The 144179-nt window shown below is 41.9% G+C and overlaps 1 protein-coding gene across 1 annotated transcript; it reads right to left on the reverse strand.

The window, feature by feature from the left end:
• Positions 1 to 33458: 33458 nt before the first annotated feature.
• Positions 33459 to 82720, reverse strand: LOC110893459. Its single transcript, XM_022140565.1, has 2 exons — positions 82236 to 82720; positions 33459 to 33579 (listed from the first exon to the last, which is right to left on the reverse strand). The coding sequence occupies exons 1-2, from the start codon at positions 82718 to 82720 to the stop codon at positions 33459 to 33461; spliced, it is 606 nt and encodes a 201-aa protein (XP_021996257.1).
• Between the last annotated feature and the right edge of the window lie 61459 nt (positions 82721 to 144179).

Raw genomic sequence — 144179 nt, forward strand, 5'->3', positions numbered from 1 at the left:
TGATAAAGGAGAATTTGATGTTGATAAGGCTTTCAACGGGAAAGTCAAACATATTTTTGGAAAGATGGTTGATTAGAAGGTAAAGGGTGCTAAAGAATTTTATAAATCAAAATGTTGGTGGGACAGATGTGTTCCAAAGTCACCCAAGGCTGGTGAAGCTTGGGTGGACATTATGTTTGAGTAAAATATCGGTCTTGCCGGAGATCCCAAGTTTATATCGTGGATCAGGTATCGGCATCTTTCATGTTTAATTAGGATAAAGTGTTTGAAATTGTTAAAATTTTACAGGATTGAAGGACTATGCCGGAGCTTCCAGGTTGGTAAGTGAGGAGCAGGTATCGGCATATTTCTTGAGGAATTTACTACGGTAATGTCAATCATGCAAACGGTAAAAAAGGTTTGTTTGTGTTTGTTTACAAGTGGTTAGAAAATTTGATTGTGCATAACTTGTGCATATGGTAAATCAAGGACATTAATTTGTACTTGCATTTTCCTACAAGTGATTGAGAGACAAGATGATGAACCACATCCCCGATTTTAGTATTGATATACCTACAAGTGGTAAAATCATTCAAACTTATTTTCCAGAAAAATCATTTTGATTAAAACAAACTTAAGTGTTTTGAAATCTAAATGAGAAAATAGTTTGTTGATAGGGGGAGTTCTGATTGTTTATGCCAATTGAATGGCGAATTGATGCAATTTGATATCAGTTGTCATGTTTCTGTACAGTTTGTTTTCAATTTTCGTTAATGTGTTTGCATTTTATTTCAGAAAATCCAAAAACATTAGAAAATTTGAAAAAGACAAAAACATGATAAAAACCAAAAATGAGTTTGTTGTGAAAAAGAGGAAATGATAGTACATCAGCGGACTGCCACAACATGCTAAAGAATTGAAAAGTTTAAAAGTGTTAAACAATCTTACTACGGATGTGTCAGTAGATTTTTACACATTTAATAAACTGTGACGAGATATAAACTTAAAATTCAAACTTGCTTGTTCTGTGGGTTAACACAAACTTGGATATATAGGTAACCCCTGAAATCTTGTTTGAAAGATCCCTTATTCTGAGATACTAGGTCTTTATGCTCAGTGATATCTGGGGTATTATCCCGGGACTTCTGCTGTATGGAAGTACTGACCTAGTCCCCGGATAATACTTTCTGCAAATGCTTGAAAAAGCGCGGCCCTCAGCAAATTGATGAAACAATAAAATTGATAGTCATTGCTGTTGTAAAAAAGATCCTCTAAAGGGGACCCACCAAAAGTCGAGCCGTCATCTCTCTGCTGAACGGAAGTTCTGACCTGAGCTCTCACGGTTTCGCATCTACCCCTTACAGATATCAGCTGTGGTATACTCACCTGTAAGACTGAATATTGGGATCTGGATACGGGAGTATATTCAAGTAGTGGGACACACGGATAAGTTTTAGTTTCTAAGACATTAATATCGTATCTCGGATCAGTTGAACTTTGTGTGAAAATTTCTATGGACCGATATACTGATAATCTAGGTAAATTGTTTAGAACTTAAAATGAAATCAAGCTTAACGGTGTTGGTGATTTGTCTCATTAGCTGATATGATTCTCTTACACAAACTCACAAAAATAATGTTTGTAAATATTTCTTTACTTCATTTTATTTCTCTTATGTCAAAAATCCAAAAAGATTTTCAGTGTGTTTTAGCATAAATTTGTGAAAAATACAAAAAGATTTTCGACAACTGATATTGAAAAGTTGATTTTCAAAATTCCGGGTGCTAAACATGATGAACAAATGGTTTGAGAGAATGTGTTGTTTTTGAAAATAAAAATGATATATATCTTCAAGTGGTTCATCAAAGATTAATATTGTAACATTATTCTTTTGATTGTATAATTTCTGCGAATGATTCATTAGATCTTTACATGTTATCATCAGAAAATTTATATTTGGGTAGAGGATGTGCAGGTTACGAAGTGATAGAGAACCAGGTTCCGATACCTGAAGACTTTGTGATTACAACATGTCAGACTACGATCCCAGCATATCGAAAGGGGGAGTCTGAAGACATCTGAGTAGAGATTGTGTGTGGACAGTCTGTTGGTGATGATGAAAAGAGAAGAGAAAGATTTGAGGATGCTTACAATGTGAGAAAGACTGAAGTCGTTGAAGACTCGACACTTAAGACTCGTCAACATCTGAGGGGGAGTCTGTTGGTGCAGTCATCTGTCGTCTTCGTCTAATGTCGAGTCCGGGTTTCGTTGCAGTTTTGGATCAAACATGATGTCATCATCTTTGATGATGACATCATATGATGACATCATCATTGCATAAGTCCCATATAAGACAAACCATGTTTTGGTCAAATGAGAAGGTGTCATGTGAAGGTACAATTAGATATCACCTCTTGAAGGTCCAATGAGAAAGAACCTTTTGATGGTCCAATTGTGTGAAGCCATACATTCTGAGATGTTGACTTTCATTTGATAAGGTTCAATGTCATACACTGCCGTTTGAAGAAGTTGACTAGAATTAGAGGTCCAACCGTTTGAAGGTGTGGCCGTTTGAAGATAAGGTTCTGTTTGAATATATGTAACCGCTTGAACAGTGTCCGTTTGTAATATGTTAACCGTTTGAAGGTTCCGTCGTTTGAATAGGATCCGTTTGAGTATCTTCAAACGGTTAGACTGTTAGTATAAATAGGCTTCATGTTGTTATCATTTGTAACGGTTGGTCAGATTGATACCGAAGTGCTGCCGGTATTTCCTCTCACTGTAAACGTTGTTAATTGATTATAAAAGAGGATTAAAGTGTAGTTCAGGCTGTTTTGTAGTGCGTTTCTTAGTTTCCGCCTCTGAAACGTACGAGAGCTCTTCCGAACGACTCATTCAGGTCGCTACACGATCCTACAAGGATATCCCAGTTGTACGCGATTTTCCTCAAGTGTTTCCTGAAGATCTACCTGGTCTACCGCCTCATCGCCAGGTCGAGTTTCAAGTCGAGCTAGCTCCAGGAGCAGCACCTATAGCTCGCGCACCGTATCGTTTAGCTCCAACCGAACTGGAAGAACTGTCTAAGCAACTACAAGAGCTCTTGGATAAGGGCTTTATTCGTCCAAGCTCTTCGCCTTTGGGAGCTCCAGTATTATTCGTGAAAAAGAAGGATGGCACTTTCAGGATGTGCATAGACTACCGCGAACTGAACAAGGTCACAGTGAAGAACCGCTATCCTCTTCCTCGTATAGGCGAGTTATTCGACCAGTTGCAAGGGTCGAGTTACTACTCCAAGATAGACTTGAGGTCAGGGTATCATCAGCTGAGAGTCCGCGAGGAGGACGTCTCCAAGACAGCATTCAGAACTCGCTACGGTCACTACGAGTTTCTAGACATGCCATTTGGGCTTACGAACGCGCCTGCAGTTTTCATGGATCTTATGAACAGGGTGTGTAAACCCTATCTAGATAAGTTCGTCATTGTTTTCATCGACGAAATTCTGATCTACTCCAAGAGTCAGAAGGAACACGAGCAGCACTTACGTCTTTTCTTGGAACTTCTTCGAAAGGAGCAACTGTACGCCAAGTTTTCAAAATGCGACTTCTGGCTTCGTGAAGTCCACTTCTTAGGCCATGTGGTGAACAGGGATGGGATTCATGTAGATCCATCCAAGGTAGATTCGATACGGAACTGGCCTGCACCGCGTACTCCAAGGGAAATACGCCAATTCTTGGGTTTGGCGGGGTATTACAGACGGTTCATTAAAGACTTCTCGAAGATCGCACAGCCGCTTACACTACTGACACAGAAAGGTGTCACCTACCGTTGGGGAGATCCCAAGGAAACCGCTTTTCAGTACCTAAAGGATAGGCTTTGCAGCGCACCTATTCTCTCATTGCCAGAGGGCACGGATGATTTCGTGGTCTATTGTGACGCATCGATACAGGGGCTTGGTTGTGTATTGATGCAGCGGGATAAAGTTATTGCTTATGCTTCACGCCAACTCAAGGTTCATGAACGAAACTACGCGACGCACGATCTAGAGCTGGGAGCTGTTGTTTTTGCGCTTAAGATATGGCGACACTATTTGTACAGTACCAAGTGCACTATTTACACCGATCACAGGAGTCTCGAGCATATCCTTAAGCAAAAGGATTTGAATATGCGACAACGAAGATGGGTGGAACTTTTGAACGATCACGAATGCACTATTAAGTACCATCCAGGCAAAGCCAATGTTGTTGTGACAACTCGAACTTTAGACCTATCATTGTGTAACATACGTGAACGTGTTATGATTTTACAAACTTTGATGCTATTGAATGTTATGACGTTATGTGCCTTATGTGTGTATGTATGTTGTGTACACGAACCCAAACCACACACTAAGACCCGATTGCACATTATAACCGGTCACACAAGCCCTTTGGGCCATGATGAACCGAGACCAGCCATTGCGACTCGCAACCTGCTGTTGCGACTCGTAATCTCCTGATATGACTCGTAATCCTCGGTTGCGACTCGAGATCGCCGGTTGCGACTCGAGACCACCATTTACACGCACACTGTTTGGGCCTTCACTGTCACGGGCCCAATGATTTGATTTGTGGACTGTTGCTATTGGACTATTACAGGCCCAACTGATTGGGCCGGACACTTGGCTATTTGTTTAACTGTTATGATATTGGGCTGCTTATTGTCATTGGGCCGGGTAATGATTGGACCGAACCCTTAGATTGTTTATCGGATTGATGATACATGTACGTGTTTGCCATGATTATACGTGATACAATATACGTGCTATATACGAACCTGACTTGCATAATAACCATGATAGGACGTGGTTGACCATTTACTTGCTAACTGTACTCTTTTGTGTATCTGCCGAGCAAACCAAGGTGAGTTCACACAGCCAAGGCATGGGATTCCCGGGTTGGGAATTGGGTTGGATATGTTATTGTTAAAAGAGTTACTCGTACTTACGCATTCTCTAGACTATAGACCATCGTCCTCAGGTTAGTCAGGACACGTTACGTAAAGCCTACGTGACCCAGTTTATTTGCCATTTGTCTCCCGGGTCGGGAGGACACGTTACGTAAAGCCTACGTAACCCAATACCATCTACTGGCTTCCAGGTCGGAAGGCCACGCTGCGTAAAGCCTACGTAGCCCCCACGCGTACCACTGTCCTCGGGGAAGGGCACGTCACGTAAAGCCTACGTGACCCTGTACGTTTTCCTGTTCTCGGTAAAGAAGAACACATGGTCGGAAGTTAGTCTAGTAAGTACCGTTAATGAGAAGCCCTCATTAGCCAGGATAAACATGGGAAGCCCCCACCAGTAATATGAACACAAGGTTTGGGAAGCCCCCACCTTTAGTACACACTAGTATGGGAAGCCCCCATTAGCTATACTTATGCATTATGTTATGAACTTACTTTCTGTGAACTCGCTCAACTAGTTTGTTGATTATTTGCTGCATGCCTTGCAGGACCTTAGGTACATTACGGAGCTTGCACAGGGAGGAGCAGGTCGTTGTGGGATTTGGATCATGAACGATATTTGAACTTATAACTATTTTGAGATTTCATACTATGCTTCCGCTATTTAAACGATGTTTGGTTTTGGAACATCAATCATGTCACGATGATTTACATTAATTACTTTTATTATTAAATGCTATGTTTGATATGATTGATGGCTTGATCCTGGTCATGCCACGCTCCCAAGCGGTGGTACTCTGCGTGTGGATTTTGGGGGTGTGACAGATTGGTATCAGAGCCATTGGTTATAGAGAACTTGGTTTTAATATGGGAAAACGTTTTTATTAAAACCGGACTATAACCAGAACAGTGCTCTCAACGATCCACAACGACGCTTCGCTCCACGTGCAAGACTCGACATCCTAGGTAATAAGGTTTATGATTATTGCCTGTTTGCTAGAACTGTTTAGAACTTTGCTCGCATTACGCTTAGATACACATGATATTATAGCATGAGAATCCCTACGTGCTTACACTTTTCTGTCATCGCCCTACTCGCGAACCATTCTTACGTATGCTACTTGTTACAATGAAGATCATGTCTGGACGAATCAACATGACACAAGCCCAGTTAGAGGCTCTCGTTCAAGCTCAAGTTGCTGCGGCAGTTGCAGCAGCTCAAGCAGGTCAACCAGCGCAGCAAGTTTGCACTTTTAAGAACTTCATGGACTGTCGTCCAAATTCCTTCAGCGGCACAGAGGGGGCAGTGGGACTCCTCCATTGGTTTGAAAAGCTAGAATCAGTATTCGAAATGTGCGAGTGCCCTGAGGCTCGCAAGGTCAAGTTTGCCACCGGTACTTTGGAGGGAATAGCACTGACTTGGTGGAACGCACAAGTCCAGATCTTAGGGTTGGCAGCTGCTAACGCCACCCCATGGAACGATTTCAAGGAACTCATCAAGCGTGAGTACTGTACGCGTGAAGATATTCACAAGCTGGAGGACGAGCTGTATAATCTGAAGATGGTTGGGTCAGAGATCGAAGCATATACTAAACGGTCGAACGAGCTGGCCGTTCTGTGTCCTACTATGGTGGACCCTCCATACAAGCGCATTGAGTTGTATCTCAAGGGATTGGCGCCAGAAATTCAGAGCCACGTGACGTCGGCTAACCTCGAAAACATCCAGGAAATCCAACGCCTCGCTCACCGTATCACCGATCAGGCAGTGGACCAGAATAAACTGCCCAAGCGTGTTAACGCTACTGCTAACGTCACCACCTCGGTTGCTCCTGCTACGTCTGGTGACAGTAAAAGAAAGTGGGATGGAGATTCCAGCAGAGGCTCAGCATCCGTTCAGTCTCAAGCTCAGCAACAGAAGACTGACCATTACCAGAGTCCTAGTCAGCAATCCTCTGGTAGTCACAGACAGAGGAGATATCAGGGTAGTCAACCTAGGTGCCACAACTGCAACAGGCATCACCACGGCCCATGTAACAAGGGTCGTTGTCAAAGGTTTCTTAAGATGGGGCACGAGGCCAAAGACTGTAGGAGCCCACGGCCTGCGAATCAGAATTAGCAGCCTCAGCAACCAGCTCCACAGAACCAGCAGCAGCAGCAGCCACAGCGTGGAAACCGGGGATGTTTCCAGTGTGGGGCTGAAGGTCACTTCAAACGCGATTGCCCTCAGTTGAACCAGAACCGCAACAACAACAATAACAACCAGGGCAACGGCAACAACAACGGCGGGAACAACAATACGGCAATGAAGCTCGTGGTCGTGCATTCGTACTAGGTCGAGGCGACGCAGTGAACGATCCCAATGTGGTTATGGGTAAGTTTCTCCCCGACAATATTTACGTTACTGTTTTGTTTGATTCGGGTGCGGATACAAGCTATATGTCTGTGAAAATGTGTCAACTGCTAAAACGTGCACCAACACTTTTACCCACCAAACATGTAGTAGAGTTACCTAACGGTAAAAGTCTAGAAGCCACGCACGTAGTTCAGGGTTGTAATCTTATCCTAGCTGGCCAAGCCTTCTCTATTGATCTCATTCCCATAGTTTTGGGTAGTTTCGACGTCGTGATTGGGATGGATTGGCTTTCCCAACACCAGGCAAAAATTTTATGCAGCGAGAAGATTATTCGCATTCCTCGTTCGGGTCAGGAACCTCTAGAAGTTCAAGGCGACAAGGGTGGTGCAGTGGTTGGCATCATCTCTTTCTTGAAGGCTCAGAAATGTTTACGAAAGGGGCACACTGCCATTCTGGCACTCGTTACAGACGCCTCAGCAAAGGAAAAGAAATTGGAAGATATTCCAATCGTACGTGATTTCCCTCAGGTGTTTCCTGAAGACTTACCTGGCTTACCGCCTCATCGTCAGGTCGAATTTCAGATCGAGCTCGCCCCAGGAGCAGCACCTATAGCTCGCGCACCATATCGTCTAGCTCCATCAGAATTGGAGGAACTGTCAAAGCAGCTACAAGAGCTCTTGGAAAAGGGCTTCATACGTCCAAGCTCTTCGCCTTGGGGAGCTCCAGTACTTTTCGTGAAAAAGAAGGACGGTACGTTCAGGATGTGCATCGACTACCGTGAACTCAACAAGGTAACGGTGAAGAACCGTTATCCTCTTCCACGCATCGACGACTTATTCGACCAGTTGCAAGGGTCGTGCTACTATTCGAAGATAGACTTGAGATCTGGGTATCATCAGCTGAGAGTCCGGGATGAGGACGTCTCCAAGACAGCCTTCAGAACACGTTACGGCCACTACGAGTTTCTTGTCATGCCGTTCGGGTTAACGAACGCGCCTGCTGTATTTATGGACCTTATGAACCGGGTGTGCAAACCCTATCTTGACAAGTTTGTCATAGTATTCATCGACGACATTCTGATTTACTCCAAGAGTCAGGAGGAACACGAGCAGCATCTTCGTCTTATTTTGGAACTCCTTCGGAAGGAACAGTTGTACGCCAAGCTTTCTAAATGCGACTTCTGGCTTCGTGAAGTCCACTTCTTAGGCCATGTAGTGAACAGGGATGGGATCCATGTCGATCCATCCAAGGTAGATTCGATCAGAAATTGGCCTGCACCGCGTACACCGACAGAAATACGCCAATTCTTGGGTCTGGCAGGTTACTACAGACGGTTTATTAGAGACTTTTCGAAGATTGCTCAGCCGCTTACGCTACTGACACAGAAGGGTGTTACCTATCGCTGGGGAGAGCCCCAGGAGACTGCTTTTCAGCACCTAAAGGATAGACTTTGCAGTGCACCTATCCTCTCTCTGCCAGAGGGCACAGATGACTTCGTGGTATATTGTGATGCATCCATTCGGGGACTTGGATGTGTGTTAATGCAGCGCGACAAGGTTATCGCTTACGCCTCTCGTCAACTCAAGGTTCAAGAACGGAACTACACGACGCACGATTTAGAGCTGGGAGCTGTCGTTTTCGCGCTTAAGATATGGCGACACTACCTGTACGGTACCCGGTGCACGATTTACACCGATCACAGGAGTCTCGAGCATATTCTTAAGCAGAAGGATTTGAACATGCGTCAACGAAGGTGGGTCGAATTACTTAACGATTATGAATGCGCTATCAAGTACCATCCAGGCAAAGCCAATGTTGTGGCTGATGCCCTCAGTCGGAAAGACACTCTACCACGGCGCGTGCGAGCGCTACAGCTTACGATTCAGTCTAGCCTTCCTGCACAGATACAAAATGCTCAGGTAGAAGCATTGAAGCCCGAAAACGTCAAGGCTGAAGCCTTACGCGGCTCACGACAGCAAATGGAACAGAAAGCAGACGGCGCCTACTATGTATCGGGGCGTATTTGGGTCCCACTTTATGGCGGTCTACGCGAGCTTGTAATGGACGAAGCTCACAAGTCTCGCTACTCGGTACATCCAGGGTCGGATAAAATGTACCACGATATCAGCACTACATATTGGTGGCCTAGTATGAAGGCCCACATTGCTACGTACGTTGGAAAATGCTTGACCTGTGCGAGAGTCAAGGTCGAATATCAGAAACCAGCTGGTCTACTTCAGCAGCCTAAGATACCACAGTGGAAATGGGAGGAAATTTCCATGGATTTCGTTACAGGCCTACCTAGATCCCAGCGTGGGAACGATACCATATGGGTGATCGTGGATCGACTCACCAAGTCTGCACACTTCCTACCTATAAAGGAAACGGATAAGTTCTCCACTCTTGCAGACGTATATCTTAAAGAAGTTGTCTCGAGGCACGGGGTGCCCACATCTATCATTTCGGATCGCGATGCGCGATTCACGTCAGAGCTATGGCAAGCGATGCATAAATCTTTCGGCTCACGGCTAGACATGAACACAGCATATCATCCTCAGACAGATGGGCAGTCTGAGCGTACGATTCAAACACTTGAAGACATGCTTCGGGCATGCGTTATCGATTTCGGCAACGGCTGGGAAAAGCACCTCCCTTTGGTGGAGTTTTCTTATAATAATAGTTATCACACCAGCATTCAAGCCGCTCCATTCGAGGCATTGTACGGACGTAAATGCCGGTCACCTCTCTGTTGGGCAGAGGTGGGGGATAGTCAGATCACGGGTCCAGAGATTGTAGTGGACGCCACAGAAAAGATTGCACAGATACGACAACGCATGGCGGCAGCACGCGACCGTCAGAAAGCCTACGCGGACAAGCGTAGAAAGCCATTGGAATTTGAGGTCGGGGACCGGGTTTTATTGAAAGTTTCGCCCTGGAAGGGTGTGGTTCGTTTTGGCAAACGGGGCAAACTGAATCCGCGGTACGTTGGACCGTTCAAAATCATAGAAAAGATTGGCAAGGTAGCCTACAAGTTGAATTTACCAGCTGAACTCGGGGCAGTTCACAATGTTTTTCATGTATCGAACTTAAAGAAGTGCCTATCAGATGAAAACCTCATCGTTCCTTTCAAGGAACTCACTATCGACGAGCGGTTGCAGTTCGTCGAGGAACCAGTTGAAATCACGGACCGGGATGTGAAGGTCCTCAAACACAAGAGAATCCCTCTTGTCCGAGTTCGTTGGAACTCCAAACGTGGCCCAGAGTACACCTGGGAACGCGAAGACAGGATGACAGAAAAGTACCCCCAGTTATTCGAAATCAATGCTACCACTACTGAGGCTGAAGCTACTACTTCGGAATTTCGGGACGAAATTCCAGATCAACGGGGGGAGGATGTGACACCCCAGGAAAATCAGTGAACAATACAGTTTACCTAGCTTCCTCAGTGAGTGCATACCAAATTTCGGGACGAAATTTCCAATTAGTTGGGGATAATGTGACAACTCGAACTTTAGACCTATCATTGTGTAACATACGTGAACGTGTTATGATTTTACAAACTTTGATGCTATTGAATGTTATGACGTTATGTGCCTTATGTGTGTATGTATGTTGTGTACACGAACCCAAACCACACACTAAGACCCGATTGCACATTATAACCGGTCACACAAGCCCTTTGGGCCACACTTTGAAATCGGACTCCATTAGATAACCGAATGGGCTCGGCCCACTCCCCCACTCGCAACACAAAACCGAGTTTAAGGGTTTTGTTTATTGTTTTGCAACACAAACACACACAACCCTACTTGCTCTCTATCTCCCTCTCGTTTGCTTGGAACCCGACGGCAAGAGCCTTCACAATTCGGATCACCCTCTCTTCTTCTCTAATTCGGTTAGTACTTGTCATGTTTGAAATTGTTTGTGTGTATGTTGATTGTGTTCTTATGAATCGACTACTGTAAATGGTGATCATGATTACATACGTAATAGGTTACATGAGTGATTTGTTATTCGATCCGTATTGATGTTTGTAACCGGCTGTGATGATTCTACCTGCACATGTGTTTTAAGTGGCATGTTAGTATGATGATACGGCTCATAAGTTAATGATGTTCATGGGCTGATTACTGATTGAATTGCCGAGAATATGTTGTTAATCGGCTAGGATGCATGATAGTTAAGGATTCGGTATAAGGATTGTGTGGTATTCCGATTTCATGTGGTTTGAATGGATTGTTACTGTTCTTAATAATATGAAATTGCTATGAACATGATCTATTGTTGATATGAAACTGTTGAAAAATTTCTGTGATTGATCTGATTTCAAAACTGCCTTAGATGTTTGCTAGAATCACGGATAAGTCAATGCAGGAATTATGGAAACCAGTTACACACACGGTTGCGACTCAGATTGCGACTCGAAACCTCACAGTCTCGACTCGAGACCACAACAGCACAAGCCGAGACCACGGTTGCGAGTCCCGTTGCGACTCGTAACCGGACCATGATGAACCGAGACCAGCCATTGCGACTCGCAACCTGCTGTTGCGACTCGTAATCTCCTGATATGACTCGTAATCCTCGGTTGCGACTCGAGATCGCCGGTTGCGACTCGAGACCACCATTTACACGCACACTGTTTGGGCCTTCACTGTCACGGGCCCAATGATTTGATTTGTGGACTGTTGCTATTGGACTATTACAGGCCCAACTGATTGGGCCGGACACTTGGCTATTTGTTTAACTGTTATGATATTGGGCTGCTTATTGTCATTGGGCCGGGTAATGATTGGACCGAACCCTTAGATTGTTTATCGGATTGATGATACATGTACGTGTTTGCCATGATTATACGTGATACAATATACGTGCTATATACGAACCTGACTTGCATAATAACCATGATAGGACGTGGTTGACCATTTACTTGCTACCTGTACTCTTTTGTGTATCTGCCGAGCAAACCAAGGTGAGTTCACACAGCCAAGGCATGGGATTCCCGGGTTGGGAATTGGGTTGGATATGTTATTGTTAAAAGAGTTACTCGTACTTACGCATTCTCTAGACTATAGACCATCGTCCTCAGGTTAGTCAGGACACGTTACGTAAAGCCTACGTGACCCAGTTTATTTGCCATTTGTCTCCCGGGTCGGGAGGACACGTTACGTAAAGCCTACGTAACCCAATACCATCTACTGGCTTCCAGGTCGGAAGGCCACGCTGCGTAAAGCCTACGTAGCCCCCACGCGTACCACTGTCCTCGGGGAAGGGCACGTCACGTAAAGCCTACGTGACCCTGTACGTTTTCCTGTTCTCGGTAAAGAAGAACACATGGTCGGAAGTTAGTCTAGTAAGTACCGTTAATGAGAAGCCCTCATTAGCCAGGATAAACATGGGAAGCCCCCACCAGTAATATGAACACAAGGTTTGGGAAGCCCCCACCTTTAGTACACACTAGTATGGGAAGCCCCCATTAGCTATACTTATGCATTATGTTATGAACTTACTTTCTGTGAACTCGCTCAACTAGTTTGTTGATTATTTGCTGCATGCCTTGTAGGACCTTAGGTACATTACGGAGCTTGCACAGGGAGGAGCAGGTCATTGTGGGATTTGGATCATGAACGATATTTGAACTTATAACTATTTTGAGATTTCATACTATGCTTCCGCTATTTAAACGATGTTTGGTTTTGGAACATCAATCATGCCACGATGATTTACATTAATTACTTTTATTATTAAATGCTATGTTTGATATGATTGATGGCTTGATCCTGGTCAGTCACGCTCCCAAGCGGTGGTACTCCGTGGGTGGATTTTGGGGGTGTGACAGTTGTGGCTGACGCCCTCAGTCGGAAAGACACTACACCTAAGCGCGTTTGAGCATTGCAGCTCACCATTCAGTCTAGTCTTCCAACCCAGATAAGAGATGCTCAGATAGAAGCATTGAAACCGGTAAACGTTAGGGCTGAAGCCCTACGCGGCTCAAGGCAACGATTAGAACAGAAGGAAGACGGCGCCTACTATGTAACAAGACGTATCTGGGTCCCACTTTATGGCGGTCTACGCGAACTTGTGATGGATGAAGCACATAAGTCTCGCTACTCGGTACATCCAGGTTCGGATAAAATGTACCACGATCTTAGAACTACATACTGGTGGCCTAGCATGAAGGCCCACATTGCAACTTACGTCGGCAAATGTTTGACTTGTGCGAGAGTCAAGACAGAGTACCAGAAACCCTCAGGCCTACTGCAACAACCCAAGATACCACAGTGGAAATGGGAAGAAATTTCCATGGATTTTGTTACTGGTCTGCCTAGATTCCAGCGTGGGAATGATACTATTTGGGTGATCGTAGACCGACTCACAAAGTCTGCTCATTTCTTGGCTATCAAAGAAACGGATAAGTTCTCTACGTTAGCAGACATCTACTTGAAAGAAGTTGTTTCTAGGCACGGAGTGCCAACCTCTATTATTTCAGATCGGGATGCACGATTCACTTCAGAACTATGGCAAGCAATGCACAAAGCTTTTGGCTCTCGATTAGACATGAGCACAGCCTATCACCCTATGACGGATGGGCAGTCTGAGCGCACGATCCAAACTTTAGAAGACATGCTTAGGGCATGTGTTATTGATTTCAGCAACAGCTAGGAAAAGCATCTCACGTTAGTGGAGTTTTCGTACAATAACAGTTACCACACCAGCATACAAGCCGCTCCATTCGAGGCATTATACAGATGTAAATGCCGGTCACCTCTCTGTTGGGCAGAGGTGGGGGATAGTCAGATTACAGGTCCAGAAATGGTAGTTGACGCTACTGAACGAATAGCACAGATACGACAACGCATGGCGGCAGCTCGTGATCGCCAGAAAAGCTACGCTGATAAACGCAGAAAACCGCTCGAGTTCCAAGTTGGGGATCGAGTGCTACTTAAAGTCTCACCCTGGAAGGGTGTGGTTCATTTTGGTAAACGTAAATCCACGGTACGTTGGACCGTTCGAAATCACTGAAAGAATAGGCAAGGTAGCCTACAGACTAAACCTACCAGCTGAACTCGGTGCAGTTCACAACGTACTCCACGTGTCGAATCTGAAGAAGTGCCTGTCAGATGAGACCCTTATAGTTCATTTTAAGGAACTCACTATCGACGAGCGGTTGCAGTTCGTCGAGGAACCGTTGAAATCACGGACCGGGATGTTAAGGTCCTCAAGAACACTAGAATACCTCTTGTACGAGTTCGTTGGAACTCCCATCGTGGCCCAGAGTATACCTGGGAACGAGAAGATCAAATGGAACTCAAGTATCCCCAGTTATTCGAAAACTGTGCAACCACTACTGAGGCTGAAGCTACTACTACAGAATTTCGGGACGAAATTCCAAATCAACGGGGGGATGATGTGACACCCCAGGAAAACCAGTAAACGATACAACTTACCTAGCTTCCTCAGTAACCGCATGCTAAATTTCGGGACAAAATTTCTTTCAAGTTGGGGATAATGTGATAACTCGAGTTTCCGAGATTCCACTTTCGCATTTATTGCACGTTCATTGTTTGTTTAATTATTTATTTGCACATTTAGTTTGCTATGAAACTGTATACGTTTTGATACAATAAAGTGTATTGTAATTGTGCATGGTTATGTGTTACTTGTGAAAGATTTGACAAATACTTGAATGTGGTGATGAAACTGTAATAGATAATACTTAAGGGTGTTAAGTGCTAATAGTGAAACTTTTATCATTCTTAACCCTAATCCTTTTCACTAATCACCACCAAAGAAACAAAGCACGTACTTTCATATTCTCTGATTCTCTCTGGCAATCATCATCTTCATCATTGGTACAAGCTCTTTATTACTCTCGATTTCTCTCTTTGTCTAGAATCAATCCAAGGTAATTGTTTAATCATTGCCTGTGGTTAATCGTTGATTGATTGATGCATGTTAAAACCCTAGTTCTTCGTATGATATTCTGTGTTTATTGATTCTGATTTGTTGTGAAATGGTTATGGTTGTTGTGAAATCATTTGCTTGATGATTAAGATGCAAAGTATGTTAGAATGATTGATTGATTGTTGATTTGATCAGTGCAATGCAAATGTATGAAGTTAGGGTTTCCTGATCGTATGATCGTAAGAACGTAACTGTTATATTGCTTATTCTATGTTTCTGCGCGCGACTAGGGTTTTGAGTCAGAACTTTTGAATGATAATCATAGTCAGAACTTTTAACAAGTATGCATATGATCCGAATTCTTGGAATGAAATGTATGAGAGTCCGAGTTTTGATGTTGTGGCCCTTGTCCGAATTTCTTTGCTTATGAACTCATGGTCCGACCTTTTTATTAGACAAGGGGTCCGACTTTTATGAATCACAAGGGGTCCGATCTTTACATTCTAAAGTGGGTCCGAACTTTAGAAAGAAAGGCCATGGGGTCCGAATTTCTATTTATCAAGTGTTGTCCGAACTTTGTGAGGTACACTAAGGGTGTCCGAATTTTATATAAACATCAAAGGGTCCGACTTTTGATTAGTGTGTGTGTCCGAGTTTTAAGAGTGGGACTCTTGTTCGACTTTTGTTGATTATTGTCCGAGTTTGTGCAAGGTGTTAGGGGTCCGAACTTTAGCAAGGGGAAATGGTCAGACTTTTGTGGTGATCACTTGTCCGATTTTTCTTAAGAAGTGCACCTTGTCCGAATTTTAAAGGGGGGAGCCCCCTTGTCCGACCTTTTTGAATGATACAAGGAGATGAGGTCCGAATTTATGTATATGATGCATATGGGTCCGAATTTGTTAAGTTAAGGATGTTAACTCTAATTGTGATTAACCTTGTTAACTTGTTGTTCAGTTAAATCATTTACTTTGGTTAATTCCGTTAGTCTGCTAAAACTGTTAAACATTAACTGTTAGATATCAACTCCGTTAGTTGTTAATTTAGTAAACATGTTAACTCTGTTAGACATGAAACATTGCTAGTGTGTGTGAATCCTGTTAAGTGTGTTAACTTGGTGAAATGTGTTAACTGCCTGTTAATCCTGTCAAGCATGAATTGTACGGGTTAGACTAACTGCATATATGAAATGTGATAACTGCTTAAACACACGCTTCGTGACATTAATGACATACGAACTTAAAATGATCATATACACGTGCGTACTACAGGTCGTGACTGATTAATTGTGAACGTGTAACCCTTTTAGCATACCGAGCAAACCAAGGTGAGTTCACACAGCCAAGGCATGGGGTTCCCAGGGTGGGAATGGGTATGGATCATTTACCTGTACTTACCTAGCTTATGGAACTTAGTTATATGGTCCTCGGGTGAGGAAGGGTTATTGAAAAGATACGACTAGACTAGTGATACTTATAGAACTGATCTTTGCACACACGCCAAGGTTGGCCGCGATAATATGACTAATCTTCGCACACATGCCTAGGAAGGCTGCGAACTATACACTAAACTTCGCACACATGCCGGGTGGCCGCGATACAAATATACCTAGTCTAGAATACTTGGGAATTTTCCCAAATCTTCGCATACATGCCTATAGGGCCGCGATACGAACTAATACGATACATGACTTAATGAACGAACACAAGGCTTACTATTCTATTACAATTACTAAACAATTAACTGTGAACTCGCTCAACTAGTTGTTGACTCTCTACTGCATGCCTTGCAGGACCTTAGGTACATATGGAGCTTGCACAGGGAGGAGCAGGTCGTTGTGGAGCATGGATCGAGGGTGTTATGTTACACTTTATAACACTTGAACTTATTACATACATTGGGTTTTCACATTATGCTTCCGCTACTTAACTATGTTTGGTTTGAACATCAATTGTATTGAATTGGGTTTTTACAAACTACTTTGATAATTATATACTATGTTCAATATGATTGGTGGCTTGATCCTGGTCAGTCACGCTCCCAAGCGGTGATACTCCGCAGGTGGATTTTGGGGGTGTGACATAGCAAACTTTGGCAGATTTATAATTTTAGCCCCTACAGTCCCAAAACATGGTTTTCGATGCAGTTTTGGCACGTTTAAGCCCCGTTAACCCCATTTTAAGGCTCTAAAATGAAGTTAAAGCACAGGGAATATGAAACATGCTCAAACATCTTGGATGTCGGTTCGTTTGGTCGTACGGTTGCGTTATTCTGGTATTTACGACGGAAGTCGTAACGAACGCTAAAACGATCCAAATTAAGAGACGAATGGAATTTTATCATGCCAATCACTAAAATAAAATATTTTAATGATTACATAAACTTTTGGATGTTCGGATATGTTCAGAACGTAAGATATGGGCGAAAATGCAAACTTATGCACTTTTTGATGCTTTTAGTGCCTATTGAACAAATAAGTTTATTTTTGCGCACCAAACACCTCAAAGCCTATTTCTAAGCTATGTAAAGGATATTTAGGGCATGTTTAACTTATGATCAGGTTCCAGAATGTTTGTCACAGTACGAATCAGCATACTTTCGCAGTTTGTCGAAATTAGTCCCTATGATCGAATAAACTTGATTTCGGCATACCAAACCCTCCAAAACTTATTTCTAAGTTATGTAAAGGTTACTTAAGGTATGATAAGCCTATGTCACTATTCCGGAGTGTTTGTCACATTAAACTAATTACGTTTACACATCAGTTAGCGTATAACCTTCCAGAAAGCGATTTAAAGCTCGAAATCGAACAAGAATTGATATGTGCAAATGGTACACATATTTTTACAAATCCCAAGTATGAAACACAATATTTCATTGATTTGCTATTTGTTTGATGGTCCAATAGACACAGATGTCACAGAAAAAACCCAACACAGACTTCGTATAATACTTTATGCGCATAAATTTTACCCACTTCATAAAATTGATAAACTATCAAAAGATACGAATAAAATGCAGTTGAAAAGAAGATACCCTAAAGGGAACACACCTGAAGTCGAGCCATCATCTCGCTGACTGAACGAAAGTTCTAACCTAAGCTCTCATTGTCTCGCATTAACCCAAAATACGGATATCAATATAGTATATTCACATGTAAGACTGAATCTAGGGAATCTTGATTCGGGAGTATATTCTAAGGTGGGACACGCGAATAAGTTAAGTTCCTAAAACATTAATCTCGTATCTCGAATCAGTTGAACTTTGTGTGAAAATTTAAGTGGATCAGTGTACTGACAATCTAAGTGAATCGTTTAGAACCTAAAGTGTCTATATAGCTCAACGGTGCTTGTGATTTGTCATAAACTGATATGATCCTATAATGCAAATTCAAACAAGAAATATTTTCTGTAAATATTCTTTACTGCTTTACGTTTCAGAAAAATTCAAAAAGATTTTGTATCTACTTTATTTTCGACAACCGATGTCTGAAAGCTGAGTTTCAAAATCTGAGTATGCTGAACGTGTTTCTGAAAATAAACAAGTTCATTAATTTAAAAGTTGAAGTTTTAAATCGAAAAATCAAAAACAGTTTGTGCAATCTCCAAGGTCATTAATTTGGACTTGGATGATTACTTGATAAAAGTCTTGGTTGCTTAATTTGTCAATTTTTACAAAGTAATTTGATAGGGGGAGTGGAGTCGGGCAATCTTGGATAAATTCATATTGTTACATTTGTACAATAGAGCCAGGTTCTCGATCCAAAATTATGTGGGTTAAAGAGCCAGGTAATCGTTCTGGAAAATTCTATGTCAAATCACAGATTTCTATGAACAAACGATGTCCTGTGCAGTCACTTATTTGAAATGTTCCAGCTTATTCATTGTTATATGATAAGAGTTAGGTTGGTTTTTCGTGATTTGTTATTGTTAAAATCTTATAAATGGTTGAGATTTATCAGGAGAGAGAAAGCCAGAGTACGATCGCGAGAACAGAACTTAAGGGGGAGTCTGAAGACAAGCGTGCAATCCAAGAGCCAGGTGACTATCCTGGAGGAACTTGTAGAGCTTGTAGAGCCAGGTGACAATCCTAGAAGCTAAAAGCACATAAGCATAAAGCAAGGGGGAGCCTGAAGGAGGAGTCAAACGTTAGGAAGAGTTAAGCTAAAATCGAAAACAAATCCATAGGGATTTTGCTGGAAATTGGGGAGTCTGTGTTGCTGATTATGTCAACATTTCTAAAAGACTCAAGGAGAAACAAAAGCTACGAGATTGATTGTAGCAATATCCAAGGGAGAGTCTGTGAGTGTAGTAGGAATGAATAACACAAGACTGGTGCAACATTGAGGAAATGTATTTTGGTTCGAAGGGCTCGTTCGAACGAAGCCATGGATGTTCATCTTAGTGCCTATGTACGAAGGCCTGTGGCTTCGTACGAAGCCATCACATGTTTGGTTCGAACCTGCAAGTCTATATATAGGTGTCTTGTGTTTGTTTGTTAAGAACTTTTGGACAACTTTGAGGCTAAGCTATGTCCATTTGGTTTCACAGTGTAAATGTTATCAGATCTTTATAGAAAACAGTTGTATTTACATCTCTGTGTTCATTCCACACACGTGATTGGATTTCGCACATTTCACATGTCGATACGCATTCAAGGTCAAGGAATTCATCAACATCATGAATTCACACTCAACATGTCTTCGAGGGTTTGTGTGACACCTGTGTCACCGCGACCATCAAACAAATACCAAGCCGATGAAATATTGTATAAATATGTGCATCTTTTGCACATATCAATTCTTGTTCAATTTCAAACCCTACATCGCTTTCTGGAGAATTATACGCAAACTGGTGCGTAAACGTACTCAGTTTAAAAGCGACAAATACTCTGGAACATCAACATATGCTTAACATACTTTAAATAACCTTTACATAACTTAGAAATAAGTTTTGAAGGCTTTGGTATGGCAAAAAAAACAAGTTAATTCGCTTACAGGGACGAAACATGACAAACTGCGAAAGTATGCCAATTTGAACTGTAACGAACATTCCGGAACATATCCATAAGTTAAACATACCCTAAATATCCTTTACAAAGCTTAGAAATAGGCTTTGAGGGGTTTGGTATGCTAAAATAAACTTTGGATCATTCAGGGGCTAAAAGTGTCAAAAAGTGCACAAGTTTGCACTTTCGCGCATAACTTACGTTATGAATATTTCCGGACATCCAAAAATTTATGTAAGCATCCTTATATTATGCCTTAGTGTTTGGCATGAGAAAAATCCATTCGTCGCGCAATTTGGATCGTCTTTCGCGCTTATACGCATTCCGTCGTAATTAACCGAACATCACGACCGTACGACCAAACGAACCGACATCCGAGATATTTTTGAGCACATCTTAAGTTCCCTATACTTTAACTTCATTTTAGAGCTTTGAAATGGGGTTAACGGGGCTTAAACATGTCAAAAATGCATCAAATACCAAGTTTTGGCACAACAGGGACCAAAACTGTAAATCTGCCAAACTAGGGGCTTACGGACCGTAAGCCAAAACCCATACGGTCCGTAAGGCCTCCCCAGAACAGCAGATTCACCATTTAATGTTGTTGCCTCTTCAAGTTAGTGAAAGGCCAAAACTTCCTTGTCTCTTCCAGCCAATAAGGGGCAAGATCAGAGGTACCATAACATTGTGACAAGTGTACGGGTGAGATCGTGGCACGTTATTCGAGAAATAATCCTAACGGTTATGCTTTTCCTATAAATACCCCCCCCCCATTCTTGCAAGAACCCACAAAAATCTGATCAAAATGCTCTAAGTTGATGCCATTGCTTCATACCTGAGCTCTTTGATCTAGATTAGCATTCGGGGACCCTTCGTAAGTGTTCTTTCGTTCTTTTATTCGCTTTTCGAGTCCGAAAGTCAAACATTGTTTGACTTTCCGCATTGACCAGTTTATGGTCAATGCGAAGTTCGTTGGAACTTCATAACGTGAGCGTGATCACGATGGTTATAGTCCGTAGTGACTATACCTACTGATTACCACGTTATCTAGGCTCAGTGACGAGTCGTAGTTTCGGCCAAAATGCGCATTCTTGCGTATTTTGTAACCAAACTACTCATGAGCATCAAAGCCGTTTGTTTTGATGCCAAACCTGTTTTCTAAACTTAGTTAAGCATGTTCTAACATGCTTAGCTCGTCACTTTTAAGTGTAGTGCTTATATAGGGTCGTAAGGTAAGCGATCTAAACCATCGCTTATACTTTCGAACCCGACCCATTTGGTCGATCATTAGGATCCGACCAAACACATTAGGTGACCATAGCTATAACCTTCCGAGGTTATACCTTGTGGTTACGATGTTAGGCGTTCCAAACGCGTTATACGCGAACGACGCGTTAAGGTAGCATAAGCTACCTAAACAGGTCGTAATGGGTCGCAAGCACTTAGGTTAGGTTTCATTTTAGTATGTAGGCTTTGTTAAACCATATTTCACGAGTCTCCATACTCGTTTGGTTTACGAACCCGCATACTATCCGATCCTTCCGATTTTGGTCCGGTATATTAATATAGCTACCTATTAGGTGCCGTTTGATATCCCGTGATCTCTAGCATTGTGTGATTATTACACAAGGAATTCAAAGCAATCTCAGGTGAGTACATTGAACCCCTCTTTTACTGTTTTCCAAACTGTTTTGGGGTGAAACGCATGTGCCTACTTGTTACTTTCATGCTTTCCGGTTTTCACGTCATATACTTGCTATGTTCGATAGCACATATATAGTACATGATTTCATTGTGTTTATGCTATGTATGCCCATTGTGTGCGTACTTAGTACATTGCCTTACATTACATGCTATGTATGCCCATTGTGTGCGTACTTAGTACATTGCTTTACATTACATGCTATGTATGCCCATTGTGTGCGTACTTAGTACATTGCTTTACATTACATGCTATGTATGCCCATTGTGTGCGTACTTAGTACATTGCTTTACATTACATGCTATGTATGCCAATTGTGTGCGTACTTAGTACATTGTTTTACATTGCATTTCTGTTGCATATGCTCATCCAGCATATGAACACATTATGCTACATTTTGAACCGTTGTGACCATTTGACTATGTGAACCGTCTAAACCCGTTTGATTATATGAACCGTTTGTAACCATTCAACCGTGTGAACCAGTTGTATCCGTTGACATGATTTACATTTGACAATAGACATTTGACTATACATGAACATTTCTACAATTGTTAAACACTTCAACTCGATGGTTTAGTTTGAGTAAGTGATTAAGTAACGAGGCGTGTGTAATATGATACAAGCATGGTGGATACGCCACTAGTACTTCCTATATATAAGTGTTTGTATGGTATTACATATCGCAGCGTTATTTGAATCATTTCAATTTGAGACATATGGCATTTTATACAAATAACACACTTTTCACGAGACATTATCTTACAAACAACTTATCTTATACAAACTCATTTTTACATGGTTATTCAGTTAACCATGCATTGTTCTCTTATTTATACATATCATCTGATCTTACCGTTTTTCAAATGATTTACAAGACAAAGCAAATTACAAGGTTCATGACTAAACATTTTCTCAAACATAAGTCATGAATTCCGTTTTCACAAAACCAATGTATCTCACAGGCATTTTTATGCTGACGTACCTATTTTCACATGTGTTTTCAGGAGATGATGCATAAGACTTATCAAGACATACTTAGGCGGACCTGTGCCTTAGTGACTTAAAACGAGACAAGAACTAGTTAATTTATGTTATGTATTCTTTGGTTCTTGTTTAAGACAATGTAAACTTTCATGTTTGATTAATAAAACGAAACTTCGTTTACCATGGATTTGAAACAATTGATTCTGTTACAACACTCCCCGACATTTCCGCCACGTTTTGTATGTTCTACGTGGTCGGGGTGTGACAGAAAAGATGGTATCAGAGCCAATGGTAATAGGGAATTAGGTTATTAGTAATGCTTTGACCTAGTCTATAACCTTCCTAGGACCCTAACGCGAGTTTACTTGCGTTTAGTCATAAAACAATACCGTCACCTATCCTTAGGCGACGACCACAACAAGAACATAAATTTCAAAACCGCTTGAAAACTAATCATCTGTTCCAGGATGATTGATTACTAGGTTTCGAACCCTCTATTGTAAGGTTTTGAACCCTCTGTTATAAGGTTTTGAACCCCTTTGAGTTTTCAAAACTCTCGTCAAAGTTTTTGGTCCTAAATAGTGTGAACACGTGCAAACTGGAAGAGTGAATGCCTGTACCCTGGGTTTTCTGTCTAAGGCTGGAGTGTTCGTACAAATCCACATAATCGGACCAGTCACTCTTACCTCGGAACTCTTGGGTGAGTGTTCACTTATAGGCGAGCATGTCTTCACGATACACTATGAGGATCTATTTGCTTTGATTCAGCCTTGGTGTTGTTTGTTTGCTTCGTGGATTCAAACAAATGACCATCAACCGTGATTATGGTCGGCAATTGTAACATCCTATTCTTACCCAATGCCATTTCATTTGTTTTCTTTCTTGTCTCTCATTTAGAATGCCTCCTCGACGCGAAAACCAGATAGCGACTGCAGAACTGGCAGAGATCATTGCGCAGCAAATGGCTGCTCAATTCCCAAACCTCTTTGCTCAATGGAACCAAGCCAACAACAACCATAATGCCCCCTGCAACTTCAAGACGTTCAACTCAGCTAAGCCATCAAAGTTTTCTGGGTCTCAAGGAGCGACTGCACTTCTACAATGGTTCGAGAGTTTAGAGAACACCTTCAGACATGTTCAATGTCCAAACGAGCGAAAGGTAGAATTCGCATCTAGCGTCTTTGAGAAACGAGCTTTGACATGGTGGAATGGTGTGATGAGAGATAGGGGTGCCGATGTGGCACTGGCTCAAACATGGCAAGAGCTTTGAGCTCTGATGATGAAGGAATTCTGTCCTCGTCACGAGATCAGGGCCTTGGAAACGGAGTTCGACGATCTTAAGCAAGTTAGCGGTGAGCATCGAGCCTACACGGACCATTATGAGGAGTTAAGTTTGTTATGCCCGGATATGGTTACACCTTTGGATAAAGCAATCGAAAAGTACATTAATGGCCTCCCTGACTCCATACAAGACATTGTGACTGGTAGCAACCCTACTACAGTTAGACAGGCCATTGAGCTATCTGCAACCTTGATTGAATCAAAGATCAGGAAAGGTAAACTTTTCCGGAAAGGTGACAAGAAACCGATCGGGGAATCGAACCCAATCGGGGAATCAAAGACCATGGATGAACAGACTGAATCCTCTAAGAAGTCAAAGAAGCGAAAGGCTTCTCAAAACTTCGCCGTGGTCGCTCACAATGGTCAAGCCGTCCCCAACCAACCAGCTCAACCCCCTGCTAGAAAACCATACAATGGAACTACACCCTTGTGCAACCAATGTAGCCTCCATCATCACGCTAATGTACAGTGCCGCAAATGCCAAACTTGTGGACTTATAGGCCACACAGCAAGATTCTGCCCAACTGCAGCTGCGCCAAACCAAGCTGGCAACAATCCTACTCAAGGTCGTTTTCTACCAGGCTCTTGTTTCAACTGTGGCGAGATGGGTCATTTCCAAAGAAATTGCCCAAGGCTTGCTAATGCAAATCCAGCACAGGGATGAGCATCTGACTGACTAGAAGACAACATCGTTTAGAAATAATCACGTCTTATGTATTACTTTCTTTTGTTGTCAAGGTCCAAGAAATAGTGTTATCGTTGTTTATAAATAAATCTTTTATTTACATTGCAATTTATTTATGTGGTTGCATGTATAAACGACATATCCCTTACAATACCGACAATCAAGAAACCGTATTCCTTGAAGAACAAACTACCCCCAAAATTCTCCCATTCTATGATTGCTTGTGTCTTCCACGAAATTCCTAAGTACCCGTCTATTCTAAGGAAACGAAGTATAAGGCGCAGGTTACAACACAAGACGAATACCCAAAGTACCACTATAAATCCTTAATAGGGTACCTAAGGATATCCCGTATATCCTTAATTGTTGTATACCTTAATTCGAATGTGGTAATTCCTTGAAATCAAAAATCGAATTTTGGGAGATCTTCCTATCTTCTCAGATAGATCTCAGTAGACATTGTAGCCCATCGATTGGTTTCCATATCCGTATTCAATCAATAACAAGTTAATAACAAATTATAATCAAGTTAAACAATTGTGTGACTTTGTGCTTATGTGTTCCCTTATGTGTTGTTATGTTATCCAAATCTTCGTAGAATCTTCCATATCCTTGTACAAGAGATTCATAGTAGGATACCCAAAAGTATTACTTAAAATCCTCAATGGACTTCTATGTTATAGTTAAGTCCCTCGGATTATAATGTACTACTTCATAATTAGACCCCTTGAGTGGTCTAGTTAAATAGATTGATCCAAAAATCTGGTTAGGAATATCATGTGACGATGAAGCTGAAAGGACTCCTTGGTGGCCTAACTAAGAATATCCCATGTCGATCTAATTAAAAAAGGACCCGATGGAAGTCTAGTCACCCTCATCACAAGTTTGATATCCTTCCCCCAAAACATTACAAAACAAACTGTGCGGACTGTGCAAGGGATTACGTAATTATGGATGCATACATAATTATGGAATTTAGTGCACAGAAACCACAGCAAGTTCTGTCATGTGTCTAGAGTTAACCCTATTCATTTCCAACTCTGATGAACCAACCGTTGAAAATGACTCCGTTAGTTCATTTTCGTTTCTGACGATTTATCCGTTGGGGAAATGAATATCCGTTGTGTTATCCTTCATTTCCAACTCTGATGAAGCAACCGTTGAAAATGACTCCGTTAGTTCATTTTCGTTTCTGAAGATTTATCCGTTGAGGAAATGAATATCCGTTGTGTAATCCTTCATTTCCAACTCTGATGAAGCAACCGTTGAAAATGACTCCATTAGTTCATATTCGTTTCTGACGATTTATCCGTTGGGGAAATGAATATCCGTTATGTAACCCTTCATTTCCAACTCTGATGAAGCAACCGTTGAAAATAACTCCGTTAGTTCATTTTCGTTTCTGAAGATTTATCCGTTGAGGAAATGAATACCCGTTGTGTAATCCTTCATTTCCAACTCTAATGAAGCAACCGTTGAAAATGACTCCGTTAGTTCATTTTCGTTTCTGACGATTTATCCATTGGGGAAATGAATATCCGTTGTGTAATCTTTCATTTCCATTTCTGATAAAGCAACCGTTGAAAATGACTCTGTTAGTGCATTTTCGTTTCTGAAGATTATCCGTTGGGAAAAATGAATATCCGTTGTGTAATCTTTCATTTCCAACTCCGATGAAGCAACCGTTGAAAATGACTCCGTTAGTTCATTTTCGTTTCTGAAGATTTATCTGTTGAGGAAATGAATATCCGTTGTGTAATCCCTCATTTCCAACTCTGAGGAAGCAACCATTGGAAATGACTCCATTAGTTCATTTTCGTTTCTGAAGATTTATTTGTTGAGGAAATGATTATCCGTTGTGTAATCCGTCATTTCCATTTCTGAAGAATACTCATTGAGGAAAATGACTCCGTCTGTTCATTTCGTTTCTGAAGAATGACCATTAAGGAAATGACAGCATATTGCCTTGCATATCGCTGGTGGGGATTTGGCAAAGTCACAAATAGACTCCTACGAATAAATTTCGGGACGAAATTTCCTAAAGTAGGGGAGACTGTGACACCTGTGTCACCGCGACCATCAAACAAATACCAAGCCGATGAAATATTGTATTTCGTACTTGGGATCTTGTATAAATATGTGTATCTTTTTCACATAGCAATTCATGTTCAATTTCAAACTCTACATCGCTTTCTTGAGAATTATACGCAAACTGGTGCGTAAACATACTCAGTTTAAATGCGACAAATACTCCAGAACATCAACATATGCTTAACATACCTTAAATAACCTTTACATAACTTAGAAATAAGTTTTGAAGGCTTTGGTATGGTAAAATAAACTTTGGATCAATCAGGGGCTAAAAGTGTCAAAAAGTGCACAAGTTTGCACTTTCGCGCATAACTTACGTTCTGAATACATCCGGACATCCAAAAATTTATGTAAGCATCCTTATATTATGCCTTAGTGTTTGGCATGAGAAAAATCCATTCGTCGTGCAATTTGGATCGTCTTTCGCGCTTATACGCATTCCGTCGTAATTAACCGAACATCGCGACCGTACGACCAAACGAACCGACATCCGAGATATTTTTGAGCACATTTTAAGTTCCCTATACTTTAACTTCATTTTAGAGCTTAGAAATGGGGTTAACGGGGCTTAAACATGTCAAAAATGCATCAAATACCAAGTTTTGGCACAACAGGGACCAAAACTGTAAATCTGCCAAACTAGGGGCTTACGGACCGTAAGCCAAAACCCATACGGTCCGTAAGGCCTCCCCAGAACAGCAGATTCACCATTTAATGTTGTTTCCTCTTCAAGTTAGTGAAAGGCCAAAACTTCCTTGTCTCTTCCAGCCAATAAGGGGCAAGATCAGAGGTACCATAACATTGTGACAAGTGTACGGGCGAGATCGTGACATGTTATTCGAGAAACGATCCTAACGGTTATGCTTTTCCTATAAATACCCCCCCCATTCTTGCAAGAACCCACAAAAATCTGATCAAAATGCTCTAAGTTGATGCCATTGCTTCATACCTGAGCTCTTTGATCTAGATTAGCATTCAGGGACCCTTCGTAAGTGTTCTTTCGTTCTTTTATTCGCTTTTCGAGTCCGAAAGTCAAACATTGTTTGACTTTCCGCATTGACCAGTTTATGGTCAATGCGAAGTTTGTTGGAACTTCATAACGTGAGCGTGATCACGATGGTTATAGTTCGTAGTGACTATACCTACTGATTACCACGTTATCTAGGCTCAGTGACGAGTCGTAGTTTCGGCCAAAATGCGCATTCTTGCGTATTTTGTAACCAAACTACTCATGAGCATCAAAGCCGTTTGTTTTGATGCCAAACCTATTTTCTAAACTTAGTTAAGCATGTTCTAACATGCTTAGCTCGTCGCTTTTAAGTGTAGTGCTTATATAGGGTCGTAAGGTAAGCGATCTAAACCATCGCTTATACTTTCGAACCCAACCCATTTGGTCGATCATTAGGATCCGACCAAACACATTAGGTGACCATAGCTATAACCTTCCGAGGTTATACCTTGTGGTCACGATGTTAGGCGTTCCAAACGCGTTATACGCGAACGACGCGTTAAGGTAGCATAAGCTACCTAAACGGGTCGTAATGGGTCGCAAGCACTTAGGTTAGGTTTCATTTTAGTATGTAGGCTTTGTTAAACCATATTTCAGGAGTCTCCATACTCGTTTGGTTTACGAACCCGCATACTATCCGATCCTTCCGATTTTGGTCCGGTATATTAATATAGCTACCTATTAAGTGCCGTTTGATACCCCGTGATCTCTAGCATTGTGTGATTTTTACACAAGGAATTCAAAGCAATCTCAGGTGAGTACATTGAACCCCTCTTTTACTGTTTTCCAAACTATTTTGGGGTGAAACGCATGTGCCTACTTGTTACTTTCATGCTTTCCGGTTTTCACATCATATACTTGCTATGTTCGATAGTACATATATAGTACATGATTTCATTGTGTTTATGCTATGTATGCCCATTGTGTGCGTACTTAGTACATTGCCTTACATTACATGCTATGTATGCCCATTGTGTGCGTACTTAGTATATTGCTTTACATTACATGCTATGTATGCCCATTGTGTGCGTACTTAGTACATTGCTTTACATTACATGCTATGTATGCCCATTGTGTGCGTACTTAGTACATTGCTTTACATTACATGCTATGTATGCCAATTGTGTGCGTACTTAGTACATTGCTTTACATTACATGCTATGTATGCCAATTGTGTGCGTACTTAGTACATTGTTTTACATTGCATTTCGGTTGCATATGCTCATCCAGCATATGAACACATTATGCTACATTTTGAACCGTTGTGACCATTTGACTATGTGAACCGTCTAAACCCATTTGATTATATGAACCGTTTGTAACCATTCAACCGTGTGAACCAGTTGTATCCGTTGACATGATTTACATTTGACAATGGACATTTGACTATACATGAACATTTCTACAATTGTTAAACACTTCAACTCGATGGTTTAGTTTGAGTAAGTGATTAAGTAACGAGGCGTGTGTAATATGATACAAGCATGGTGGATACGCCACTGGTACTTCCTATATATAAGTGTTTGTATGGTATTACATATCGCAGCGTTATTTGAATCATTTCAATTTGAGACATATGGCATTTTATACAAATAACACACTTTTCACGAGACATTATTTTACAAACAACTTATCTTATACAAACTCATTTTTACATGGTTATTCAGTTAACCATGCATTGTTCTCTTATTTATACATATCATCTGATCTTACCGTTTTTCAAATGATTTACAAGACAAAGCAAATTACAAGGTTCATGACTAAACATTTTCTCAAACATAAGTCATGAATTCCGTTTTCACAAAACCAATGTATCTCACAGGCATTTTTATGCTGACCTACCTATTTTCACATGTGTTTTTCAGGAGATGATGCATAGGACTTATCAAGACATACTTAGGCGGACCTGTGCCTTAGTGACTTAAAACGAGACAAGAACTAGTTAATTTATGTTATGTGTTCTTTGGTTCTTGTTTAAGACAATGTAAACTTTCAAGTTTGATTAATAAAACGAAACTTCGTTTACCATGGATTTGAAACAATTGATTCTGTTACAACACTCCCCGACATTTCCGCCACGTTTTGTATGTTCTATGTGGTCGGGGTGTGACAGTTTGGATGGTACGTTCAGTCTGACCATCCGTTTGTGGGTGATAAACAGTGCTCATGTCCAACTGTGAGCCAAAAGATTTGTGCGTAGCCTGCCACAATTCGGAGGTGAAACGAGGATGTCGATCAGAGATAATGGATGTTGGCACTCCGTGCCTGGCAACTACTTCCTTCAAGTAGATGGCTGTAAGTTTTGAAAACTTGTCAGTTTCTTTGATCGCGAGGAAGTGAGCAGACTTAGTTAAACGGTCTACAATCACCCAAATGGTATCGTTTCCGCTTTGCGAACTTGGTAAGCCAGTAACAAAGTCCATGGAAATATGTTCACATTTCCAGGTTGGCAACTCTGGTTCGGGCCCCGATGGCTTTTGATATTCGATCTTAACCCTAGCGCAGGTCAAGCATTTGCTAACGTACTTAGCAATATTGACTTTCATGTTAGGCCACCAATACAGGGTATTTAGATCATGGTACATCTTATCAGCACAAGGATGTATCGAGTAGTGAGACTTGTGTGCTTCGTCCATCACAAGATCTCAGAGATTTCCATAAAACGGAACCCTAATACGTTCCATGAAGTTGTGAAGGTCGTCGTCCTTGAGTTCGAGCTGTTTCTCCATGCCTCGCATGGCTTCAGCTAGGAGGTTCTTAGCTTTCAATGCTTCAACCTAAGCGTTTTGGATTTGCTTAGGAAGGTTCGAGTGAATATTAAGTTGTAAGGCACGAACACGCCTAGGTTTGGTTTCCTTCCTACTTAGGGCATCAGCTACAACATTAGCCCTGCCTGGATGATACTTAATCGCACACTCGTAGTCATTAAGGAGCTCGACCCATCGGCGTTGCCACATATTCAACTCCTTTTTATCCAGTATATGCTGGAGACTCTTGTGATCGGTGTAAATCATGCACTTGGTACCGTACAAGTAATGTCTCCAAATCTTGAGTTCGAAGACTACTGCTCTGAGTTCTAAATCGTGCGTCGTGTAATTCCGTTCGTGGATTTTGAGTTGTCGACAAGCGTAAGCAATAACTTCCTCGCGTTGCATCAACATGCAATCGAGCCCTTGAATAGACGTGTCGTAGGAGACAACGAAGTCGTCAGTACCTTTAGGTAATGAAATAAAATGAGCACTACAAAGTTTCTCCTTTAACTTTTGAAACGAAGACTCCTGAGCATCGTTCCAGTTGTAAGCAATACCATTCTGGGTAAGAGTCGTGAGGGGTTAAGCGATCTTCGAAAATCCCTCGATGAATCTATGATAGTATCCTGCCAATCCCAAGAATTGATGGATTTTGGTTTGAGTCTTTGGTGTAGGCCAGGTCTTGATGGAGTCAATCTTAGCTGGATCGACGTGAATCCCATCTTTATTGACTACGTGCCCAAGACAATGAACTTCTCGAAGCTAGAAGTCATATTTCGAAAATTTGGCGTAAAATTGTTCGTTGTGTAAAAGCTCTAGAATAACACGAAGATGGTGGTCATGCTTTTCACGATCCCTTGAGTAGATTAGGATGTCGTCGATGAACAAAATCACGAACTTGTCAAGATATGGTTTACACACTCGGTTCATGAGGTGCATGAAAACTACAGGGCACGTTCGTCATTTCCAAAAGGCATGACAAGAAACTCGTAGTGACCACAACGAAACCTGAATGCAGTTTTAGAGATGTCCTCGTTGCGGACTCTCAACTGATGGTAACCTGATCGTAGGTCGATCTTGGAGTAGTAACTTGACCCTTGCAACTGGTCGAACATGTCGTCAATGCGTGGGAGTGGGTAACGGTTTTTGATAGTCACTTTGTTCAGCTCACGGTAGTCAATACACATACGGAATGTGTTGTCCTTCTTCTTGACAAAGAGTACTTGTGCTCCCAAGGGTGACAAGCTAGGACGGATAAAACCATTATCCAACAGTTCCTGCAGTTGCGTAGAAAGTTCCTCCAATTCGGCTAGGGATAGTCTGTAAGGCGCACGAGCTATGGGTGCCGCTCCGGGAGTTAGCTCGATTTGGAATTCAACTTGACGATGAGGAGAGAGTCCAGGTAGTTCCTCGGGGAATACCTCAGGAAAGTCACGTACGACGAGAAAATCTTCAATCCCCTTTTCCTTCTCCTGAATGTCGGTAACGAGTGCTAGAATAGCAGTATGGCCCTTCTGCAAACACTTCTGGGCCTTTAAGAAGGAAATGATGCCTGTGACTGCACCATTCTTGTCGCCTTGAACAATAAGGGGTTCACTAAAAGGACGAGGGATACGAACGACTTTCTCTTGACAAACTATTTCAGCCCGATGCTTGGATAGCCAATCCATGCAAATAACGATGTCGAAGCTTCCAAGAATGATGGGAAAAAGATTGACGAGAAAAGTCTGACAAGGTAGTACGAGTTTGGAGTTATTGACAACGTGTGAGGCCTTGAGGTTTCTACCATTGGCTAGTTCAACGACGTGCTTAGAGTTCCACGGTGTAGGCGTAGGCTTAAGCTTCTTAATAATACATAGGGATACATAGCTAGCATCAGCTCCAGAATCAAATAGTACTAAAACATAACGATCATCAAGTAGGAACTTACCCGCTACAACGTTGGGGTCATCCCTTTTTTCACCAGCTCCAATCACAAAAATTCGGCCCCTTGCACCGTTGTCACCGTTGTTGTTGTTGTTGTTGTTATTGTTTCCAGTGCCCTGATTGTTGTTGTTACGGTTCTTGTTCAGTTAGGGGCAACCCTTCTGCATGTGTCCCATTGCTCCACAATTGTAGCAGCTGTGGTTGTTTCCCTACTGTTACTGTTGTGGTGGCTGGTTCTGTCTTGCTCGGTACGGGCTCCTGCAGTCTTTGGCATCATGCCCCACTTTGTTGCACCTTTGACAGCGATTCTTCTCACATGGGCCATTGTGATGACAATTACACTTGTTGCACTTGGGTCGGTTTCCTTGGTAACCACCCTGTTGTTGAGGGCTCTTGTTATTGTCGAACTTCCTTTGTTGAGTTGGGGCTTGAGTGGGGTTGACATCCTTGCCCGGGTTACCATCCTATTTACGCTTGTTATCACAAGAAGTTTCAGTAGTAGCACTAATCCTTTTTGGCAGCTTGCCCTGCTCCACAGCCTGATCTGTGAGACAGTGAGCTAGACGAATAACTTGCTGAATCATAGTGAGATTAGGTAAAGTCATCAAACTCTGAATTTCAAGAATTAGACCCTTGATATATAGCTCCATTCTTCGAAAAGCAGGCTGAGACATGTTGGGACAGAGGGTAACATAGTCGTTGGATCACTTGGTGTACATCTCGATCTCTGACCCAACCATCTTAAGCTCATAGGACTCGTTCTCAAGCTTGTGAATGTCATCCCTCTAACAGTACTCTTCCTTGATGCAATTCTTGAAGTCTTCCCATGCAGTAGCGTTGGCAGTCTCTAATCCAAGCATCTTAATCGATATTCCAGGAAACGCCGAGTTTGACGGAGCTTTGGTCCTGATATGATCGGTTCGGTGATAAGAAATGAGTAGAAAATAGAGAATGACCTTGAACAGTCACTTATAATCTGGTTCTATTGATAGTCAAACGTTACAGCACCATGAAACTAGTTAGACAACATTTCCCCTTAGGGACCAAACCCTTGTCCAACTCAAGACCCAAGCCCCATATATATAGGGATCAGGGCTTTGTACAAAGCTGGACCTAGTGCCTTCGTACGAAGCTGAACCTAGTGCGTTCGTACGAAGCTGCACCTGGTGCCTTCGTATGAACCCAGTTTGTTCTTAAAACATCAGTACGAATTTGCTCATATGTCCCTTCGTACGAAGGGACTCCCTTCGTACGAAGGAGCTTTACATCACAACACCTTTAGTTCGCACTGGATTTCACTCTATTCTACACAATATTCAAGACATGCTCTATCTAGCTATTCGCACAGTGGCAGACATACAAAATATGCACCAACAAATTCACCAGTGGCTGTAACTGTCGAATCGTCACGTTGAAAACCTTGAGCTGTGTTTAAATATTCTGCAATTTCTCATATTCTACAACTTCAATCAGGCATCTTTAAATCTTCAATAGATCCCCCCTTGATTGATGATCTGGGTTTGCTTTTGACAGTTGTTTGGATAAATTCCCCCTGAAATGAATCTTCAGGTCTTTGTTGCACAGTTCACGACTCTCCTCTGATTTGCTAAACTGCAATCTTCACAAACAATCACCAATTTGAAACTAATCACTGTAGCATTCTCTGTTTCAGCTTTAACCACATCCACATTCAGTTTTTAATATATCATTTCAGCACCACGATCTCGCATTCCGCTTGCTCGATCTAAGAATGTATAAAAACTCAACCGACAATTAATAAAAACTTCAAACACCCCACTGATTAACTTCAAATCAATGATTCCCCATGAAGATCTGATATCCCATTTTCTGTGATCACTTTTAAGCACCGTAAGAATGATTGATCCGTGTAAACGGTAATCTCCACAATCAGCAAATCTTCATCGAAGAACAAATCATCTGATAACGTATACTGATCTCCGAAGCATTCGTCCACAATCAGATTCACCCTCTAGGACAATCTCGATCTCGAAAGCTATCATCCACGATCAGATTCACATTCCTGGACAATTCTGAAGTGGAACGACCCGAATACTGTTGCAGTGTCACGAATTTCAAAACCGTCGGAATTTCAACATATGACATTGAAATTTTTATTCCCCATCATTTTTGCATATTCTGACTTCTTATCACTGATTTCCCCCTCAAATTGAGCAATTCAGTCTTTTGTCATCTCTGAAAAACTTCACTTTATGAAGAATATGACAATTCTACCACCAGAAGTCAGTTTTTCATCGATGCAAATTTAACAGTTTTGGCCCATAAATAGTCAGATGCTTCAGATAATAGATATGTTGCACTAGTATCAAGACTACCCTACTAATCTTCACAATCTGTGATTGCATCATCTATTTGATAAAGACCCAGATGAATTGACAATTAAATACCAAGTGTCTGTCACAACCTGGCTTTTGCGGAAGCGTGGATTTATTTGCTGAGACTTCTTAATACCATAGCATAATCACAACAATGCTATATGAAAATAAAACCATGATGTTCATCCATTCATTCAAGTTCTAAAAAGTTAACACGACAACATTGTTTTTAAAAGTCGACACATGCAACGGATTACAACATGACATAATAAAAATCTTGTTCAACAACATAATGAAAAACATGAAATAAAAACACAGTTTAAGACTTGTGACTCGTCCATGCAAAAGTCACAATCCCTAAACTCGGATGACATCATTTTCCTTACGCAGCTTGACGACAATGCATACTTTGCCAGATCCCTTAATTCCCTGAAATACATGCTGTTTGAAAAATCAACAAAAAGTTGAGCGAGTTCATGTAAAAGTGAGTATGTATAAACCTACAAAGTATGTATAAAAGTCCCTGGTATGTAGCAATAAGAAAAAAAGAGATCACCAATGGGTTGCAAATCCACTGGTATGTGTGAGAAAGTGCAGGGAAACTCAAACCTAGCAAATTTATTTCCGGGCTTCGACTGTAAGACACAGTCACCTCTATGGGCCTCCCCGGCCTCACGGGTGTGGGCTCGCTACACCCAAATAGATCTATCACTCTTGTGTCCCTCGGTCCTACAACGAGGATTAATGGCCTCGAGTGTTGTACCCACCCCTCACATGATCTAGTAGTATGAACCCTCCCTACGCTAACCATACTATGTAATAAATGTTTGTAATAATTGTCGCATGTATTTCACCCCCGAAGTATAAAAATGAAAACAGTAAAGAGAAAAGGGGGACATGAACTCACAGAAGTGTGTCTCATGAAATAGTCGATCCCAACTCAACCTGCTGTGTGACGACTACTAGCACAAGGCTAGGGGAGAAACAAGGCGTAAAAGTGGTGGATAAAAGGAAACAAGAGTGGTTTTTGAACTTCCGAGTGCACCAAGCTTGTTTGTAGGACTCCTTGCACCTTTGTGTGTATGAAAATGGCTTGAAAGGAGGTTGATGGTGGTGATATGATGGTGTGGTGGTAGTGGCCGTAAGTGATGGAGGAGGGAGGAGGAGAGCTTTGTGATGTTGGGTGTTTTTATGAAAGAGAGTGGTTACCTCTCATATATATTTATAAACCAAGTTTACTAAGATCCTCCATGTAATATGTCCCTCATTATCCAACATAACAAATATAATAATCAAGAAAATGTAAAGGTGGGTCACCCTAAGGTGACCGTCGATTGGGGGAGGGGGTATGGGGTTGGGTGGTGATGGAACTTGTTACATTTAGTTAGTATCTAATGATATTTAGTTAGGGTATTAGTGTGTTATTTAATATAAAGGGTGTTAGGGTGTTCGGGGACCCTAACTAGCTCAGAAAAGTAAAAACAGTGTATTTGGCAAAATTTTTATGTTCCGGGTAGAGTCCGGTCGTTCGGTTGGATATTGATCCGTTAAAGTGTTAAATAAAGCTTTAAAGTGTCTTTTATATTGTTTTAATGACACATTAAATTCCCAACACTTTGGAAAATATCTAGGACTATTTTACCAAGTTTTTGCACTTTACTAGCATTGTTAAATGCTGAATTTTGGGTAATTAGTGCAGAATTCTGCACTTTAAGTATGTTTTAGGCACTTCCGGTCACTATAACTATCATCTAGTGACGCAGTTTTATGATCCTCACCTCCCTACACTCCCCGTAATATTCTATTCCTGGCTCATACTGGCCTCAGAAACAATGTTTGTCTATTGCTGGCATTGTCAGCATGTTTACTGGGTTATCCGCTCACTGTGCTAACTGTGCTTTGTGCATCAAGTTTGTCACTAATGTTTATGTGTAATAAATAGAGTGACAGTATAAAATGTGATGCATGAGTATGTATGTATCAGAAAACAGAAAGCAGTTTAATCACAATTGTAATCAAGCACAGTAATTAAGCACTAATTAAATATTAATTAATTTGTACGGATACCTGGATTTGTGAGGGTTGTCACATTCTCCCCCCGTTAAGAAAATTTCATCCTGAAATTTTAGGTTCTGCTTCTAGTCGCAGGGGTCTTGGGAAATAAATGGGGGTACTTTTCTTTCACACGGTCCTCACGTTCCCATGTGAATTCTGGACCATGTTTTGCATTCCAACGAACTTTGACGAGCTTGACACTACTCCTGCGCGTTTTGTTTACCTTCCAATCTGTAACCTCAACGGGTTCTTCAACAAAGTGGAGCGTGTCGTCAATATGAATTTCGTCAGTAGGAATGACAACAGTTTCTTGTGTTGGACTCTTTTTCAGGTTTGATACATGGAATGTATCATGAACACCGTTAAGTTCGGCAGGTAAGTCCAACTTATATGCTACTAATCCAACCCTCTTCAAAATCTTGAATGGACCGATGTAGCGCGGATTCAACTTCCCACGCTTTCCAAAGCGTACCACACCCTTCCAGGGTGAAACCTTCAACAATACCATGTCTCCTACCTCAAACTCCAGAGGCTTCCTTCTTCGGTCCGCATAACACTTTTGACGATCGCGAGCCGCCTTGATGCATTCTCGGATCTGTGCAATCTTGTCTGTGGTTTCCTAGACCACTTCCGGACCAACCAACTGTCTATCACCTGCGTCAGCCCAACAGATCGGTGATCGACATTAGCGTCCTTATAGAGCTTCGAACACTGCGGCTTGATTACTTGCGTGATAACTGTTGTTGTATGAAAATTCGACCAATGGTAGGTGAGTGTCCCAACTTCCACCTAAATCTATTACGCAAGCTCTCAGCATATCTTCTAATGTCTGGATCGTTCGTTCACTCTGTCTGTCCGTTTGCGGGTGGAATGCTGTACTCAGGTTCAACTGAGATCCGAATGCTTCTTGAAAGGATTGCCAAATCCTTGACACAAACCTTCCGTCTCTATCAGATATGATTGAGAGAGGCACTCCATGACGTGCAACAATCTCCCATATGTATATCTCAGCTAGTTTACTCGTGTTATCCTTTTCCTTGATTGGCAAGAAATGCGCAGATTTCGTTAGTCGGTCTACTATTACCCAAATAGTATCGCGACCTTTGGGCGTTCTTGGCAGCTTTGTTATGAACTCCATCGAAATCTGTTCCCATTTCCATTTGGGTATCTCAGGTTGCTGCAGAAGTCCTGAAGGCTTCTGGTATTCAGCTTTCACTTTGGCGCAAGTTAAACATTTACTAACATAAACTGCAACATCGCCTTTCATCCTAGGCCACCGGTAATAATCCTTAAGATCTTGGTACATCTTATCCGCTCTTGGATGGATAGAGTACTGTGACTTGTGAGCTTCATTGAAAATAACCTTTCTCAATCCACCAAACAGAGGAACCCAAATTCGTTTCATGAAACATAACGTTCCTTCCTCGTTTGGCACTAACTGCTTCTCCATCCCACGGAGATATTCCTCCTCAATATTCCTTTTCTTGAGAGCTTCTTTCTGAGCGACACGAAGGCGCAATGAGAGATCTGTCTGGATAATCATCTATAGAGCCCTAACCCTTATGGGCTTGATCATTTCCTTTCGACTTAGGGCATCGGCGACCACATTCGCCTTCCCTGGATGATACTTAATTTCGCGGCACGAAGGCGCAACAGCTCTACCCAGCGTCTTTGTCTCATGTTTAGCTTCTTCTGGTCGAATATGTGCTGCAGACTCTTATGATCAGTGAAGATTGTACATCGCGTACCATACAAATAATGTCGCCAGATCTTCAACGCAAATACCACAGCGCCTAACTCCAAGTTGTGCGTGGTATAATTCTTCTCATGAACGTTCAACTGGCATGGCGCATATGCTATAACTTTTTGTCGCTGCATCAACACACATCCCAAACCTTGACGCGAGGCGTCACACTATACTGCGAAGTCATCAGTTCCTTCGGGTAGCGACAACAGCGGTGCATTACAAAACTTGTCCTTCAACAACTAGAACGCTTCTTCCTATTTGATTCCCCAATCAAACTTCTTATCTTTCTGCGTGAGGGAAGTGAAGGGTTGACCGACCTTTTAGAAATCCTCAATGAACCTTCGATAATAGCCAGCCAAACCTAAGAATTGTCGAATCTCGGTCGGCGTCTTTGGAGTTTCCCAATTCTTTATCGCTTCGATCTTTGTTGGATCCACATGGATTCCATTTCCATTAACCACATGTCCAAGAAATTGGACTTCGCGTAACCGGAACTCGCACTTCGAGAACTTGGCATACAACTTTTCCTTCTTAAGTAGCTCCAAAATAGCTCTTAAATGTTGTTCGTGCTCATCCTTCGTCTTCGAGTGGATCAAAATATCATCGATGAACACAATCACGAACTTTGTTAGTGCAGTGATGTCTATCGCCTGCGTCAATCAGAACTGTAGCTGAAACTGTAGTAAAATAGGCTTTATATTGTAATTATAAGAAATAGGCAAGGTGGCAAACTTGTAAATAAGGGGAATCCCTTATAACCTTGTGCCTATAAATAGGAGCCTTAGGTTTAGAATTATAGACTTTTGCCACATTAGAGCTTGGAGAAGCTAGGTGCTTAGAGAGAGAAACTAGAGAGAGAAAGTGGCAAAACGTGATTCACGGAGCTTGTAATCGTTACATCATCAATGGAATCACGACATTAGTACGATCTCGTCTGTTCGGTCACGCACGTTCACGGATTCCGCACGTCGAACGTGTCGTTACGCAATCGAATCGGAGTCAAACCGGACCTAACAAGTGGTATCAGAGCAGGTGCTCGGTTGCGAAGATCAAACGCACAGATTCGTACTGGATTTCATCAGAAACAGATTCGAATTTCATTCAGATTTGTCAATTTTCTTCATTTTTACTTGTTCTTCACGTTATTAACTGAATTTTGACGATTTGAACAGGTTTTCACGGTCGAAAATTGCTGATTTTCGGATATGTTGTGCGAAAGTGATTGATCTACAAGCCTACAAATTTTCAGATCTTAATTCGAAGCCGTTTGAGAGAAATCTTGGATTTTCTGTTCGAAAAAATTGGGATATGGTGACTGTTGCTGCATTTGTTCATGTTGAATGCCAACCGATCGGTTAGCCTAACCGATCGGCTAGGCTACTCGATCCAAAGCATAACATTCATTATAAAAAACGTTGACTGGTTGACCTAGCCGATCGGCTAGGAATCACCGCCCTTATCAACCAATCGAACAGCAGCCTCATCTGACATTCATTAAAATTGTTGACTTGTTTGACTGTTTGTCTAAGAATCACCGTCACATGCTTCCAATCGGCTAGCAACACTTAAAGTCAACATATTCAGTAAATCACGTGAAGTATCAGTCAATACAAACAGTTTGCATGAGATATTGAGTGTGTCATCACCGTTCAAAAGGGCCAATAGGATTAAATTTGTAGTGATTCATCATAGTATTCTTGTCGGCCATTAACAATAGCATTAATTCTGTGATCATGACAACTAAACTGATAAGTAACATCTAAGAAAGTGCACGTGATTGAGTGATTCATATTTGCAGGTATTTTGATTTGAAACAGGATTGTCTCTTGATCGACTGGCATAGCCGATCGAACAGAAGTCTTACGTGTCACTTGAATCGGCTGGTATAGCCGATCGAACAGCAGTTTTGGTTTTGTCTTGAAACGAATAGGAAGTATCTTTGATCGAACAGCAGCAAAATCCTGTTCGATCGAACAGAAAAGTTCTTTTGAAAGGATAGGAGCTTGGATCGAGGGAGCCACTCGATCGGCTAGGCCACTCGATCGGCTAGGCCACTCGATCGGTTAGGCTAACCGATCGGTTGGGCCACCTGATCGAACAGCTGTTCGATCGGTTAGGCTGATCGATCAGCGTGTAGTTGTTTTAATCATTCGGCTAGAAAAGTGTCTTAATCGAGTAATATAACCGAACGGTCAAACAAATCGATTCATGACACATCACATTCACCGTTCGGTTAGCAAATAGTTTTATTGCACCTCATTTTTTTTAACTCACTTTGTCAACTGTGATCTTTATTAATCAACTGAATATCAGATGATCACGTGAAACATTAAATACTTTGAATGAATATATTTGAACGGTTCAATCGAATAACAACACATCACCTTTTAGGTCACATAAGTCAACTCTAAGCATTTAGGTTTAATCATTCTACAACAAAATGCATGTGATCTGTTAAGTGTTCAGCAAAACAATAAGTGCATTAATTTTTGGTCGGCCATATACATAGAAGGTCAAATAGAAACAAAGTGCACCGCCCACCTTTTAGAAGGTCAAATAGAAACAAAGTGCACTGCATAATTGTTGACCTAGTGTGTTTGTTTGATTAGAGTCTGCTAGTGCCCAACTGATTGATCAACCAATTTAACAGTACACCGTCAGAATCAACTAGCATTCTGTTTGACCGATCGATCTCTCGTCAAATTTTAGTTGTTTGATATTTTTAAACTGATTGTTTGGTTGTTGATTTGCAGGTAACACGAGGGAATTTACAAGGTAATTCACAAATATAAGTTCATGGCGAAAAATGAACCTATTCCGTGGAAGGATAATCGTACAGAACAAAAAAAGTACGAATATCGAAAAATGGTTGCTGAAGCAAAGATCATCCGACTCTCAGGTGTCTATGAGGAAGCAAAACGTGCAAACCGATGGGATCCAGATAGAGAGTGTTATTTGGATGAATATGGTAACATTGCTGTCGACCACAAGAAGATAGACATTGAAGCCATCATCCAGGAGTACAAAGAAGAGGATGATTATTGGCAGAAGAAATGGTGGGGAGATGAAGAAGAGAAAAAGAAAAAGAAAGAGTTATTAGATGAAATAGAAAGAAACTCAGAAAAAATAAATTTGGATGAGTTTATTGAATTAATCAACAGGGTTAGAGAAGGAATAACAAAGATTGAAGAATCTAAGGAGGATGAAACTTCAAGATGTGAAGTTGTATGCTCGAAATGCGAAAAATCAGAAGCCGACAATGTGAAACTCTTGAAGGATGTGGAGAGTTTGACATTGGAAAACAATACTCTGAAAAACGAGAAGAAAGCTGATGACGAACAGATTCAGGGTTTACGTTCAAACTGTGAAAAATTGAGATCTGATAATGACAAACTCTTAAAGAGTCTTGAGAGTTTGTTATTGGAAAACAACAATTTTAAAAAATTGGAAAATGATTTCAAAAGTCAAATGAAGATTTTACAAGATGAGAGAGATATTTTTGGCAAGAATAATTTGGAAAAACAAAGCGAAATAAACTCTCATCTTGCTAAAATTATTCGACTTGAGCATGAAGCTGTAGATGCTCAAAAGAAAATTGCTGAGTTTGAAAAAGATTTTGAAAGCAAAAGCAAATCTTCAGAATCTGAAGATTTCTGGATTAAACTGGAAAACAAAAATATAAAAGAGAATGAAACAAGATTTCAAGAACAGTTAAAAGTCTTGGAAAATGAAAAATCTGTTCTTGAAAATCTTAAAATTGAAAATGAAAAATCAATCAAGTCTTATCTTGAAAGAATATCACAGCTTGAAAATGAAGCTGAGAATTCAAGGATCAAGATTGATGAACTTGAAACGAAATTGAAAGGTTTTGTGACTTCATCAGACAGGTTGAATTTTCCTTGTCCAAAACCGATCAATTCTGTTCCAATAAGTGACAATGTCACAAATTTTGACAAAGTCAAAATTGAAGATTGTGATGACAAATCTGATGATGAAAAAGAAAAGGAAGAAAAAAGAAAAACATTTTTGAAATTAAATGAAATGTTTAAAAATACTGTTTTACATTCTACTGAGAAAGGTGAATGCTCAACGCAAAAACCTGTAAAGAAGAATGTGGAACAGAAACAAAAAGATAAAAATCTGAAAAATCCTAAAAAGGAAAATAAAAGCTCATCAGATCAATCATCCAATCATTTTCAAAAATCACAAAAATATAAAAATGAAAACTCACAAAATGTTGGTAATAAGTGGTGCAGGTTTGACCACAGTGCTTCAAAGCCAAATCCAACATTGAGGAGGAGTGCAGATTTCCACAATGCCAGACAGTGTTATGATCTGAGCATTTGGAGTGAAGGTGATATATGGTATGATAACAGAGTGTGTTACTCTTGTGGAGTTAGAGGTCACATTGCTGTTAACTGCCAGAATTGGAGTTATGAAACACGAAGATGCTTTAACTGTCAAATTCGAGGACACATTGCCAGAGATTGCCCAAGGAGATCAATGGGAAGATCGAGGGCTGAATCTCAAAATAAGGCAAAGAAACCAATCAAAGTCAAGCCCAAAGGACAGAAAGTTCAAGAACCAAAAGTTCAAGAACAGAAAGTTCAGGAAACGAAAGTAAAACTTTCTCAGGGGCAAAAAGACAGACTGCGTAAGAAGAGGAAGAAGGCCAGAGAATATCTGGAAAGGATTTTGTCCTCAGGTTCTTCAGTTGGTAAGAATAAAAGTACTGATGAATCGCTTCAATCGACTGCAAAGTCAAACAAGTCGAGTTCATCAGTTACAAATTTGAGGACAACAGAGAAAAAGGAGAAAAAGAAACGTGTCGGCGATGAATCTGACAGATCAAAGTCAGACAAGCCACACTCAGGCAATGATTCTGGTTCGTCAAAACCAGAAGAGCCAAGTTTTGAGGTAAAATTGTCAAAATCACCCAAGACTGGTCAGGCTTGGGTGAATCTGTTTAAATGAAAAACCCTGACTTGCCGGAGTTCCCAGGTTGGTAAGCGTGGAACATGAATCGGCACATTTTTTTGAGAAATTTCACTATGGTGATTTTTCGTCTTTCAAAAGATAAATCAGGGACATTAAGTTGTACTTGATTCATCTTTCCTACAAGTGATAATATGAAAAACAATGTGATGAAACTCCGAGTTTATGAAATGTCACACAAAACTAATTTTCCGGAAAAACCATTTTGATTAAAACAAACTTAAGTGTTTTGAAATCACAATGGGAAAATAGTTTGTTGTGAGGGGGAGTTCTGATTGTTTATGCAAAATGAATGGCGAATTGAAGTGATTCGATATCAGTTTGTCATTTTATTTGTACAGTTTTCAAATTTTCCTTGAAAATCAAAATTGAAACATATTTTGATTTTAGGGGGAGAAAAATTTAAAAAAATTAGAAAATTTGAAAAATTCCAAAAACATTGAAAAAGCAAAAATGAGTTTTGTTGATAAAAGAGGAAATGATAGTACATCAGTGGACTATCACAGCACGCTAAAGAAATGTATTGTTAAAAGTGATAAACGGTCTCACTAATGATGTGACGATAGGTTTTCGTACATTTAGTAGATTTATTCGGGATATAAACCTAAAATTTCAAAACTTGCGAAATTTGTGGGGAACACTACTTGGATATATAGGTAACCCCTGAAATCTCGTTTGAAAGGTCTCGTATTCTGATATACTAGGTGTTAATACTCTATGATGTCTGGGGTATTATTCCGGGACTTCTGCTGAACGGTAGTTCTGACCTAGTCCCTGGATAATGCTTTGCAGTAAATGCTTGAAACATAGCATTCTAGCCCTCAGTGATTAGACAATAAAATTGATAATCATCTGTTGTAGCTAAAAAGATCCTCTAAAGGGGACACACTGCTAAGTCGAAGCTGATATCTCTCTGCTGAACGGAAGTTCTGACCTGAGATCCCTCAGTTCTCGCATTTAACCCCTAAATTATGTACAGACATCATTGTAGTATTCTTGCCTGTAAGACTGAATATTGAGATTCTGGATACGGGAGTATATTCAAGAGGTGGGACACATGAATTGAGCTAAGTTCCTAAAACATCTAAATTGTATCCTGAATAGATTGAAAATTGTGTGAAAATTTAAGAGGACAACTATATCGTCAATCGAGGTGAATCGTTTAGAACTTAAAATGATTAAAGCTTAACGGTGCTAGTGATTTGTCTCAAGAACTGATATGATCCTCTTACACAAACTCACAAAAATATTATTTGTATATATTTGTTTTCTGCATTTCATTCAAAATTAAAAACAAAAATCCAAAAATATTTTTGGAGTGTTTTAGCATAAATTTTTGAAAAGTCAAAAAGATTTTCGACAACTGATTTTGAAGAGCTGATATTCAAAATGCGAGTGCTAAACATGATGAACAGGATTGGGAGAATATGTTGAAAACTTTGAATGTCATATACAAATATTTTAAAAGATTGTGTATATTGGTTAATCAAGGTCATTTATTTGAACTTGATGTAACTAATGTGTTTGTTGTAAATGATATCTACCAGTAAGTTTACGGGAATTAATTGTTATAAATTTGTGAAACTTATATTGAGGTAGAGGATATGCAGGTTAACCAGGTTTCAAGTCCTGAGCAGATGTAGAACAAAGCCAGGAATTGATTCTGAACTTGTGAAACGTCGAAAGCCAGACTACGATCCCGACAGCTGAGTCTAAGGGGGAGTCTGAAGACGAGCTCAACGCAAACGAAAGCGTGGATTCAAAGAGCCAAGTATCGTTCTTGGAAGAGCTTGTAATCGGAAAGCAGGTGTCGATCCCAAAAGCACGGAAGCTTGACGAAAGGGGGAGCCTGAAGAAAAAGAGTCTAAGCGAGAGGGGGAGCAACGGAACCTCAAAAACAGATCCACGGGGATTTTGTTCGAGAAAGAGGAAGTCTATGGTTGCTGATACCGTCAAACCTTCAAGAAGACTCAGAGAGAGAGAGAAAGACTAGTCGCTACGAGTTTGACTACAGATTGACTGCGGCAATATCCAAGGGGGAGTCTGTTAGTGCAGTGATGTCTATCGCCTGCGTCAATCAGAACTGTAGCTGAAACTGTAGTAAAATAGGCTTTATATTGTAATTATAAGAAATAGGCAAGGTGGCAAACTTGTAAATAAGGGGAATCCCTTATAACCTTGTGCCTATAAATAGGAGCCTTAGGTTTAGAATTATAGACTTTTGCCACATTAGAGCTTGGAGAAGCTAGGTGCTTAGAGAGAGAAACTAGAGAGAGAAAGTGGCAAAACGTGATTCACGGAGCTTGTAATCGTTACATCATCAATGGAATCACGACATTAGTACGATCTCGTCTGTTCGGTCACGCACGTTCACGGATTCCGCACGTCGAACGTGTCGTTACGCAATCGAATCGGAGTCAAACCGGACCTAACAAACTTGTCGAGGTACGGCTTACAAACTCTGTTCATTAAATCCATAAAAACGGCTGGCGCGTTTGTCAACCCAAACGGCATCACCAGAAACTCGTAGTGCCCATATCGAGTTCTAAAAGCAGTTTTGGGAATACTTTCCTCTTGTATTCTCAGCTGAAGATAACCTAATCGCAAATCGATCTTCGAGTAGAAACTTGAACCTTGCTGCTGATCGAATAGGTCATCAATTCTCGGCAGAGGATATCTATTCTTGATAGTCAACTTGTTCAATTCCCGGTAGTCGATACACGTATGAAAACTACCATCCTTCTTCTTGACAAACAAAACTGGAGCTCCCCAAGGTTAGAAGATTGGTCTGATAAATCCCTAATCTAACAGCTCCTGGAGCTGCGTCGACAACTCCTGCATCTCTGAAGGCGCAAGGCGCGGCGCCTAGAACTAAGTCAATGTGGAACTTGTGACAACTCGAATTTCCAAGATTCTTATTTCGCATTTATTGCACGTTCAAGTATTGTTTAGCTGTTTAATTGCACAATTGATCACTATAGAATTGTATACGTTTTGGTATAATGAAGTGTATTGTGTGTTTGTACATGTCTATGTGTTAATTATGATAAACTTGTCAAATGTGTAATCTTGGTGGTGAAACTGTGTAATTAATTGGAATAGTGCACTATTGTAAAATATAATACTTGAGGATGTAGAGGACAATTAGTGGAATTCTAGTAATACTTAACCCTAATCTCATTTCCCTAATCACTTTCACCAAAACCAAAGCACTTGTAACTCTCTAATCCTCTAGCAAGCATCATCACCAAATCATTTGGCACAAGATAATCATCACACTTGATTCCTCTTTCTCTAGGATCATCGCAAGGACTTGATTAATTACTTGTGAGTGCATAACCTAGCATACCGAGCAAACCAAGGTGAGTTCACACTCCTACTAAGGCATGGGATTCCCGGGTCGTGGGAATGGGTTAAAGGTTTCAATTGACTTATAACGTACAAACGCTTTTCCTAGACTATCACCTATCATGGTCCTCGGATGTCAGGACGGTTCCGTAGGTTGGGATAACACCTACGTGGTTCCGTAGGTTGGGATAACACCTACGTGGTTCCGTAGGTTGGATAACACCTACGTGGTCATATGCCAATTACTATCCTCGATACAAAGGATACGCACGTAAAACCTACGTGTACGCATTACTTACTTCTTCCGTAGGTTGGGATAACACCTACGTGGTCATATGCAATTACTATCCTCGATACAAAGGATACGTACGTGAAACCCACATACACCCTATACACGCTACTGTTCTCGGACGAAGAACAGGGATGATACGAATAGTCTAGTGGTCACATAACATGGGAAGCCCCCACCTGCATAACTTACTATTGGCCCAGTAGAGCCACCCGTTACTTACTGTTACGCACTTACTTACTGTGAACTCGCTCAACTAGTTTGTTGATCATTCTGTTACATGCCTTGCAGATCGTTAGGTACTTGGAGCTTGTACTGGAGAAGCGGGTCGTTGTGGACAAGGATCGTGGTTTCTACGTTGAACTACTATGACATTTAAAACTATTAACTATTGTTGGATTATTTACTATGCTTCCGCTACATTTTGAAACTATGGTTATGTTTTGAACACCTATCGTATTGGATGAATGGTTTGCATTTATTTTACCTAATATTAATTACATGTTCAATATGATTGGTGGCTTGATCCTGGTCAGTCACGCTCCCAAGCGGTGATACTCCGCTGGTGGATTTTGGGGGTGTGACAGATTGGTATCAGAGCCATTGGTTATAGAGAACTTGGTTTTAATATGGAAAAACGTTTTTATTAAAACCAGACTATAACCAGAACAGTGCTCTCAACGATCCACAACGACGCTTCGCTCCACGTGCAAGACTCGACATCTTAGGTAATAAGGTTTATGTTTATTACCTACTTGCTAGAACTGCATAGAACTTTGCTCGTAGTATGCTTACATTACTTTGCTCACTACTTGTTATTGCTTGAGAACACTTACGTGCTTACACTCTTCTGTCATCGCACTATTCGCGAACTTTTCTCACTTATGTTGCCTTTGATGTGAAGATCAATGGCCGCACGAATTAACATGACTCAAGCCCAGCTAGAGGCTCTCGTTGCTGCGGCAGTTGCAGCCGCTCAAGCAGGTCAACCCGCTCAGCAACAACCCGTGTGTACCTTCAAGAATTTCATGGATTGTCGTCCTAACACGTTCAGTGGCACGGAGGGAGCAGTTGGACTCCTCCACTGGTTTGAAAAGCTCGAGTCAGTTTTCGAGATGTGTGAATGCCCTGAGGCTCGCAGGGTGAAGTTCGCTACTGGCACACTTGAAGGGATTGCGCTCACTTGGTGGAACGCACATGTGCAGATCTTAGGGTTGGCAGCTGCTAACGCCACACCCTGGAATGATTTCAAGGAACTGATCAAGAGGGAATACTGCACTAGAGAAGACATTCACAAGTTGGAGGACGAGTTGTATAATCTGAAAATGGTTGGATCAGAGATTGAAGCGTATACTAAACGGTCAAATGAGCTGGCCGTGCTGTGTCCAACTATGGTGGACCCTCCATACAAGCGTATTGAGTTGTATCTCAAAGGTTTGGCACCAGAAATACAGAGCCACGTTACCTCGGCTAACCTCAACAACATCCAGGAAATCCAGCGTCTCGCTCATCGCATCACCGATCAGGCAGTGGATCAGAATAAACTGCCTAAGCGCGTCAGCGCTACTGCTACAGTCACTCCTTCAGCTACTCCCGTTACCCTCAGTGACAACAAGAGGAAATGGGAGGGGGATTCCAGCAAGGGATCGGTTTCTGTTCAGTCTCAGCAGCGCAAGACAAATGACTATCAGAACTCGAGTCAGCAATCATCTGGCAGTCAGGGGCAGGGTGGATATCGGGGAATTCACCCATTGTGTAATAAGTGCAACCGACACCACAGCGGAAGATGTCGCAGGGAACAATGTCAAAGATGCCTCAAGATGGGTCATGAGGCTAAGGATTGTAGAAGCTCTCGGCCAGCAAATCAGAACCAGCAACTTCCGCCACCAGTTCCTCAAAACCCGCAGCAGCAGCAACCACAGCGTGGAAACCGGGGATGTTTCCAGTGTGGGGCAGAAGGTCATTACAAACGCGATTGTCCTCAGTTGAACCAGAACCAGAACCGCAACAATAATCAGGGCAACGGGAACAACAACAACAATGGCAACGAGGCAAGAGGTCGAGTTTTCATGTTAGGAGGAGGAGACGCAATGAACGATATTTAAACTTACAACTTATCTTGGGTTTTCATTATTATGTTTATGCTACTCAAACAAAGTTTGGTTTGAACATCAATTGTATTGGGTTTTATGAATTATTTTAACTTCTATACTTTATGTTTGATATGATGGATGGTTTGATATTATTGAGCGCACCTGCCGTGTTTATGGACCTTATGAACAGGGTGTGCAAACTCTATTTTGACAAGATTCGTCATTGTTTTCATCGACGACATTCTGATCTATTCCAAGAGTCAGGAGGAACACGAGCAGCACCTACGTCTTATCTTGGAACTTCTTCGAAAGGAGCAACTGTACGCAAAGTTTTCTAAATGCGACTTCTGGCTTCGTGAAGTCCACTTCTTAGGCCATGTGGTGAACAAGGATGGGATTCATGTCGATCCATCCAAGGTTGATTCGATCAGAAACTGGCCAGCACCGCGTACACCGACTGAAATACGCCAATTCTTGGGTTTGGCGGGTTACTACAGGCGATTTATCAAGGACTTCTCCAAGATCGCGCAGCCGCTTACTATGCTAACACAGAAAGGTGTCGTTTACAGATGGGGTAATACGCAGGAAACTGCTTTTCAGTACTTAAAGGATAGGCTTTGCAGCGCACCTATTCTCTCATTGCCAGAGGGCACAGATGACTTCGTGGTATACTGTGACGCATCAATACAGGGTCTGGGTTGTGTATTGATGCAACGTGATAAAGTTATTGCCTACGCCTCTCGGCAACTCAAGGTTCATGAACGGAACTACACGACGCACGATTTAGAGCTGGGAGCTGTTGTTTTCGCGCTTAAGATATGGCGACACTACCTGTACGGTACCAGGTGCACGATTTACACCGATCACCGGAGTCTCGAGTATATCCTTAAGCAGAAGGATTTAAACATGCGTCAACAAAAATGGGTTGAACTACTGAACGGCTACGAATGCGCCATCAATTATCAACCAAGCACGGCCAATGTTGTGGCCGACGCCCTCAGTCGAAAGGACGCCCTACCTAAGCGCGTGCGAGCGCTACAGCCTAATATTCAGTCTGATCTTCCTGCACGGATACGAAATGCTCAGGTAGAAGCATTGAAACCAGAAAACGTCAAGGCTGAAGCCTTACGCGGCTCGAGGCAACGGTTAGAACAAAAGGAAGACGACGCCTACTATGTAACAGGATGTATTGGGTCCTACCCTATGGCGATCTACGCGAACTTGTGATGGATGAAGCACACAAGTCTCGCTACTCGGTACATCCAGAGTCGGATAAAATGTACCACGACACTAGAACTACATATTGGTGGCCTAGCATGAAGGCCCACATTACAAATGTTTGGCTTGTGCGAGAGTCAAGACAGAGTACCAGAAACCCTCAGACTTACTTCAGCAACCCAGGATACCACAGTGGAAATAGGAAGAGATTTCCATGGATTTTGTTACGGGCTTACCTAGATCCCAGCGTGGGGATGATACTATATGGGTGATCGTGGATCGACTCACCAAGTCTGCACATTTCCTGGCTGTAAAGGAAACGGATAAGTTCTCCACTCCCGCAGACATCCATCTTAAAGAAGTTGTTTCTAGGCACGGGGTGCCCATCTCCATATCCTCCGATCGGGATGCACGATTCACGACAGAGCTATAACAGTTACCATACCAGCATTCAAACCGCTCCATTCGAGGCATTGTACGGACGTAAATGCCGGTCACCTCTCTGTTGGGTAGAGGTGGGGGATAGTCAGATTACGGGTCCAGAGATTGTAGTGGACGCCACAGAAAAGATTGCACAGATACGACAACGCATGGCGGCAGCACGCGACCGTCAGAAAGCCTACGCGGGCAAGCGTAGCAAGCCTTGGAATTACAGGTCGGGGACCGGGTTTTATTAAAAGTCTCACCCTGGAAGGGTGTGATTCGATTTGGTAAACAAGGCAAATTCAATCCACGGTATGTTGGACCGTTCGAAATCACTGAAAGAACAGGCCAAGTAGCCTACAGACTAAACCTAACAGCTGAACTCGGTGCAGTTCACAATGTATTTCACGTGTCAAATCTGAAGAAGTGCCTGTCAGATGAGACCCTCACAGTTCCTTTTAAGGAACTCACTATCGACGAGCGGTTGCAGTTCGTCGAGGAAATTGTTGAAATCGCGGACCGGGATGTGAAGGTCCTCAAACACAAGAGAATCCCTCTTGTTCGAGTTCGTTGGAACTCCCGACGTGGCCCAGAGTACACCTGGGAACGCGAAGACCAGATGACAGAAAAGTACCCCAGTTATTCGAAACCAATGCAACCACTACTGAGGCTGAAGCTACAACTACTGAATTTCGGGACGAAATTCCAAATCAACGGGGGGATGATGTGACACCCCAGGAAAAACCAGTGAACGATATAACTTACCTAGCTTCCTCAGTGAGTGCGTACCAAATTTCGGGACGAAATTTCTTTCAAGTTGGGGATAATGTGACAACTCGAATTTCCAAGATTCTTATTTCGCATTTATTGCACGTTCAAGTATTGTTTAGCTGTTTAATTGCACAATTGATCACTATAGAATTGTATACGTTTTGGTATAATGAAGTGTATTGTGTGTTTGTACATGTCTATGTGTTAATTATGATAAACTTGTCAAATGTGTAATCTTGGTGGTGAAACTGTGTAATTAATTGGAATAGTGCACTATTGTAAAATATAATACTTGAGGATGTAGAGGACAATTAGTGGAATTCTAGTAATACTTAACCCTAATCTCATTTCCCTAATCACTTTCACCAAAACCAAAGCACTTGTAACTCTCTAATCCTCTAGCAAGCATCATCACCAAATCATTTGGCACAAGATAATCATCACACTTGATTCCTCTTTCTCTAGGATCATCGCAAGGACTTGATTAATTACTTGTGAGTGCATAACCTAGCATACCGAGCAAACCAAGGTGAGTTCACACTCCTACTAAGGCATGGGATTCCCGGGTCGTGGGAATGGGTTAAAGGTTTCAATTGACTTATAACGTACAAACGCTTTTCCTAGACTATCACCTATCATGGTCCTCGGATGTCAGGACGGTTCCGTAGGTTGGGATAACACCTACGTGGTTCCGTAGGTTGGGATAACACCTACGTGGTTCCGTAGGTTGGATAACACCTACGTGGTCATATGCCAATTACTATCCTCGATACAAAGGATACGCACGTAAAACCTACGTGTACGCATTACTTACTTCTTCCGTAGGTTGGGATAACACCTACGTGGTCATATGCAATTACTATCCTCGATACAAAGGATACGTACGTGAAACCCACGTACACCCTATACACGCTACTGTTCTCGGACGAAGAACAGGGATGATACGAATAGTCTAGTGGTCACATAACATGGGAAGCCCCCACCTGCATAACTTACTATTGGCCCAGTAGAGCCACCCGTTACTTACTGTTACGCACTTACTTACTGTGAACTCGCTCAACTAGTTTGTTGATCATTCTGTTACATGCCTTGCAGATCGTTAGGTACTTGGAGCTTGTACTGGAGAAGCGGGTCGTTGTGGACAAGGATCGTGGTTTCTACGTTGAACTACTATGACATTTAAAACTATTAACTATTGTTGGATTATTTACTATGCTTCCGCTACATTTTGAAACTATGGTTATGTTTTGAACACCTATCGTATTGGATGAATGGTTTGCATTTATTTTACCTAATATTAATTACATGTTCAATATGATTGGTGGCTTGATCCTGGTCAGTCACGCTCCCAAGCGGTGATACTCCGCTGGTGGATTTTGGGGGTGTGACAGAACTCGACTTGTCTCTGCGGCGGTAATCCTGGCAAGTCTTCTGGAAAGACTTCAGGATATTCCTTTACCACTGGAATGTCTTCAATCCTCGGCTTAGCAACTTCTTTATCCACGATGTGTGCCAAGAAGGCAACACATCACTTCTGTAGACACTTTCTAGCTTTCAGACAGCTAATGATTCTCAGAGGCGTATCGCGCTTTTCTCCATGAACTACGATCGTCTCTCCATCCTCTGTGGGGATGCAAATGGTCTTTTCGTGACAAACAATCTCGGCTTTGTTGCTTGATAACCAATCCATCCCTACTACCACGTCGAAGCTTACCAACTCGACTGGTAGTAGATCCAAAGTGAACTCACGTTCTCCCAGCTCAATTACACATCCTCTGACAACTTCATTGGCTTCAACTAGCTTTCCATTAGCCAGTTCAATTGAGTATGGTACATCTAACTTACTAGCAGTTAACCCAAGCATACTCTTAAATTCAAACGATGCAAAGCTATAGTCGGCACCAGTATCAAACAGAACAGATGCAAAGCGTTGATTTATAGGGAACGTACCAGTGACAACGTTGGGATCCTGGCCCGCTTCCCTTGCTCCTATGTTGAACACTCTTCCACGGGCTTGATTCAGCTTTAGGAATTCCTTCTTAAAGTGCCCAACTTCTCCACAATTAAAACAGCCTGGTCCTTGACCATTACCACCTCCGTTTCCAGCTTGAGTGTTGTTTTGGTGGCGATTCCCATTCCCAGCTTGATTTGCATTATTCCCACGGTTTCCATTTCCGCTGTTTCCTCCCTGCTGGCGGTTTCCATTACCATTCCCATAACCTCGATTACCAGTACACCTAGCAACAGTTCCGGCCCAACACGTATCCTTCGTGTGGCCATTCCTTCCACATGATACACACTTCCTCAATCTGCATTGGCCAGTATGATGGCGCTGGCACGTATTACACTTGGGTAGAGTACCCATGTAACCCTTTCCTTTATTCTCAATACCGGTTGCAGCTCTTGCCGGTGTGCTTGATTCACCCTTCTTGTTCACATTGCTTGTACCTTGCTTGTAGTTTGAAAATTTCCTCTTGTTTTCACCAGACGACTCCACATGAGTCTCTTTCTTCTTCTGCTCAGGCACTGAAAACTTGTTCAATCGAATGGCTTCCTCAGTAAGAGCCACACTAAGGTCTATGGCTTCTGTGATGGTTGCGGGCTTGGAAGTAGTAACCATACTCATGATCTGAGGCACCAATCCCTAGATAAAGCGCTCAATTCGTTTGAACTCTGGTGTGACCATGTACGGCACTACATGGGACAAATCGTGAAATCTCTGAACATACTCAGCAATCTTGGAACCTTCCATTTTTAGGTGCCAGAACTCAGTCTCTAGCTTCTGAATTTCAGCACGTGAGCAGTACTTCCTTCTCATGAGCTCCTTCAGCTCATTCCATGACATCGCATAAGCAGCAGCTTCACCCAAAGTTTGCACTTACAAATTCCACCAAGATAGGGCTCCATCCAGAAATAGCCCTGAGATGTAGGTCACTTGTTGCTCGGGAGCACATTTGCTCATTCTAAGGACGGATTCAGTCTTCTCAGCCCATCTTACAAATGCAACAGCACCTCCTGTGCCATCAAAATTCACGGGCTTGCAATCGAGAAATTGCTTGTAAGTGCACCCTGCACATACGTTAGGATTTACAAATGGTATTAGTGAACGTGCTATAAATATCCAAATGTATCATAGTATATCTCAAACGACTTAACATTACCATTAGGTGGATTGTTATTGCCGTGGTTATGCGAGATATTTCCACTCGTTTCTGCATGAGAAGCAGCGTATTGCACGATAGCTGTGGCAATGATCCTTTGGAGTTCTGCCTCATTAGTGGGCATGCGTGGATCACGTCTTGGAGGCATCTTCTAAAAGATGTTTCACATTGGTCAGGTCATAGTAAATAAATAGTATGCGTATGTAATAACATTCATCTAGCACATAACATCTCATGTTATAAATTTAAAACAAGTAATCCAACAATGCATTTAATGAGAATACTGCGATTGCACTATTGAAACCAAGACCACAATGTAATGTTTACAAGTTCATAACTGTATCGTACATCAACAGTGACTAAGGGCCACATCGCCCTTGTCTGAACTATCTAGTCAACTACAACAACAACCAAAATACAAAACATCAAAAGTCATATCATCAAAATGCGGTCTTAAAAAAGCTGTATGGTTGGCACAATCGCGGTCGTCTCACCAAAAGTCTACCTGCATCGAATCAAAATGCCTATGCTGATGGCGGAGGAGGAGGAGGAAAATGAGAGTAATACAGGCGACGCATGTGTAACCAGTCCTGCTCTAAAGCACGACAGACGCGCAACAAATATGCTATCTGCTGCTCGGAAGTCCAAAAACGGGCGTCTGAGTCGGGGGAAAGTGGACGCGGAGGGTGTGGTGCCGCATATGGGGTCTGACAATGACAGGATGTGTCACACCCCCAAAATCCACACGCGGAGTACCACCGCTTGGAGGCGTGACATGACCAGGATCAAGCCACCAATCATATTGAACATGTAATTAAGTAGTAATAGTTATCCATCAATACGAAAGGTGTTTATCAAAACCAACATAGTTAAGTATAGCGGAAGCATTGTGACAACTCGAGTTTCCAAGGTTTCATCTTCGCATTAATTGCACGTAATTGTTTAAGTTGTTTGTATACACGACTTAAATCGTTTTGTAATGGATATGTTATATGGTTACTGTGCATTATATAAGTGTGTGTAATTTATATACTTTGTGTAAATAATATGATGTGTATAATTATTAAATAATATGATGTGTATAATTATTAAAGTATGAACTCTATGCCGTGCACTCGAAATCACCTTTGCTCTAACTGAAAACACCGTGCACTCGAAATCACCTTTGCTCTAACTGAAAACACTTGTGTGTTTTGTATTGGGCCGGCGAAAAACGAAAACGGGCTTCGGCCCAGTAGCGTACAACTATAAGGTTTTGTTAATAACCTCTACGTTAGAATTTTATTGGAAAACCCTAACCACTTCCCCTTATCACTGTGTGACGGCAAGACTAAGACCTCGAAGCTTAGTTAGTGTTCGTTGTTCATCCTGCTTGGTTAGTAATCTAGAGTGGTTAGTTATTTATTTGGTTTTATCGATACATGTCTGCATGTGAGTGTATGTTTGATTAGAACATTGTGATTAGTTTATTGATGATGCTTGTTAGTAAATTGATAATTCATGTGATTACATATTTGGTCCAATCACAACATGTTCATATATAACATTGTCGGCCATATTGATATTGATATTATAATGCATTCTTGTATAGTGTGATGATGATGATGAATTCAACAAATGCTCATGTGCACTTGACTACTTAGTATGATGAATTCAAGAAATCTTGGATAAGGGATTTATCCGACCTATCTCTTCGCCTTGGGGAGCTACAAGAACTATTGGATACCAATTATCGGTGAAAAAGAAGGATTGCACCTTCAGGATGTGAAATTGATTACCGTGAACTGAACAAGGTCAAAGTGAAGAACCGTTATCCTCTTCCACGCATTGACGACTTATTCGACCAGTTGCAAAGGTCGAGTTACTACTCCAAGGTTGATCTAAGGACTGGTTACCATCAGCTGAGAGTCCGGGATGAGGACGTCTCCAAAACTGCATTTAGAACTCGCTACGGCCACTACGAGTTTCTTGTCATGCCATTCGGGCTTACGAACGCGCCTGCAGTTTTCATGGATTTTATGAACAGGGTGTGCAAACCCTATCTAGACAAGTTCGTCATTGTTTTCATCGACGAAATTCTGATCTACTCCAAGAGTCAGGAGGAACACGAGCAGCACCTACGTCTGATATTGGATCTCCTTCGAAAGGAACAACTGTACGCCAAGTTTTCGAAATGTGACTTCTGGCTTCGTGAAGTCCACTTCTTAGGCCATGTAGTGAACAAGGATGGGATTCATGTCGATCCATCCAAGGTAGACTCGATCAGAAACTGGCCTGCACCGCGTACACCGATAGAAATACGCCAATTCTTGGGTTTGGCAGGTTATTACAGACGATTCATCAAAGACTTCTCCAAGATCGCGCAGCCGCTTACAATGCTGACACAGAAAGGTGTTACCTACCGTTGGGGAGAGTCCCAGGAAACCGCTTTTCAGTACTTAAAGGATAGGCTTTGCAGTGCACCTATTCTCTCATTGCCAGAGGGCACAGACGATTTTGTGGTCTATTGCGACGCATCGATACAGGGGCTTGGTTGCGTATTGATGCAACGGGATAAATTTATTGCTTACGCTTCTCGTCAACTCAAAATTCATGAACGGAACTACACGACGCACGATTTAGAGCTGGGAGCTGTTGTTTTCGCGCTTAAGATATGGCGACACTACCTGTACGGTACCAGGTGCACGATTTACACCGATCACAGGAGTCTCGAGCATATTCTTAAGCAAAAGGATTTGAACATGCGTCAACGAAGATGGGTTGAAATTCTGAACGACTACGAATGCGCCATCAAGTATCATCCAGGCAAGGCCAATGTTGTGGCTGACGCCCTCAGTCGGAAAGACACTCTACCTAAGCGCGTGCGAGCGCTACAGCTTACTATTCAGTCCAGTCTTCCTGCACAGATACGAGCTGCTCAGATAGAAGCATTGAAACCCGAAAACGTCATGACTGAAGCCTTACGCGGTTCAAGGCAACGAATGGAACAAAAGGAAGACGGCGCCTACTATGTAACGGGGCGTATTTGGGTCCCACTTTATGGCGGTTTACGAGAGCTTGTGATGGACGAAGCACACAAGTCTCGCTACTCGGTACATCCAGGGTCGGATAAAATGTACCACGACATCAGAACTACGTATTGGTGGCCTAGCATGAAGGCCCACATCGCCACCTATGTTGGCAAGTGCTTGACCTGTGCAATAGTCAAGGTTGAATACCAGAAACCTTCAGGCCTACTTCAGCAACCTAAGATACTACAATGGAAATGGGAAGAAATTTCTATGGATTTCGTTACAGGCCTACCTAGATCCCAGCGTGGGAACGATACTATTTGGGTGATCGTGGATCGACTCACCAAGTCTGCACACTTCCTGGCCATAAAGGAAACGGATAAGCTCTCCACTCTCGCAGACGTCTACCTTAAAGAAGTTGTTTCGAGGCACGGGGTGCCCACCTCCATCATTTCGGATCGGGATGCACGATTCACGTCAGAACTATGGCAAGCGATGCACAAATCTTTCGGCTCACGATTAGACATGAGCACAGCATATCATCCTCAGACGGATGGGCAGTCTGAGCGCACGATTAAAACTCTAGAAGTCATGCTTCGGGCGTGTGTTATCGATTTCGGCAACAGCTGGGAAAAGCACCTCCCTTTAGTGGAGTTTTCGTACAATAACAGTTACCACACCAGCATTCAAGCCGCTCCATTCGAGGCATTGTACGGACGTAAATGCCAGTCACCTCTCGGTTGGGCAGAGGTGGGGGATAGTTAGATTACAGGCCCAGAAATGGTAGTTGACGCTACTGAACGAATTGCACAGATACGACAACGCATGGCGGCAGCTCGCGATCGCCAGAAAAGCTACGTAGATAAGCGTAGGAAGCCATTGGAATTTCAGGTCGGGGACCGGGTTTTTACTCAAAGTTTCACCCTGGTAGGGTGTGGTTAGTTTTGGTAAAAGAGGCAAACTCAATCCACGGTATGTTGGACCGTTCGAAATCACTGAAAGAATAGGCCAAGTAGCCTACAGACTAAACCTACCAGCTGAACTCGGTGCAGTTCACAACGTATTCCACGTGTCGAATCTGAAGAAGTGCCTGTCAGATGAGACCCTCATAATTCCTTTTAAGGAACTCACTATCGACGAGCGGTTGCAGCTCATCGAGGAACCAGTTGAAATCACGGACCGGGATGTTAAGGTCATCAAGCACAAGAGAATCCCTCTTGTTCGAGTTCGTTGGAACTCCCGTCGTGGCCCAGAGTACACCTGGGAACGAGAAGACCAGATGACAGAAAAGTACCCCCAGTAATTCGGAACCAATGCAACCACTACTGAGACTGAAGCTACTACTGCGGAATTTCGGGACGAAATTCCAAATCAACGGGGGGATGATGTGACACCCCAGGAAAACCAGTGAACAATACAGCTTACCTAGCTTCCTCAGTAACCGCATGCCAAATTTCGGGACGAAATTTCTTTTAAGTTGGGGATAATGTGACAACTCGAGTTTCCAAGGTTCCATCTTCGCATTAATTGCACGTAATTGTTTAAGTTGTTTGTATACACGACTTAAATCGTTTTGTAATGGATATGTTATATGGTTACTGTGCATTATATAAGTGTGTGTAATTTATATACTTTGTGTAAATAATATGATGTGTATAATTATTAAATAATATGATGTGTATAATTATTAAAGTATGAACTCTATGCCGTGCACTCGAAATCACCTTTGCTCTAACTGAAAACACCGTGCACTCGAAATCACCTTTGCTCTTACTGAAAACACTTGTGTGTTTTGTATTGGGCCGGCGGAAAACGAAAACGGGCTTCGGCCCAGTAGCGTACAACTATAAGGTTTTGTTAATAACCTCTACGTTAGAATTTTATTGGAAAACCCTAACCACTTCCCCTTATCACTGTGTGACAGCAAGACTAAGACCTCGAAGCTTAGTTAGTGCTCGTTGTTCATCCTGCTTGGTTAGTAATCTAGAGTGGTTAGTTATTTATTTGGTTTTATCGATACATGTCTGCATGTGGGTGTATGTTTGATTAGAACATTGTGATTAGTTTATTGATGATGCTTGTTAGTAAATTGATAATTCATGTGATTACATATTTGGTCCAATCACAACATGTTCATATATAACATTGTCGGCCATATTGATATTGATATTATAATGCATTCTTGTATAGTGTGGTGATGATGATGAATTCAACAAATGGTCATGTGCACTTGACTACTTAGTATGAGTTGGTTTAGGGGTCCAATGAGAAACTTAGGTTGCAAAATATTTGGTCCAATCAAATTGATTGAGACTCAATTGAGAATTGAATGCAAAACATGTCTGACACATATACATGTGAAGGTTCATGAAATAGTGTGTTTGGTCAAAACTTTTATGGAATATATATCATCGGTCCAATAACAGTAATCCACTAACAAGTTGTAATGATTTCTTGTGCACATGTTTGTGAAAGTCAAAAATGTCAGCTCATCATTCATATTGCGGTCCACTACTTTGATTGTTGCATATGAAACCGTCTGGCCAGTAATTGCTTCTTTTGGATTAATAATAGCGAAAATATTATTATTAGAGATGATGGGTCGGTCGTTATGGGAAAGGAATAGATAATTATATGCATTCATAATGGCCATTATATGTATGTGTGAAATTATTGTGATAGCAGGTTATTGGGATCATGCATAGCAAATATATAAATGATTTAGGTTGACACCCAAGTTATTAAAAGGACAGTTAATGTGCTATGTGTGAAATGAGTGGTGTTATGAACTTGTGTATAACTAGAGAATTGTGAATCCATGTTGTTTGAAATTGATTTGGGTCGTATATGGTTAATCATTGGCATTGAAGTTCATGCGAGTAAATTATATATGTATGTAGTGTGTCTGAGCTAATACATGTTTAGCGATTATTCGATGGCATTAGGTTAATGGAATCAACCGTCATGACTGGAATTGCATGTGTGCGCTGCTTATGCATTAAATGTGCGTTATGTGATCAATGAATTTGCGAATTAATGGTACGTGAAAGATGCGATTCACGTACACGAGGAACTGACTGTTGTCGGTAACCCTTTTAGGACGTGGTTGACCACTCTTAGTCCAAGAAACCTTTTGTGTATCTGCCGAGCAAACCAAGGTGAGTTCACACAGCCAAGGCATGGGGTTCCCGGGTGGGAATGGGATTGGATGAATTATTGTGTATACTCAGATGGTAGAACCTAATGATAAGATACGACTAGACTAGTAACACTTATTGAACTGATCTTCGCACACCTGCCAAGGGTTGGCCGCGATATTATGACTGACTTCGCACACCTGCCTTAGGAAGGCCGCGAACTGAACTTACTAATCTTCGCACACCTGCCTGGTAGGCCGCGATACAAATAAACCTAGTCTAGAACGCTTGGGATAAATATCCCCTAATATCTTCGCATACCTGCCTGGGAGGCCGCGATGGAAATACGATATATGGCATAACGAACGAACATACTATTACTCACACTATACTATTACTGAACTGTTAACTGTGAACTCGCTCAACTAGTTGTTGACTCTCTGCTGCATGCCTTGCAGGACCTTAGGTACTTATGGAGCTTGCACAAGGAGGAGCAGGTCGTTGTGGGATTCGGATCGTAGACATTATGTTAAACAATTGAACTTATAACTTTACTTTGGATTTTCATCATTACGCTTCCGCTACTTAAACTATGTTTGGTTTGAACATCAATTGTATTGAATTGGGTTTTACAAACTACTTTGATTATCATATACTATGTTCAATATGATTGGTGGCTTGATCCTGGTCATGTCACGCCTCCAAGCGGTGGTACTCCGCGTGTGGATTTTGGGGGTGTGACAAGCATAACGTAAAACCCAAACATAAGTGTTAATGCATGAAAAGTAATAAGTGTTTATTCACGATCCAAATCCCACAACGACCTGCTCCTCCTTGTGCAAGCTCCAAAAGTACCTAAGGTCCTGCAAGGCATGCAGCAGAGAGTCAACAACTAGTTGAGCGAGTTCACAGAAAGTAAATGCGTAAAAGTAAGTTCATGAGTATCAGGTGGCTCTACTGGGACGATATAGGTTTCTATTGGTGGGGGCTTCCCATGTTATTAATCCACTAGACTATGCGTTACCATAAGTGTTCTACATATCCCGAGAACAATAATACGTACAAGTTTACGTAGGTTTTACGTAAGTATCCTTCACAACCGAGGATAGGGGTACGCGGGGGTTTACGTAGGTTTTACGTAAGTGCCTGACACAACCGAGGTAGTAGTGAGTATCCGTTCACGTAAGTTTTATGTGAGTGTCCTTCGCAACCTGAGGACAGTGAGTAACTTTGGTATACGTAGGTTTTACGTATGTGTCCTGCACAACCGAGGACGATGGTATGGTAGTCTAGTAATGGTATCCGTATGAATCTATTCAACCTTATCCTTTCAATCCCATTCCCAACACCCCGGGAATCCCATGCCTTGGTAAGAGTGTGAACTCACCTTGGGTTGCTCGGCAGATACACAAAAAGTACAGGTAAGCTAGTAGTGGTCAACCACGTCCTATCATGGTTATTATACAAGTCAGGTTCGTATATCGCACGTATGTTCTACACGTATTGTATCAGGTATGATCATGGCAAATCACATATTACACGTTTACACTTTAACAATAATAGTCAAGCACTCATCATGTCTAACTTGTACGATCTAGAAGATATAGCCCAATAACAGTCGGCCCAAAATAACAAGAAGCCCAAATAACATAAGTAGTTCAATAAGTAACCGGCCCAAACAATTTAAACAGACAACATCTTGTGCGATTCATTAATTCTTGTACGGTCCGGATAATTTGTGCGATGGGGATTCGGGCCTAAGGCCCAATGGCAAAACAGTTTAAGTGATCCGCGCGTGACCCAAACATCATAAGCAATCCAATTAATACATCGGCCCAAACTAAATAAATGTGCAATTTGTTTGTGCGATCCGAGCAGACTTGTACGATCTGCTCGGGTTGTGCGACTAGATGATTAGTGCTGCCCGGCCCAACAACATAAATTAACAACTTGTGCACATAGGGTCCTTGTGCGACCGGAGACTTTTGTGCGATTGAACTCCTTGTACGATCGGGTCAGATCAGATCGTGTAGGATCTGATCTTGTGTGATCCGGAGCCTTGTGCGTCTGGTTTCATACGTTCCGGGAATTAAGCAATCGGTTACACTTTTAACAATTACCAAAATTATCACCTTCATTAACAATTTCTTGTTTTATGCTTTTTCGATCAAACAAGGCAATCAAGCATCAATTTTACATGAACCCTAATCTAATCAAAACATAAACAATATATCCATCATCTTATCAAATCGTGTGATACGGTCCGATTACTAGCATGCATATTAACTCAACGATTGTGCACATCATCCGTATATAAACACACACATCAGACGATTAACAAACATCCAATCTAAAATCATCATGACAATCAATCCGAGGACCAAGCATATCAACATAATCGAATCGGCCCTAGTTTATTATCATGCAACTCTAATCGGTTTAATCTAAGCATGTAATCATAACATCATTTAACACGAAAGCATAAACAAAACACTAACCGATTAGAATCAAACAAAGAGAGAGTGATCCAAATGGAGAACAAGATCTTCGATTGCCAAGGATTGTTGCCGTCGGGTTGAGAGAGAGAGAGGATGAGAGAAAACTTAGGGTTTTTGTGTGTGAAGGTGCTTAGCAAAAACCAATGAGGAACCACCCCCCATTGTGTTGTACGCATAAGAGAAAGAGCAATGGGCCGGCCCTTACTTGGGCTGCCCTTGAAGTCCGATTGCAAGCTATACGGCCCAAAGGGCTTGTGCGTTGAGCTAGTGTTGTGCGGTTCGGGTTGTGTGTTTATCATACATACACGTAACACATATAGTGTGACAACCGGTAATTAACGACTTCTAATTACGCGATTAACCAACGTTTACGGTGATAATAAATAGCGTTTAAGGCACTAATTAACTTAATTAGGCTATTGGGTTGCCTAGGAACGTCTATCCAACATTACAGGACGTGTATTTCCTACAAAACTGAAATTTTACGATATATTTAGCTTTATAATTAAATTTTAACATCCGTACATGAAACCGGATCTGAAACCGGATTAAAGACGGCCAACGATGCAAATTACGCGATATTTACGCAAACGACGATCAAACGCGCACACAACGTCTATCGACACTATTTTACGTAATTTTTAAATCTAACATTTTATTTTATGACGTTACGAAGTGTTCGAGTTTTGAAAATGGGTTTCGTAGAAATATCGAGTTGCTCAAAACTCTAGTAACGGGCTTGTGGGCCCTGGGCCCAAGCCCATTTCCAACCTCCAATATAAATATCCCTTATAAGTTGTGAAACCCTAGACTTCATTCTTCAATTCAGCCGCTACTACTGGTTCCTTTCATTTTCTCTACTCCTTTTACTCACACAAAAGAACAACACCCAAATTCATTTCATCTTTCCAACAAACACAGACAATATACACACATACATATCTCAATCCCTCTTTCATTTCTGTAACTCAACAAAATCACACCCTCACACAACTCTCTCTCCCTGATCAATGAACACCGACAACCGGAGTCGGTTACGGCGAGCTCCGGTACCGTTCGAGCCAGCGAACACCCAACCCCCATATCATCTGACACCCTCAACCACCTTTATACGCCCCCTCTTAACTGAACTCGGACAATCGGCGGAGCTGGAGTTGTTTTTCCAGCGACGATTTACTGGAGATGGTTCGCCGGTGATAATGACGATGATGATGATGTTTCACGTTGGTGGTATGTGGGTTTCGCGTCAGAATAGAAGGGGATGTCAGTTAAGAGCACCGACAGCCGCGATTCAAACTCTCGGTCCGGTAAGCCGTTTTCTTTTTAACCCTTCTTTTTCTTCGAGACCCGTCTATCTCCGGCCACTGCTCATTCTTTCAGGTGTGAATCTGATGATTGATGATGATAAGTGATGATGATGACGGCGACATAGACGGTGGCTTTTGCGGTTCGATCGATCTCGGTACGGTTCGGGTGCGGGTAGCTTAGTTCGGGTCAAGATGCAAGTTCTGTTAACGAAAGTTAGATTTGGTTTGGTTTAACTCGGTTTGACTCGGTCAAACCGATTCAACTCAGTGTTCGGGCTAACTCAGTATGGTTCGACCCGGTTCAACTCGACTCAGTCGGTCAACACCCGAGTCAACTCGGGTCAACAGACGGTCAACTGTTAGTCAACAGGTCAACAACAGGTCAACACCAGTCAAATATCATCTCGGGTCAGTTTTGAGCATGCAGATTAGTTTTGATTAGGGTTTCGGTTCACTTCAAATTTGTTTCGGTTCCACAGGTTCGGATTTAAGTCAAACGGGTCAGAAAGTCAATAAAAGTCAACCGATCAAACCCACGGTCAACGACAGTCAACGACGGTCGAATGAGTCACACGAGACTCGGTAAAAGTTAAACATAGCGAGTTTATTTACATTATTTTTAGATTAACAGAATACGCGAACCGAGCTCCTACCATCGTTTATATAGTGAGTTATTTACGATTTTTGCATACTTGACAAAAATTATATATACTGTTTGTTGAATAATTGTTGATTTTTAACAAAATACGACAACTTGAGTCGTCGGGTTATTCCAAAAACAGAGGAAACTCTGTCCGTTTTCCGTTAAAAACCCGATACACGACACGTATTTATGGTCTAGAAATGACACTTATCGGATTTCAAATACTTCTTATAAAATAAATATAAATACATATGTATTTTGGCGCGTTTACGAATTACAAAAGAAGTTACAATATTCAGCGAATACTACTTACCTTTAATTTTTAACCACTAACACTCGAACCTTATCATAGTATCTCAAGACGCGCTTAAAACTCGATTAGCTATACAAAATAAATACAATTATTTATATTTATTTCGAACCATCGATAATTCGAATGACTTTGGATATCTTTACAAAAAGAAATATAATGGCTCATACTTATTTTGAACGTTGACGATTTCAAATACTTTTATGACGATAAATAAATAAAGAAATATAACGTTTTATATTTATTTCAGACGACGACTCAGAATTTTTATTTCAAACAAGTAGTATCCGGAAATCTTATGAACTAAATATAATTTTTATATTTCTTTCAATCATCTAGAATTCGAATTATTCTAAAATGAATATATTTGTTATATTCGTTTCAAACTTCACATTTTCGAATATATATATATATATATATGTATATGAATAGGTATCTATTTGTTTCCATCCTACGAAAACTACAACGGTATGTTACCGAATCATATACTATGCTTCGAATACGTGCAATATTTCTTCTATGCCTTCTATTCGCGACAACTAACACAACGATGTAAGTATATTTATATTGAAATATATAAATATATTTATGATCTAAACCATTCGAAAACTAAGTCGTTTTTGAGAATTAGTTTTATCCCGATTAGTTTTAAATCAAAGTATTAATACCTTTACTAGAATTGTTGGTTAACGATTCGGTAGAGCTCGGACACGTAGTTTAGCTACGTTTAAATTAGAAAACTGATAAGTTATTCTCTGTTAGGAATGCTATAGTTGCACGCTAGCTAATTCACGTTCTTGGAACGACACTATGGAATCATGCTAAGCTAGCTTTGCACAGGAATGTCAAGGTGAGTTCATAACCCCCACTTTTTACTGTTTTACATTTTTTTTTATAAATGTTTTCGGGGGTGGAAAGACATGCAAGTTTTTGCAAAAGAAAACACTATTTTGATGAACGAAAACACATATTTATAAACCATGTTGCAAATGAATTTCAACGAACTCGAAAGGTTTACGAAAGGTTTATACTAAACATACCGGTTTTACAAAACGTGCATGATTTTCATGACTAGTGACAGGAATGTCCTAGTTACTACAACGGAACTTGGTTGGCCTGCGTACGTAAAACGAGACAACTCAGTGAGATCATGTCCCCCTTTTCTTTCAGCGTTTCGGTTTACAACTTTCGGGGGGAAGTACATGTCAAACTAGGGTATGATTAAGTTATGGAATGAACTCTTAGATCATGTGAGCATAGGCTGTAACTGAGGTGCCATTAATCCTTTTGAGGACCAAGGAACAAAGGTTAGATCTAATGGGTACGGGCGAGCCCCACTCACGGTCCATGGGTGACCACTTAGAGTGCTGTTGTGTCCCAGTCGAGGTGATTCGACACTAAAAATTGCCTACGCGGGTTGAGTACCTCCTATGTCGTCGCATATATTAATGTCCTCGCGAAACATTAATGATCAACATGTTCATAGACGCTTTACATACCAACTTACAACACTATAACTTTCAAATGTTTTTAATATTCATTTGACGCAAACTCATAATACATGTATTTACAAACTTTGATAATGTTTTCAACTTATGAACAAGTAAGAGGACGTGTTGGTCCTGCTTACAAATACTCTTTTGGGCTCGGCCCATTCTCTCTGGTGCAATGCACGAAGACTCTTGTGGGCTAGACCCACAGTTTTCATATAACATGTCGAGAAACTAATTTTACTAAACTTTCTCCACAGCTTTTAAACCGGTACACAAAAAGATTTGTTAAATCTTTTTAAGACAAACTATGAACTCGCTCAACTTTGTGTTGACTTTTTCGCATGTTCTTTCTCAGGTGGCAATTTTCAAAACTATGGAACGGTTGGAATAGGAGAACCCATGGGAATTCGAGTAATTAGCAGGCGTTAAATTTCTAGAAGTCTTAGCTTATTTGCTTCCGCTGTGCAATGAAGATACCGGTCCAGTCACGCCAGCTCTGATATTTCGGGGTGTGACAGATTGGTATCAGAGCAATAGGTTTCAGCGAATTAGGTTTCTGTAGAGATACCTAGGCTCAAACCTCACTTTCTCTTGGGACATAGATTATTAAGACATGAATATATATAGAACGCCTATGACTCGAACATGGGTTCCAACCGTTGCCGAAAACAATGAGTCCACTACTTTAGTTTTAAAAATACACAAGTGTTGTGTTTGGTACACGGTACACGAAACAATTACACACAAAATCAAAACTTTGAGAGTTTTGGATAACATGCATTTAGGACCTTTGTAAAGCTTATTTCGAAACTCATTAAAGGTCCTCACTTAGAAACCGTGACTAACAACTCGGGCAAACGCCATTATATTATGTCGTCTATGCTATCTTACTTATCGAGCAGGTGATCTACGTGGAACGAAACGCTATTGCGCAACTATACATGAAACTTAAACTATACGTCAACGGACTTCGAAGTATATCACACACGACCTTCGAGGCAAGACCTTTGGAAAACATGATCGGGCACGATAACAACGATGCTAATCCCGGCAGCGGGAAAACTACCGACCGAAATGCGGCACTTTGCCACGTGATCCTGCAAACAACATTAATCTCGCTGAGGTATGTTAGAACAAGATTTCATAACAGTCGGTGTTTAGTCTAATGAGGCTCACAACTATTGGCGCTGCATAAGAAGTCACATGTCTTCACACTCCCCCTCCCTCATTAATGGCGATTGCGCTATGTTCGAAATTCCAGGTAAAGTCCTTAAATTTCTTTTGTTTAAATTTCGACTTCTTGCATATAATGAGTAGATTTTTGCATTTCTACTCCCCCCCCTAATGATCATTGCATCACAAAAATATTCTTACATAATAGTGAATGCTCATTTGCTTCATTCTTGATTAATTCATATTTATACATGCGTTGTTTGTTACGCATGTGACTCCACTTGAAATTGTTGCTTTATCAAGTTCGAATATTATTTCGCTATACTCACTCCTTGAATTGTGATCTAGATAAACTTTATTATTGAGTAATGTTGACTCTTTGATATCGAGTCAACGAAACTTGTTGAAACTCTTTTCCTTTCAAGCCACATACATGGTTTTCGTTGTAACCATGTCGAAATCTTCTGGTTGATACATGCACCCATTGTTGGATTGTGTTTAAACCTAGTTCAATTGTTTGAACTTGCTCGTAATATATTCGATTCAAGATTCCATATGATGGATTGAGGCCATCATATTCGAAATAATCCCACCAAGCACCTCATTTGCTTTGAACCATAACATGCTTGTTTGGTCTTCGACTTCATTGAATCGTTTCTTTGATCACGATCACCTTGTGGTGGCGTTTTTTTCACAAGTTTGAAGCTTGCGCTAATCTCGTTGCTCACCTCATGTATGGATTTAATTATTTATTTATTTGATTATTGATATTAAATCCGTTTTGCTGAATTATCATATTAAAGCAATCTTAATACAATCGTGCGTTAAGATAATGGTACACAAAATTCATGTTATATTTCGGTGTACCTCTTAACGATTCTTTCAACATTGATCGAACATTTTGTGATATTCATTGCTTTTCATCTTCGATCGAGAACATTATTTGGTTGTTGTTTCAATATCAATTGAAGATCCTATGAGATTTGTTTTTTTTACTTCGTTGAACCTTGCGTCTGATTTCAAAACACGGTGATGCTTGTTCGGTCACCACTATTATTGAATTATTTCATTCACTACGACACCTTGTGGCGTCGGTATAAACTTGTAGCTTGTGCTAATCACGATCAGCCGTTTCATTGGAAATTATTTATGTTTTTTTTTCGTTTGACACAACATTTAAGTAGTCCTAATGCAACTATGTATTAAGATGATGATACACCAGGTTCAATTGTGTTTCATTTCGGTGTATCCTTGCAACTCAACAACGTCAACATGTTGATTTCATCTTATTCATTAATTGTTCAATAGTTGACAAATCATTTCATGATTCTATCTATTTGAGCTTGTTGATTCAAGTTTCAATCATACAACAACCAATGCAAGTTTCCGTTGATAGTAAATTCTGTTGTTTCAAAAATTGAATTGCACTTTGTGATCGTTCATTTGGAATTCCATTGGTTGAATTTCCTCTTTTGTTGAACCCAGTAAACCTAGTCACATTGGTGATAGTATCACAACATCTCGTTCACTTGACATCGATTTCTAGAACAAAATCAGTTAAACCATTGGGTTCCTATTGATGCAAAATGTTCTTGCAATCACGTAATCTGAACAAGTTTTGGTTCGATTACACGGTCATTCACTTTGGTATTATTCGGACTTACCTAGAAACGTCATAACACCAAGGAAATAACATAGTCTAAATTTCGAGGACGAAATTTCTGTAACAGGGGGAGAATGTGACAACCGGTAATTAACGACTTCTAATTACGCGATTAACCAACGTTTACGGTGATAATAAATAGCGTTTAAGGCACTAATTAACTTAATTAGGCTATTGGGTTGCCTAGGAACGTCTATCCAACATTACAGGACGTGTATTTCCTACAAAACTGAAATTTTACGATATATTTAGCTTTATAATTAAATTTTAACATCCGTACATGAAACCGGATCTGAAACCGGATTAAAGACGGCCAACGATGCAAATTACGCGATATTTACGCAAACGACGATCAAACGCGCACACAACGTCTATCGACACTATTTTACGTAATTTTTAAATCTAACATTTTATTTTATGACGTTACGAAGTGTTCGAGTTTTGAAAATGGGTTTCGTAGAAATATCGAGTTGCTCAAAACTCTAGTAACGGGCTTGTGGGCCCTGGGCCCAAGCCCATTTCCAACCTCCAATATAAATATCCCTTATAAGTTGTGAAACCCTAGACTTCATTCTTCAATTCAGCCGCTACTACTGGTTCCTTTCATTTTCTCTACTCCTTTTACTCACACAAAAGAACAACACCCAAATTCATTTCATCTTTCCAACAAACACAGACAATATACACACATACATATCTCAATCCCTCTTTCATTTCTGTAACTCAACAAAATCACACCCTCACACAACTCTCTCTCCCTGATCAATGAACACCGACAACCGGAGTCGGTTACGGCGAGCTCCGGTACCGTTCGAGCCAGCGAACACCCAACCCCCATATCATCTGACACCCTCAACCACCTTTATACGCCCCCTCTTGACTGAACTCGGACAATCGGCGGAGCTGGAGTTGTTTTTCCAGCGACGATTTACTGGAGATGGTTCGCCGGTGATAATGACGATGATGATGATGTTTCACGTTGGTGGTATGTGGGTTTCGCGTCAGAATAGAAGGGGATGTCAGTTAAGAGCACCGACAGCCGCGATTCAAACTCTCGGTCCGGTAAGCCGTTTTCTTTTTAACCCTTCTTTTTCTTCGAGACCCGTCTATCTCCGGCCACTGCTCATTCTTTCAGGTGTGAATCTGATGATTGATGATGATAAGTGATGATGATGACGGCGACATAGACGGTGGCTTTTGCGGTTCGATCGATCTCGGTACGGTTCGGGTGCGGGTAGCTTAGTTCGGGTCAAGATGCAAGTTCTGTTAACGAAAGTTAGATTTGGTTTGGTTTAACTCGGTTTGACTCGGTCAAACCGATTCAACTCAGTGTTCGGGCTAACTCAGTATGGTTCGACCCGGTTCAACTCGACTCAGTCGGTCAACACCCGAGTCAACTCGGGTCAACAGACGGTCAACTGTTAGTCAACAGGTCAACAACAGGTCAACACCAGTCAAATATCATCTCGGGTCAGTTTTGAGCATGCAGATTAGTTTTGATTAGGGTTTCGGTTCACTTCAAATTTGTTTCGGTTCCACAGGTTCGGATTTAAGTCAAACGGGTCAGAAAGTCAATAAAAGTCAACCGATCAAACCCACGGTCAACGACAGTCAACGACGGTCGAATGAGTCACACGAGACTCGGTAAAAGTTAAACATAGCGAGTTTATTTACATTATTTTTAGATTAACAGAATACGCGAACCGAGCTCCTACCATCGTTTATATAGTGAGTTATTTACGATTTTTGCATACTTGACAAAAATTATATATACTGTTTGTTGAATAATTGTTGATTTTTAACAAAATACGACAACTTGAGTCGTCGGGTTATTCCAAAAACAGAGGAAACTCTGTCCGTTTTCCGTTAAAAACCCGATACACGACACGTATTTATGGTCTAGAAATGACACTTATCGGATTTCAAATACTTCTTATAAAATAAATATAAATACATATGTATTTTGGCGCGTTTACGAATTACAAAAGAAGTTACAATATTCAGCGAATACTACTTACCTTTAATTTTTAACCACTAACACTCGAACCTTATCATAGTATCTCAAGACGCGCTTAAAACTCGATTAGCTATACAAAATAAATACAATTATTTATATTTATTTCGAACCATCGATAATTCGAATGACTTTGGATATCTTTACAAAAAGAAATATAATGGCTCATACTTATTTTGAACGTCGACGATTTCAAATACTTTTATGACGATAAATAAATAAAGAAATATAACGTTTTATATTTATTTCAGACGACGACTCAGAATTTTTATTTCAAACAAGTAGTATCCGGAAATCTTATGAACTAAATATAATTTTTATATTTCTTTCAATCATCTAGAATTCGAATTATTCTAAAATGAATATATTTGTTATATTCGTTTCAAACTTCACATTTTCGAATATATATATATATATATATGTATATGAATAGGTATCTATTTGTTTCCATCCTACGAAAACTACAACTGTATGTTACCGAATCATATACTATGCTTCGAATACGTGCAATATTTCTTCTATGCCTTCTATTCGCGACAACTAACACAACGATGTAAGTATATTTATATTGAAATATATAAATATATTTATGATCTAAACCATTCGAAAACTAAGTCGTTTTTGAGAATTAGTTTTATCCCGATTAGTTTTAAATCAAAGTATTAATACCTTTACTAGAATTGTTGGTTAACGATTCGGTAGAGCTCGGACACGTAGTTTAGCTACGTTTAAATTAGAAAACTGATAAGTTATTCTCTGTTAGGAATGCTATAGTTGCACGCTAGCTAATTCACGTTCTTGGAACGACACTATGGAATCATGCTAAGCTAGCTTTGCACAGGAATGTCAAGGTGAGTTCATAACCCCCACTTTTTACTGTTTTACATTTTTTTTTATAAATGTTTTCGGGGGTGGAAAGACATGCAAGTTTTTGCAAAAGAAAACACTATTTTGATGAACGAAAACACATATTTATAAACCATGTTGCAAATGAATTTCAACGAACTCGAAAGGTTTACGAAAGGTTTATACTAAACATACCGGTTTTACAAAACGTGCATGATTTTCATGACTAGTGACAGGAATGTCCTAGTTACTACAACGGAACTTGGTTGGCCTGCGTACGTAAAACGAGACAACTCAGTGAGATCATGTCCCCCTTTTCTTTCAGCGTTTCGGTTTACAACTTTCGGGGGGAAGTACATGTCAAACTAGGGTATGATTAAGTTATGGAATGAACTCTTAGATCATGTGAGCATAGGCTGTAACTGAGGTGCCATTAATCCTTTTGAGGACCAAGGAACAAAGGTTAGATCTAATGGGTACGGGCGAGCCCCACTCACGGTCCATGGGTGACCACTTAGAGTGCTGTTGTGTCCCAGTCGAGGTGATTCGACACTAAAAATTGCCTACGCGGGTTGAGTACCTCCTATGTCGTCGCATATATTAATGTCCTCGCGAAACATTAATGATCAACATGTTCATAGACGCTTTACATACCAACTTACAACACTATAACTTTCAAATGTTTTTAATATTCATTTGACGCAAACTCATAATACATGTATTTACAAACTTTGATAATGTTTTCAACTTATGAACAAGTAAGAGGACGTGTTGGTCCTGCTTACAAATACTCTTTTGGGCTCGGCCCATTCTCTCTGGTGCAATGCACGAAGACTCTTGTGGGCTAGACCCACAGTTTTCATATAACATGTCGAGAAACTAATTTTACTAAACTTTCTCCACAGCTTTTAAACCGGTACACAAAAAGATTTGTTAAATCTTTTTAAGACAAACTATGAACTCGCTCAACTTTGTGTTGACTTTTTCGCATGTTCTTTCTCAGGTGGCAATTTTCAAAACTATGGAACGGTTGGAATAGGAGAACCCATGGGAATTCGAGTAATTAGCAGGCGTTAAATTTCTAGAAGTCTTAGCTTATTTGCTTCCGCTGTGCAATGAAGATACCGGTCCAGTCACGCCAGCTCTGATATTTCGGGGTGTGACATATAGCACATAACGTTCATCATTCACAAGGCTCATATAATCACATGACATAACATAAATCATTTAATCAGTCAACCAAGTTCACATACGTTACATACGATACAAAAACGGGTTCGAAATACGAGTTGTCACATTATCCCCAACTAAAAAGAAATTTCGTCCCGAAATTTGGTACGCACTCACTGAGGAAGCTAGGTAAGTTATATTGTTCACTGGTTTTCCTGGGGTGTCACATCCTCCCCCCGTTGATCTGGAATTTCGTCCTGAAATTCCGCAGTAGTAGCTTCATCCTCAGTAGTGGTTGCATTGGTTCCGAATAACTGGGGGTACTTTTCTGTCATCTGATCTTCGCGTTCCCAGGTGTACTCTGGGCCACGTCTGGAGTTCCAACGAACTCGAACAAGAAGGATTCTCTTGTTTTTTAGGACCTTCACATCCCGGTTCGTGATTTCTCCAGGTTCTTCGACGAACTGCAACCGCTCGTCAATGGTGAGCTCCTTCAAAGGAACTATGAGGGTCTCATCTGACAGGCACTTCTTCAGATTCGACACGTGGAATACATTGTGAACTGCACCGAGTTCAGCTGGTAGATTTAGCTTGTAGGCTACTTTGCCTATTTTCTCTATGATCTCGAATGGTCCGACATACCGCGGATTGAGTTTGCCCCGTTTGCCAAAACGAACCACACCCTTCCAGGGTGAGACTTTAAGTAAAACCCGGTCCCCGACCTGAAATTCCAATGGCTTTCTACGCTTGTCCGCGTAGGCTTTCTGGCGGTCGCGTGCTGCCGCCATGCGTTGTCGTATTTGTGCAATCTTTTCTGTGGCGTCCACTACAATCTCTGGACCCGTGATCTGACTATCCCCCACCTCTGCCCAACAGAGAGGTGACCGGCATTTACGTCCGTACAATGCCTCGAATGGAGCGGCTTGTATGCTGGTGTGATAACTGTTATTATATGAGAACTCCACAAAAGGGAGATGCTTTTCCCAGCCGTTGCCGAAATCAATAACGCATGCCCGAAGCATGTCTTCAAGAGTTTGGATCGTTCGCTCAGACTGCCCATCCGTCTGAGGGTGATATGCTGTGCTCATGTCTAACCGTGAGCCGAAAGATTTATGCATCGCTTGCCATAGCTCTGACGTGAATCGTGCATCCCGATCCGAAATAATGGAGGTGGGCACCCCGTGCCTCGAAACAACTTCTTTAAGGTAAATGTCTGCGAGAGTGGAGAACTTATCCGTTTCCTTTATAGCTAGGAAGTGTGCAGACTTGGTGAGTCGATCCACGATCACCAATATGGTATCATTCCCACGCTGGGATCTAGGTAGGCCTGTAACGAAATCCATGGAAATTTCTTCCTATTTCCATTGCGGTATCGTGGGTTGCTGAAGTAGACCCGCTGGTTTCTTGTATTCGACCTTGACTCTCGCACAGGTCAAGCACTTGCTGACATAGGTAGCGATGTGAGCTTTCATACTTGGCCACCAGGATGTTGTTTTGATATCGTGGTACATTTTATCCGACCCTGGATGTACCGAGTAGCGGGACTTGTGAGCTTCATCCATTACCAGCTCGCGTAGACCGCCATAAAGTGGGACCCAAATACGCCCCGTTACATAGTAGGCGCCGTCTGCCTTCTGTTCTAATCGTTATCGTGAGCCGCGTAGGGCTTCAGCCCTGACGTTTTCTGGTTTCAATGCTTCTGCCTGAGCATCTCGTATCTGTGCAGGAAGGCTAGACTGAATCGTAAGTTGTAGCGCTCGCACGCGCCGTGGTAGAGTGTCTTTTCGACTAAGGGCGTCAGCCACAACATTGGCTTTGCCTGGATGGTACTTGATGGCGCATTCGTAATCGTTCAGTAGTTCAACCCATCGTCGTTGACGCGTGTTCAAATCCTTCTGCTTAAGAATATGCTCGAGACTCCTATGATCGGTGTAAATTGTGCACTTGGTACCGTACAGGTAGTGTCGCCATATCTTGAGTGCGAAAACAACAGCTCCCAGCTCTAAATCGTGCGTCGTGTAGTTTCGTTCGTGAATCTTAAGTTGACGCGAAGCGTAAGCGATGACCTTGTCGCGCTGCATCAATACACATCCCAGACCCTGGATGGATGCATCACAGTATACTACAAAATCGTCCGTGCCTTCTGGCAATGAGAGGATAGGTGCACTGCAAAGTCTATCCTTTAAGTGCTGAAAAGCAGTTTCCTGCGTGTTGCCCCAACGGTAGGTGACACCCTTCTGTGTCAGTAGTGTAAGCGGCTGAGCAATCTTCGAGAAATCCTTGATAAACCGTTTGTAGTACCCCGCCAAACCCAAGAATTGGCGTATTTCCGTTGGTGTACGTGGCGCAGGCCAGTTTCTGATCGAGTCTACCTTGGATGGATCGACATGGATCCCATCCTTGTTCACTTCGTGGCCTAGAAAGTGGACTTCACGAAGCCAGAAGTCGCATTTCGAAAACTTAGCGTACAGCTGTTCCTTCCGTAGGAGTTCCAAAATAAGGCGTAGGTGCTGCTCGTGCTCCTCCTGACTCTTGGAGTAGATCAGGATGTCGTCGATGAAAACAATGAGGAACTTGTCAAGATAGGGTTTGCACACCCTGTTCATAAGGTCCATAAATACGGCAGGCGCGTTCGTTAACCCGAACGGCATGACAAGAAACTCGTAGTGGCCATAACGAGTTCTGAATGCGGTTTTGGAGACGTCCTCATCCCGGACTCTCAGCTGATGATACCCTGACCGTAGGTCTATCTTGGAGTAGTAACACGACCCTTGCAACTGGTCGAATAAGTCGTCTATGCGTGGAAGAGGATAACGGTTCTTCACCGTTACCTTGTTCAGTTCACGGTAGTCTATGCACATTCTGTACGTACCGTCTTTCTTTCTCACGAATAACACTGGAGCTCCCCAAGGCGAAGAGCTTGGACGAATGAAGCCCTTTTCCAAGAGCTCTTGTAGTTGCTTTGACAGTTCCTCCAATTCTGATGGAGCTAGACGATATGGTGCGCGAGCTATGGGTGCTGCTCCTGGAGCGAGCTCGATTTGAAATTCGACCTGACGGTGAGGCGGTAAGCCAGGTAAGTCTTCAGGAAACACCTGAGGGTAGTCGCGTACAACTGGAATATCCTCCAGTTTCTTTTCCTTCACTGATGCATCCGAAACGAGTGCCAAGATTGCGGTGTGACCCTTCCGCAGGCACTTCTGAGCCTTCAAGAAAGAGATGATGCCAACCACAGCACCACTCTTGTCGCCTTGGACTTCGAGAGGTTCCCGACCAGAACGTGGAATGCGAATAATCTTCTCACTGCATAAGATCTCCGCCTGATGTTGGGATAACCAATCCATCCCTATGACGATGTCGAAGCTTCCCAAGACTATGGGAATAAGGTCGATGGAGAAAACTTGACCGGCTAAGACGATACTACAACCCCTGACTATCTGCGTGGCTTCTAAACTTTTACCGTTAGCTAGTTCTACGACGTGTTTGGTGTTTAGGGGTGTTTATGTACGTTTTAACAATTTACTCATTTTCAAAGACATGTAACTTGCATCCGCACCCGAATCAAACAAAGCAGTAACATAAATGTTGTCGAGAAGAAACTTACCCATAACGACGTTGGGATCATTCCTGGCATCACCCTGCCCCAACACAAACGCACGACCCCTTGCCTCGTTGCCGTTGTTGTTTCCCCCGTTGTTGTTGTTGCCATTACCCTGATTGTTGTGATTGTTGTTCTGGTTCCTGTTTAGCTGAGGACAGTGCCTTTTGAAGTGACCTTCTGCCCCACACTGAAAACATCCTTTGTTGCCCTGCTGCTGATTCTGCTGTGCTTGTGGCTGCTGCTGGTCCTGGTTCGCAGGACGAGGGCTACTACAATCCTTGGCCTCATGACCCATCTTGAGGCATCTTTGACAGCGACCCTTGTTACACTGGCCACTGTGGTGTCTGCCGCAGTTGTTGCACTTTGGGAGGTTCCCTCGATATCCGCCCTGCCTGTGGCTACCTGAAGAGTGCTGGCTGGGACTCTGATAACTGTCAGTCTTTCGCTGCTGGGCCTGAGACTGAACTGAAGCTGATCCCTTGCTGGAATCCCCATCCCATTTTCTCTTACTGTCACTGGGAGTAGCAGGAGTAGCTGAAGTAGTAGCGGTAGCAGTAGCGCTGATCCGTTTTGGCAGTTTGTTCTGATCCACTGCCTGGTCTGTGATGCGGTGAGCGAGGCGTTGAATATCCTGAATGTTATCAAGATTAGCCGAAGTAACATGGCTCTGGATCTCTGGCGCCAACCCTTTGAGATACAACTTAATGCGCTTAATTGGAGGGTCCACCATAGTTGGACACAGCACGGCCAGTTCGTTTGACCTTTTGGTGTAAGCTTCGATTTCCGATCCAGTCATCTTCAGATGGTACAACTCATCTTCCAACTTATGAATGTCTTCCCGAGTGCAGTACTCTCTCTTGATCAGTTCCTTGAAGTCATTCCAGGGTGTGGCGTTAGCAGCTGCCAACCCTAAGATCTGAACTTGGGCGTTCCATCAAGTTAGTGCTATTCCTTCTAGCGTGCCAGTGGCGTATTTCACCCTGCGAGCCTCAGGGCATTCACACATCTCGAACACAGACTCGAGCTTTTCAAACCAGTGGAGGAGTCCAACCGCCCCTTCCTTGCCACTAAATGTACTTGGACGACAGTCCATGAAGTTCTTAAAAGTGCAGACAGGCTGCTGCGCTGGTTGACCTATTGTGTACGAATGGGACAATGTTAAATATGAGAGTTAATTGTAGGATCTAAAGATCCTAGTGTGAGTCTATACTGCAGGGTATACTACCTGCTTGAGCAGCTGCAAGTGTCGCAGCAACTTGAGCTTGAACGAGATCCTCTAGCTGGGCTTGAGTCATGTTAATTCGTCCAGACATGATCTTCATTGTAAGAAAAATAGCGTAAGTGAGAATGGTTCGCGAGTAGGGCGATGACAGAAAAGCGTAAGCACGTAGGTATTCTCAGGCAATAGTATCATGTGTATCTAAGTTTACTACGAGCAAAGTTCTATGTAATTCTAGCAAACAAGCAATAAACATAAACCTTATTACCTAGGATGTCGAGTCTTGCACGTGGAGCGTAGCGTCGTTGTGGATCGTTGAGAGCATTGTTCTAGTTATAGTTTGGTTTTAATAAAAACGTTTTCCCATATTAAAACCGAGTTCTCTATAACCAATGGCTCTGATACCAATCTGTCACACCCCCAAAATCCACACGCGGAGTACCACCGCTTGGAGGCGTGACATGACCAGGATCAAGCCACCAATCATATTGAACATGTAATTAAGTAGTAATAGTTATCCATCAATACGAAAGGTGTTTATCAAAACCAACATAGTTAAGTATAGCGGAAGCATAACGTAAAACCCAAACATAAGTGTTAATGCATGAAAAGTAATAAGTGTTTATTCACGATCCAAATCCCACAACGACCTGCTCCTCCTTGTGCAAGCTCCAAAAGTACCTAAGGTGCTGCAAGGCATGCAGCAGAGAGTCAACAACTAGTTGAGCGAGTTCACAGAAAGTAAATGCGTAAAAGTAAGTTCATGAGTATCAGGTGGCTCTACTTGGCCGATATAGGTTTCTATTGGTGGGGGCTTCCCATGTTATTAATCCACTAGACTATGCGTTACCATAAGTGTTCTACATATCCCGAGAACAATAATACGTACAAGTTTACGTAGGTTTTACGTAAGTGCCTGACACAACCGAGGCAGTAGTGAGTATCCGTTCACGTAGGTTTTACGTGAGTGTCCTTCGCAACCTGAGGACAGTGAGTAACTTAGGTATACGTAGGTTTTACGTATGTGTCCTGCACAACCGAGGACGATGGTATGGTAGTCTAGTAATGGTATCCGTATGAATCTATTCAACCTTATCCTTTCAATCCCATTCCCAACACCCCGGGAATCCCATGCCTTGGTAAGAGTGTGAACTCACCTTGGGTTGCTCGGCAGATACACAAAAAGTACTGGTAAGCTAGTAGTGGTCAACCACGTCCTATCATGGTTATTATACAAGTCAGGTTCGTATATCGCACGTATGTTCTACACGTATTGTATCAGGTATGATCATGGCAAATCACATATTACACGTTAACACTTTAACAATAATAGTCAAGCACTCATCATGTCTAACTTGTACGATCCGGAAGATATAGCCCAATAACAGTCGGCCCAACATGTTGTGCGTTCAGCACAGCCTTGTGCGATCCACAACATGTTGTGCGACTCCGTTAGACACCCGGCCCAAAATAACAAGAAGCCCAAATAACATAAGTAGTTCAATAAGTAACCGACCCAAACAATTTAAACAGACAACATCTTGTGCGATTCATTAATTCTTGTACGGTCCGGACAATTTGTGCGATGGGGATTTGGGCCTAAGGCCCAATGGCAAAACAGTTTAAGTGATCCGTGCGTGACCCAAACATCTTAAGTAATCCAATTAATACATCGGCCCAAACTAAATAAATGTGCAATTTGTTTGTGCGATCCGAGCAGACTTGTACGATCTGCTCGGGTTGTGCGACTAGATGATTAGGGCTGCCCGGCCCAACAGCATAAATTAACAACTTGTGCACATAGGGTCCTTGTGCGACCGGAGACTTTTGTGCGATTGAACTCCTTGTACGATCGGGTCAGATCAGATCGTGTAGGATCTGATCTTGTGTGATCCGGAGCCTTGTGCGTCTGGTTTCATACGTTCCGGGAATTAAGCAATCGGTTACACTTTTAACAATTACCAAAATTATCACCTTCATTAACAATTTCTTGTTTTATGCTTTTTCGATCAAACAAGGCAATCAAGCATCAATTTTACATGAACCCTAATCTAATCAAAACATAAACAATATATCCATCATCTTATCAAATCGTGTGATACGGTCCGATTACTAGCATGCATATTAACTCAACGATTGTGCACATCATCCGTATATAAACACACATATCAGACGATTAACAAACATCCAATCTAAAATCATCGTGACAATCAATCCGAGGACCAAGCATATCAACATAATCGAATCGGCCCTAGTTTATTATCATGCAACTCTAATCGGTTTAATCTAAGCATGTAATCATAACATCATTTAACACGAAAGCATAAACAAAACACTAACCGATTAGAATCAAACAAAGAGAGAGTGATCCGAATGGAGAACAAGATCTTCGATTGCCAAGGATTGTTGCCGTCGGGTTGAGAGAGAGAGGATGAGAGAAAACTTAGGGTTTTTGTGTGTGAAGGTGCTTAGCAAAAACCAATGAGGAACCACCCCCCATTGTGTTGTACGTATAAGAGAAAGAGCAATGGGCCGGCCCTTACTTGGGCTGCCCTTGAAGTCCCATTGCAAGCTATACGGCCCAAAGGGCTTGTGCGTTGAGCTAGTGTTGTGCGGTTCGGGTTGTGTGTTTATCATACATACACGTAACACATATAGCACATAACGTTCATCATTCACAAGGCTCATATAATCACATGACATAACATAAATCATTTAATCAGTCAACCAAGTTCACATACGTTACATACGATACAAAAACGGGTTCGAAATACGAGTTGTCACAGGATGGACGTGGACCTCTCTCCAAATCCTGAGTACGACGCGTCAATGCATCCTGTTGTATCATCAAGGATGTAAGGATGTCCGCCGTAGAGTACCCAACATGGTACGGGTGATACGGATCAGACAATGGCATGATAGGGGGCGTAGTCCATAAAAATGGCTCGCTCGATGGAGTGAAAGATGGTGCAGTAGGTGGTGCAACATATGGGAACTGTGATGTGAATGGAAAAGATGATGACAGCACGGGTGGAACAGGAACAGGCGGCTGCCTAGATGACCCCTCTCCAGGACGATGCGGCGGTATGTCCTGAAGGAACGTGATAGTTAGATCAATGCGGTGAACATCCGTGGTGTGTGGGGGAAACAAATGAACATCAGTGGGTGCAGACACGGGTGCTACTGGGGGTGTAACTGGGAACACAAATGGTGGGTAATCGTCATCGTCGTTGATCCACCCGTTACGGGTGTCAGCGTAACGTGGATCTATGTGAGTCGCAAAGGGTGCACGGTCAAACAATACCGGCACGGACTCGGGAAATGGTGCATCAACGACAGGATCATCTATCAAGGGTGGAACATCGGCAGGAACGTCAGCAACTGGTACATCATCGACAAAGGGTGCAATGGCTGGTGCATCATCATGAACAGGGTCATGCTCTAATGCAGGATCAGGAGCAGCTAAAGGCTTTGGGGCCACAGTAGGCTCCGGGTCAACAAGATTCATATCGAAGTTAGCATGGTCGTCAAATAAAGGATCAATAGGAGCTACGGGTGCCTCTAGGGGCTGATCCAAGTGGATAAACTCAATCTCCTGGTCAGGATCGAAATAAGGGGGAAGACTGGATCCAGATCATCATCGACCTCGTGGTCATACTCGTACTCGTGTGTGGGAGCAGGTGCAGCTGATAACGCTATGTCTGGGTCGGCGTCATGAGAGTGATGCTGCAGTCCGTGAGTGTGTAAGGACGCAGATGCCACAGACTCAAAGGAATCTGAGATAGGTGAACCGGCAGGAAGCTCCTCTGCAGGGGACTCAACAATGGGTAGAATGACATCAGCAACAATATGGGCTTGATGTATAAGAATTTATACATCTTTAAAACGTCAAATACGCCCCGTTTATGCGAAAACTCTTTGTATTTTCATTGATTTTGGTACTCATTTGAGTTGTTTGTGAAAATACAGGTCCGGGCTTCGGCCCGGTGATGAAACGGAGGCTTTTGGAGCAAAATGGAGCTAAAATGATGCATTTCAGCAAACTGCCAGATATGGCACTACCGTGCCAAACAGTGGCACGACCGTGCCAAGCCTTCCGACATCAGCACTCCCAGCCAGCACTAGCATCCAGCAGCCAAACCATCAAAATTCCGGGGAGCACGACCGTGCCAGGCCAAAATCAACTCCTGATCAGCTTGTTTCCGAGAACGATGTAGTTGTTACCGAGCACTATCGGCTCGCACGACCAGACCATGCCCGAGCACGGTCGTGCGACCTCGGGAACATTTGAGAGGGATTTTTCCCAAAATGGTAGCAAACAGGGTCAACAATCAAGAAAGTGGTTCTGACACTTGCCAAGCACGACCGTGCCAAAAGGTGGCATGGTAGTGCCAAATGCCCAGAGTTTAAATACGAGTTCCTAGCTCATTTTCAAGGGAGTTGGAGCATTTTGGTGACTTTTTCTCTCAAGAATCTGGTCTTGGAAGCTTATTGGAGCCAAGAGGAAGCCTTGAAGAGGATTAAATCACTTGAAGATCTACTCAAACACCATTTTAATCTTGTCTTTAACTTGGTTAGCTTACTATATTATGAACAATTTATGTTTCTTTGCATTTGATTTGGTAGCCATGAGCCTTATGGGCTAAACATTTAACTTGTCTAAACTTTGTTGAAGCTAATGAATATGTGATAACATGGAAGTAGATGTGATGATTGTTCTTGTTAATCTTCATGTTGACAATTAATCTTGTTCTTGGAGTTCTTGCACATGCTTAAAGTTCTTGTTCTTGAATGTTTGCTCATAAGTATTTACATGTTGTGTTGGAAACCCAATGTAGAGATTATGATCATTGAATCTTGTTAACTTGTTAGTATGATTCATAGCATGAAACTAGGAATGGTGAGTGCTAATGTGATATGAACAATGATTTGAGCTTTTGTGTGAATTCTTGCATCTAGATTTGGAAAGATCAAAAGTATGTTTATATGGATTCTATAGTTTGTGTTCATGTTAGGTTGATGATTTAGGCCAAAGTTGTTAGCTAGCATGACCATGCTTGTGGTTCATATCAAGAACATGATGATAGTGCCAACTACTTGAACCAAGTTAGGGTGATTAGTGTGTTTCTCATATTAGTTTTCCCTAATTTGTAGAGTTAGGAGTTTTGACAAACAAATAACTTATGATTAAAGATCAACATCAACTTAGCAAGTGAGCTTAAAAGAATAATTTTTAGGTGATTAGAATGTTAATTCATTTTTAGTTTTCCTAAGAATTATAGACTAGGAAGCCTTGATTGGGGACTTAGTCAAATTTAGAGCTTGCATTATCACAAAATCCTCCACCTTGTTGTCATATGTTTGTTAGTGGAAACTTAGTTTAGGCAACCCTTTCTTAGATATTGTTGTTTGTTATAATTCTTAGTAGTTTATTTATTTGCATGCTAAATTAGAAAAATCAACCCAATCATTTGAAAAGGCTTTAAAGTAGCAAAAGTTTAGTATCGAGACACCGCATCCACGGATTGACATCCGGTTCTTACCAATTAGCTATATTACCACCCGACGGGTACACTTGCCCTTTGTGTGTGTAGTTAGTTTCTAGGTGAAAAACCATTTTAAAACTAAATTTGTGTGAACGAATATCTTCATTAAAATATATATAATTCACGCACATCAGGGCCCCGCCCTCATGGTCAGCCTCAGGTGGGTCCTCCTCAAACAGATCGATGTCGTCGTCAGAAACAACATCGAGTGGCATGTCTACTACTGGGTAAGCAGCAAGCGGTATAGGAGCAGGATCACCGCAAGTGGTAAATCCCCGGCATGAAGGCCATCAGCAGGCTCAACTCCGACGTCAGGTAGCGCGAACGGCTAGAAATCGTCGTCGTCAGTGCTGGTTGTGTCTGATGTGTAGACCTCTTGCTCTGACAGAATCTCGTCATCTGATACAATCGCCATGGGATCTAAGGTGTCTGAAACTCCTGTGTCTGAGGATGATGGCATGATGTCTGTAACACAACCATACATATGCACAAATAATCAAAATAAGATCGAATAAACATGTTGGTCACCATAAAGCAAATAAATAATTCTCCTAGTCTCTCTAGACTACCCTCCCAGCTTCTCAGACTGAACCTCCTAGTCTCTCAGACTAACTCCCTGGCCTTACAGACGAAAACCTCCCCAATCTCAAAGATTGGACCCCTCAGTCTTCATGACTGAACCTCCCCAGCCTTTAGGGCTGAACTCCCTCAGTCGCCAAGACTGAACCATAAATTGTGAAAAAGTGCTCGTACTTTTTGTTCGTAAAAATGTTTTGTATCCTGGATCTGGATGTAATGTATGCAATGTAAAAATGTTTTCGTGAGAGCCATAGTGATCATAGTCTAGACTCGAGAAAGAATCCTAGTTCACTATGATCAATGCTCTGATACCAAGCTGTCACACCCTGGCTTTTGCGGAAGCATGGATTTATTTGGTGTAACTTCTTAATACCATAGCATAATCACAACAATACTATATGAAAATAAAACCATGATGTTCATCCATTCATTCAAGTTCTAAAAAGTTAACACGACATAACGAAAAACATGAAATAAAAACACAGTTTAAGACTTGCGACTCGTCCAGGCAAAAGTCACAATCCCTAAACTCGGATGACATCATTTTCCTTACGCAGCTTGACGACAAAGCATACCTTGCCAGATCCCTTAATTCCCTAAAATACATGCAGTTTGAAAAATCAACAAAAAGTTGACCGTGTTCATGTAAAAGTGAGTATGTATAAACCTTTAAAGTATGAATAAAAGTCCCTGGTATGTAGCAATAAGGAAAAAGAGATCACCAATGGGTTGCAAGTCCACTAGTATGTGTGAGAAAGTGCAGGGAAACTCAAACCTAGCAAATTTATTACCGGGCTTCGGCTGTAAGACACAGTCACCTCTATGGGCCTCCCCGGCCTCACAAGTGTGGGCTCGCTACACCCAAATAGATCTATCACTCTTGTGTCCCTCGGTCCTACAACGAGGATTAATGGCCTCGAGTGTTGTACCCACCCCTCACATGATCTAGTAGTATAAACCCTCCCTACGGTAACCATACTGTCACACCCCCAAAATCCCACCTGCGGAGTACCACCGCTTGGAGGCGTGACTGACCAGGACCCAGCCACCAATCATACTGAACAAGCATATAAGTAATTATAAAAGTTTAACCATCCCGATTGGTGTTTCAAAACATATAAGTTTAAGTTGCAAGCGGAAGCATAAGTTTAAAGTTATAACATAAGTTCCAAAAGTTTCAAGTTTATCATGGCCTTGTAGCAATCCATGTCCCACAACGATCCTCCTCCATGCAAGCTCCAGCTAAGTACCTATGGTCCTGCAAAGCATGTAGTAACGAGTCAACAACTAGTTGAGTGAGTTCACGGGTGGGCGTTCGTTTTAGTTGTTTCGAAAACAGTTTACTTTATCTGGCATCCAGCCGTGGGGGTTACCCCATAGTTTTAAAAACGTGACCAGTTCGTTCCCAGTTACTCCGGCACTCCGGCCGTGGGGGCTACCCCATATAGTTATCAGGCATTTCGGCCGTGGGGGCTACCCCATGTGTATACTAGACTCGTTACCGTATCGATTGCTGACTGTAGTCATGTTTATGTGCCCTGAAAACATCAATGTCTATCATCATTGACGTGCCCCAGATCCATTAGTTCACGCCCGTCCTCTGCGGCACGGTGTGAGGCTTGTCAGACCTAAATAGCGCTATCTAACTAATGACCCGCTCGCCATTGGCCCGGCGATTAGTCGATACAAAAAGGAGGGACTTCGTGATAGAGTTTTAGTCTAGTACGTTTATCCGTCCATCCGGACGAGGAATCACATTCCTGAACCACTGACGTCCTACCCAATGGTAGACGAGGAACCCATGTTCCTGAATCCCATTCCCAACCCAGGGAATCCCATGCTTTGTAAAGGGTGTGAACTCACCTTGGTTTGCTCGGCAGTCAAACACAGAAAGTCAATCAAGTCGCAAGTAGTCAATAACGTCCTAACACGGATATCACGTATAATCAGATTCGAACCAAGTAGTGTACAAATGTTCAACACGTTTGGCAAGCACGTTTAGCAGTAACAGTTAACAGTCAATAGAAGCACATACGGTTCACAAGTTCAGCCCAACTACTTAGGCCCAAACACGTAAAAGCAGTTAACACAGAAGCCCATCAGTCTGGCCCATTAACTAAGGCCCAAAAGTGTGGTCTCGAGTCGCAACCGGACTCGCAAGCATGGTCTCGAGTCATGCTGTGTGTTGATCATGGATGGTTGCGAGTCGCAACTGGTGTCGCAACCATGGTTTCGATTCATCATGCTGAGGTCTCGAGTCGCAACGGGACTCGTAACCTGTGGTTTCGGCTTGTCCTGTTATGGTTGCGAGTCGCAACCGCGTGGTCTCGAGTCATCACGCTGTGGTTGCGAGTCGTAACCGGGTGATTGCGAGTCGGTAACAGTCGTTTTCAAGTTCACGTGTTGATGCAGATGGTCAGATTAATGGTACAGTATAATCAGGCCCAAATCCGGAAATAACCAATAGAATCCCACTAACATATTTCCTAATCAGGCTATTAGTCAAAGATGGATCAAAATCACAAGGGTTTTCAATCTTCAACTATCATTCAAAGTGTTCTTCCTATGTTCAAACACATATTCATCAAGTATTCAACCTTTATTCAAACAAAACTATGAACAAGCATCAAAACACTAAACATAACACACAACTCGGTTTTTATATATGTCCGATTTCATGAGAAATGCAAATCCGATTTCATGTATCATCAAGATCTAGTAGTTTAACTCTATTTAACACAAGATGTCATGAGTTCTTTAGCAACACATTCCAACACTATAACTTGTTAACATACATAAAACTTCATCTCATTCATGCATCCATTTAAACACAAACATAACATAAACTAACAATAATCATCAAGAAATACTAACAATAAACATCATCTCATGCATTTTATCATTTAACATGATTAACATAAATCCATAAACATTAAAAGCACTAACCGGTTAATGAAGTGTGTGTGTGTGTCGATCCGAAGTTCCAAGCCCGAGAGTTCTTGTGCTAACCGATTAGATCCGAGAGTCTTGGAGGTGGGTTTGTGTGCTTAAGGCTTAGAGAGAAAAGTAGGAGAGTGTGTGGGTGTAATGTTCAACAAATGGTAAAAACTAACTAAGGCATGGTATATATAGTCAAGTTCCAAGAGTGTGCACCCTTAGTGGGTTTCGAGTGGGGGTTCACGGCCCAATGGCCCAACCGGCCACAAGGTTCTCGGCCCAAAGGCCTATTCGGTCACTATTCACTCGAGACCTCTTGGTCTCGAGTCGGGTCCGTTGTTTCGTGTCGGGTTCTCGGTTCACATATAACACGTACACACATATATACATACAATGCACACAAAACAAAGCACATAAAAGTTCACGTTATCATTAAGTTTAATCATTCAACTAATCACATAACGTACAAGTATATCGCATCAAGACACAACGAAGGTTCTAGGTTTCGGGTTGTCACATCATCCCCAAGTTGAAAGGAATTTCGTCCCGAAATTTGATGGCACTCACTGAGGAAGCTAGTTAAGTTGCATGGTTTTCCTGGTTTTCCTGGGGTGTCACATCCACCCCCCGTTGATCTGGAATTTCGTCCCGAAATTCCGTAGCTTCAGCCTCAGTAGCGTTTGTACTGTTCTCAAACAGTTGGGGATACTTTTGTTTCATCCGATCTTCGCGCTCCCAGGTAAACTCTGGGCCGCGACGTGAGTTCCAACGAACTCGAACAAGAGGTATTCTAGTGTTCTTGAGGACCTTAACATCCCGGTCCGTGATCTCGACAGGTTCTTCGACGAATTTCAACTGTTCGTCGATCGTAAGTTCCTTCAGAGGAACTACGTGCGTCTCATCTGACAGACACTTCTTCAGATTCGACACATGGAAAACGTTGTGAACTGCACCGAGTTCTGTTGGTAATTTCAGTCGGTAGGCCACCTTGCCTATTTTCTCAAGAATCTCAAAAGGTCCAACGTACCGTGGGTTGAGTTTCCCTCGTTTACCAAAACGAACCACACCCTTCCAGGGTGAAACTTTGAGTAATACCCGCTCCCCAACCTGGAGCTCAAGTGGTTTCCTGCCCTTATCGGCGTATGCCTTCTGACGGTCACGAGCGGCCGCCATGTGTTGTCGTATTTGAGCAATCCGCTCAGTAGTGTCTACCACATGTTCTGGACCAGTGATCTGACTATCCCCCACCTCTGCCCAACAGAGGGGTGACCGGCATTTACGTCCGTACAATGCCTCAAACGGAGCAGCTTTAATGCTGGTGTGGTAGCTGTTATTATACGAGAATTCCACGAGTGGCAGATGCCTTTCCCAGCTGTTGCCAAAGTCGATTACACATGCACGAAGCATGTCTTCTAAGGTCTGAATAGTTCGCTCGGACTGCCCGTCCGTCTGTGGGTGATACGCTGTGCTCATATCTAGACGTGAGCCAAAAGACTTGTGCATTGCCTGCCACAGTTCCGAAGTAAAACGTGCATCTCGATCAGAGATGATAGAAGTGGGCACCCCGTGCCTCGAAACAACTTCCTTGAGGTATATCTCCGCTAGAGTGGAGAACTTATCCGTTTCCTTGATTGCCAAAAAGTGTGCGGATTTCGTGAGTCGATCCACGATCACCCAGATAGTATCGTTTCCGCGCTGTGATCTAGGTAGGCCAGTAACGAAATCCATGGAAATTTGCTCCCATTTCCATTGTGGTATCTCTGGTTGCTGAAGTAGGCCTGAGGGTTTCTGATATTCCGTCTTGACTCGCGCACAAGTCAAACACTTGCTGACATACGTTGCTATGTGGGCCTTCATGCTAGGCCACCAATACGTGGTTTTAATATCGTGGTACATCTTGTCCGAACCAGGGTGTACCGAGTAGCGAGATTTGTGCGCTTCATCCATCACAAGTTCTCGTAAATCGCCATAGAGTGGGACCCAAATGCGTCCTGTTACATAATAAGCACCGTCTTCCTTCTGTTCTAAGCGTTGCCTTGACCCGCGTAGAGCTTCTGCTCTAACGTTTTCTGGTTTCAGTGCTTCTATCTGAGCAGCTCGTATTTGCGAAGGTAGACTAGAATGTATCGTGAGTTGTAAAGCTCTTACACGCTTAGGCGTAGTGTCCTTTCGACTCAGGGCGTCCGCCACTACATTGGCCTTGCCCGGGTGATACCTGATAGAGCACTCGTAATCATTCAGCAGCTCGACCCATCGTCGCTGCCGCATATTCAGTTCCTTCTGTTTGAATATGTGTTCTAAACTTCTGTGGTCGGTGTAGATGGCGCACTTGGTTCCGTAAAGGTAATGCCGCCATAACTTAAGTGCGAAAACAACCGCTCCCAGCTCTAAATCATGTGTCGTGTAGTTCTTCTCGTGAACTTTAAGTTGTCGTGAGGCGTAAGCTATGACTTTATCTCGTTGCATCAATACACAACCAAGACCTTGAATTGATGCATCATAGTAAACCACAAAATCGTCTGTGCCCTCTGGCAGTGAAAGGATAGGTGCACTACAAAGTCTATCCTTTAGATGTTGAAAAGCTAACTCTTGTGCATTTCCCCAATGATAAACAACGCCTTTCTGCGTTAGTAAGGTGAGAGGCTGCGCGATCTTAGAAAAATCCTTAATGAATCTCCTGTAGTAACCTGCCAATCCCAAGAATTGGCGAATCTCCTTTGGTGTACGAGGCGCAGGCCAGTTCTTAATAGATTCCACTTTGGATGGATCAACGTGAATCCCATCCTTGTTCACCACATGCCCTAGGAAATGGACTTCACGAAGCCAGAAGTCGCATTTCGAGAATTTTGCGTAAAGCTGTTCCTTCCGAAGGAGTTCCAAAATAAGTCGTAGATGTTGTTCGTGCTCTTCTTTGCTCTTAGAATAGATCAGGATGTCGTCGATAAAGACTATAACAAACTTATCCAGGTACGGTTTGCACACTCGATTCATCAAATCCATAAAAACTGCCGGTGCGTTCGTCAACCCAAACGGCATGACCAGAAACTCATAGTGCCCATATCGAGTTCTAAAGGCCGTCTTGGAAACATCCTCTTCTCGAACTCTCAGCTGGTGATATCCCGATCTCAGATCGATCTTTGAGTAGTAGCTCGACCCCTGCAACTGGTCGAACAAGTCGTCAATGCGCGGTAGAGGATAACGATTCTTCACAGTCACCTTGTTGAGTTCGCGATAGTCGATACACATTCTGAAGGTACCGTCCTTCTTCTTCACAAATAACACTGGAGCTCCCCAAGGCGATGAGCTAGGACGAATAAAACCCTTATCCAAGAGTTCTTGTAGTTGCGTGGAGAGTTCTTCCAACTCTGATGGCGCTAAACGATAAGGTGCACGGGCTACAGGCGCGGCTCCAGGAGCTAAATCAATCTGAAACTCGACTTGGCGATGGGGCGGAAGACCAGGTAATTCCTCAGGGAATACCTCAGGATAGTCGCGTACAACGGGAAAATCTTCTAACTTCTTCTCCTTCTCTGTGGTATCAGTAACTAGAGCCAAAATCGCAGTGTGGCCCTTTCGTAAGCATTTCTGGGCCTTAAGAAGAGAGATGATGTTCTCAACAGCACTTCTCTTGTCGCCACGAATCATGAGAGGTTCACCACCTAAACCAGGAATACGAACGATCTTTTCGTTGCAAAGAATCTCTGCTCGGTGTTGGGATAACCAATCCATCCCAATGACAACGTCGAAACTACCCAAGACAATAGGAATAAGATCGATAGAGAAGGTCTGGTTAGCGAGAATAAGCTGGCAACCCTTGACTACGTGAGAGGCTTCCAAACTCTTACCATTAGCTAGCTCTACAGTGTGCTTGTCGCTCAGGGGTGTAGGAATACGCTTAAGCATCTTACTAACTTCTAGTGACACATAGCTAGTATCGGCACCCGAATCAAATAAGACTGTAACATAAAAGTCGTCGAGAAGGAACTTACCCGTCACCACGTTGGGATCATTCCTTGCTTCACCTTGACCAATCACGAACACACGTCCCCTAGCACCATTGTTGTTGTTGTTCCCATTGTTACCATTCCCCTGATTGTTGTTGTTCTGGTTCAGTTGGGGACAATCCTTCTTGAAGTGGCCTTCAGCTCCACACTGAAAGCATCCTTTGTTGTTACCCTGCTGCTGTCGCTGGTTCTGCTGAGGTTGCTGACGATTCTGATTGACGGGGTATGCGCTTCTGCAATCCCTTGCAACATGACCAGGCTTGTTGCATCGATGACAGTTGCCCCTGGTGCATGGCCCACTGTGGTGTAGGCTACAACGATTGCACTTGGGGTGATTCCCCTTGTATCCACCGTGACTTTGACCACCAGACGACTGCTGACTGGGGCTCTTGTGATCGTCCGTCTTTCTCTGCTGAGACTGAGTTTGCACTGAAGTTGAACCCCTGCTTGAAGTTCCATCCCATTTCCGTTTATCCCCACTAGAAGCACCAGAAGTAGTTGCAGCACCTATTCGCTTCGGTAACTTGTTCTGCTCCACCGCTTGGTCGGTGAGACGGTGAGCCAACTGTACAACCTGCTGGATAGTAGTCAGCCTCGCTGAAGTCACATGACTTTGGATTTCTGGCACCAAGCCCTTGAGATAGAGTTCAATTCGCTTATATGGAGGGTCCACCATAGTAGGACACAACAAAGCAAGCTCATGCGATCTCTTAGTGTATGCCTCAATCTCCGACCCCGACATCTTAAGATTGTAGAACTCATCTTCCAGTTTGTGAATGTCGTCACGACTGCAGTATTCCTCCCTGATCATTTCCTTGAAGTTTTCCCATGGGGTGGCGTTGGCAGCAACCAACCCTAACATCTGCACTTGAGCATTCCACCACGTGAGAGCCAAACCCTCGAGAGTACCAGTAGCATACTTCACCCTGCGCGCTTCAGGGCATTCGCACATTTCGAACACAGACTCCAGTTTCTCAAACCAGTGTAGGAGACCTACTGCTCCTTCAGTGCCGCTAAAAGTTGTGGGTCGACAGTCCATAAAGGTCTTAAAAGTGCACACCGGTGCCTGAGCATACTGACCTAAGGTAGGTGAAAGAAAAGACAGAGTTTAACACAAAGGTTGGTTCACGAGAGTAGGATCCAAACGATCCTAGAACAATTTCGGACTGCAGGATATACCTCCTGCGCGTGCAGCTGCGAGCGCTGCGTCAATTCGCTCGTTGATCAAAGCCGTCAACTGGGCTTGTGTCATGTTAACGCGTCCAGACATGGTTCTTCATAACAAGAGTAACACGTGTGAGAGAGGTTCGCGAAAGCACGATAGTAGGACAGAGTAAGCACGCACGTGTTCAAACAACAGTAGCTATACTAATCAAGCATACCATGAGAAGTGTACTACGCAACTAACAAGTAGGCAATATACATACATCATATTACCTAGAACGTCGAGCCTTGCATGAGGAGCGAAGTGTCGTTGTGGACCGTCGAGCGCTATACCGGTTATAGTCTGGTTTTAACAAAAACGTTTCTCCTTTATTAAAACCAAGTTCACTATAACCAATGGCTCTGATACCAATCTGTCACACCCCCAAAATCCCACCTGCGGAGTACCACCGCTTGGAGGCGTGACTGACCAGGACCCAGCCACCAATCATACTGAACAAGCATATAAGTAATTATAAAAGTTTAACCATCCCGATTGGTGTTTCAAAACATATAAGTTTAAGTTGCAAGCGGAAGCATAAGTTTAAAGTTATAACATAAGTTCCAAAAGTTTCAAGTTTATCATGGCCTTGTAGCAATCCATGTCCCACAACGATCCTCCTCCATGCAAGCTCCAGCTAAGTACCTATGGTCCTGCAAAGCATGTAGTAACGAGTCAACAACTAGTTGAGTGAGTTCACGGGTGGGCGTTCGTTTTAGTTGTTTCGAAAACAGTTTACTTTATCTGGCATCCAGCCGTGGGGGTTACCCCATAGTTTTAAAAACGTGACCAGTTCGTTCCCAGTTACTCCGGCACTCCGGCCGTGGGGGCTACCCCATATAGTTATCAGGCATTTCGGCCGTGGGGGCTACCCCATGTGTATACTAGACTCGTTACCGTATCGATTGCTGACTGTAGTCATGTTTATGTGCCCTGAAAACATCAATGTCTATCATCATTGACGTGCCCCAGATCCATTAGTTCACGCCCGTCCTCTGCGGCACGGTGTGAGGCTTGTCAGACCTAAATAGCGCTATCTAACTAATGACCCGCTCGCCATTGGCCCGGCGATTAGTCGATACAAAAAGGAGGGACTTCGTGATAGAGTTTTAGTCTAGTACGTTTATCCGTCCATCCGGACGAGGAATCACATTCCTGAACCACTGACGTCCTACCCAATGGTAGACGAGGAACCGATGTTCCTGAATCCCATTCCCAACCCAGGGAATCCCATGCTTTGTAAAGGGTGTGAACTCACCTTGGTTTGCTCGGCAGTCAAACACAGAAAGTCAATCAAGTCGCAAGTAGTCAATAACGTCCTAACACGGATATCACGTATAATCAGATTCGAACCAAGTAGTGTACAAATGTTCAACACGTTTGGCAAGCACGTTTAGCAGTAACAGTTAACAGTCAATAGAAGCACATACGGTTCACAAGTTCAGCCCAACTACTTAGGCCCAAACACGTAAAAGCAGTTAACACAGAAGCCCATCAGTCTGGCCCATTAACTAAGGCCCAAAAGTGTGGTCTCGAGTCGCAACCGGACTCGCAAGCATGGTCTCGAGTCATGCTGTGTGTTGATCATGGATGGTTGCGAGTCGCAACTGGTGTCGCAACCATGGTTTCGATTCATCATGCTGAGGTCTCGAGTCGCAACGGGACTCGTAACCTGTGGTTTCGGCTTGTCCTGTTATGGTTGCGAGTCGCAACCGCGTGGTCTCGAGTCATCACGCTGTGGTTGCGAGTCGTAACCGGGTGATTGCGAGTCGGTAACAGTCGTTTTCAAGTTCACGTGTTGATGCAGATGGTCAGATTAATGGTACAGTATAATCAGGCCCAAATCCGGAAATAACCAATAGAATCCCACTAACATATTTCCTAATCAGGCTATTAGTCAAAGATGGATCAAAATCACAAGGGTTTTCAATCTTCAACTATCATTCAAAGTGTTCTTCCTATGTTCAAACACATATTCATCAAGTATTCAACCTTTATTCAAACAAAACTATGAACAAGCATCAAAACACTAAACATAACACACAACTCGGTTTTTATATATGTCCGATTTCATGAGAAATGCAAATCCGATTTCATGTATCATCAAGATCTAGTAGTTTAACTCTATTTAACACAAGATGTCATGAGTTCTTTAGCAACACATTCCAACACTATAACTTGTTAACATACATAAAACTTCATCTCATTCATGCATCCATTTAAACACAAACATAACATAAACTAACAATAATCATCAAGAAATACTAACAATAAACATCATCTCATGCATTTTATCATTTAACATGATTAACATAAATCCATAAACATTAAAAGCACTAACCGGTTAATGAAGTGTGTGTGTGTGTCGATCCGAAGTTCCAAGCCCGAGAGTTCTTGTGCTAACCGATTAGATCCGAGAGTCTTGGAGGTGGGTTTGTGTGCTTAAGGCTTAGAGAGAAAAGTAGGAGAGTGTGTGGGTGTAATGTTCAACAAATGGTAAAAACTAACTAAGGCATGGTATATATAGTCAAGTTCCAAGAGTGTGCACCCTTAGTGGGTTTCGAGTGGGGGTTCACGGCCCAATGGCCCAACCGGCCACAAGGTTCTCGGCCCAAAGGCCTATTCGGTCACTATTCACTCGAGACCTCTTGGTCTCGAGTCGGGTCCGTTGTTTCGTGTCGGGTTCTCGGTTCACATATAACACGTACACACATATATACATACAATGCACACAAAACAAAGCACATAAAAGTTCACGTTATCATTAAGTTTAATCATTCAACTAATCACATAACGTACAAGTATATCGCATCAAGACACAACGAAGGTTCTAGGTTTCGGGTTGTCACATCATCCCCAAGTTGAAAGGAATTTCGTCCCGAAATTTGATGGCACTCACTGAGGAAGCTAGTTAAGTTGCATGGTTTTCCTGGTTTTCCTGGGGTGTCACACATACCATGTAATAAACGTTTTTAATAATTGTCGCATGTATTTCACCCCCGAAGTATAAAACTGAAAACAGTAAAGAGAAAAGGGGGACATGAACTCACAGAAGTGCGTCTCGTGAAATAGTCGATCCCAACTTAACCTGCTGCGTGACGACTACTAGCACAAGGCTAGGGGAGAAACAAGGCGTAAAAGTGGTGGATAAAAGGAAACAAGAGTGGTTCTTGAACTTCCGAGTGCACCAAGCTTGTTTGTAGGACTCCTTGCACCTTTGTGTGTATGAGAATGGCTTGAAAGGAGGTTGATGGTGGTGATATGATGGTGTGGTGGTGGTGGCCGTAAGTGATGGAGGAGGGAGGAGGAGAGCTTTGTGATGTTGGGTGTTTTGATGAAAGAGAGTGGTTACCTCTCATATATATTTATAAACCAAGTTTACTAAGATCCTCCATGTAATTTGCCCCTCATTGTCCAACATAACAAATATAATAATCAAGAAAATGTAAAGGTGGGTCACCCTAAGGTGACCGTCGATTGGGGGGGGGTATGGGGTTGGGTGGTGAAGGAACTTGTTACATTTAGTTAGGATCTAATGATATTTAGTTAGGGTATTAGTGTGTTATTTAATATAAAGGGTGTTAGGGTGTTCGGGGACTCTAACTAGCTCCGAAAAGTAAAAACAGTGTATTTGGCAAAATTTTTATGTTTCGAGTAAAGTTCGGTTGTTCGGTTGGATATTGATCCGTTAAAGTGTTAAATAAAGCTTTAAAGTGTCTTCATATTGTTTTTAGTGACACATTAAATTCCCAACACTTTGGAAAATATCTAGGAATATTTTACCAAGTTTTTGCACTTTACTAGCATTATTAAATGCTGAATTTTGGGTAATTAGTGCAGAACTCTGCACTTTAAGTATGTTTTAGGCACTTCCGGTCACTATAACTATCACCTAGCGACGTAGTTTTATGATCATCATCTCCCTACACTCCCTACTAGTGTAGTATTCCATTCCTGGCTCATACTGGCCTCAGAAACAATGTTTGTCTAGTGCTGGCATTGTCAGCATGTTTACTGTGTTATCCGCTCACTGTGCTAACTGTGCTTTGTGCATTAAGTTTGTCACTAATGTTTGTGTGTAATAAATAGAGTGACAATATAAAATGTGATGCATGCGTATGTATGTATCAGAAAACAGAAAGCAGTTTAATCACAATTGTAATCAAGCACAGTAATTAAGCACTAATTAAATATTAATTAATTTGTACGGATACCTGGATTTGTGATGGTTGTCACAGTGTCCTCTTCGTACGAAGCTACGTATGTTCCCTTCGTACGAAGCTGTAATAATATAATAATCAAGCTTCAGCTCCCTTCGTACGAACCCACGAAACATTTGCCTCTTTTTACGAATCCAGGAATGATCCTTCATACGAATCTCTGAGTGGATTCGTACCAGCATATATGAGAGTTTATTACCTCCCCTCGTATGAAGTTGCGCATTCGTACGAAGCTAAGCTGATGTCACCAAGAACACTTTCGAACAGAACTTTCGCTCCAGAATCTTTAATACTTTAATTTCGTGATCAAACTTCACCGGATTGTGTGAAAATCAATTCTGAACAGAATGATGTCTTCAATTTCGAATTTCATCCCTGAATTGGCCTTCAATTTGATGTTTATTATTGAGCGTATGTGATTCAATCAACTGTTAGATCGATTGAATTGGTACCGTAGCTCTAATCCCACATGAAAGGACCGTGTTGGTCTTTGTAACGCTCCGACCGGATCTTAAACTATATGCACACCTGCAGAATCCATGACACAGAAATGACACGTGAATCACACAGACACCATTAAACTTCATTCTCCTTGGTATTTGAACTTGTACAGAACCTGGAGAAAATTTGGCAGAGCTTCGCAAGAGTTTGCCAAAAAGTTACATAAAAAATGAACCCAACACCCCTATATATAGTTGTTATGGCTTCGTACGAAGGCCCATGTACCTTCATACGAACCGGGGTGTTAAGACACATGAAACTAACTTGACCTATTATGTCCCTTCGTACGAAACCAAATCAAGTTAAATCACACACATATGCATACATTAAACATTGACTAGATACTAGACGTAAGATACAGACATATTGCATTCACAGACACCCCTGGATGTAGCTGAAGTCGTCTGAATAGTCTTCAATCAGCTCTTCCTGTATCTTCTCTCTCTGTACTTCCGTTTCCTCCATTCTGCTCTCTGTGCCAGCATCTCTTTTCTCTTATGCCTTCCTTCGTTAATCCACCATTCATGCCATTCTTTTATACCATCCATTGTCTTCGACCACCTGGGAATCTTACATTCTTCACTTTCAATCGGAGTTTGATTAGTATCAAACTGCCCCATTCCCAATCTCCACTTTTCTTGTTTTGCTGCTTCAGCCATCTTTTGATCCATTCTTTCATTATGACGTTGTTCTTTCAGAAATTCTTCATGTTCAAGATCTCTCCAGCTTGACTCCCAATAGCGGCCTGAATTTATGTCTTTTTCAAAGCATACATTCACTACCTTCTGATACTGCAGAGCTTGTTCTTTATCAGCTGCATAAAACATTATCTTGTTGAAGAATAGACAATCAATATCCTTCTTAGAACAATTCACTAGCTACATCGGATCAATCAAGAAGATACGCCTGTAAACCATCTTCTCGTCACGAAGACCAATCACTGCTTAACATGTTTTCGGATCATATGCCTATCCCCTGAAGTCTTTGTAAAAATATTGTTCCATCTCCTTCAATGGCATATTTTTCATACATCATGGTCTCTTGACATGTAGATTGATGACTTTTTCTCCTGTCACTGGATCAACAACTACTGTACGCTTAGGGAACTTTGGTTTCCATTCTGGAAAGTGATCACGTGCTTGCCCATGAATGTAATACCATAGCTTCGATTCATAATATCTCACTTCAGGACCAACTCTTCACGTCCCAACATGACAATGTCTTTAGATCTTTAACATATTCGAAGTATTGAACTCCGAATTCACGTTTTATAGCATAAACCTTTAGATCATCTAGATATCCCCAAGACAAGATATCTCCGAGATATTCATCTAGATAGCTCTTGAAGAATTTCAATGGTCTTTTAAACTTTCGCTCTTCAAGCATAGGCTTGAACCATTTCTTTCGTTCCTCCTTGAGTTCTTCTTTCGAAAGATTACTGGGAATACCTTCTTCACCTAGCTTCTCAACAATACTTCTCTTCAAATTATCTTCATTGTGAGATCTGAACAACTCAGCAAAAGGGGGAAAATCAGTATCTTGACATGAATAATGCATTGGTTCTTCATGGTTAGAATCAGAACCATCTTCTATCACTACATTGTTGAAGTTGTCAGCATCATCAACCATCTTGAATACATATACATCATCAAGAGCATTATTCTCTATGTCTTTCTCGAAATCAAATGTGAACTTATCTTCATCATTTACACCTAGAGCTTCTTTCATTGACTCCCTCGTCCAGATCTCTACTATCTTACATTCATCAACATCATGTTGTAAGAATATAACTTTAGGAGTAGACGAATGTTTAGTACCTGATGACTCCCCCTGAGGATAAACATACTCAACTTATTCATTCTGTGTATTGTCTAAGAAGTCAAGATCTTGATTATTACCCATTCGTCTCACAACTATAGCACCAATGTTTCCATCATCATCGTCATCATTATTACCATTACCACCAATTCCTTTATAGTCGTCTATATTTCTGAATACTTCATCTATATTCTGTTCCTCATCATCTTCTTCAACCTCTTCATCGACTTTCGTATCATCTTTCTAAGAAAACAGGATCTGGCGAGTTTGACGGAGCTTTGGTCCCGAAATGACGTGTTCGGTGATAATAAATGATAAGAAATGAGTAAAAGATAGAATAGAACACCGAGCAGTCACTTATAATCTGTTCTCTTATTGATAATCCAACGTTACCACACCACGAGACCAGTTGGACAACATTTCCCCTCAGGGACCAAAAGAATGTACAACTCAAGACCCAAGCCTCATATATATAGAGGACTAATGGCTTCGTACGAACCCACACGGGTGCCTTCGTGCGAAGCTGCTTGGTCTTGAGACAATAGTTACGAGCCCACTAATCAGTCCATTCGTATGAAGCTACTCTTGGCTTCGTACGAAGGTAATGTTACATCATAGAACTTTGGTTTCGTACTGGATTTCATCCTATTCTATACAATATTCAACACACACTTTATCTAGCTATTCGAACAGTGGCAGACGTACAAAATATACACCAACAGATTCCCCCTCAGCTGTCACTGTCGAATCATCACAAAACCTTGAGCTGTGTTTGAATATTCTGCAATCTTCAACTATTCTGCAACTTCAATCAGGCATCTTGAAATCTTCAACAGATTCCCCCTTGAATGACGATCCGGTTTGCTTTGACGTTTGTTTGAACAAATTCCACCTGTAATGAATCTTCAGGTCTTTTGTAGCACAGTTGACGACCCTCATCTGATTTGCTAAACTACAATCTTCACAAACAATCACCAACTTGAAACCAATCAATGCAACATTCTCTGTTTCAGCTTTAACTACATCCAAGTTCAGTTTTTGATATAACCTTTCAGCAACACGATCTCGCATTCCGCCTGCTCGATCTAAGAATGTTCAAAAACTCAATCAGCAATTCATAGAAACTTCAAATACCCCACTGATTAACTTCAAATAAGTGATTCTCCCTGAAGATCTGATATCCCGTTTTCCGTGATCACCTTTAAGCACTGCCAGAATGATTGATCCGTGTAAACGATATTCTCCACAATCAGCAAATCTTCATCGGATAACGAATCATCTGGTAACGCATTCAGATCTTAGAAACATTCATTCATGACAAGAATCACATTCTTCCTCTTCAGTCACGATAACAGATGTATAGTCTTCTCCGCTAGTTCCGAAGCACCTTAACCATCAACATCATCATTTCCCTGCGATTAGTCCGGAAAACAATTCATCAGCTTGAAGATTAAGCAATCTGACACTTTAGACTATCACACATCTGTGATATCTTATAAGAATCCAGAATACAGTTTGCATCTCCTGATGCTAATCCTGTTGACCGGTTTGACGAAGACCCAGGACCCAAACCCTAAGACGTTAATCTGACCCTAATCTGTAGGGTCTGAACTTCCTATGATAAGGAAATCATAAATCCAGATTCTATGCATTTCTAGACAACCCTGAAGTGTGAACCACCCGAATACTGTTGTAGTGTCACGAATTTCAAAAATGCTGGAATTTCATCTGAAATTTTTATTCCCCCTCATTTTTCAAATTCTGACGTCGTATCACTAAATTTCCCCTCAAACTAAGCAATTCAGTCTTCTCTGTTCTATGAAAAACTTGACTATACCGAAAATGTGACAATTTTGCCCCAAAACGTCAGTTTTTCATCACTGCGGATTTTACGTTACGACCCATTAAAAATCAGATAACCCAGAAGATAAACTTTCTACACCAGTATCATGACTACCCCACTGATTTCCACAATCTGTGATCGCATCATCAAATCTATTCACTGAAGCCCCAGACGGTGTCCCCGAACAACCCAGCTTAGTCATTAAAAACTCAAAAAGAAATTCAATCACCAAATTTTTTCTGGAACTCACCTTGTTATTGTGATCAAAAAATGCCTTCGTACGAACCCACTACCTTTGTACGAAGCCAGGGGTGGGTCCGTATTAACATGTTTGACAGTTTATATCATGGCTTCGTACGAAGCTGCGTCTTCGTATGAAGCTGAGCTGGTGTCATCAAGAACACTTTCAAACCACAAATTTCGATCCAGAATCTTAATTTCAGCGAATTTCATGCTGAAAGTTCACAGGATTGTGCAAAAATCAATTCCGATCAGACTGATTTCTTCAATTTTGAATTCCATCCGTGAATTGACCTTTAATTTGATGTTTATTCGATGTTTAACGTCAAAACTCCCTACACATCCAAAATTCATGAGAGTAGTTGTTAAACATTTCTTTCAACTTACAAGTCATGAATCATGCAACAACAAAACCTATGTATCTCACATGCATTTTTATGCTGACGTACCTATTTTCACATGTGATTTCAGGAGCTAATGCATGATGTGGATCGTGATACACTTAGGCAGACTCGGGCCTTAGTGACTTAAAATATGCAAGAATAGTTTAACTTATGTTATGTTTCCTTTGTTTTAAGACAATGTAATCACTTTAATTCAAATAAAACTAAACTTTACATGCCATGGTTTGAGCCATGTCTATGCGGTTCTTTCTAGTTGAATTTGAACGTGAATGACAATTGAAACCGGAAACCTAGGATGGTCATTTCTTCCTAAACTGTTTACAAAACCAATTGTTGATTTGCAATTTAAGTAGTTACTTTTAGTTTCTAAAATCAAACAACCACAATTCTGAATTTACTTTTCTTGCAGTTTAGTTAACTTTAGTCAATTTAGGTAAACCATTTAGATAACACATATTCCACAAACTCACTGTGTTCGATACCCACTTACCGCTAGTTATCTAGTAGTATTTGGATTAAATTTGACAGAGACTTCGACCTCACGTCAAATTTTGACGCCATTGCCGGGGAGTAGTGCGCAACGTGTGTTATCGTTTGTAGTTTAGTTTGTTATTTTTCGGGTTTACGCTGGTTGTGTTTAGTGTGCAGGTATTTACAGGTGCATGCATACTAGAGGCTCTCACAAGATATCACCGTTAGCAGTCGATCCAGAGATTGAACGAACTTTGAGAAGAAAAAGATTGTATTACGTGAGAACAAAATTAGTGGTTCACCAACAACACCTACAACACCAGTTACACCGATTAACACAATGGATCCACCACCACCACCACCCACTACGGGTCAACCAACACCATCCACACCTCCACTAAATTCTAGCATTCCTACATCAACACCTGACATTAAACCAACCAACACCACCTTACCCGCAAATACCCAAACCGTATACACTTTTAGTTACGCTCCTACATCATCAGCCGTTCCAGCTTTTTCATCTTTCTTCCCAACATCTGGACAATCATCTTTTCAACAAATACCATCATCGGGTCTATTTCAACCAGGTCCATCCATAATCTATACAACATCTAGATATCAACCACCATTACGACCGGGTTTGCAATATCAACAACCACAATTTTTGCAAACCATGAGAGCTAGAAGAGATGGGTTTGATGATGGATATGAGGAAGAGTTTGGGGGATATGAAGACGAAGGGTATATTTATAGGGGTGATGGAGATTAAGGGGAATATACATACTTGCAAGGTCAAAGTCAAGGAATGCAAGGTTATGGTAGAGCTCCTCAACAACAAGTAATTCAACAAGTTATTCCACAACAATTGCCACCACAAGGTCCGCAAATTCAAAGGCAAAATCCTCAACAACAACAAGTGGGGCAAGTATATCAACCATCGCTACAACAATTCGCACCTCAAAGACCATCGGTTCAAAGACCAATTGGCCAACCACACCCAAGAGTTTGATTGGGTGTGCCACGAATACATAATCGAGAGGCCGTGAGGGGCATAGAAGCGCAATTTTGGTTGGTGATTTCCAGTAATCCGTCACCGATAGTTATTCCTCAAAACAATCAAGGGAGGACATTTGAGGTTAGAACGAATTCCCTCCAAAGTTTACCGAAGTATAAGGGTCTAGCAAAGGAGTAACCTTATTTTCAGTTGGAGGCATATGACTCGATATGCAATACTATCGGTGGGCAAAGGTTTTCTTCGGATGTGGTCAAATTGGTTCTATTTCAGTTTTCATTGGAGGATAGGGGAAAGAAATGGTTTTACACATTACCGTCAGCATCAATTTATACATGGGCGGAAATGCAACAAATATTTTTGGAGGAATTTTTCACGGCCCAAAAGACCAACGATGCACGAAGAAGTTTGAGAAGCTTCCAACAATAACAAGATGAAATATTCCACGAAGCTTTCGAACGGTTTAATTTGATGATATAGAATTTCCCTCATCATGGGATAGACTTGTGGGAATTGTTGAACGCGTTTCATGAGGGGTTGAATTCTGAAGATGCTCGTGACTTAATGTCTATCACGAATGGTACATCCGATACCAATTACGAGCAAGACGATTGGGAATTTTTGGAGCAAATAACGGTCACATCAAAGAGAAAGGCTCAATCATCTAGGAGAGCGAGACCGGTTATTACTAGGCCACAAGTGCATGTTGTGGATGGTGGTGGAGTTCGAACTACAAAACAGGTATATGATGTTTGTTCAATTTGTAATGAGTTAGGTCATGCGACAGTAAATTGTTTGGGAGCCCAAGAACAATTTGAACGGGTGAATGCGGTTCAAGGCCAAGGGGAAGGTGGTAGGAATTATAATATGAATTCGAACACCTACCACCCCGGATTGAGAAATCACCCAAACTTTCGTTATGGAAATCCGTCCAACCAAGCAAATCCTAATTTTGTTCCGCGCCAACAATATAACAATCAAGGGTATCAAAGGCAATATCAACCACCCAACAATGAAGAAACCGGGTGGTCGGGGTCATCTAACTCGAGTGGAAATGAGATCATGGATTTGCTCAAGTCGATGCAACTAGAGATGCAACGAAGAAATCGAATGGATGATGTTCGCATTAAAAAAGACGAAATCCGTGATAAAGCTATCCAATCTTTGACCACTCAAATGGGTCAACTTGCTAGTGAAGTGGCACTATTGAAGAAAGCAAAAGGTCAATTACCGAGTGAGAAGGTGACAAATCCTAAAAACACTAAAAGTGTTAACATCAATGTGGTAAGAATTGTTTTGGTCAAAAATTACCGAAGCAATTAAGTGATCAAATTAGTTAAGTGAGGTAGTGTGCTAAAAAGTGTGTTGAAAATATGTTGGTTAAGTTGTTTAGAAAAACAGTATTCAGGATACGGCTCAGGATATTGAGTTGTATCTACGATCAAACAATGAGCAAAAAGTAAAGGGGTTGACACGAGATGTACGAGGAAAGCCCTTGATCAATCTAGATCTTCGGCATAAAACCTCGGGAGCTGACAATCGCAGCTGCCTTGTTCTTCTTATTGCTTTCAACTTCAGGATACAGTGCAGGATATGATGCGGATTAACTAGGTGTTACAATGAAATTTGATTACAAGTGTTTGTGTTTAGTGATTGCTAGAAGCTAGAGAGTAAAGTGTGCGAGCGAAAGTGTGTGGAAAAAGTTGTGTCTACCTATGATCCGATCAATCCCTTTTATAGTAAAAGAAACTAACAAACTATCCTATTATTCCGGGATACTTTGGAATATTCCATTCTGAATGTTGGGGGCTGCTTCTACTTGTTTTCCACGCGCATATTAACCATAATTCCGGGATTTAAGCCTCCATGACCGTTGGAATATTAATATCTTTGACCACCTCCCACGAGACATGCCTTTCTTCAATGGCGACCGTTACAAGAGCTATTCTTCCGCCATCAACGTCCTTATCCTGATTAATTTGAGCGGGTCTTCAGGATAACTTGGTCCTCATGAACGTTAGTCCCTTGTAACCAACGTTTACAAGCAAATCATTAGTAATAGTCAGGATACTGCCCCAGGATGTTACCAATATCCTGGCCTGGTATCCTGATCCGGTATCCTGATCCTGTATCCTGATCCGGTATCCTGATGATTTACAACTAATAAAAAATCAAGATACAAAGTCAGGATATGGGCTCATAATTTCACCCATAACAATTGTCCCCAAAAATATAACTATTGGATATCCTGATTCCAACGGATATATATTTTAGTCATTCCAACATGTCTGGTAAGGATATCTGTTTTAAATATTCCTGCATAGATTTGGTTACTTCAGAATACTATCATGTAATGAAATTAGAATTACTCCCTTTTACGCAGATTCCATCAAGGACCCTGCTGCTTTTGATCTAGAGGAGCTTGACAACTTTTCTAAGCCTGCCTTGGTGAAAAAGGAGCCATATGTTGCCATCAGCTCTAAGCCCTCTACTGCTGCTGCCGAAGGTTTCTCTTATGGTGACTTTGGCTTCATGGAATCCATCGAGCCCATGATCTCCTTCCCTAATAAGGTAAGTATCCAGATCCTGTATCCCGTACACATATACTAAACCTGTATGATGGTTAGTTTGTCTTTAATGATACCTGTATTTTGTAGGGTCTAAATCATCTGATCGTCCTGCACTTAGAACAATTTTAATTTCCTGCAAGTAGAATAGTTTGACAGTTGAAGGTGGAGGGATCCTGTGTTTTCAGGATGAAGCCTTCAACTGTTTATGTAAATATGCTTTAAAAACTTAATTGTGTTCTTGGTGAATGGGTCTCTTTTTGAGACGAAACCAAGAATACAATCTTTTGGACTAATAATAAACTAACCTTTTAGTCTTATTTATTAAGTTTTTATTTTGAAAGGTATGTTTTGAATATCCTGATCAAATATCCAGGTCAGGATACTGATGAAATGTCTTCTAAACGTTAGACAAAACTTGGTTGAATATGACTTTTTAGAAAACTTAGATCATTTAGATAAGGTTTTCGAGACTTGAAGAATAATAAATCATACCAGAAACACTTAGGCAATAATTTCCAACCTTAACCTTTGAATCCTTTGCAATGTCCCCAGCATGGATATCCCCTGTCAGTGCAGGATATTGCATCAGTGCATGACATACTTGAGTATTTCTTCACTTAGTGATTAAACTTCGTAGCTTCTTATCCACAAAAGAACGTGTGTAACCACCACTTGTCATATCTTTGCAATCTTGTTAAAAACTTTAGTTTTACTAGGGATAAACCCTTAATGTACTGGGATAAACCCTTAGTATCCTGGGGAAAATCCCAAATTTTCGTGCGCTACAGGCAGGAGTGTATAAACTCTAAGTCTTAGAAAGGTGAAAACCTTTAAATCCTGGGGATAAACCCTGATTTTCGTGCGCTACAAGCAGGAGTGTATAAACTCCAAGACTTAGAAAGGTGAAAACCTTAGAGAGTATGAAAATACCCTTTCGCGAGAGAGGGTGATCAATCCTCTTATACCTTAAGGATCCAGGGTATAGCCAACAGTAACGAAATTGTCAGCCACTTTTACATGAACTGGTCCCGCCACCTTGAACTATCCCTGGATAACTTGCGCTCCAGGCGGGGTGTTTAAACCCAATTTGTGAGAAAGGTGAATACCTTTAAACCTGTGAAGGGATCAGGATCCCTTAAACGTGAGAGGGGGGGGCCAATCCTCTAATCTTTCGAAGTATCCTGAGTGTGTATCCTCGAGCTATATCCCGAAGCATATTCTGCAAAACAACCTTAAACTAAGGTGGGTGTTAGCTTGGCTAACACCCCTCCGATGCTTAAGTTAGTATTGGGTTCAAGTAAAATAAATTACATTTTAAAAGAGACAGAATTCATACCATCTTGAGTTAGAAATTAAATTCTAAACTCACTTGAAATAGGCTTTGAGATGTATAGCATTCTAGGATCTTGGTAGTATATCCCCCTCCATATTGTTAAGTCGATATGCTCCTTTCCCTGCTTCAGATTCAATTTCATAAGGTCCTTCCCATTTTGGAGCCAATTTTCCATCGGCAGGATTAGTAGTATTCTGAAAAGCTTTCCTTAACACCCAACCTCCGACTTCAAACCTTCTAGTCCTTATATTCTTGTTGTATGCTCTGGATATGCTCTGTTGATATGCTGCCTGTGACAACTCGTATTTCGAACCTACTTTTGTGTAACGTTACGTGATTATGTGAACTCTATTTGAATAACATGCTATACGTGCCTTGTGTGAAATTGTGAATGTTTGTTTATATGGTTGCATGATCCAACTACACAAACCCAATCGGCCCATGTATATTTGGCCGACTCGAGACCAAGAGGCAACCCAATGATGGGTTCGGCCCATCCCCCTAATCGCATAACACATGAGGTGTTGTAAACATCTCACATTTTTACAAAACATACACTAGTTCACAAACCCTACACACCCTCCTTCTCTCTCTTGAAGCCGGTGACAACTCTCTTGCAACTCGAGACCTTACGGGTTTTTAATCTTCGAATCCGGTTAGTGTATGTTTACTGATTTCATGTTTAATATGTGTGGCTATGTGATGATATTATTGTTAATCGGATTACATGATCGATTAGGGTTTATACTAGTGACTCGGATCATATATTGTATGATATTATGAATGTATGATAACCGGATCGGAGGCTACTGTTATTGTTATTGTTCTTGTTGTAAAGTGGTCCGAATATATGCTTGTTAACCGGCTGTGATGATTGTGTTTTGCAATTAAGATTTAGGTTGCATGATAGTTAAATAATTCGGTTTATGTGTGAATGATGATTTCAATGGTTACTGTTCTTGTGGGTGATGAAGATGTTATGAATGTGTTTGAATATGGAATGATTATCGATTTGATCTGATTTTCGAAACTGCTAAGTTGTTAGCTGAAATTACGGAATGATTGTTACTGATTAATTAAGGAAATCTGTTACACTTTGTCTCGACACTGGTTGCGAGTCGAGAACCCTTAGTCTCGACTCGAGACCACCTTACCAACACAAACAGCACAAACCGAGACCACGGTTGCGGGTCCGGTTGCGACTCGAGACCGTGTAGTCTCGACCTGACCATGATGACTCGAGACCACCTTTGTTGCGACTCGAGACCCCGAAACCAGTACACCTCGAGACCGACTAGTCTCGACTCGAAATCGTTAGTCTCGACTCGAGGCCGTGAGCACTGGGACACTATTGGACTGTCTCAGTTACGAGCCCAATTGATTGGGCCGGATACTTGGACTTGTTATGTGATTGCTATTGAACTGCTACGAATACTTGTGCATGCCATGTTTATACTTGTGTACAATACGTGTAGGACATACGTGCTATACTTGAATAAGAACCTGACTTGCATAATAACCATGCTAGGACGTGGTTGATCGCTAACAGCTTAATTGAACTTTACTGTGTATCTGCCGAGCAACCTAAGGTGAGTTCACACAGCCAAGGCATGGGGTTCCCGGGTGGGAATGGGATTGGATGACTATTTGTATATACTCAGATGGTAGAACCTAACGATAAGATACGACTAGACTAGTAACACTTATTGAGCTGATCTTCGCACACCTGCCAAGGGTTGGCCGCGATATTATGACTGACTTCGCACACCTGCCATAGGAAGGCCGCGAACTAAATGTACTAATCTTCGCACACCTGCCTGGGAGGCCGCGATACAAATAAACCTAGTCTAGAATACTTGGGAAAACATCCCCTAATATCTTCGCATACCTGCCTGGGAGGCCGCGATGGAAACTAATACGATACATGACATAACGAACGAACATACTACTACTCACACTATACTATTTCTGAACTATTAACTGTGAACTCGCTCAACTAGTTGTTGACTCTCTGCTGCATGCCTTGCAGGACCTTAGGTACTTATGGAGCTTGCACAAGGAGGAGCAGGTCATTGTGGGATACGGATCGTAGACGTTATGATAAACAATTAAACTTATAACTTTACTTTGGGTTTTCATATTATGCTTCCGCTACTTAATTTGCGTTTTGTTGAACATCAATCATGTCGTGATGAATTACATTAACTACTTGTAATATAGATGCTATGTTCGATATGATTGGTGGCTTGATCCTGGTCATGTCACGCCTCCAAGCGGTGGTACTCCACGTGTGGATTTTGGGGGTGTGACACTGCCATCCTTAGCTTTGCTGCATCTCTTGTGTTAGGGGAGGATTTCTTAATGACCTGTGATCCTCAAGTATTATCCTGTTTGGTGATCCTTACTTCTGTGACAGATAGTGATCCTCAGAAGTGCTTCAGGATCAGGATCATGGATCATCCTAAGGATCCTTATACTAATGATTGTCTACATTAAATTCGTTATTGTTTTGCAGGAGTAACAGCTTGGACTTGGTCTTGGCAACGTTCCTGAAGAATATTCCACGATTATTCCGCACGTGCTTGACTGAAAATGGACGTTATGGAGTCGTGGGAAGACTTGCATGAATTGCGGGATGTTAGTTAGCATAGTTAACTTCTATTTTTAAAGGGGTAGTGAGCTAATTAGAGAACACTTGGCTATTTTTTGGCTACACACACTCGTACAACTGCACTCACCAGCTCTCGGCAAAACACTTAGCATTTTTCATACATTTCTACACGATACACTATAGTGATCCTTGTACTTAGCTCGCTATCATCCGAAGTTGTAAAAGAATTGTTGTTTAATTAGAGTTGGTGATCGGTAGTTTCCGTCACCCCAGGTTTTTTATGCCGGAGATCATTCATTGATCAAGGGCTTTTTCCTCGTATAAATCTTTGTGTCACTTGTGCAATTCATTTCTGAGTGATCCTCATTGTTGTTTACAAATCCAAGCATCATACCCCGTAACAGAGAGTTTGGTTGCATTATCCTTGTCTGATTTTTGACCAAAACAGTTTGGCGCCCACCGTGGGGCAATTGGTGCTTCATTCCTAAGAGATTCTCATTCTCGTGATCATTTTGGTTCATTGCATGCAAGCAGATGGCTTCATCATCAAAGAACACTTCTACTGCGATGTCTGCAGTCAATTCATCTCAGGGCATTCCACCTTTGCCTCCACCACCTTCTGGACCTCAGAAAAATGCCGAGAAGAAACCAACTCCCATTTTCTCAAAACCTCCAACTTCTTCTGCTTCTTATACTCCTACTACTAGTGACTTGTTTACTCTGATTTTTGCAGATGAAGGAGCATATACAGCAGCAGAATAAGACCAATGAAAGGATTCTTAGAGAGATTGGAGATATCAAGAAACAGAAGGGATCGGAAGAGGATCATTCCCCATTGATGCCCAGATCTTTGAACTTCGATACTCCGGTTATAACTTCACAGACTTCAGTGGTTCCAGACGTCCAATATGTGGGAGGACCAAGAGGAGTGCATTACGGATCATCAGTAATGACTCAGGCTTCAGGGTCACACTTCCAACCAACAGGATCCCATCCTCAGCATACAGGATCCTTCGCTAGCTCAGGAGGATACTCAGGAGCGCAGCAGATTCAACGGTTCTGGCCGTTTCAAGGATCCTCTCAGGGTCAAGGATCCTCCCAGGTTCAAGGATCCTCCTATGTTCCAGGATCCTCTTATGTTCCAGGATCCTCCAAGGTTCAAGGATCCTCCTATGTCCCAGGATCCTCGCAGGTTCAAGGATCCTCTCAGTTCCATGGATCCTTCCAGATTCCGGGATCCTTCAAGATTCCGGGATCCTTAAGGAGTTTGCAATCAGGGAGTTCAGATATCCATCAGGGAGATTTTATTCTAATGCAGACCATTGCTTCTACTGGTCCTTCGATCATTCCGGAGTCTCAACAACATGGATTCACATCCGCTCTTCCTAATTTGAACCCAATGGGAGGTAACACTTTCAATAATTCTTATACCACTAACCATGGCCTTATGCAGGATACAGGTATCAACCATGCCATGGCCAGAGAAATGCAAAAGTTAAAGGATATGATGTCGAGTGTCCCAGGAGTGGTCAAGCCTATCCCAGAGATTGCAGATGGGAGCCATAAGATATCTCATTTTGCACCACCCATCTGTGATGCTGAGATACCCAAGAGGTTCCACGTGCCAACCATGAAGTTGTATGATGGTTCAACAGATCCTGAAGAACACATAGCACAATACAGGGAAAGGATGGAAATCAATCCCATCCCAGAAAGGTTAAAGGAAGCATGTCTGTGCAAGGGATTTGGATCCACTCTTACTGGATCGGCTCTTAAATGGCTGCTAAGTCTTCTCCCTTACTCTATTACCTCGTTTGCTAATCTAGTTAACCTATTTAATAACCAGTTTTCTTGTAGTAGAAAATTTGAGCGTTTAACTAGTGATCTGTATAGGATAACCCGGGGTCATAATGAATCATTAAGGGATTATATCACTAAATTTAGTAAAGAATCCTTAGATATTCCTAACCTGGATATAACTACGGCTGTTGAAGCCTTTAAAATGGGATTGCTTAGGGATTCATTATTCTATGATGATCTTGTTATGACACCATGCAGGAACCTAGATGAGGTAAGAACCCGGGCACTTAGGTTCATCCGGCTAGAGGATGACAAGAGGATCCAGGAGATGCTAGCAGGATCCTCAAAACAAGAAAAGCAAGGATCCTCATTCAAGAACAACAAGTTCAGATCCTACAACAAATCTGATAACCAGAATGTGCATGCTGTTGATCAGGAAGAGGATGATGAGGATTATCCTCCAATTTCTGAATATTGCTATTCTGTTGATAACAACGGACTAATCCTTGCGATGCAGAATTTAGGTGATAAAGCTAGATGGCCCAGGAAAAATGACAGACCAGCTGCAACTAAAGATAAGTCAAAGTGGTGTGCATACCATGGAGATTTTGGGCATCTCACAGAAGAATGCATCGCACTGAGAAAAGAAATTGGATACTTGTTGAGCAAGGGCACTTGAAAGAGTTATTGGGGAGAAAGAAGTCGAGGACTCAGGATCCTGAAAGGATCCCAGAGAAAGCTCCAGCCCCTCCAGCAGATACACAAGTTATAAACTTTATTTCTGGAGGATCAGACATTTGTGGAACATCCTTCTCTGCAGCTAAAAGGCATGCAAAGGAAACCAAGATGGATAATGGAGATAGACCCATTTGAACATCCAGTGTCTCCGAAGGAAAAGTCATAACTTTTGATGAGGATGATCGTGTTGACATTCAGGATCCTCATCACGATGGTTTGGTTATCACTCTTTTTATTTCCAACCATTTTGTTCGCAGGATCCTTATTGACGGAGGAAGCTCTGTGAATATCATCCATCTTGATGTCCTTAAGAAGATGAACATCCCTGAATCCGATATCGTACCAAGATCCTCTGTGCTCGTGGGATTCAGTGGAGAGACTAAGAATACTCTGGGGGACATTAAACTCCCAATTTATATTGAAGGGCTGCATTCTTACCAAAAATTTTGTGTTATTGACTGTTTATCTTGTTGTAATGTTATCCTTGGCAGGATTAGTAGTATTCTGAAAAGCTTTCCTTAACACCCAACCTCCGACTTCAAACCTTCTAGTCCTTATATTCTTGTTGTATGCTCTGGATATGCTCTGTTGATATGCTGCCTGTGACAACTCGTATTTCGAACCTACTTTTGTGTAACGTTACGTGATTATGTGAACTCTATTTGAATAACATGCTATACGTGCCTTGTGTGAAATTGTGAATGTTTGTTTATATGGTTGCATGATCCAACTACACAAACCCAATCGGCCCATGTATATTTGGCCGACTCGAGACCAAGAGGCAACCCAATGATGGGTTCGGCCCATCCCCCTAATCGCATAACACATGAGGTGTTGTAAACATCTCACATTTTTACAAAACATACACTAGTTCACAAACCCTACACACCCTCCTTCTCTCTCTTGAAGCCGGTGACAACTCTCTTGCAACTCGAGACCTTACGGGTTTTTAATCTTCGAATCCGGTTAGTGTATGTTTACTGATTTCATGTTTAATATGTGTGGCTATGTGATGATATTATTGTTAATCGGATTACATGATCGATTAGGGTTTATACTAGTGACTCGGATCATATATTGTATGATATTATGAATGTATGATAACCGGATCGGAGGCTACTGTTATTGTTATTGTTCTTGTTGTAAAGTGGTCCGAATATATGCTTGTTAACCGGCTGTGATGATTGTGTTTTGCAATTAAGATTTAGGTTGCATGATAGTTAAATAATTCGGTTTATGTGTGAATGATGATTTCAATGGTTACTGTTCTTGTGGGTGATGAAGATGTTATGAATGTGTTTGAATATGGAATGATTATCGATTTGATCTGATTTTCGAAACTGCTAAGTTGTTAGCTGAAATTACGGAATGATTGTTACTGATTAATTAAGGAAATCTGTTACACTTTGTCTCGACACGGGTTGCGAGTCGAGAACCCTTAGTCTCGACTCGAGACCACCTTACCAACACAAACAGCACAAACCGAGACCACGGTTGCGGGTCCGGTTGCGACTCGAGACCGTGTAGTCTCGACCTGACCATGATGACTCGAGACCACCTTTGTTGCGACTCGAGACCCCGAAACCAGTACACCTCGAGACCGACTAGTCTCGACTCGAAATCGTTAGTCTCGACTCGAGGCCGTGAGCACTGGGACACTATTGGACTGTCTCAGTTACGAGCCCAATTGATTGGGCCGGATACTTGGACTTGTTATGTGATTGCTATTGAACTGCTACGAATACTTGTGCATGCCATGTTTATACTTGTGTACAATACGTGTAGGACATACGTGCTATACTTGAATAAGAACCTGACTTGCATAATAACCATGCTAGGACGTGGTTGATCGCTAACAGCTTAATTGAACTTTACTGTGTATCTGCCGAGCAACCTAAGGTGAGTTCACACAGCCAAGGCATGGGGTTCCCGGGTGGGAATGGGATTGGATGACTATTTGTATATACTCAGATGGTAGAACCTAACGATAAGATACGACTAGACTAGTAACACTTATTGAGCTGATCTTCGCACACCTGCCAAGGGTTGGCCGCGATATTATGACTGACTTCGCACACCTGCCATAGGAAGGCCGCGAACTAAATGTACTAATCTTCGCACACCTGCCTGGGAGGCCGCGATACAAATAAACCTAGTCTAGAATACTTGGGAAAACATCCCCTAATATCTTCGCATACCTGCCTGGGAGGCCGCGATGGAAACTAATACGATACATGACATAACGAACGAACATACTACTACTCACACTATACTATTTCTGAACTATTAACTGTGAACTCGCTCAACTAGTTGTTGACTCTCTGCTGCATGCCTTGCAGGACCTTAGGTACTTATGGAGCTTGCACAAGGAGGAGCAGGTCATTGTGGGATACGGATCGTAGACGTTATGATAAACAATTAAACTTATAACTTTACTTTGGGTTTTCATATTATGCTTCCGCTACTTAATTTGCGTTTTGTTGAACATCAATCATGTCGTGATGAATTACATTAACTACTTGTAATATAGATGCTATGTTCGATATGATTGGTGGCTTGATCCTGGTCATGTCACGCCTCCAAGCGGTGGTACTCCACGTGTGGATTTTGGGGGTGTGACACTGCCATCCTTAGCTTTGCTGCATCTCTTGTGTTAGGGGAGGATTTCTTAATGACCTGTGATCCTCAAGTATTATCCTGTTTGGTGATCCTTACTTCTGTGACAGATAGTGATCCTCAGAAGTGCTTCAGGATCAGGATCATGGATCATCCTAAGGATCCTTATACTAATGATTGTCTACATTAAATTCGTTATTGTTTTGCAGGAGTAACAGCTTGGACTTGGTCTTGGCAACGTTCCTGAAGAATATTCCACGATTATTCCGCACGTGCTTGACTGAAAATGGACGTTATGGAGTCGTGGGAAGACTTGCATGAATTGCGGGATGTTAGTTAGCATAGTTAACTTCTATTTTTAAAGGGGTAGTGAGCTAATTAGAGAACACTTGGCTATTTTTTGGCTACACACACTCGTACAACTGCACTCACCAGCTCTCGGCAAAACACTTAGCATTTTTCATACATTTCTACACGATACACTATAGTGATCCTTGTACTTAGCTCGCTATCATCCGAAGTTGTAAAAGAATTGTTGTTTAATTAGAGTTGGTGATCGGTAGTTTCCGTCACCCCAGGTTTTTTATGCCGGAGATCATTCATTGATCAAGGGCTTTTTCCTCGTATAAATCTTTGTGTCACTTGTGCAATTCATTTCTGAGTGATCCTCATTGTTGTTTACAAATCCAAGCATCATACCCCGTAACAGAGAGTTTGGTTGCATTATCCTTGTCTGATTTTTGACCAAAACAGTTTGGCGCCCACCGTGGGGCAATTGGTGCTTCATTCCTAAGAGATTCTCATTCTCGTGATCATTTTGGTTCATTGCATGCAAGCAGATGGCTTCATCATCAAAGAACACTTCTACTGCGATGTCTGCAGTCAATTCATCTCAGGGCATTCCACCTTTGCCTCCACCACCTTCTGGACCTCAGAAAAATGCCGAGAAGAAACCAACTCCCATTTTCTCAAAACCTCCAACTTCTTCTGCTTCTTATACTCCTACTACTAGTGACTTGTTTACTCTGATTTTTGCAGATGAAGGAGCATATACAGCAGCAGAATAAGACCAATGAAAGGATTCTTAGAGAGATTGGAGATATCAAGAAACAGAAGGGATCGGAAGAGGATCATTCCCCATTGATGCCCAGATCTTTGAACTTCGATACTCCGGTTATAACTTCACAGACTTCAGTGGTTCCAGACGTCCAATATGTGGGAGGACCAAGAGGAGTGCATTACGGATCATCAGTAATGACTCAGGCTTCAGGGTCACACTTCCAACCAACAGGATCCCATCCTCAGCATACAGGATCCTTCGCTAGCTCAGGAGGATACTCAGGAGCGCAGCAGATTCAACGGTTCTGGCCGTTTCAAGGATCCTCTCAGGGTCAAGGATCCTCCCAGGTTCAAGGATCCTCCTATGTTCCAGGATCCTCTTATGTTCCAGGATCCTCCAAGGTTCAAGGATCCTCCTATGTCCCAGGATCCTCGCAGGTTCAAGGATCCTCTCAGTTCCATGGATCCTTCCAGATTCCGGGATCCTTCAAGATTCCGGGATCCTTAAGGAGTTTGCAATCAGGGAGTTCAGATATCCATCAGGGAGATTTTATTCTAATGCAGACCATTGCTTCTACTGGTCCTTCGATCATTCCGGAGTCTCAACAACATGGATTCACATCCGCTCTTCCTAATTTGAACCCAATGGGAGGTAACACTTTCAATAATTCTTATACCACTAACCATGGCCTTATGCAGGATACAGGTATCAACCATGCCATGGCCAGAGAAATGCAAAAGTTAAAGGATATGATGTCGAGTGTCCCAGGAGTGGTCAAGCCTATCCCAGAGATTGCAGATGGGAGCCATAAGATATCTCATTTTGCACCACCCATCTGTGATGCTGAGATACCCAAGAGGTTCCACGTGCCAACCATGAAGTTGTATGATGGTTCAACAGATCCTGAAGAACACATAGCACAATACAGGGAAAGGATGGAAATCAATCCCATCCCAGAAAGGTTAAAGGAAGCATGTCTGTGCAAGGGATTTGGATCCACTCTTACTGGATCGGCTCTTAAATGGCTGCTAAGTCTTCTCCCTTACTCTATTACCTCGTTTGCTAATCTAGTTAACCTATTTAATAACCAGTTTTCTTGTAGTAGAAAATTTGAGCGTTTAACTAGTGATCTGTATAGGATAACCCGGGGTCATAATGAATCATTAAGGGATTATATCACTAAATTTAGTAAAGAATCCTTAGATATTCCTAACCTGGATATAACTACGGCTGTTGAAGCCTTTAAAATGGGATTGCTTAGGGATTCATTATTCTATGATGATCTTGTTATGACACCATGCAGGAACCTAGATGAGGTAAGAACCCGGGCACTTAGGTTCATCCGGCTAGAGGATGACAAGAGGATCCAGGAGATGCTAGCAGGATCCTCAAAACAAGAAAAGCAAGGATCCTCATTCAAGAACAACAAGTTCAGATCCTACAACAAATCTGATAACCAGAATGTGCATGCTGTTGATCAGGAAGAGGATGATGAGGATTATCCTCCAATTTCTGAATATTGCTATTCTGTTGATAACAACGGACTAATCCTTGCGATGCAGAATTTAGGTGATAAAGCTAGATGGCCCAGGAAAAATGACAGACCAGCTGCAACTAAAGATAAGTCAAAGTGGTGTGCATACCATGGAGATTTTGGGCATCTCACAGAAGAATGCATCGCACTGAGAAAAGAAATTGGATACTTGTTGAGCAAGGGCACTTGAAAGAGTTATTGGGGAGAAAGAAGTCGAGGACTCAGGATCCTGAAAGGATCCCAGAGAAAGCTCCAGCCCCTCCAGCAGATACACAAGTTATAAACTTTATTTCTGGAGGATCAGACATTTGTGGAACATCCTTCTCTGCAGCTAAAAGGCATGCAAAGGAAACCAAGATGGATAATGGAGATAGACCCATTTGAACATCCAGTGTCTCCGAAGGAAAAGTCATAACTTTTGATGAGGATGATCGTGTTGACATTCAGGATCCTCATCACGATGGTTTGGTTATCACTCTTTTTATTTCCAACCATTTTGTTCGCAGGATCCTTATTGACGGAGGAAGCTCTGTGAATATCATCCATCTTGATGTCCTTAAGAAGATGAACATCCCTGAATCCGATATCGTACCAAGATCCTCTGTGCTCGTGGGATTCAGTGGAGAGACTAAGAATACTCTGGGGGACATTAAACTCCCAATTTATATTGAAGGGCTGCATTCTTACCAAAAATTTTGTGTTATTGACTGTTTATCTTGTTGTAATGTTATCCTTGGCAGGCCTTGGATACATGATATGAAGGCAGTCCCATCCATCTATCATCAATGTGTGAAGCTTCCTAGTCCTTGGGGGATAGTGAAGACTGATAGTGAGGAGCAAGAAGCTAAGAACTGCTACACTTCATCAATGAAACCAGCCTCAAATTCAAGGGAGCAGTAGCAATTAAAGCATCCTCCAAGGGATGTCTTGGAGGCAAGAGAGTAGGATGTAGTAGAAATCCTTATGGATCCTGATGAACCTGAATCTAAGGTCTATATAGGATCAGGGATCCTTGGCGAAGTGAAAGAAGACCTCATATCCTTCCTCAAAAGGAGAAAGACTACCTTTGCATGGAAACACGAAGATATGACAGGTATATCCAAAGATGGAATCACTCACAAACTTGGCATTGACAGGTCTTTCAAACCAATCCATCAAAAGAGTAGGAAGTTTGCACCAGAAAGAAATGCCATTATCCAAGAAGAGGTAGAGAAATTACTCCGAGCAGGTATGATTAGAGAGGTCAAGTATCCAAGATGGTTGGCCAATGTGGTTGTTGTTCAAAAGAAAACGGAAAGTGGAGGGTATGTGTCGATTTTACAGATTTAAATAAGGCATGTCCCAAGGATCCTTTCCCATTATCCCACATTGACTCCATGGTGGATGCAACGGCGGGTCATGAACTGTTAACTTTTATGGATGCTTCATCTGGATTTCAACAAATTCAGATGGAACCATCTGATCAAGAGGATACAGCCTTTATGACTCCAACTGGTATCTACTGTTATATTGCTATGCCATTTGGACTAAGAAATGCAGATGCAACTTATCAAAGGCTAGTGAATATGATGTTCAAGGATCAGATTGGACACACTATGGAAGTTTATATAGATGATATGGTGATAAAATCCAAAAAGGCTGAGGATCACCTAAGGGACTTGGAGGAAGCGTTCAATATCCTTGACAAATATAACATGAACGTTAATCCTTCAAAATGTCACTTTGGTGTTAAAGCAGGTAAATTCTTAGGATATATGGTGACAAAGAGAGGCATTGATGTCACACCCCCAAAAATCCACCCGCGGAGTACCACCGCTTGGAGGCGTGACATGACCAGGATCAAGCCACCAATCATATTGAACATGTAATTAATAATTAAAAGTAAATGCCATTCAATCACAATATGAAAGGTGTTTAAAAACACAAGTATGTTATCACTGTTTAGCGGAAGCGTATAAATAAAACCCAACATAATAAAGTATGAAATGTCATATGTGTTTAACGAAACAATCACGATCCAAGCCCACAACGACCAGCTCCTCCCTGTGCAAGCTCCATGTATCTAACGACCTGCAAGGCATGTAACAGAGGATCAACAACTAGTTGAGCGAGTTCACAGTTTATAGTTTAGTAATTGTAATAGTATAGTAAGCCTTGTGTTCGTTCATTAAGTCATGTATCGTATTAGTTCGTATCGCGGCCCTCTAGGCATGTATGCGAAGATTAAGGAAAGTTCTCAAGTATTCTAGACTAGGTATATTTGTATCGCGACCACCCGGCACCTGTGCGAAGTTTTGGGTATAGTTCGCAGCCTTCCTAGGCATGTGTGCGAAGATCAGTCATATTATCGCAGCCAACCCCGGCGTGTATGCGAAGATCAGTTCTATTAGTATCACTAGTCTAGTAGTATCTTATCAATAACCTTCCTCACCCGAGGATCATATCACTAATTTCCATTATCCAGGTAAGTACAAGTAAATAATCAAATCCCATTCCCACCCTGGCAACCCATGCCTTGGCTGTGTGAACTCACCTTGGTTTGCTCGGTATGTTATTGCTTCTAGGATTAATTAACTTTCTAAGTCCGTTACACACGACCTAGGATACATTGCACATGATTCGATGTAAGTATTACATTCAAGTAGGGTTTATGTCACACCCCCAAAATCCACCTGCGGAGTATCACCGCTTGGGAGCGTGACTGACCAGGATCAAGCCACCAATCATATCGAACATGTAATTAATATCAAGTAAAATAAATATAAACCAATCATTCAATACGATAGGTGTTCAAAACATAATCATAGTTTCAAAGTGTAGCGGAAGCATAAGTATGAAAACCCAATGTGTAACATAAGTTCAAATGTTTAAATGTTTTAATATGGCATCCACGATCCATGCTCCACAACGACCTGCTCCTCCCTGTGCAAGCTCCATGTATCTAACGACCTGCAAGGCATGTAACAGAGGATCAACAACTAGTTGAGCGAGTCCACAGTTTATAGTTCGGTATTTGTAATAGTATAGTAAGCCTTGTATTCGTTCATTAAGTCATGTATCGTAATAGTTCGTATCGCGGCCCTTCAGGCATGTATGCGAAGATTAGGGAAAGTTCTCAAGTATTCTAGACTAGGTATGTTTGTATCGCGGCCACCCGGCACCTGTGCGAAGTTTTAGTGTATAGTTCGCAGCCTTCATAGGCATGTGTGCGAAGATCAGTCATATTATCGCAGCCAACCCTGGCATGTGTGCGAAGATCAGTCATATTGTCGCAGCCAATCCCGGCGTGTGTGCGAAGATCAGTTCTATAAGCATCACTAGTCTAGCAGTATCTTAACCAATCACCTTCTTCACCCGAGGATCATATCACTACGTTCAATTATCTAGAGAAGTACAAATAAATATATCAATCCCATTCCCACCCTGGGAACCCCATGCCTTGGCTGTGTGAACTCACCTTGGTTTGCTCGGTATGCTAGGTTATACGCTCACAAGTAATCAGTCAAGTCCTATAGTGTGCACGTGTATTAAATCAGTTCATGTTCGTAATGATACGCATGTAATCCATGTCACAAAGCGTTTGACAGTTAACATCATGTATCGTATAATCACTTAATCAGTTTCATGTCATTCATACTTCATATCAGTGCCTTTCATAGTATTTTCTACTATCATCATCGAATAACTCACTTAAATCAGGGTTACACACTTAATTGAATTAACAGAACTCGATCATGCATCAATATTACAATTCAGGCTACAAGACACAACAATTGTTCGGATCATGCGTGCGTACATTAAAACATCGGACATCATATACAAAGCATACATAAATCGGGCCACCTTATCATAAGCAACCTCGGACAAGACACATTATATATAAAAACTCGGACCCCTATATCATATAAAAGTCGGATTCCCTTATATCTTTACATAAACTTGGGACTCCTTTAACATACAAAGAAATCGGGCAAGGAAGGCACTATATTAAACACTTAAAAGTTGGACCCTTCACTTTATTCATAAAAGTCGGACAAGTATATAACATAAAAAAGTTCGGGCTAGCTAAATCCAAGCACACATTCGGACTACCCTTGTAAGCATATGAACTTCGGACCAATGTAATCAACAAGAGTCGGACCATATGAATTTTTGACAAACTCGGACCAAGGGCATTCCAACCAAAACTCGAACTCAAGGGTGTATCATTCCAAAAGTTCGGACACATGTATGTATAGCAAAACTCGGACCCCTTTCTCTCTTACACAAAAGTCGGACTAGCCTTTCCCCCTTGTTAAAACTCGGACAAGGCTTCCCCTTGTCAAAATTCGGACCAGCTTCACAATTCGAACTTCGGACCCCCTAGCTTCACACATAAAGTTCGGACTATGCTTTTATTATATAAAAGTCGGACTTGTTTAATCAACAAAAGTCGGACTTTAACATATTGACACCAAAACCCTAATTACGCACAGAGACATAAAATAAGAACGTAACAATTACGTTCTTATGAACAGGAACCCTAATTCCATACTTGCAGTGTAGCAATCAAATCAAAATCATACGATTCTAACATAACATGCATCAAATCGTCAGGCATACGATAACACAACTAACCAACATCATTTCACGATAATCAGAATCCAATAATCACAGAATATCATATGAAGAACTAGGGTTTACATGCATCAATCAATCAACAATTAATCACAAACAATGATTAAACAATTACCTTGATTTGATTCTAGATGGATTGGTAATCGAACTTGATGCAAAAGAACTTGTGAATCCAAGAATGATGAGAAGATGGTTGTAGAGAGGATTAGAGAATATGAGGGTACGTGTTTTGATTCTTGTGTGATGATTAGTGAATGATTAGGGAAGGAGATTAGGGTTATGAGTTGTTAAAGTTTCTCTATTAGCACTTGTGACAACTCGACTTTTCGACTTACACTATTGCATTTAATGCACGTTGACTTTGACTGTTTAAGTGTTGACTTGGTTGACTTGTAATTGTACACGTTGTGATATAATAAGGTGTTTCGTGATTGCTTGATTATGTGTTAGTGTGAAAAGCTTAATTATAAAACCTGAATTGGATAAAGCCCACTAGCCCGTTAAGGACCCGACGAATCAAATGAGATTCGCCATACAACATCTCGACGAATCAGAGTTTTGATTCGCCAAGAACAACTTGACGAAACAAAGCTTGTTTCGCCGGCCCATCTGATTCGCCAAAGCCCATTATGGGCCCAAACCGTCTATAGGTGTTTAAAACGTGGAACGACCTCCTCTTTCACAACTTTGACAAAACTTAAACCCTAGAAGCTTTCCTGTGCACGTCGGCAGCCCCTGTTATCCGAGAATTCACCCGTTCTGTCCGTATTAACCGTTTAATTCTCCGGTTAGTCATTACTAATGTTTATTGGTCTACGTATTGTTGATGAATATCATGTTGATCTGTGAATGCATGAATTGTATGATTTATTGTTAACCGTTAGGATGAACTAGGGTTGATTATGAATGTTGTGATCTTGTTTTCGGTATGCAATGTGAAATATGGTGTTGATTTAGGGATATCAATAAACTGACCGGATTGATGTGTTTACGTGATGGGTAGATCTAGAACTAACGATACTCATGTCGGTTTAATGTTAAACTTTGTTGATTATGATTTCTGGGTTACAATAGTTGCACGTTGATCTGATGATGATAGTATGATGATTGTTCTTGATGGTGTTCTAGGCGGCTGCTAGAATGATTAGGGTTTCCTTAATCGACTGCCTGATTTTTGTAACTGACATGTTGACGTAACTGATGCCTTGACGAATGTGAATGTTTGACGAATTGGAAGTCTTGACGAAACAGAATGTGTTTTTTGCCAAGGATGTCGACGAATTAGAATTTGTGTTTCGCCAAAGGTTCTCAACGAAATAGAATTTTGATTCGCCAAAGGGGTAGTTGACGAAACATGTGTTTCGTCAAACATGTGTTTCGCCAATGATGTGATTCGCCAATAAGTGTTTCGCCAATTTGTATACTTTGCACAGTAACATGGTTTAACTCTGTCAAATGTTAACTGAGATATTTAACTACTGTTAAGTGATGTGCATGATTTATGTGATAATGTTTGCATGCTAGTGCTTCCATGATTACACCTTTACTCGAACAACTTGGATATAAACTGATTATGTATACGTGCATACTTTAGGACGTGATTGATTTACTTCGAGCACATACTTAGCATACCGAGCAAACCAAGGTGAGTTCACACAGCCAAGGCATGGGGTTCCCGGGTGGGAATGGGATTTGTTGAATTATTGTACATACTCAGCTGATAGGACCTAACGATAAGATACGACTAGACTAGTAACACTTACTGAACTGATCTTCGCACACCTGCCAAGGGTTGGCCGCGATATTATGACTGACTTCGCACACCTGCCTTAGGAAGGCCGCGAACTAAACTTACTATTCTTCGCACACCTGCCGGGTAGGCCGCGATACTAATAAACCTAGTCTAGAATACTTGGGAGGAACATCCTATAACATCTTCGCATACCTGCCTGGGAGGTCGCGATGGAAATGTGATATATGATATAACGAACGAACATACTACTACTCACACTATACTATTACTGAACTATTAACTGTGAACTCGCTCAACTAGTTGTTGACTCTCTGCTGCATGCCTTGCAGGACCTTAGGTAGTTATGGAGCTTGCACAAGGAGGAGCGGGTCGTTGTGGGCAATGGATCGTGGATGCTATGTTAATCACTTAAACATTTGCACTTATGTTATACATTGGGTTTTCATTATTACGCTTCCGCTATTGATACTATGTTGGTTTAGAACATCAATTGTATTGAATTGGGTTTTACGAACTATCTTATTTATATTATGCTATGTTCAATATGATTGATGGCTTGATCCTGGTCATGTCACGCCTCCAAGCGGTGGTACTCCACGTGTGGATTTTGGGGGTGTGACAGATTGGTATCAGAGCCATTGGTTATAGAGAACTTGGTTTTAATATGGGAAAAAAAACGTTTTTATTAAAACCAGACTATAACCAGAACAGTACTCTCAACGATCCACAACGACGCTTCGCTCCACGTGCAAGACTCAACATTCTAGGTAATAAGGTTTATGTTTATTACCCGCTTACTAGAACTGCATAGAACTTTGCTCGTAGTATGCTAGATTACATTGCTTACTATACGTCGTTACATGAGAACCCCTATGTGCTTACACTCTTCTGTCATCTCTCTATTCGCGAACCTCTCTAACTCATATTGCATTTGCTATGAAGATCATTTATGGACGTGTGAACATGACTCAAGCCCAGTTGACGGCACTTATTAATGAACGAGTAGCTGCGACACTTGCAGCTGCACCAGCAGGTAGTATACCCTGCGGAATAGACTCACACTAGGATCTTTAGATCCTACATTAACTCTCGTATTTAACTTTGTCCTATTCGTACACAATAGGTCAAAACGCGCAGCAGCCTGTCTGCACTTTCAAGAACTTCATGGACTGTCGTCGAAGCTCATTCAGTGGCACCGAGGGGGCAGTGGGACTCCTCCATTGGTTTGAGAAGCTAGAGTCAGTGTTTGAAATGTGCGAATGCCCTGAGGCTCGCAGGGTCAAGTATGCCACTGGCACGTTGGAAGGGATTGCGCTAACCTGGTGGAACGCGCAAGTTCAGATCCTAGGGTTGGCAGCTGCTAACGCCACACCTTGGGAAGGTTTCAAGGAATTGATTAAACGTGAGTACTGCACACGGGACGACATTCACAAGTTGGAGAATGAGCTTTACCACTTGAAGATGACGGGGTCAGAGATTGAGGCTTACACGAAACGGTCAAATGAACTAGCCATCCTGTGTCCAACGATGGTGGACCCTCCAGTTAAGCGCATTGAGTTATATCTCAAGGGGCTTGCGCCAGAGATTCAGAGTCACGTGACGTCGCCTAACCTCAACAACATCCAAGACATTCAACGTCTTGCTCATCGACTCACCGATCAGGCAGTGGAACAGAACAAGCTGCCAAAACGCATCAGTGCTACCACTACTGCTGTCACTACTTCTGCTACTCCCAGTGACAACAAGAGAAAATGGGAGGGGGATTCCAGCAAGGGATCAGTTTCTTTTCAGTCCCAAACACAGCAGCGCAAGACTAATGACTACCAGAGTCCGAATCAGCAATCATCGGGCAGTCAGGGGCAGGGTGGATATCGGGGAATTCACCCGTGGTGCAATAGATGCAGCAAACACCATAGTGGAAGGTGTCGGAGGGAAAGATGTCAAAGATGCCTCAAGATGGGTCATGAGGCTAAGGATTGTAGAAGCTCACGGCCAGCAAACCAGAACCAGCAACTCCTACCGCCAGCTCCGCAGAATCAGCAACAGCAGCCACAGCGTGGAAACCGGGGATGTTTCCAGTGTGGGGCTGAAGGCCACTTCAAGCGCGATTGCCCTCAGTTGAACCAGAATCGCAACAACAACAACAACCAGGGCAACGGGAACAATAACAACAACAACAACGGGGGAAATAACAATGGGAACGAAGCTCGGGGTCGTGCTTTTGTATTGGGTCGGGGCGACGCCATGAATGATCCCAACGTGGTTATGGGTAAGTTTCTTCTCGACGATATTTATGTTACTGTCTTATTTGATTCTGGTGCTGATACAAGTTATATGTCCTTGAAAATGAGTAAATTGTTAAAACGTACACCAACACCCCTAAACACCAAACACATCGTAGAACTAGCAAATGGCAAAAGTGTAGAAGCCGCACATGTAATCAAGGGTTGTAGCATCATTTTAGCTGGTCAGACCTTCACGATTGATCTTATACCCATAGTTTTGGGTAGTTTCGACGTCGTCATCGGTATGGATTGGTTATCCCAGCATCACGCAGAAATTTTACGCAAGGAAAAGATCATCCGTATTCCTCGCTCTAGTCAAGAACCTCTTGAAGTTCAAGGCGACAAGAGTGGTGCTGTGGTTGGCATCATCTCTTTCTTAAAGGCACATAAATGTTTTCGAAAGGGGCACACTGCAATTCTGGCACTTGTCACTGATGCATCAGCAAAGGAAAAGAAGCTGGAGGATATTCCAGTTGTACGTGACTTTCCTCAGGTGTTTCCTAAAGATTTACCCGGTTTACCGCCTCACCGCCAAGTCGAATTCCAGATTGAGTTAGCTCCTGGAGCAGCACCAATAGCCCGCGCACCATATCGTTTAGCTCCAACCGAACTGGAAGAATTGTCGAAGCAGCTACAAGAGCTCTTGGAAAAGGGCTTTATTCATCCAAGCTCTTCGCCTTGGGGAGCACCAACACTTTTCGTGAAAAAGAAGGATGGAACTTTTAGGATGTGTATCGACTACCGTGAATTGAACAAGGTGACGGTGAAGAACCGTTATCCTCTTCCGCGTATAGATGACTTATTCGACCAGTTGCAAGGGTCGAGTTACTACTCCAAGATTGATCTACGGTCTGGTTACCATCAGCTGAGAGTCCGGGATGAGGACGTCTCCAAGACAGCGTTCAGAACTCGCTACGGTCATTACGAGTTCCTTGTCATGCCATTTGGGTTAACGAATACGCCTGCCGTATTTATGGATCTGATGAACAGGGTGTGTAAGCCGTACTTAGACAGATTTGTGATAGTATTTATTGACGACATTCTGATTTACTCCAAGAGTCAAGAGGAGCACGAACAGCACCTACGATTGATTTTGGAACTTCTTCGAAAGGAGCAATTGTACGCCAAGTTTTCTAAATGCGACTTCTGGCTTCGTGAAGTCCACTTCTTAGGCCACGTGGTGAACAGGGATGGAATTCATGTCGATCCATCCAAGGTAGATTCGATCAGGAACTGGCCTGCACCGCGAACACCAACGGAAATACGCTAATTCTTGGGCTTGGCGGGTTACTACAGACGGTTTATCAAAGACTTCTCCAAGATCGCACAGCCGCTTACACTACTGACACAGAAGGGTGTCACCTACCGTTGAGGAGGTCCCCAGGAAACCGCTTTCCAGTACTTAAAGGATAGGCTTTGCAGCGCACCTATTCTCTCACTGCCAGAGGGCACGGAAGATTTTGTGGTTTATTGTGACGCATCGATACAGGGACTTGGGTGTGTATTGATGCAACGGGATAAAGTTATTGCTTACGCTTCACGTCAACTCAAGGTTCACGAACGGAACTACACGACGCCTGATTTAGAGCTGGGAGCTGTTGTTTTCGCGCTTAAGATATGGCGACACTACCTGTACGGTACCAGGTGCACGATTTACACCGATCACAGGAGTCTCGAGCACATCCTTAAGCAAAAGGATTTGAACATGCGTCAACGAAGATGGGTTGAGCTTCTGAACGATTACGAATGCGCCATCAAGTATCATCCAGGCAAAGCCAATGTTGTGGCTGACGCCCTCAGTCGGAAAGACACCCTACCTAGGCGCGTACGAGCTTTGCAGCTCACTATTCAGTCCAGTCTTCCTGCACAGATACGAACTGCTCAGACCGAAGCATTGAAACCCGAAAACGTCAAGGCTGAAGCCTTACGCGGCTCAAGGCAACGAATGGAACAAAAGGAAGACGGTGCCTACTATGTAACGGGGCGTATTTGGGTCCCACTTTTTGGCGGTTTACGCGAGCTGGTAATGGACGAAGCTCACAAGTCTCGCTACTCGGTACATCCAGGGTCGGATAAAATGTACCACGACATCAGAACTACATACTGGTGGCCTAGCATGAAAGCCCACATCGCTACTTACGTCGGCAAGTGTTTGACATGTGCAAAGGTCAAAGGGGAATATCAGAAACCAGCGGGCCTACTTCAGCAACCTAAGATACCGCAATGGAAATGGGAAGAAATTTCCATGGATTTTGTTACAGGCCTACCTAGATCCCAGCGTGGAAATGATACTATATGGGTGATCGTGGATCGACTCACCAAGTCTGCACACTTCCTGGCTATAAAGGAAATGGATAAGTTCTCCACTCTCGCAGACGTTTATCTTAAAGAAGTTGTCTCGAGGCACGGGGTGCCCACCTCCATCATTTCAGATCGGGATGCACGATTTACGTCAGAGCTATGGCAAGCGATGCACAAATCTTTCGGCTCACGATTAGACATGAGCACAGCGTATCACCCTTAGACGGATGGGCAGTCTGAGCGAACGATCCAAACTCTTGAAGACATGCTTCGGGCATGTGTTATTGATTTCGGCAACGGCTGGGAAAAGCACCTCCCTTTGGTGGAGTTCTCATACAATAACAGTTATCACACCAGTATACAAGCCGCTCCATTTGAGGCATTGTACGGGCGTAAATGCCGGTCACCTCTCTGTTGGGCAGAGGTGGGGGATAGTCAGATTACGGGTCCAGAGATTGTAGTGGACGCCACGGAAAAGATTGCGCAGATATGGCAACGCATGGCGGCAGCACGCGACCGTCAGAAAGCCTATGCGGATAAGCGTAGGAAGCCCTTGGAATTTCAGGTCGGGGATCGGGTTTTACTTAAAGTCTCACCCTGGAAGGGTGTGGTACGTTTTGGCAAACGGGGCAAACTAAATCCGCGGTACGTCGGACCATTCGAAATCATTTAGAAGATAGGCAAAGTGGCCTACAAGCTAAACCTACCAGCTGAACTCGGTGCAGTTCACAATGTATTTCACGTGTCGAATCTGAAGAAATGTCTGTCAGATGAAACCCTCATAGTTCCTTTTAAGGAACTCACTATCGATGAGCGGTTGCAGTTCATCGAGGAGCCAGTTGAAATCACGGACCGGGATGTTAAGGTCCTCAAAAACAAGAGAATCCCTCTTTTTCGAGTTCGTTGGAACTCCCGTCGTGGCCCAGAGTACACCTGGGAACACGAAGACCAGATGACAGAAAAGTATCCCCAGTTATTCGAAACCAATACAACCACTGCTGAGGCTGAAGCTACTACCACGGAATTTCGGGACGAAATTCCAGATCAACGGGGGGAGGATGTGACACCCCAGGAAAACCAGTGAACGATGCAACCTATCTAGCTTCCTTAGTGGGTACGTACTAAATTTCGGGACGAAATTTCTTTTTAGTTAGGGATAATGTGACAACTCGACTTTTCGACTTACACTATTGCATTTAATGCACGTTGACTTTGACTGTTTAAGTGTTGACTTGGTTGACTTGTAATTGTACACGTTGTGATATAGTAAGGTGTTTCGTGATTGCTTGATTATGTGTTAGTGTGAAAAGCTTAATTATAAAACCTGAATTGGATAAAGCCCACTAGCCCGTTAAGGACCCGACGAATCAAATGAGATTCGCCATACAACATCTCGACGAATCAGAGTTTTGATTCGCCAAGAACAACTTGACGAAACAAAGCTTGTTTCGCCGGCCCATCTGATTCGCCAAAGCCCATTACGGGCCCAAACCGTCTATAGGTGTTTAAAACGTGGAACGACCTCCTGTTTCACAACTTTGACAAAACTTAAACCCTAGAAGCTTTCCTGTGCACGTCGGCAGCCCCTGTTATCCGAGAATTAACCCGTTCCGTCCGTATTAATCGTTTAATTCTCCGGTTAGTCATTGCTAATGTTTATTGGTCTACGTATTGTTGATGAATATCATGTTGATCTGTGAATGCATGAATTGTATGATTTATTGTTAACCGTTAGGATGAACTAGGGTTGATTATGAATGCTGTGATCTTGTTTTCGGTATGCAATGTGAAATATGGTGTTGATTTTGGGATATCAATAAACTGACCGAATTGATGTGTTTACGTGATGGGTAGATCTAGAACTAACGATACTCATGTCGGTTTAATGTTAAACTTTGTTGATTATGATTTCTGGGTTACAATAGTTGCACGTTGATCTGATGATGATAGTATGATGATTGTTCTTGATGGTGTTCTAGGCGGCTGCTAGAATGATTAGGGTTTCCTTAATCGACTGCCTGATTTTTGTAACTGACATGTTGACGTAACTGATGCCTTGACGAATGTGAATGTTTGACGAATTGGAAGTCTTGACGAAACAGAATCTGTTTCGCCAAGGATGTCGACGAATTAGAATTTGTGTTTCGCCAAAGGTTCTCAACGAAATAGAATTTTGATTCGCCAAAGGGGTAGTTGACGAAACATGTGTTTCGTCAAACATGTGTTTCGCCAATGATGTGATTCGCCAATAAGTGTTTCGCCAATTTGTATACTTTGCACAGTAACATGGTTTAACTCTGTCAAATGTTAACTGAGATATTTAACTACCGTTAAGTGATGTGCATGATTTATGTGATAATGTTTGCATGCTAGTGCTTCCATGATTACACCTTTACTCGAACAACTTGGATATAAACTGATTATGTATACGTGCATACTTTAGGACGTGATTGATTTACTTCGAGCACGTACTTAGCATACTGAGCAAACCAAGGTGAGTTCACACAGCCAAGGCATGGGGTTCCCGGGTGGGAATGGGATTTGTTGAATTATTGTACATACTCAGCTGATAGGACCTAACGATAAGATACGACTAGACTAGTAACACTTACTAAACTGATCTTCACACACCTGCCAAGGGTTGGCCGCGATATTATGACTGACCTCGCACACCTGCCTTAGGAAGGCCGCGAACTAAAGTTACTATTCTTCGCACACTTGCCGAGTAGGCCGCGATACTAATAAACCTAGTCTAGAATACTTGGGAGGAACATCCTCTAACATCTTCGCATACCTGCCTGGGAGGTCGCGATGGAAATGTGATATATGATATAACGAACGAACATACTACTACTCACACTATACTATTACTGAACTATTAACTGTGAACTCGCTCAACTAGTTGTTGACTCTCTGCTGCATGCCTTGCAGGACCTTAGGTACTTATGGAGCTTGCACAAGGAGGAGCGGGTCGTTGTGGGCAATGGATCGTGGATGCTATGTTAATCACTTAAACATTTGCACTTATGTTATACATTGGGTTTTCATTATTACGCTTCCGCTATTGATACTATGTTGGTTTAGAACATCAATTGTATTGAATTGGGTTTTACGAACTATCTTATTTATATTATGCTATGTTCAATATGATTGATGGCTTGATCCTGGTCATGTTACGCCTCCAAGCGGTGGTACTCCGCGTGTGGATTTTGGGGGTGTGACAGCACTAAACACCCTTAAGTATTATTTATTACAGTTTCATCACCACATTCCGTTATTTGCCAAAACTTTCATAAGTAACACATAACCATGCACAATCACAAAACACTTTATTGTATCAAAACGTATACAGTTCCATAGCAATCAATTGTGTAAATAAACAACTAAGCAGTACATGAACGTGCAATAAATGTGAACTAGGAATCTTGCAAATTCGAGTTGTCACATTATCCCCAACTTGAAAGAAATTTCGTCCCGAAATTTGGTACGCACTCACTGAGGAAGCTAGGTAAGCTGTATTGTTCACTGGTTTTCCTGGGGTGTCACATCATCCCCCCGTTGATTTGGAATTTCGTCCCGAAATTCAGTAGTAGTAGCTTCAGCCTCAGTAGTGGTTGCATTGGTTCCGAATGACTGGGGGTACTTTTCTTTCATTTGGTCTTCGCGTTCCCAGGTGTACTCTGGGCCACGTCGGGAGTTCCAACGAACTCGAACAAGAGGGATTCTCTTGCTTTTGAGGACCTTGACATCCCGGCCGTGATTTCAACTGGCTCCTCGACGAACTGCAACCGCTCGTCGATAGTGAGTTCCTTAAAAGGAACTATGAGGGTCTCATCTGACAGGCACTTCTTCAGATTCGACACGTGAAATACATTGTGAACTGCACCGAGTTCAGCTGGTAGGTTTAGCTTGTAGGCCACTTTGCCTATTTTCTCAATGATCTCGAACGGTCCGACATACCGCGGATTTAGTTTGCCCCGTTTGCCAAAACGAACCACACCCTTCCAGGGTGAGACTTTAAGTAAAACCCGGTCCCCTACCTGAAATTCCAAAGGCTTCCTACGCTTGTCCGCGTAGGCTTTCTGACGGTCGCGTGCTGCCGCCATGCGTTGTCGTATCTGTGCAATCTTTTCCGTGGCCTCCACTACAATCTCTGGACCCGTGATCTGACTATCCCCCACCTCTGCCCAACAGAGAGGTGACCGGCATTTACGTCCGTACAATGCCTCGAATGCAGCGGCTTGTATGCTGGTGTGATAACTGTTATTATACGAAAACTCCACCAAAGGGAGATGCTTTTCCCAGCCGTTGCCGAAATCAATAACACACGCCCGAAGCATGTCTTCAAGAGTCTGGATCGTTCGCTCAGACTGCCCATCCGTCTGAGGATGATATGCTGTGCTTATGTCTAATCGTGAGCCAAACGATTTGTGCCTCGAAACAACTTCTTTAAGATAAACGTCTGCGAGAGTGGAGAACTTATCCGTATCTTTAATAGCCAGGAAGTGTGCAGACTTGGTGAGTCGATCCACGATCACCCATATAGTATCATTCCCACGCTGGGATCTGGGTAGGCCTGTAACAAAATCCATGGAAATTTCTTCCCATTTCCATTGCGGTATCTTGGGCTGTTGAAGTAGGCCCGCTGGTTTCTGATACTCCACTTTGACTTTTGCACACGTCAAACATTTGCCGACGTAAGTTGCTATGTGGGCCTTCATGCTAGGCCACCAATATGTAGTTCTGATGTCGTAATACATTTTATCCGAACCTGGATGTACCGAGTAGCGAGACTTGTGAGCTTCATCCATCACAAGTTCTCGTAAGCCGCCATATAGTGGTACCCAAATACGCCCTGTTACATAGTAGGCGCCGTCTCCCTTTTGTTCTAATCGTTGCCTTGAGCCGCGTAAAGCTTCAGCCCTGACGTTTTCTGGTTTCAATGCTTCCACCTGAGCATCTCGTATTTGTGCAGGAAGTTCAGACTGAATAGTGAGCTGCAAAGCTCGTACACGCCTAGGTAAGGTGTCCTTTCGACTGAGAGCGTCAGCCACAACATTGGCTTTGCCTGGATGGTACTTGATGGCGCATTCGTAATCGCTTAAAAGTTCAACCCATCTTCGCTGACGCATATTCAATTCCTTCTGCTTGAAGATATGCTCGAGACTTCTGTGATCGGTGTAAATTGTGCACTTGGTACCGTACAGGTAGTGTCGCCATATCTTGAGCGCGAAAACAACAGCTCCCGGCTCTAAATCATGCGTCGTGTAGTTCCGTTCATGAACTTTGAGTTGTCGCGAAGCGTAGGCAATAACTTTATCCCGCTGCATCAATACACAACCAAGCCCCTGTATCGATTGTTGGTGCACTTTGTGTCTGTACTTTGTCTATATTTTGTAATGTATAAAACGATGTCTTTTGTCGGTTGTGTTTACGTCTTTTATGTGTTGTTTATGTATTGTAATGTGTTGTGATATGTGTTTGACCAAGTCAACCATCCTCCTGGTTTGACTTGGCCAAACTTCAACACTTAATAGTTGAAAGATGACCTGTCTCGAAGGATGTCATCGAAGGATGTTTAGTATCCTTCGATGACTTCGAAAGATGTCTTTCGAAGTATCTTTGTGGACCTCGAAGGATATACCATCCTTCGAGGTATGCTTAGATCCTTCGAGATCTTTCGATAGTCTTTCTGGTCGACAGATGATCCTTCGACCAGGATCTCTATCCTTCGTGCATGGGAATCTGATATGGGTATATATATCCATGAGGGTTTCACTTCACAAGTAGTTCTGTCCAAAGTTTGTATTCACAGTAGAGAGCTTTTGTGTGTGAAACCCAGGTCTGTAATAGAGAGCATTTCAGTTTGGTCAAGGTCTGTAACCGTGTCCACTGAAATACAAGAGAAAACTTTGATATCTTGCGTGTCTATCTTTCTCTTTGTAATCTTTGCTTTCATCTAAACTTCGGTTGCACTCTAGCTTGGATTCCGCACTTGCTAGAGTGTTGAACATAACAAGGAATAGGTTAAACCTCAACCTCCGAGGGACCTACACTCACAAGTAATCAGTCAAGTCCTATAGTGTGCACGTGTATTAAATCAGTTCATGTTCGTAATGATACGCATGTAATCCATGTCACAAAGCGTTTGACAGTTAACATCATGTATCGTATAATCACTTAATCAGTTTCATGTCGTTCAAACTTCATATCAGTGCCTTTCACATTATTTTCTACTATCATCATCGAATAACTCACTTAAATCAGGGTTACACACTTAATTGAATTAACAGAACTCGATCATGCATCAATATTACAATTCAAGCTACAAGACACAACAATTGTTCGGATCATGCGTGCGTACATTAAAACATCGGACATCATATACAAAGCATACATAAATCGGGCCACCTTATCACAAGCAACCTTGGACAAGACACATTATATATAAAAACTCGGACCCCTATATCATATAAAAGTCGGATTCCCTTATATCTTTACATAAACTTGGGACTCCTTTAACATACAAAGAAGTTGGGCAAGGAAGGCACTATATTAAACACTTAAAAGTCGGACCCTTCACTTTATTCATAAAAGTCGGACAAGTATATAACATATAAATGTTCGGGCTAGCTAAATCCAAGCACACATTCGGACTACCCTTGTAAGCATATGAACTTCGGACCAATGTAATCAACAAGTGTCGGACCATAGGAATTTTTGACAAACTCGGACCAAGGGCATTCCAACCAAAACTCGGACTCAAGGGTGTATCATTCCAAAAGTTCGGACACATGTATGTATAGCAAAACTCGGACCCCTTTCTCTCTTACAAAAAAGTCGGACTAGCCTTTCCCCCTTGTTAAAACTCGGACAAGGCTTCCCCTTGTCAAAATTCGGACCAGCTTCAAAATTCGAACTTCGGACCCCCTAGCTTCACACATAAAGTTCGGACTATGCTTTTATTATATAAAAGTCGGACTTGTTTAATCAACAAAAGTCGGACTTTAACATATTGACACCAAAACCCTAATTACGCACAGAGATATAAAATAAGAACGTAACAATTACGTTCTTACGAACAGGAACCCTAATTCCATACTTGCAGTGTAGCAATCAAATCAAAATCATACGATTCTAACATAACATGCATCAAATCGTCAGGCATACGATAACACAACTAACCAACATCATTTCACGATAATCAGAATCCAATAATCACAGAATATCATATGAAGAACTAGGGTTTACATGCATCAATCAATCAACAATTAATCACAAACAATGATTAAACAATTACCTTGATTTGTTTCTAGATGGATTGGTAATCGAACTTGATGCAAAAGAACTTGTGAATCCAAGAATGATGAGAAGATGGTTGTAGAGAGGATTAGAGAATATGAGGGTACGTGTTTTGATTCTTGTGTGATGATTAGTGAATGATTAGGGAAGGAGATTAGGGTTATGAGTTGTTAAAGTTTCTCTATTAGCACTAAACACCCTTAAGTATTATTTATTACAGTTTCATCACCACATTCCATTATTTGCCAAAACTTTCATAAGTAACACATAACCATGCACAATCACAAAACACTTTATTGTATCAAAACGTATACAGTTCCATAGCAATCAATTGTGCAAATAAACAACTAAACAGTACATGAACGTGCAATAAATGCGAACTAGGAATCTTGGAAATTCGAGTTGTCACAGTTTACAAGTCTTGATATTCAATCGACTGTGTGATAATTGATTACATACTGACCCGACATGGTTTGCACATAAATACGTCAATATACAACAACTACAGTAACATTCGATAATGTACAGCAACATACAGTAAACAACATTCAGTAACATACATACAGTGGTGACAGAATAATCATTTTTCACTCAATATTAACTTGGTTTTGTCAACAGCTCAGCAAGTTCGGACAGTATGAACATTGATAAAAACTCAGACTACACAAGTATCATGAAGTTCGGACAAGTGCAACAAGCATAAAGCTCAGACAAGCAATCCCCTAGTGAAACTCGGACCAAGGGGCTCCCTAGGCACAAGTTCGGACCCCCTTTGCTTGATGTAAAACTCGGACAAAAGGTGGGGGGGGGCTTCCTTGTTTAAAAGTCGGACAAGGGGAAGGGGTTTAAAACTCGGACTAGGGGAGAGGGTTTTAAAATTCGGACAGGGGTAAACACCCCTCAAAACTCGGACCTCCTTACCCTATAAAAGTCGGACTTCATTCCCCTAACCTTCACAAAGTCGGACCCCCTCCTTAACCTTTAAAAGTCGGATCCTTTGCCACATATAAAAGTTCGGACCTTCCATGCTTTTATAATATTCGGACTAGTAACATTATATATAGGTCGGACAAGTATGTTACCTAAAATTCGGACACTTTTACATACATTTAAAGTTCGGACAAATGAGATATCATCTTTAAAAGTCGGACAAATGCAATATCATTCACAAACTCAGACCAACAATCAGTCATACATTCATTGTAATTGTAACAGTTACGTTTTCACAACTAAGAAACCCTAATTTCATTGCCTCTGAATAGCAGTAATCCAATTATTAAATCAATCATTCTACAAATCATGTATCTTAATCATCAAGCAATCGATTGTACGACTAATCAACAACATTATCACAATAATCAGAATCCAATCAACAATTACAAAACTAGCATGTGAAGAACTAGGGTTTACAAGAATCACAAGAATCAAGAATTGATAACAATCAGAAAATCAATAAACAATTACCTTGAATTGATTGTAGTTAGAGTGTGGAATCAAGAGTGATGATTCGACTTGTGCCAATGATGATGGTGATGATTGCCAGAGAAGATCAGAGAATATGCAAGTACGTGTTTTGTTTCTTTGGTGGTGATTAGTGAAAAGGGATTAGGGTTAAGAATGATTTAAGTTTCACTATTAGCACTAAGCACCCTAAAGAATTATCTATCACATATTGCATGCACAAGATATACAATTTACAGTTTCACCACCATCTTTAAGTATTTGTCAAATCATTCATAAGCAACACATAACCATACTCAAATATAATATACTTAACTGAATCAAAACGTTACCTTTTCACAGCAAACTAATTGTTCAAATAAACCACTAAACAAACAATGAACGTGCAATAAATGCGAAAATAGAATCTTGGAAACTCGAGTTGTCACATTATCCCCAACTTGAAAGAAATTTCGTCCCGAAATTTAGCATGCGGTTACTGAGGAAGCTATGTAAGTTGTATCGTTTACTGGTTTTCCTGGGGTGTCACAATTGAAGCCAGTCCAGAACAAATCAAAGCTATAGTGAACATCAAATCCCCTGCCAATGCTAAGGATGTCCAGAGGCTAATAGGCAGGATTGCAGCTTTGAACAGATTCATATCCAAATCCTTAGAAAAGTGCAAGGAATTCTATGATATCCTAAGGAAGAACAAGAAATTCGAGTGGACCGAGAAGCATGAAAGTGCCCTAAGAGCTCTTAAGGATTACCTATCCTTGGCCCCGGCCTTGATGAAACCAGAAAAAGGAGATGTGTTATCCTTGTATCTTGCGGTATCCTCAAAAGCAGTAAGTGCCGTCCTTGTCAAGGATCATGAAGGTACACAACATCCTGTCTATTATGTAAGTAAGAGTTTACTTGATGCTGAATCCAGGTATTCACACCTAGAAAAACTTATCCTTGCATTAATTATGGCATCTACTAAATTGAGACATTATTTTGAAACTCATGCCATTATTGTTAAAACTAATTTTCCAATTAAGAATGTCCTCAGGAAACCTGAAATGTCAGGAAGGATGGCTAAGTGGGCAGTGAAGCTTAGTGCATATGATATAAGATATGAGCCTAGGACAGCCAATAAATCCCAAGCATTAGCTGACTTTGTGGCAGATTTTTGTAGTGATTTGCAAGAGGAAGCTGAATTAGAAGTCCAGCAGCTAGAGAAACCAAGGATCCTTGGATACTCTATACTGATGGATCCTCAAATGTCAAAGGGACAGGGCTTGGAATACTACTAAAATCGCCACAGGGGGACATAATACCCCACTCTATAGCTTGTGAGTTCCAAACCACTAACAATGAGGCTGAATATGAAGCCTTGATAGCTGGTTTGCAAATTGCTAAGCATATGAGGATCAAGTATCTTGAGGTACATGTAGATTCATTATTAATCACTAATCACTTTAATGGATCCTATGCTGTTAAAGGTGAAAAGCTAACCAAATATTTGGGGATAGTCAAAGAATTGGCACTCTCTTTTGTTTCCTTTAGTTTGACACAGGTACCAAGGGAAGAAAATATATAAGCTGATGCATTGGCCAATCTAGGATCATCTTTGAAGATCCCGGAGGATATAAGTATCCCCATTATCCATATCCTGGCTCCTGCCATCGAGGATCATGTGGCTATGGAGATAGGAGAGGATTCTGCGATTATCCCTAGCGAGGATACTCAATCACATTCAGGATCATGGATCCTCCCAATCATGAGATACTTACAACATGGAGAGATCCCTACCGGAGAAAACCCTAGGGCTTTCAAAATCAAGGTATCTGAATTCACAATATTGAATATTATGTTGTATAAACGATCTCTTGCAGGACCATATTTAATATGCATTGAGGATCCTGAAATCCAAGAAGTTTTATAAGACTTCCATGAAAGAGATTGTGGAAACCACACTGGGGGCAGGGCATTATTCTCAAGGATCCTGAGGACCGGATACTATTGGCCAACTATGAAGAGGGATGCTGTGGAGTATGCTAAGAAGTGTGATCCTTGTCAAAGACACAGCAATATCCTTCATCAATCGGCTGAATTTTTGCATTCTATGTCCTCATCTTGGCCATTTATGAGATGGGGTATGGATATAGTTGGTAAGCTCCCTAAGGCACCTGGTGGGAAAGTGTTCATGCTCGCTATGACTGATTACTACTCCAAGTGGATAGAGGCTGAAGCTTTTGCCCAAGTCAGAGAAAAGGAAGTTATATCCTTTATTAAAAGAAATATTATAACTAGATTTGGTATTCCTTCTGAAATCATATGTGATAATGGTTCCCAATTTATTGGGGGCAGAACTACTAACTTTTGTGACAGCTGGGGGATTAAGATGATAACATCAACACCAGTCCACCCACAAGCTAATGGTCAGGCAGAATCATCCAATAAGATCATCATCAACAATTTGAAGAAGAAGCTTGGATCCAGAAAAGGGAAATGGGCAGAGGAACTACCTTATGTGCTTTGGGCTGATAGGACAACTCATAAGAATGCTACAGGCCAAACTGCATTCTCTTTGGTATTTGGGGCAGAATCAGTGATCCCTACAGAAATGGTGGTTCCAACTGCTAGAACAAGTATTCGTGATCCTGAGGAAAATGATGAGAACTTGGTTCAAGACCTGGATACTAGAGAAAAAATTAGGGATTTGGCAAGGATGAGGATGGCCAGTTATCAGCAAAGGATGGCTGGTGCTTACAACAAAAATGTCAGGATCAGGAAGTTCCAAATTGGTGATATGGTGTTAAGGAAAGCATTTCAAAATACCACCAATCCTGCTGATGGAAAGCTGGCATCAAAATGGGAAGGCCCTTACTTGATCGAGGCTGAGGCAGGAAAGGGGGCATATCGATTGCTAACAATGGAAGGTGATTTGCTACCTAGAGCCTGGAATGTTGTCCATTTGAAGAGATACTTTATGTGATCAGAATCCATGATCCTCATATCATAAGTATCCTTGAAGGATCCCTAGAGCACAGATGATCCTTATTTTGGTAACATTCTAATCTCAAACTATTTCATTTCCTTACTTTCTCACATAAGGATAAAGATCCTGCATCCTTTATCCACCTTTCACGTGATTCTGAGTTTTGAAGGTTCAGGTATCCTTAGCAAAAGGATGGTTATCCACAAAAGCAACCAGTTACTTGGGTTTGACCCCAGTTATTTGGGCTTGACCCCAGTTTCGCCAGTAGCGCACGATGATCCTGGTATAGTTAATGGCAGTGGGACCAGTACTCGCTTTAGGGGCTGATAAATCCATTGTACTGGCTATACCTAAGATCCTACGTATAATGGTAGACGTACCATACATCCGTTCCTAAGGTTTCTAACGTTTACACGTTAGCTAAGGCTTTGGCATTTTCGTGCCACGAAGTTTGGATAGTCGCCAGTTAGGGCCATACTCCAGTTTACACACGATTCTTGGGCTTGTCCCCAGTTATCCTTGGGCTTGTCCCCAGTTATCCTTGGGCTTGTCCATAGTTATCCTTTGGGCTTGTCCCCAGTTGCTAACTTTTATCTTATATTGGCTTAGTCCCAAGTTATATTCTATTTCAGGTCTTTGAAGTTAAACAACCAAGGATCCTTGATCCTTACTTCTTACTAAGGTTTGTCTTATGGTTATCCTGGTTATAGTATTAAGGGTTGGGATCCTAACTTGGATCCTCACGTATGATCCTTAACTATTTTGATTTTATTCATTGATTATTTGAATAACCCTTGTACATTGACAACTGAACTTATGATCCTTAAAATATACTACTTTTTGGAATTTTTCAACTATAGGATATTTGATCCTGGATCATATCCTAAATTTTATTGTCTAATTCGTTCAGCTTTTCTTATTTAGACAAGTGTATATCAAAACAATTGAAAATTAAAAGGATATACAAGGATAACAACACAAGATAAGACAAAAAAGATTAAAGTTATTTTATTAACAAAAGTTTAACCATCAAAAGTCGTCAAAATTGCCAACCCACGTTTCTTCCAGCAAAACGTGGCCCATCCACATGGGTTGGCAATGGGTGTCCATTGTTTATGCGGTTATAGAAAGTGCAGGAAATTAAAGGCGGCAGGATCACAATGGCTTCATCCCCCAAACAGAGGATCCCTCCACCATTTGTAATCCTACCTATTGTCTAAAGGATCCTGGATCCTTAACCCTAAAACTATTATTCAAGTACAGACCACAATTGTTTTAAAAACATCACAACCACAAAAAACTACCATCAAACCTAAAAATTGGGCTCCGGCTATGTCTAGAAGTGTCCATCATTGCCTAATCATGCAGCCTACACCTTCGCTGCTTCTTCATCCCCTCCAGCTCCGGTATCCTTGACCTGATCCTTGCCACTGCCTCCAGCCTCGATCGTTAGGATCTCCTCAGCCTCCTCCTCATCGTCCAGCTCAGCCAGCCTTGCCTTCCAGCCTTCCACATCCCAGATGCTCATGTCGAAGTCAGGATCCTGAGCATCCAAGGCCATCTGTATCTTGGTCTTGTACATGGCAATCACAGCAGATACTTTAGCATCCTGGGTGATCTCATGCTTCTCGTAATCAACGTTGATCAGCACCTTGGTCGTCTCATTTTTGGTATCTTGGAGATCTTTTTGGAGGTCAGCAATTTTGAGATCCTTGAGCAGTGCAACTTGTTGGAGGTCAGCAATCTTCCTGTCCTGCTCCTCAACATTCCCCACGTAGTCTTCAATCTCAGCAAATTTCTGCAAAGAAGACAAGGTAGTTCAAGATCAGGTGATCCTCAAACAAGCAGGATATATAAACAGAATCAGTGATCCTTACGTCATTGAAGTATTCGAGGAACTGGTGGCGAGTCTTTCCTTGGTGGCAGGAGATGGTATGAGGTGTGAAACAGAGACAGCTGTACAACAAAAAACAAAAGGGTATTAGTGATCCTTATACAAAAACAAGACTGTCTGGTGATCCTTCTCAGGATCCTCTATCCTACCATGGGTGGCCCATTTCCTTGGTAGATCCTTTCCATTGGGGATAGAATCTCTTTTGACGAAGAAGAAACGTCGTTTCCAGTTGGTGTCGTTCTTGGTGGCTTTAAAAATGGGGTGTTCTTCACCAGGTTTTCGTTTGAACAAATATCAGTGGGATCCAAACATTGTGAGATCATACATCTCAGCCAACTCCGACATTCCTAGGTCAATCCCTTCCTGCTCGATGATCCTTTCAAGGGTATATAACACCCTCCAGATCATCGGCATAGCTTGGATGTAGGAGATGCCGGTGAGGGAGAAAAAAGATTGGGTGAATTCGGGGAAACGATACGAATATCCTATCATGAAAGGAGTGACCGGGAAAGCTACCCAAGTCTCAGAGATGTAGTCACTCAGAACAGTAGGGTCGAAAGGTTTAAAGAAGGTGTTCGCCGGAAAGCAGTGTCGGATCCTATCTACTTGCGGATCAGTAAAGCAACAACTCTCAGTCACTGAATCTTTGATGATCCCTTGACTCTTCAAAGGGCTGTTCTTCTGGTGATCCTTAGCGGGAGAGTTCCGGAGCATCATTTTCGACGAGATGACGGTAAAGGAAGTAAAACAGAGTAAGAGAAGGAAGAAGAAGAAAAGAGAATACCTGATTGATCTTCGGATGAGAATTTAAAGGGAGTTTCTCTTAGATTTAAATGCAAATTGATCCTATCTCTAACTCCTATTTATAATCATGATCTTGCAGGGTAGTCACTTCTATGACGTCAGATTTGCAACGGCTAGTCCATGATTAACGGCTAGTTATCCGTTAGCTAGTTGCGGATAAGATCAACAAAATATAACTCATTTATTTTACATAATCACTCCTTATATTTTGGGGGCAATTGTTAGGGGAGGATTTCTTAATGACATGTGATCCTCAAGTATTATCCTGTTTGGTGATCCTTACTTCGGTGACAGATAGTGATCCTCAGAAGTGCTTCAGGATCAGGATCATGGATCATCCTAAGGATCCTTATACTAATGATTGTCTACATTAAATTCGTTATTGTTTTGCAGGAGTAACAGCTTGGACTTGGTCTTGGAAACATTCCTGAAGAATATTCCACGATTATTCCGCACGTGCTTGACTGAAAATGGACGTTATGGAGTCGTGGGAAGACTTGCATGAATTGCGGGATGTTAGTTAGCATAGTTAACTTCTATT

The sequence above is a fragment of the Helianthus annuus genome, chromosome 12 (genome assembly GCF_002127325.2).
Source record: "Helianthus annuus cultivar XRQ/B chromosome 12, HanXRQr2.0-SUNRISE, whole genome shotgun sequence".
In the NCBI taxonomy this organism is placed as follows: domain Eukaryota; kingdom Viridiplantae; phylum Streptophyta; class Magnoliopsida; order Asterales; family Asteraceae; genus Helianthus; species Helianthus annuus.

Bases quoted from the DNA above. Each gene is read 5' to 3' on its own strand.
- LOC110893459 (XM_022140565.1), bottom strand. From the start codon at position 82,720: ATGAATCTTGTTGACCCGGAGCCTACTGTGGCCCCAAAGCCTTTAGCT. The intron at 33,580-82,235 runs GTCATCATCTTT...CGATCATATCAG, and splicing joins GTTCCTGTTCCACCCGTGCT to GACCAAAGCTCCGTCAAACT.